We start from the raw sequence: 144179 nt of genomic DNA on the forward strand, positions 1-144179 counted from the left end.
AGATACAATCTTGAAATACAGCAATAATATTCTGGGTTTAAATAAAACACGCATTTTGGGCAAAGTACTTAATATTGCAGCCTTTGCTGCATCTGTGATTGTGAGATACACGAGTTAAATACTGCTGTTCTATTCTGGTATTAAAAAAACACCCATTTTGGGCAAAAAACTAAATTTGCAGCCTTTGCTGCATCTGTCAGTGTAAGATACACCCGTTAGATACTGCTGTTCTAATCTGTTATTAATAAAACACCCATTTTGGGCCAAATACAAAATTTGCGGCCTTGGCTGCATCTGTCAGTGTGAGATACAAGCTTGAAAAACAGCAATAATATTCTGGGTTTAAAATAAACATTTATTTTGGGCAAAATACTGAATATTGCAGCCTTTGCTGAATCTGTCATTGTGAGATACACGTGTTAGATACTGGTGTTCTATTCTGTTATTAAAAAAACATCCATTTTGTGCAAAAAACTAAATTTGCAGCCTTTGCTGCATCTGTCAGGGTGAGATACATACGTTTGATACTGCTGTTCTATTCTGTTATTAAAAAAACACCTATACTGGGCAAAAAACGTAATTTTGCAGCCTTTGCTGCATCTGTCAGTGTGAGACACACGCGTTAGATACTGCTGTTTTATTTTGTTATAAAAAAACACCAATTTTGGGCAAAAAACTAAATTTGCAGCCTTTGCTGCATCTATCAGTGTGAGATGCATGCGTTATATATTCCAAATCTAGTATAATGGGTGTTTTTTTTATAACAAAATAGAACAGCAGTATCTAACACATGTATTCCACACTGACAGATGCAGCCAAGGCCACAAACTTAGTATTTGGCCCAAAATGGGTATTTTTTTTAATAACAGAATAGAACAGCAGTATCTAACGCGTGTATCTCACAATGACAGATGCAGCAAAGGCTGCAATATTAAGTACTTTTTTTAAACCTAGAATATTTTTGCTATATTTCAAGCTTTTTTTCTGACACTGACAGATGCAGCCAAGGCCACAAATTTAGTATTTGGCCCAAAATGGGTGTTTTTTTTAATAACAGAATAGAACAGCAGTATCTAACATGTGCATCTCACACTGACAGATGCAGCCAAGGCCGCAAATTTAGTATTTGGCCCAAAATGGGTGTTTTTTTTTTATAGAATAGAACACCAGTATCTAACACATGTATGTCACAATGACAGATGCAGCAAAGGCTGCAATATTAAGTACTTTGCCCAAAATGGGTGTTTTTTTAAACCTAGAATATTTTTGCTATATTTCAAGCTTTTTTTCTGACACTGACAGATGCAGCCAAGGCCACAAATTTAGTATTTGGCCCAAAATGGGTGTTTTTTTTAATAACAGAATAGAACAGCAGTATCTAACATGTGCATCTCACACTGACAGATGCAGCCAAGGCCGCAAATTTAGTATTTGGCCCAAAATGGGTGTTTTTTTAATAACAGAATAGAACACCAGTATCTAACGCGTGTATCTCACAATGACAGATGCAGCAAAGGCTGCAAAATTTCGTATTTTTCCCAAAAAGGGTGTTTTTTTAATAACAGAATATGACAGCAGTATCTAACCCTTGCATTTCACGCTGACAGATGCAACAAGGGCTGTAAAATTTAGTATTTTGCCCAAAAAGGGTGTTTTTTAAATAACAGAATATGACAGCATTCATAAGGCTTGCATTTCACACTGACAGATGCAGTAAGGGCTGTAATATTTTGTATTTTGCCCAAAAAGGTATTTTTTAAAACCCAGAAATGTATTGCTGTATTTCAAGCTTAAATTGCACATTGACTAACTCGGCATAGGCCCCAGATGGAGGGTATTGCCAAAAGTTGGTGTTTTTTAAAACCAGAAAATTATTGCTGTATTTCAAGCTTGTATTTAACAATGACAGATGCAGCAAATGCAGCAACATTAGGATTTTGCCCTAAATGGGTGTTTTTTAAATAACAGAATATGACAGCAGTATATAACGCTTGAATTTGACACTGACAGATGCAGCAAGGGCTGTAAAATTTTGTATTTTGCCCAAAAAGGGTGTTTTTTTAAACCCAGAAAATTATTGCTGTATTTCAAGCTTAAATTGCACACTGACTAATGCGGCATAGGCCCCAGATGGAGGGCATTGCCAAAAATGGGTGTATTTTAAAACCCAGAAAATTATTGCAGTATTTCAAGCTTAAATTGCACACAGACAAATGCTGCAAAGGCCACATATGTGGGGTTTTGCCAAAAATAGGTGATTTTTCTAAACCCAGAATATATTTGCAGTATTTCAAGCTTCTATTTGATTGTCACAAATGTACATATGCTGTGCTGGTGCACAGAACTTGCATAAAATGGCCGCCGCCGCCCACCTAACTAACAGATAGATAAAAGTTATTTTTCTGGGTCACTGGGCTCAGGGCAGGGTAAAAAGATTGTGCACTGCACCCACAAAACAAAATCTAGGTAGATTGCTGAGTTAACAAGCACTTCAGAATGAAGATTCGTTTTAGTTTAGGCATGGCTGTGATGGCTTCTAAGGGCATACGACTTAAACGCTTGTTGATTGGTACGAACCCGAACTTTATAGGGTTCGCTCAACCCTAACAGAGATGACACGTGTTGGAAATATTTGCATGTGTTTTGGACCCACTCCTGCTATTGGCTTCCAAATCATTACCAAATCCCAATGCCAAATACTGACAGAGGTCTTATAGATGGTCCAAAGACAGGATCTGTTTTGTGTTTTTAATTTCTTCTGATGGATCTGGAGAGTGAATAAATAAATTGTGATGTCAAGAAGGGCACACAGAGACACTAGTATCCCCAGAACAGACTGGCGAGGGTGGCACCAGCACGAGGAGTCAACACAGTGGCCCAGTCACAAAGTGGTGAGGGTGGCAACAGCATGAGGAGTCAACATAGTGGCCCAGTCACAAAGTGGGGAGTTGGGGAACAACAGCAGTGGCAGTAACAGCACAATATGGTGGTAGTAGGAGTAGATGGCAGCAGAGGCAGCAGTTGTGTGGCATCAGGCAGGTGGCAGCATCAGAATCGTGGCTAAAGCACATGGCCAGAAGTAATGGGCCATTTTTCATAATGTTCTGGTGTGGCATACGGCAGTCCCCCGCCACACTAAACACCTGCACTGATGCCACACTACTGGCCAGGCAGGAAAGCTTTTCCAGGGCAAACTCGGCCAGTTGCGGCCATAATTCAAGTTTGGCTGCCCAGTAGTCTAGGGGATCTTGGGTGACAGGGTGCAGTCCAAGTATGCCACCACCTGCTGGTTCAGGTTCTGCTCCATGTCCTGCTGCTGCTGGCTGGTTTCTTCAGTAGGCGGGTGAAGAAACATGCTAATCAGAGACTGGAGACTCAAGTTACTACCGACGGGCCTGCTGCTGCTCCTGCCGTCCCTCCAGCACTCATTACAGTGGAGTGTGAGCACAGAGGGTCCCCTGGGTCAGACCTTCATGAGGATGTGCACACATAGGCAGTGAACAACTGACTACATAGGATATCCTTACAGTAGTTTCGTTTATCATCCCTCTCAGCAGGTGTTGAAAAGGCTCCCATTTTTGCCTGGTAGTAAGGGTCTAACATAGTGGAGAGCCAGTAGTCATACCTCTGCCAAATGCTGATAATGTGGATGTCACTACGCAAGCAACTCAGCATACATCTGGCCATTTGTGCAAGGGACTAATAGGGACTCCCTGCCTCCATTTCCACTGCATATTGTCAGTGTCACAGTCTGTCAGGGTCATATGCCTGGTCTTCCTCATCTCCCTCCATTTCTATATACATTTTCACTGCCAGTTTAGCCCCCACAGGACTCCGGTGGCCATGAGATGTAGACGCCATGTCTTCTGTCCCCTGGCCAGCCAGTCACATAGTGGGGAGGTTGGCAACAGCATGAGGAGTCAACACAGTAGCCCAGTCACAAAGTGGTGAGGGTGACAACAGCATAAGGAGCCAACACAGTGGCCCAATCACAGAGTGGTGAGGGTGGCATCAGCATGAGGAGTCAACATAGTGGCCTAGTCGCAGAGTGGGGAGATGGGGGGCAACCGCAATGGCAGTAACAGCACAAGATGGTGGCAGTAGAAGAAGATGGCAGCAGAGGCAGCAGTTGTGTGGCATCAGGCGGATTTATCAGCATTTGCTACAGGATGTGAAGGAGTGGAATTATATAATTCATTACATAGTCCTGGAGACTGACAAAAAAAGTGGCCTCCTCAAATGGCCTGAGCAAAAGGCATGTGTCACGCATGAGCTGCCACTGGCTAATGTTGAAGTTACACGGGGGAGTACCCCTGTCCGCCTGCATCATCAAAAACTTGTTCAACGCCTTCCTCTGCTCATATAGTTGGTCCAACATGTGGAGGGTGAAGTTTCAACGTGTGGAAATGTTGCATATAAGGTGATGTTGGGGAACACTATTCTGACGTTACAGCTCAAGAAAGGCTTGTTTTGCATGATAAGAGTAGCTCAAGTGTATACACAGTTTCCAGGCCATTTTCAAGATGTCTTGCAGTTGGGTGGAAGACATCAGGAACTGGGTTAAAACCAGATTAAAGACGTGCGCCATGCAGGGCACATGAGTCAGCCCTCTTTGACGCAGCACCGATAGAATGTTCTTCCCATTATCGGTGGCCATGGTTTCGATCTTCAGTTGGCGATGAAACAGCCAGGATTCGATTTCTTGATGAAGAATGCAAAGCAGTTCCTCCCTGGTGTGATTCCATTCACCCAGGCTGGCCAGGTGCGTAAAACCTGGTGCCTGGGCAGGAACCACATTTACCCAGTCGGCCGTAAAGGTCATATATTGTCCTTAGCCATAGTTACAGCAACACATGTCGGCGCTGCCATGAACTGTACCAGACACTGACAGATTCAAGTAGAAAGGAAAACATTTTGCAGCTCTCACCTCTAATCACCTTAGTGAAGCACGGAAAGAAAGTGGCTTGAACCCAGCCACACTTGACATGTCCAAAAACAAAGGGGTCGATTCCAGCTTCTGACGTATAAAATAATATGTTCTTTATTCGGCTTTAAATGATGTCCCTCATTTCATGTCTCGAAATGTTTCAGCGGCAACAATTCATTTTGCCACTGTTCACAAGGGTGATATTTCTGCGTTTTCTGTGCAGGGTGTGGAGGTTGTTTCTGCACCTATTAGAGGAGGTGATCGCAAACAAAAGCTTTTGAGTAGAGAAACATATTGGATGTTTATTCTGGAAACCTGTATACCAAAGGGTCTAAACAGAAAATATCATCTAACTTTGCAGTATATGTAGTTCATCAGTATGTGACCCTGAATGTATAACATTGAATTGTTGCTTCCCCGCCCATGTGTTTCTGGTTGGATCTCCTAATCCTGGAACACCTGGGCCTGGGATGCAAACTCTATCCAATTAGAGAAAGAGGAGGAACCCATTTGTGTTGTATATAAGTACCTGTTTTTAGCACACAACGTATTGTCTTTATGAAGGGCTCAATACTATAGCCCGAAACGCGTCACAATTACTTTGTGTCTCTCCATGTGATATATGTTGGATCTTAAACTTTGAAAGCCGAATAAAGAACATATTATTTTATACGTCAGAAGCTGGAATCGACCCCTTTGTTTTTGGACTGACAGATTCAAGCATTGGTCCACCTTCTGCTGTATCTATATATACAGGGCTGGTACAGCTTTTTTAGAGAAGTAGTGATGGCTTGAGACTCTCCACCTTGGCTTGGCACAAGCCATCAGTTCTCTGAAATGTGCACAGTCAACCACATAGAAAGGGAGGGACTGTAGTACCATAAATTTGGCCAGGAGAACATTCAGCTTCTGCGCTGTTGGATGAGTGCATGCATAATGTGGTCTTTTTACAATCGCATCGGTGATCGATTGCTGGCAAAACGCATGACAAGGAGTAAGAAGTTGGGGGGCCCTGACTGCTGGAGAAGGGTGCGGGCCGCTAGGAGATGCATCAGGCTATACCACTACATTAGCGTCACAGTTTTCCCAGGCCACTCTATGGTGATGCTGCATGTGTTGACACAGGGCCCTGGCGCTAACATTGGCACCCTGGCCACGCTTCACCTTTTGCCCACAGATCCTTCATATGGCCACGCTGACGTCCTCCAATGACGTGATAAAAAATTCACACACTGGTGAGTATGACATTTTATTCACATAACTCACTGCTGACTGCCTGCCGCTGCCTCTATGAAGCCATGTACCCCTAGTTGTTTCCAGACAGGTAGGCTACTGAGTAGCAGAGGCACTTTTGGCTCCAGATCTCACAGTGCTGCCACCCTACTGACTCAAGGCCATGCTTGCACCCTGCTGGTTCAGCCGCATGCTGCCACCCTGCTGCTTTCTCACGGAAAAGCAGCCACCATCACCCCCTGATGATGATAAAGGTCCCTCTTTACCTGGCTACCACATGCGATTGGTTACATCATCATCCACTACTGTCTGCTCCTCACTTATGTCACCCTCACCAGTCTCATGGCCATGTCCCTAATCACTTGAAAAACCTGCTCCAATGAGACTGTCATTGTCGCTAATTGCACGCCTACTAGAGGAAGCAGCGGATGTCCCCTCAAAATCTGGACTGAGCAGTAGCTGCTGACTGTCCTTAATAAGCTCATCCTTGCTGAAAAGCAGAGCAGAGCCGGCAGCATACAATACTTCCCGAGCAAAAAATGAAAGAGGAAAGTTCATGACAGGTGGGGCCACTGACTCCTGACTGTGGGTGTCTGATGTCAGTTGAAATGATGTTGAAGACCAAGTCAACCATTAAAGGACAGCTAGATTGCAGCTCAAAACCCAACCACTGGATGACAGTGGCAGCTCTGGCCTGTTGCTATGGCTGCTGCTACCACCACCCCCTTCTGCTGCTACTTCTACCTGCTCCAGCAACATTTTTGCCACTGTCCGTTCAGTCAGAGGGCCCTGGCACCTGGCTGTTGGACATATTGTACAGTAACAGTATATGTAAAATATGTTATTCAATGTCATTGTGGACACTCCAATAACAGTAGTATTACACAGCTTATTTACCCCAATTTGAGAATCAAGGCCTAGTGGAATTGGCTTATCTAAGACACCAGGTGGGCACCCCAATAACAGTAGTATTACACAGCTTATTGACCCCAATTTGAGAATCAAGGCCTAATGTAATTACTTATCTATAAAACAGGGTGGACACTTCAATAACAGTAAAAATAGCTTATTCACCCCAATTTCAGAATCAAGGCCTGATGGAATTGTTTATCTAAGAAACAAGGTGGGCACCCCAATAACAGTTAAATTACACAGCTTATTTCCCCAAATTTGAGAATCGAGGCGTAATAGATCTGCTTATCTATTTAACAAAAGGGACACCAAATAACAGTATTAGACAGCTTATTCACCCCAATTTGAGAAACAAGGTGTAATAGATCTGCGTATCTATTAAACAAGGTGGGCACCCCAATGACAGTTAAATTACACTACTTATTCACTCCAATTGGAGAATCAAGGCGTAATAAAATTGCTTCTCTATTTTAAAAGGGGGACACTACTTGCAACACCTGCTCCCTCGCAACTATCATCTTTGCTACTTGCATGCCTACAAGAGGAAGCAGTGGACCTCATCTCCAAATCTGGACTGGGCAGTAGCTGCTGACTGTCCTCAATAAGCTCATCTTCGCTGAAAAGCGGAGTACAGCCGGCAGCATACAATACTTCCCGAGCAGAAACAGAAAGAGGAAGGTTCAGGATAGGTGGGGGCACAGAACTTGTTCCTGGGCCATGCCAACTAATTGTTGTGTCAGAGGAACCCTCCGAATTCTGGCTGTGGGTGTCTGATGTCAGTTGAGATGATATTGAAGACCAAGTCAACCATTAAAGAACAGCTAGATTGCTGGTCAAAACCCAATCACTGGGTGACAGCGGCAGCTCTGCCCTGCTGCTGCTACACCCCCCCCCCCCTTTTCTGCTGCTAATTATGCTGGCCCCAGCAACATTTTTACCACTGTCCGCTCCCTCAGAAGGCTGTGGAACCTTGCTGTTGGACATACTATACAGTAACTGTATATGTAAAATAAGTCATTCAATGTCAATGTGGACACCCCAATAACAGTAGTTAATAGACATCTTATTCACCCCAATTTGAGAATCAAGGCATAATGAGATTGATCATCTATGAAACAAGGTGGGCATCCCAATAACAGTAAAAATAACTTATTCACCCCTATTTGAGAATCAAGGCCTAATGGAATTGCTTATCTATTAAACAAGGAGGGCACCCCAATAAAAGGTAAATTACACAACTTATTCACCCTAATTTGAGAATCAAGGTGTAATAGATCTGTTTATCTATTTAACAAGGTGCGTGCCCCAATAACAGTAAAATAGCTTACTCACCCCAATTTGAGAATCAAGGCCTAATGGAATTGCTTATCTATTGAACAAGGTGGACACCCCAAAAACAGTAGTATTAGACAGCTTATTAACCCCGATTTGAGAATCAAGGGGTAATAGATCTGCGTATCTATTAAACAAGGTGGGCACCCCAATAACAGTTAAATTACACTACTTATTCACCCCAAGTTGAGAATCAAAGTGTAAAAGAATTGTTGCTCTATTAACAAGGGGGGCATCCCAATAACTTTTAAATTACACAGCGTATTCTCCCCAATTTGAGAAGCAAGGAGTAATGGAATTGCTTATCTATTAACCAAGTTGGACACTGTTCAATTAGATAGCTCTGTGGGCTGTCTCCTATGGATCCCTTCATCTTCAGATTACAAAGCCTGCACTGTCCCCGCACTGTCCTTATGCTCTCCCTACAGTGTGTAAAAACTTTCCCAATTATTTCCCTCCACTGTCCCTGCAACAGACTTGTTGTGAATCAAATTTTTCTTAAACTTTGGATGGAATTCCACTTTAGACGCTTCGTAAATGCTCAACACTACCAACTGGGCAAGGTGGTCAGTAGCACTTGCAGACACATTGTAGTTGTGCTGCATTGGGGGGGAAATAACACATGGCTCAAATGATCAACTTAATAGTGCAAAACTAAAGTACACTGGATTGCAGAAGGTGCTGGCAATGTCCAGAAGACTGTCCTCACAATTCAGCCATTCTTACATGGCAAGGCACACACTCCTGGATTTGCAGGAACAGAATAGTCTGCTGTGTCAGTAGGGACAACTGAGGCATAAACTATCTCATCCATTTGATATTTATCTTAGAGTAGATGGTCACTCTGATGCAACAAAGGACAGTGAATGAAGGACAGCTTATGCATTTTGCTGGCGGCTCTGTAGCTGTTGGGGACCCACATGGATAAAGTCCCATGGAGGTGGAGGATGAGGAGCAGGTGGTGGAGGAGCAATAGGTTGATTATGATGATGACAACGATACCGAACCACAATGAGCAATCATCTCAGTGGGAGGCGGAGCAGGAAAGAACTGGGTCTTTCGGCATCCTGGCCAGAATGGCAAGCTGTGCTTACATGATAAAAGACGTATAATTTACATGAAGCAGTTTGATGATTACTAGATAGCCATGCTTTTAGACCCTAGCTATTAAAGCAAAATGGGGGAATGTTTTCCTGTTGCTGAAAGGGAGGTCAAATTAAATTTTTAATAGGAAAACTGTATGTAGCTTACCACAGCTTTCGCCAAGCAGGCACCATTTGGCAAGTGGCCCCTCTCCACCTCATGCAGAGTCAACCCCCTCCAAGTCTCTGCTACCACAAGCAACAAAAGCCAGTTCATTATCATCAACATGATGGAACAATTATTTCATGTGCAACAAAAAGCTGACGCAAATCAGCAAACTGAGGTGTACAGCCTCAACACCCGTTTGGTCCTACCTGGACACTGGCCTTTTTCCGGCGCATACAATGTTCCCAGGCCCCATGAACTTGCGACAGGCAGACTGGACAAGTGGCCCGGGAGCGTTGCGACACCCAAACAGAAGTTCTTCAGTGTACAAAACATCACGTTTTTCAAAATAAATGAGGCAAGGATTTTCACGCTCCTCTGGCAGAGGCCAATGAATACATCTGCCCTTACTAACAGTATCCCAACATGCCACTACCGCTGTCCGCCTGCCTACCATCATATTCCACATTGTATGGCTGCTGCTGCTGCCACCACCACTACAGATGCTACTCCCTGCTGCTAATCCCCTACTACCACTAACATTACAACTATACAGTCGCCACTACTACTAGTACTACTGCTAAACACATACATAGTAGTGCTGCATGCACTCATGTATAGCGTGCAGACACGTAGCATGCGGCACTGGGACGGCAGTAGTGCGGCCGTCCGGTGCTGCTACTAAAGAAGAAAAAGCCTGGCATGATGAAATAATATAAATGCCAGGACAGCCCAATAGAGATACAGGGTTATAGAATGTCACATAGAAATACAACATAAAGTCACAAGCCGTGACAATATGGGCAGGAATCGCATCATACGTTTTTAACTATTTTTATAACCAAAGGGGTTGCGCAAAGGTTATCCACCTGTAGCACTAGCACAAAGAATACCTTTGTTTGAACAACTGGTTGAACTTGGGGAGTACAGATTGGTGTCCAGAGTAAGTGTTAAGTGCTTAGAAACTCAAGCTATCACTGAACGTGTCGAGAGTGGGAACGGTATACCACAAAACAATATACATTGAGGAAAGAGTTGAACTTTGTTTAATTGAGACTAGTCAATAGTGTGGCAGAAGATGGTAAACAGGATATTGCTCCATTAACTCCTTATGTCCTATGAAGGATGTCTAAAACTGTTTTCTTGCTATTTAGTTGTCATTCAGCTCCAGAAGATGCTTATATTTTTGTCTATGTATATTGCTTGAATAGTAAGGGATCGGGCATTCTGTAGAAGCTGTTTTAGGAGTCAATGAACTCTATCATTTTATCAGATCATGAGTGAATTTACTATATAGCCCCATTGGTGTCCCTGAGTAATATGAAGAAGAAAGCAGAAATACCTAAAAGGGGTTATCAAACCCCTATAATGGCCCCTCTAATGTCCAGGCACCTCATATAGGTTATACTTACCCCACTCCCCAGCACTCATGTCGCTCCGCGATGCTAGGGAGGCTCATACCAGTTGTGGCCGGAGATGCAGTGGTGGAAGTAAGGGGATCAGGAGCGACATGGGTGCCCGGGAGCGGGGTAAGTATTACCTATATGAGGTGCCCGGGCACCAGGGGGGATCATTATAGGGGTTGGATAACCATTTAATTGTAAAAATAGTATAATTAATCAATTATACTTCAACCACATATAAATATATGCAAAAAGCCAAATAATGCAAAAATATGTTGTTTCTGAAAACTGTATTTTTAATATAACAGCTCCTATAAAAAAGAATTTAAGTTAGAAAATGTTTTTTTTATATATATATATATATTTTTTAAATACTTTAAAAGTGCTTTGGGTTCATTGCACTAACATTCAAAAACACTGTTCACAGCTAAAGGAATGTTTGTGGTCGTCCTGACTCATTATACGGAAGTCACTCTCATGACAACCTCGCCTGATGTACTGTCCTCTATGGACTCTTCAGGTGGAGTTCTCATTCTGTTGAACAAATGTAGTAATACATATCCACATTGCAGCCTGGGAGAGCTTAAACGTGTTGGATGAACCAAGGTCCTGGGTCGGAAAGCAGTTAATGGTAGCCACAATGTCCTACTGTTTGAAGGCACTGCACGGCTGCTTTCCTCTATGTCTGTTGCTTTGTCATAATTTAACACATCCCAGTGCAAGTTCACTGCTCTCCATCTCCTGAAGACCTTATAAACAGCTGCTCCTTCATGGATAATTAAACCTGGAATCACACACATTTACATATTAATAACTTCTGAGAGACATTTAAATAACCAGTGAATAAACAATTACAATGATTGAGCTGCTGTAGGTCAAATAAACAGTAACGATTACAAAAAAATCATAAAATGCAGCTTGACACAATTAACGATGCACAAATCACTGCATAAGACATAAAGGACTGTTTTCACACATGCAAAACTAATGTTGTGGTAAACATTATTATCACTGATAAGTATCTGAGTGGAGGTGGGGGCACTGCTGGGATTCCCAGCAATCAAGAAAATGGGGTCCTAGAGTCCCATATCGGCTGTCTGAAAGAGAATGCATGGAACAGCAGTATGGATATGCAACTGCTGCTCTATTTACTTCAGTAGTGGTTGGATGCCCACCACTGAGACCCCTTATTATCTATCCTGTGGATAGAGTTCTTATGGTGGGACATGATTACAGGGGGGGTGCCTTCATTCAGGACCCTTATTTATCAGTCACAGCATCTGCAAAGAGTGCCTTTCACTTTGATGAGAACCTAGTATGTCCATTCCTTACTTATGGCTCTTTTGTTCCCTAACACTGTGCAGTGATTTATATTTTAACCACTGTACGTGGAGGAGACTGTAACTCCACAAAAAATTTGTTTATAGTACCAGTAAAACGTAACATTTAATTGTACTATTTGAAAACAAAAGCAAAGTCATCAGTATTTGATTGTGGGGTTCTGACACCTGCAGAGCTGTTCAGCTAGTTATCATTGTTACTCAGGGAGTTGTTACTACTGTTAGTTAGACATGTAGTCCTATGTTAGGCAGCCATTTTACCATGTGCTTTTAGTGTTAATGCAAATGTTACAGTACAAGCTATTCTTTACTTTATACTTATACATGTTATTTGTATTCTTGTAGTTTTACCAAATGATCCTGTTTTGCCAAAACAAACCTGCTGACCAATAAACAAGTTAGACTACAAAGAACAGTCCTCTCATTTGGAAGACATAAATTGTTTATGCTGAATGTCAGACTTTACACTGTGTGAACGTGTATGAAGACAGAACACAGGAAGTGCAGCAGGGACCATTTTAGGAAGATGCTAAAATAGAGGCAAAGAAAAATATGGTTGCTAAGGGCTGAATACAGACATCAGAAAGGAAAATTAACTGAAAAATAAAGCTTCATGATTACCTTCCCTTCAGCATCACATATGTTAGGAATTTCATATTTGGTAGTGAAATGGCAGTTACATTTTAAGTAAATATAGTTAGGGCACAACTAAGGGCACACAAGTGCATTTTTAATCCCTTTTTGATATAAGTAATTTCAACCTTAAAGTGTAACTGTTATGACTGTCATGTTTGTTTGCTAAAGTGTAAGCACAGTGAAAGGAAACATTTTTTTAATATATCTTAGTTAGAGAACTTGGACATTTATGGTAGAAAACGTGCCCAGAAATGTCCCTTAGCAGCGCTCTCTAACCATGCAATGCTAAAGCATATCTATCTTACTAGCACAGTACAGTACAGTACTGACTGGGAAGACGGGCTGGGCTGGGCTGGGCTGGGGGCTGTTGGGCTGCTGACCTCACTTAGTGTACAGTATATTAATACATACATACCCTAAATATATGTTCACATGCTTGCTATTTCTCACTGATCAGCATGCCTATCGCTCATAGTGAGTGATTATGTTGTATCTCCCGTGTGCTGAGTAACTAACCAGCCGCCGGGAGATACATAACAGCGAGCAGTAATTGACTACTAATGTGAATGCAGGGAGGCAGAGAGAAGCTATTCTTCAGTATATAGGGACAGTTATATACTATAATTGTAGGTTCGGTGTGAAGGAACTTGACTGGCCTTTGCTGAGCCCTGGCTTTAACCCCATCTAACATCTTTAGGATGAACTAGAACAGAGACTCCGAACCATGCCTTCTAGTCCAACATCAGTGCCTGACCTCACAAATGCTTGTGTACTTATATATATATACAGCATATATACACATGGACAAAATTGTTAGTATCCTTCCATTAAAGATAGAAAAACACACAATGGTCACTGTAATAGCTTAAAACTGACAAAAGTAATACATATTTACTGAAAATCAACTAATGAAAATCAGACATTGCATTTGAATTGCGGTTCAACAGAATAATTTATAAAACAAACTAATGAAACTTGGACAAAAATGAAACAAACTAATGAAACCTTGGACAAAAATGATAAGAAAAGATTGAAAATAATTTGACCATAGGGAAATATTAAACTAAGGTGTGTCCTGTACTGAACATTACAGGTGTCTTCAAACTTGTAATCTGTCAATCTGCCTACTTAAAGGGTAAAAAGTGGTCAGTGTGCTGCTCATGGTGGGTACCACACTCAAAATAGACAAAGGAAAGCTAAGGAAAGTAAGAAAATAATAGACAAAAATGTTAAAAGTAAAGGCTATAGCAGGCGTACTCAACTGTCCGAATCCAGCCCGCAGTTGCCAGCTGTCCGGACCCATGCAATGGCGTACTAAGTGGGGGGGGGGGGGGGGCGGTGCGCCCCGGGTGCCACTCTCAGGGAGGTGCCAGAGTCCAGAAGCAATGAGCTCTTTCATCAATACAGCTGGAAGAACTAATTGCTGGAGTGCTGGGAGCTGCGGTTCTGTCACTCACCGCTCAGCTCTCCGCACTCCTCCCCTCCTTCAGGCCGACTGCGCTCTAAATGGTGAAGCAGGAAGATTTCTCCCTGCTTCACCATTCAGCCTGCAGGCACAGATCGTGCTGCCGGCCTGTGTGGGCGGAGCCTGCAGCCCAGAAATCTGCATAAGCCCCACACACTGTGCTGCAGAGCGATCTGTGTCTGCAGCAGGGGAGAGAGGACTGTGAACTTCAGGAACGGGACAAGGTGAGTAGTTACTGTGTTTTTTGTTTTTGTTTAACACGATGGGGCACAATAAGCATTTCTACTCTGGAGGGGGCACAATGAAAATGTATACTCTGGAGGGGGCACAATGAAAATGTATACTCTGGAGGGGGCACAATGGTTATTGCTAATGTGAAGGGGGCACTATGGAGGGGGCACAATGGGAATTTTTACTATGGATGAGGCACAGAGGGCATTATTACTGTGGAGGGAGCACAATGGGCATTACTACTATTAAGGGGGCACAATGGGCATTATTACTTTGAATAGGGTACAATGGGCATTACTACTATTAAGGGGCATTATTACTGTGAAGGAGGCACAATGGGGAATCTTACTATAAAGGGGGCACAATGGGGAATTTTACTATGAAGGGGGCACAATGGGGATTATTACTATGAAGGAGGCACAATGGGGATTATTACTATGAAGGGGGCACAAAGAGGTCATTTGAACTGTGAAAAGGGCACAGAGAGGGCAATACTACTGTGAGGGGGCAATTAGGGTATTCATACTCTGGAGGCATCTCAATGTGTCAGGGGCTCTAAAGAACATCATAATGTGTGGGGGCACCAAGGGATAACCCTGCTGTGAGGGTACACTCAGGGGTATCATACTCTGTGGAGCAATAATGGGATATCATACTGTCTGAGGGGCATTAAAGGGGCATAATTATTGTTAGGGGGCACTGAAAGGACATTCTCAATGTTCGGTCGGCAGAAAGGAGATTAGGTGGGCTTTGAGGTGTGGATTATTGTAAAAAAAATAATAATGCAGCGCTACACGCCAATGGTGTTGCCCTTCCTTATATATTTTTTTGTTTTGCAGCTTGGACCTTCATACTACAGCAGACTCAGGTATGTGGACCTTTACAAAAAGTACTTGAGTACCCCTGGCCTATAGGATCATCCGCAAACAGCATGATGTTCCCATTTCTACAGTTGAACATATTCAGAAGGTCTACGTGACTGTAGAAAGTCTCAGTCCTGAAAGAACACTAATTAATAACGAAATAATAAATCTTTTATTGAATATAAACGGTTTAAAAATAAGGGGGACAATAAACCCTCTTCAGTTTTAAACAGGCCATACAGGGTACCTAGCAGGTTGAGAGGGACTCAGATATACACCATCAACCTGTGTGGTAGCCTAATAAAACCTGCAGTGACTATATATCAAAACACACAGTGAGTATTGGTCACACACAGGTATGAAAAAGACAGCCCACAAAAAAGGCCCAGGCAGGTCTAGTTGGTGTTACCAGCCTCCCGAATTTGTTTCATACACCCCAGTCTCCTAGTAAGGAAAAGGACCTCAGTTAGGAAGGAAGACTAATGAATCTTTTGATGCATGTGTCTTTACAGAGGAAGAGGTTCTAAGTCAGCTGTCTAAAATTAATACAAATAGGTCACAGGGGCCTGATGGGATACACCCAAAGCTATTAAAAAACTTTTTTTTTTCCTTACAAAGTCTCATATTCCACTAACTTGTGACAAAAAATAAAAACTTCCATGAACTTACTATGCCCATCACGAAATACCTTGGGGTGTCTTCTTTCCAAAATGGGGTCACTTGTGGGGTATTTATACTGCCCTGGCAATTTAGGGGCCCTAATGTGTGGGAAGTAGTTTGAAATCAAAATGTGTAAAAAATGCCCTGTGAAATCCTAAAGCTGCACTTTGGAATGTGGGCCCCTTTGCCCACCTAGGATGCAAAAAAGTGTCACACATCTGGTATCGCCATACTCAGGAGAACTTAGGCAATGTGTTTTGGGGTGTCATTTTACATATACCCATGCTGGGTGAGATAAATATCTCGGTCAAATGCCAACTTTGTATAAAAAATGGGAAAAGTTGTCTTTTGCCCCTGTCATTGATCACCCCCCTGTAAGGCCGTGGATACGTAAAAAACATATGGACGTCCGAATAGAGCCTTACAGGGGGGTGATCAATGACAGGGGGGTGATCAGGGAGTCTATATGGGGTGATCACCCCCCTGTCATTGATCACCCCCCTGTAAGGCTCCATTCAGACGTCCGTATGTGTTTTGCGGATCCGATCCATGTATCCGTGGATACGTAAAAAACATATGGCCGTCTGAATAGAGCCTTACAGGGGGGTGATAAATGACAGGGGGTGATCAGGGAGTCTTTATGGGGTGATCACCCCCCCTGTCATTGATCACCCCCCTGTAAGGCTCCATTCAGACGTCCGTATGTGTTTTGCGGATCCGATCCATGGATCCACAAAACACATATGGACCTCTGAATGGAGCCAGCCTTACAAGGGGGTGATCAATGACAGGGGGGTGATCAGGGAGTCTATATGGGGTGATCACCCCTCTGTAAGGCTCCATTCAGACGTCCGTATGTGTTTTGCAGATCCAATCCATGTATCTGTGGATACGTAAAAAACATATGGCCGTCTGAATGGAGCCTTACAGGGGGGTGATCAATGACAGGGGGGTGATCAATGACAGGGGGTGATCAGGGAGTGTATATGGGGTGATCACCCCCCCTGTCATTGATCACCCCCTGTAAGGCTCCATTCAGACGTCCGTATGTGTTTTGCGGATCCAATCCATGTATCCGTAAAAAACATATGGCCGTCTGAATGGAGCCTTACAGGGGGGTGATCAATGACAGGGGTGATCAGGGAGTCTATATGGGGTGATCAGGGGTTAATAAGGGGTTAATAAGTGACGGGGGGGGGGGGTGTTGTGTAGTGGTGTTTGGTGCTACTTATTACTGAGCTACCTGTGTCCTCTGGTGGTCGATCCAAGCAAAAGGGACCACCAGAGGACCAGGTAGCAGGTATATTAGACGCTGTTATCAAAACAGCGTCTAATATACCTGTAAGGGGTTAAAAAAAAAATCGCATCTACAGCCTGCCAGCGAACGATCGCCGCTGGCAGGCTGCAGATCCACTCGCTTACCTTCCGATCCTGTGAACGCGCGCGCCTGTGTGCGCATGTTCACAGGAAATCTCGGCTAACGCGAGATGACGCCTATTGGCAGTTAGTGTGACCTGGCAGCGCCGCAGCAATGACGCCTTTCGGCGTTAGCGAGGCGTCAGGAGGTTAAAAGAAGAAAAACTGCTACAAGAGGACATAGTTTTAAATTAGAGGGGCAAAGGTTTAAAACTAATATCAGGAAGTATTACTTTACTGAGAGAGTAGTGGATGCATGGAATAGCCTTCCTGCAGAAGTGGTAGCTGCAAATACAGTGAAGGAGTTTAAGCATGCATGGGATAGGCATAAGGCCATCCTTCATATAAGATAGGGCCAAGGGCTGATCATAGTATTCAGTATATTGGGCAGACTAGATGGGCCAAATGGTTCTTATCTGCCGACACATTCTATGTTTCTATGTTTCTATGTTTCTCTTATTGCTACTTGTCCCAACTTTTTTGGGATTTGTTGACACCGTGAAAATTTGAATCAACGTATTTTTCCTTTAAAATGATACATTTAGGCTACTTTCACACTAGCGTTCGTCGGCAGTATTCTGCAGATCTGAGAGAGACAGCAATGTCATTGCTGTGCTCTGTGCTTCACTGTTTAATTACATTAGATAGTTAGTTAGCATATATATATATATATATATATATTGTTAGGCGGTGACAGGAGTCATCTATGAGGGGAGATATGTGTCACCCAGAATGTTGCAGGAAGCATTCTAAAGCGGCTTGCTTACCAGGAATGTGCCACCAAGGTGCCCGGCCTTGGTGGAGTAAAAGCCCTAGTCTAGGTGTCCACTAAGTTAGCTGGTGAACTCAGAAAATAGATAGTGTAGCTGGTTCAGCTAGTTTAGGGCGGGCTTTTACTGGAAACAGGAAATGTGTTGGGTGGGTGCCTGTTCCCCAGGTTCCAGTGCGGGACTTGAGGCATGCTCATGTCCAGGGATCTTATTTTATCCTACTGCTGAATCTAAGGTGTGTCTCAGTCTGGAGGAAAGGTAGACAGTGTGAAGTAACACTGTCAGAGCGTGCTACAACTGTTTGACCCGGCTGTGATCTGGATGTACTGGCTGTACTTTTGATGAAAAAGCCTAAATAAAGAGGACTTTTGTTGAACGTTTTGGTGTCCCTGCCTCTGTACACTGGTCAAGTGAGTACGGTTCCCCACAAGTGGTGGAGGATGCGTGCAAGTGACCATGAGGCAAACACTATTGTGCATGTCCTTCATAAAGCCAGCTAAGTTTTGCCATAAGACAGCGGATCAAATGGAGGCAATACTACAGCAGCTGCTCCCGGCTAATGCCCAACAAGCCGAGTGCAATGCACAACAGCAAGCACCGAACGCCCAGCAACAACAGACAAACAGCCTGTTGACTCAACAGATGGCGGCCATGCAAGAGACCCTACGAGCATCCCAGCAAGGAACCCCACCTGCAGTGACCCCGTTTCCGTGTGCAGCCAGAGATAAAGTCTGGTCAGCGCTGGGGAAAATGAGTCCTGAGGACGAAGGGGAGGCATTCCTTGCGGTATTTGAATGGACAGCGGAGTGGGAAAACCTGCCGTCTGAACAGTGGGCTGAGGTGGTGGCACCATTCCTGGTAGGAGACACCCAGAAAGCCTATTTTGACCTCAGTCGTGAGGACGCCCAGGACTATGAGAAACTTAAAGGTGAGGTCTTGGTTCAGATGGGGGTTAACACGTATGTGCGCGCACAAAGGGTGTACCAGTGGGCTTTTTCAGAGACCCGGCCAGCCAGGTCTCAGGCATATGACTTGCTGCACCTGGTGAAGAAGTAGCTCCAGCCGGAGACCTTGAGTCCCTCACAAATGATTGAGCTCATGGTAGTGGACCGTTTTGTGCGCACGCTGCTGAGGGCCATACATCGCTGGGTGGGCCAAGGAGACCCAGGCAAACTTGATCAGTTGGTTAACCTGGTCGAGTGGTATATGGCGACCCAGGACTTGATGCAGGACTCTGCTCAGTTGAGAGAGACATGCCAGCCCACCTCCCAGCCTAGGGAGTCTGGAGCAAGGGTCCAGCCTTCTATGGGGGGGAACGCTACCAAAACTCCTGTGAGGCGAGTCCCGGGGACCTGCAAGGCCACTGTGATTCGTTGCTGGCTCTGCCAAGGCCCGGGACATGTTGCGGCTAACTGCCCTATGACTTCTGAACCCATGGACTGCGGGTTCGCTCGCCGGTCCTCGTTCTATGCACGGCCTGTGTGTATTGCTGACCCCCTGCTTGCCGCTGATACGCCTCGCTTGTGCCAGGTCTTTGTTAATGGGTACCTGGTCAAGGTGCTGCTGGATTCTGGGAGCCTGGTAACCTTGTGCATAAGTCACTGATTTCAGAAGAAATACCAGGAAATCAGAAAATGGCCATAGTCTGTATCCATGGAGACCTCCGGGAGTATCCCACAACGAGGGTTACCCTGTCCACATCAGGCAGGGAAGTACAACATGGTGTCAGAGTGGGGCGACATCTCCCTTATGATGCCATTTTGGGAAGAGACTTACCCATGTTCTGGACACTGTGGAAGAACGGTAGGCATTCTCTTAGGGGGGAAGACTGTCCGGGCCCTGAACCCGTCGACACTGGGGTACCAGCCATAGCGGTCACCACCACAATAGGTTTCCCCTAGAGGTGTTGGCCAGTGAGACGGTAGAGACCCCATCCATCCCAGACCTGGAGGTGTCCCGAGAAACGTTTGGGACAGCCCAGCTCCAGGATCCTACATTGATGCAGGCGAGAGAAGGGGTAACCATAATCAATGGCATAGCTCAGCACCCAGGAGCAGAATCTGTGTTTCCCCACCTGGCTATTAACCAAGACCTATTGTACAGGGTGGACAAGGTGCAACAAGAGGTACTTGTCACGGAATGTGTACAGGTAACAAGGCAAAACAACATGCATAAATGACTCGCTGGATCCAACAGCTAAGGAACAAAAGGGAGACCCCTGTAGAAGACCTGGCACTTTCCCTGGCTGCTTAGCCTATGCATAGATCCGAATGGTGGAGGTATGCATATCCACGTACCTTGACTATATAACCCCTGAGCACCCTACAATAATGAGGGGACACGACCACCGGCTCCCTACACCAGACACGGAGGGAGTCAGGGTCACCTGGGATCCAGCAAACAGAAAATAACAGATAACAGTTCAACACTTAACTTTGTAGAGGAGAGGAGAACCAGATGGGCATGCACACATACTCCAGGAAGAAATATAAGCCGCCCAGAAAAGCCTTCTGGGGAAGAATTTAAAGGGAAGCAATTAGTCCAACACATGACAGCTGAGAGAGGCTAAGGAGAGGAGGAGCTGAATACCACAACACAGAAACTCAAAGAGGAGGTTCTGAAAGGCCTCTGTCAGAGCTTCTCAGCTGTCTGGTTGTGACAGTACCCCTCCCTCTACGAGTGGACTCCGGACACTCAGAACCCACCTTCTCAGGATGGGACCTATGGAAAGCCCTGATGAGACGAGAGGCTTTAATGTCCGTCACTGGGACCCACATCCTCTCCTCAGGACCATACCCCTCCCAGTGAACAAGGTACTGAAGAGAACCGCGGACAAGACGAGAATCCACAATCCCAGAGACCTGAAATTCAAGATTCCCATCAACCATAATCGGAGGAGGAGGCAAAGGCGAGGGTACAATGGGTTGAACATAAGGTTTCAATAAGGACTTATGAAAAACATTATGGATCTTCCAAGTCTGAGGAAGATCAAGACGGTATGCAACAGGATTGATGACAGACAGGATTTTGTAAGGCCCAATAAACCTAGGACCCAACTTCCAGGAGGGAACCTTCAATTTGATATTCTTGGTAGACAACCACACCAGATCACCAACATTCAGGTCCGGACCAAGCACACGTCTCTTATCAGCCACACGCTTATATCTCTCACTCATGCTCTTTAGATTATCTTGAATCTTTTGCCAAATAGATGACAAAGACGAGGAGAATCTGTCCTCATCAGGTAAACCAGAAGACCCCTCTCCCGAGAAAGTCCCAAACTGTGGATGAAACCCATATGCACCAAAAAATGGTGACTTATCAGAGGACTCCTGACGACGGTTATTTAAAGCAAACTCAGCAAGGGACAAAAAAGAACACCAATCCTCTTGATTCTCCGCCACAAAACAACGCAGATATGTCTCCAGATTCTGATTGACGCGCTCTGTCTGACCATTCGACTGCGGGTGGAAAGCAGAAGAGAATGACAACCGAACCCCCAAGCGAGAACAGAAAGCCTTCCAGAATCTGGAAACAAACTGCGTGCCCCTATCAGAGACTATGTCTGAAGGAATACCGTGCAATTTGACAATGTGATCAACAAATGCCTGCGCCAGCGTCTTAGCATTGGGCAAACCAGGAAAAGGGATGAAATGCACCATTTTGCTAAAACGGTCCACCACCACCAGAATCACAGTCTTCCCCGAGGAACGAGGCAGGTCCGTTATGAAGTCCATGGACAGATGTGTCCAAGGACGGGAAGGAATGGGTAAGGGAAGGAGAGGACCTGATGGCCGTGAATGAGGGACTTTGGCACGAGCGCAAGTCTCGCAGGCTGCCACAAAACCCTCAACCGACTTACGAAGCGCAGGCCACCAGAATCTCCGAGCGATGAGATCCAGTGTGGCTCTTACCCCCGGGTGCCCAGCAAGGACCGTATCGTGGTGTTCTTTAAAAATCTTGTGTCTTAAAGCGAGAGGCACAAATAACCTCCCAGGAGGACAAAGATCAGGAGCCTCTGACTGGGCTGCCTGCACCTCTGCCTCCAATTCAGGAAAAAGAGCAGAGACCACCACACCTTCAGCCAAAATGGGACCCGGGTCTTCAAAATTCCCGCCTCCCGGAAAACAACGTGACAGGGCATCTGCCTTCACATTCTTAACTCCAGGGCGGAACGTGACCACAAAATTAAACCTAGAAAAGAACAACGACCATCTGGCCTGTCTCGGGTTCAGACGCTTGGCTGACTCCAAGTAGGCCAGATTTTTATGGTCAGTAAATACGGTAATAGGGTGTCTGGCTCCCTCTAGCCAATGGCGCCATTCCTCAAAAGCCAACTTGATGGCCAACAATTCCCTATCTCCCACATCGTAATTTCTCTCTGCGGAGGAGAGTTTTCTTGAGAAAAAGGCACACGGTCGCCAATTGGCAGGAGAGGAACCCTGAGACAAGACCGCCCCCACACCCACCTCAGAAGCATCAACCTCAACTATGAAGGGTAACGAAACATCAGGTTGCACCAAGATGGGAGCGGAAGCAAAACTCTCCTTGATATCAGAAAAAGCCTTACGCGCCTCTACTGACCAAGAAGAAAAATCTACCCCCTTTCTGGTCATATCAGTGAGTGGTTTAACAATAGAAGAATAATTCAAAATGAACTTCCTGTAATAATTGGCAAAGCCCAAAAAACGCATCAGCGCCTTTTGATTCTCAGGAAGCTCCCACTCAAGCACAGCGCGGACCTTCTCGGGGTCCATGCGAAAACCAGAAGCGGAGAGAAGAAACCCCAGAAATTGAATTTCTGGAACCGCAAACACACATTTTTCCAGTTTCGCATATAATTTATTCTCCCGCAGAATGAGCAAGACCTGACGTAAATGTTCCTTATGAGTTTTGAAATCGGGAGAAAAAATCAAAATGTCATCCAAATACACCAATACAAATTTTCCCATCAAATGATAAAAAATGCTGTTCACGAAATGCTGAAAAACGGCTGGGGCATTCATCAAACCTAAAGGCATAACCAAGTTTTCAAAATGGCCCTCAGGGGTATTGAAGGCCGTCTTCCATTCGTCCCCTTCTCTGACCCTGACCAGGTTGTATGCCCCTCTTAAATCTAATTTGGAAAAGACTTTAGCCCCAACAACCTGGTTAAATAGGTCCGGGATCAGAGGAAGCGGATAAGGGTCACGAATTGTGATATTGTTCAGCTCCCTGAAATCCAGACAAGGTCTTAAAGAACCATCTTTTTTCTTAACAAAGAAAAAACCAGCGGCAACAGGTGACTTCGAGGGTCGTATGTGTCCTTTTCTCAGACTCTCAGAGATATAAGCACGCATAGCGATCCTCTCAGGTTGGGAAAGATTGTATAAATGAGATTTAGGCAGCTTGGCATCTGGGATGAGATTAATAGGGCAATCGTACTCCCTGTGCAGGGGCAAATCCTGAACTCCACTCTCAGAGAAGACATCCGAAAATTCAGAGAGAAAAGATGGTATAGTCTTAGTAGCAACCTCAGAAACAGATGTCATGAGGCAATTCTCTCTGCAAAAGTCACTCCAACCATTTATTTGCTTCGCTTGCCAATCAATGGTGGGGTTATGCTTAGTGAGCCAGGGCAGCCCCAACACCAGAGGGGTGGGCAAACCGCTAAGGACGAAACATGACACATCCTCAACATGAGCATCACTCACAATCAAACGGATATTGTGAACTATGCCCTTTAATGATTTCTGAGAAAGTGGAGCGGAATCGATAGCAAAAACAGGGATATCCTTTCTCAAAGCGCACACCTGGAAACCATGAGTTATCGCAAATTGATTATCAATGAGATTGACCGCTGCTCCACTATCCACAAAAATCTCACAAAAAATGTTCTTGCTCTCTAGCGCCACCCTAGCCGGCAGGACAAAACAGGAACTACAAGCAAACGGAAAACCTTCAATTTCCGCCTCAACCCTGCCAATAGTAACAGACGGAACATTTTTCAAAGATTTTTTCCTCTTTGTTTCTTTATTATACCCAGAGAGCTGCCTGAATCTCCTAGAGGGACAAATATTTGCCAAATGATTAATACCTCCACAACAAAAACAAACCGTCCCATGCGGGCTGAATCTTCTATTGTCAGAAGCAATCAACCCCAGCTGCATGGGCTCCTGCTCAGAAGGGGCTGACAGCGACTGAGACCCCTGCGCACAGAATGGGACCGCTGCACAGTCCTGGGACCGAGTATGACATGAAGGAGAGATCTCTCCTCTCTCTCTAAGACGCCTGTCAATACGAACGGCCTGAGACATAGCAGCGTCCAAAGAAATAGGCCTTTCATGAAAGGCAAATGCATCTTTCAATCCCTCTGAAAGACCATGGCAAAATTGACTTCGGAGTGCAGCATCATTCCAACCAGTATCAGCTGCCCATCTCCGAAATTCTGAGCAGTATATTTCTGCGGATTGTTTACCCTGGCATAAGAGACGTAGTCTAGACTCCGCCAGAGCAATACGATCCGGATCATCATATATCTGACCCAGGGCTAAAAAGAATTCATCCACTGAACGGAGAGGCCGTGCCCCCTCCGGCAGCGAAAAGGCCCAGGACTGAGCGTTACCTCTGAGCAGCGATATAATGATCCCCACCCTCCGTTCCTCATCTCCAGAGGAAAGGGGAAGAAGGCGAAAATGGAGTTTGCAAGCCTCTCTAAAACGCACAAAATTCTCACTACCCCCGGAGAACGTATCCGGGAGCGAGATCTTAGGCTCAGAACAAACTCCATGAACGCAAGCTGAACCGGTCACTTGAAGCTGAGAAAAAGTCTTACGGAGGTCAGCTACCTCCAATGAAAGACCCTGGAAGCGTTTAGCCAAAAGTGAAACCGGATCCATGCTTAAGACGGTTTTGGAGGCCACAACCAAAACCAAAAAACTGACTATAAAAGAGTCCGTGCGCGGCTATGTTAAGATAGACAGACTCCCCACCAGAAAGGAATATACTTAGCTGGTCCACTGGAAGGGTATCCAAGTCAGCGGTTCTATGTGAACATCTTGAAAGGGCCTCCAGGGAGCTACAACATATCTTGCCCCCTGGAGGCCCTTTCAAGATGTTCGAATAGAACCGCTGACTTGGATACCCTTCCAGTGGACCAGCTAAGTATATTCCTTTCTGGTGGGGAGTCTGTCTATCTTAACATAGCCGCGCACGGACTCTTTTATAGTCAGTTTTTTGGTTTTGGTTGTGGCCTCCAGACTTATGATCCATCTGCATGGATATCTGTGAACAGTTTATATGTTTGACTGACATTGTTTTTGTCCCCTGATGAACCCCTTCAATGAGAGGAAGGGGGGAAACGCGTCGGGACACGTGATTGTACAACCGATATCTTTTTTTTATACTATTACCCAGATATCCATATGGGATAGTATATAAAGGGCATCATAAGGATAGACAGCATAGGTACGTGGACGGAGTGTGCCTACCATTAAGACACATCTCCGGGCTGAGGAGTCATAAAGGGATATCGTAGGGACAGATGCGTTCCTCCCCTGATGCGTTCCTCCCCTTTCTTTCTTTCTCTCTCATATTGATCCGCTTGTCTGATCCTGCTCGTCCGTGTGTTAATTGTACTGTATTTGTGTTGTGTTTTGTTGCACTAGTTGTTCCTCTTTCAGGGAATTTTAACTGACCAAAATAAAGGTTAAATTTTAGGTAGTCGTACCTCAGTGATATTGATTGAATAACTCTACGACCACCCTCTTTATTTAAAATTAGAGCTTTATTACATTGGATGTAATAGGGATGTATTCTCTGAACTTCCTGGACACACCTCCATAGTCCGACATGACATTGTCACCGAGCCCCAGGTCAAAGTTCGCTTAAAGCCATATCGGGTGCCTGAGGCTCGGCGACAATTCTGTAACAACTTCCGGAAGCTCAATGAAGTATCAAAGTTTGACGCCTACCCCATGCCTTGGGTCGATGAATTGATAGAACGGTTAGGGCAAGCACGATACTTTTCGGTCTTGGACCTCACAAAAGGGAACTGGCAGGTGCCCTTAAAGGAGGCTGCAAAGGAGAAAACTGCCTTTGTCACCCTCGAAGGGCTGTTTCAGTATAAGATGTTGCCCTTTGGCTTACATGGCGCTCCGGCCACCTTCCAACAGTTAATGGATATCATCCTCCAGCCCCATTGTCAGTATGCTTCGGCCTATCTCGATGATATTGTAGTGTTTAGCACAGACTGGGAGAGTCACTTACCCAAGGTGCAGGAGGTGGTAGACTCTCTCCGGAAAGCGGGGTTGACCGCTAACCTGAAGAAATGTACAATAGGGTTAGAAGAATCTCGGTACCTGGGGTATATAACTGGACGGGGAGTCATTAAACCTCAGGTAAATAAAATAGAAGCCATACAGAACTGGCCCAGACCCCTTACGACGAGGCAGGTAAAAGCTTTTTTAGGGTTAGTGGGATATTACCGGAGGTTTATTCCCAATTTGCCACGTTGTCTTCTCCATTAACGGACCTCCTGAAAGGACGGAAGTCTGTGATGGTCCGCTGGAGTGTTCAGGCAGAGGAGGCCTTCAGGTCACTGAAGTCGGTGTTGTGTGGGACCTCGGTCCTAGTTACATCCAACTTCAATAAAGAGTTTATTGTACAGACAGACGCCTCTGAAGTAGGTCTAGGGAGGTTAACGGGGAGGAGCATCCCATTAGTTTCCTGAACCGCAAACTAACGCCAGCCGAATCCAGGTATAGTGTAGTCGAGAGGGAGTGTCTCGACATCAAATGGGCACTTGAATCGCTACACTATTATCTTCTAGGGAGGACGTTTCGCCTGGTGACTGATCACTCACCTCTCACGTGGATGAGTCAGGCGAAGGAGAGGAATGCTCGGGTCACCAGATGGTTCTTTAAGTTTATAGTGGAACACAGGTCGGGGACGCTGCAGGGGAATGAGGACGCCCTGTCCAGAGTCCACTGTATGGCATGTGTTCACCCCCACAGGTTTGAACAAAGGGGGGGTATGTGAGATGGTGACAGGAGTCATCTATGAGGGGAGATATGTGTCACCCAGAATGTTGCAGGAAGCATTCTAAAGTAGCTTGCTAACCAGGAATGTGCCACCAAGGTGCCCGGCCTTGGTGGAGTAAAAGCCCTAGTCTAGGTGTCCACTAAGTTAGCTGGTGGACACAGAAAATAGATAGTGTAGCTGGTTGAGCTAGTTCAGGACGGGCTTTTACTGGGAACAGGCAATGTGTTGGGTGTGTGCCTGTTCACCAGGTTCTAGTCCGAGACTTGAGGCATGCTCATGTCCAGGGATCTTATTTAATCCTGCTGCTGGATCTTAGGTGTGTCTCAGTCTGGAGGAAAGGCAAACAGTGTGAAGTAACACTGTCAGAGCATGCTACAACTGTTTGACCCGGCTGTGATCTGGATGTACTGGCTGCACTTTTGATGTCCCTGCATCTGTACACTGGTGAAGTGAGTATGGTTCCCCACAATATATATATATATATATATATATATATATATTACAGATAGTTAGTGGGAGATAGTCAGTGTAGGTTAGATCGGAATATAGTTTAGCTGATAGGTTCCAGTGCAGGGTGTTAGGTAGTGTGACAATACTTGGTGCACCAATCAGTAATATGTAGTCAGACCTGCTAAAATGTGAAGTTGCACGTTTTGCGCAAAAATATGCGCATCATTAATTGCCGATTTGCGCAATTGCGAATATATTGGAGCACTCTATCTGCATATAAAGCTATTGTAATGTTCTGCCATTCTAACCATTGTCTCCAGTCTCAGGAAACTTCTAGCAGCTTGAAAAATTTAGCAACAGTGACCACGCCTGTATTGCGCCCGCAATACGCGCATATTACATTGCCGATTTTCGCAATCAAGAAAATAATCGCAAATTCTCGAATTTATGACAAATATTTGCCCAAATATTCGCGAAATATCGCAAATTCAAATATTGTTCCTGCCGCTCATCACTGTTCTGAAGTTGCCTTCTATGATCCATAATCTAAATCCTGTTGAACATCTATAGAAGGAGCCGAAACATGCAGTCTGAAGAAGGCACCCTGCAAACCTGAGACACCTGCAGCAGTTTGTTTACAAGGAGTAGGCCCAAATCCCTTTGGACAGGTGCAGAAGTCTCATTGAGAGTTACAGAAATTGCTTGATTGTAATGATTGTCCGGGCCAGATCAGTTTTATCCTAATGCATTCTGAATGGAGAGAAATCCGTTCAGGATGCATCAGGATGTCTTCAGTTCCAGACCGGAAAGTTTTTGGGCCGGAGAAAATAACGCAGCATGCTGCGCTTTTTGCTCCGGCCAAAAATCCTGAACACTTGCCGCAAGACCGGATCCGGAATTAATGCCCATTGAAAGGCATTGATCCGGATCCGGCCTTAAGCTAAACGTCGTTTCGGCACATTGCCGGATCCGACGTTTAGCTTTTTCTGCATGGTTACCATGGCTGCCGGGACGCTAAAGTCCTGGCAGCCATGGTAAAGTGTAGTGGGGAGCGGGGGAGCAGTATACTTACCGTCCGTGCAGCTCCCGGGCACTCCAGAGTGACGTCAGGACGCCCCACGCGCATGGATGACGTGATCGCATGGCACGTCATCCATGCGCATGGGGCGCTCTGACGTCATTCTGGAGCGCCCCAGGAGCCGCACGGACTGTAAGTATACCTCTCCCCACTACTACTATGGCAACCAGGACTTTAATAGCGTCCTGGGTGCCATAGTAACACTGAACGCATTTTGAAGACGGATCCGTCTTCAAATGCTTTCAGTTCACTTGCGTTTTTCCGGATCCGGCGTTTAATTCCGGCAAGTGGAGTACACGCCGGATCCGGACAACGCAAGTGTGAAAGAGGCCTTATTCTGTTGAACCACAATTCAAGAGCAATGTCTAATTTTCATTAGTTGATAATTTCTTTAAATTTTTATTTACTGTATGTTTTTTTTTTCTTTAATGGAAGGGTACTAACAATTGTGTCCACATGTGTATATATATTAGTATATATATTGTGGGGTTTCGCTCTGGTAGACAGGATTAGCGGACGCAGTATTGAGGCAACAACAAGTTCTTTGGATCAAACAGTTCAGTGTTTTTCACTTTAGGCAAGTAACAAAACAAGCAGTCATATTCAAACAAAAAGTCACCTTGCGGTGTTGGTGTTAATTCACGCCATGCGGCAATTCTGTCTCAAACAGTCCTTGCTGATAGCAGCACCAACCTGTTTTCACGCCAAACAAGTACCAAGCCTTCATCCAGACACAAGGCTCCCAGATTCCAACACAGGAACCTCGCTTCTGAGCCCAGCTGCCTATTTAAGGACAGCCAGGTGCTGCCAAAACCCAGACCAACACTTAAAATACCGGTCCGGTATTTGACCTCACCTGGCCGTAAATCAGCCCAGCAGCACATGCTGGGAGGAAAATACCTGTTTTCGCAGACAAAACCTCTCACTGTGTTTCCCCAAAAATAAGCCCTACCCCGATAATAACCCCTAGCGCTATTTTGCAGAGTTTTTGGAGTAGGCTTAAAATATAAGCCCTACTCCAAAAATAAGCCCTAGATAAAGCCGCATTTTACTTTATGAGGGAAATGTGCAGGCTGCAGCAGCTCGGGAGCACTCACTAATGGCTCTCGAGCTGCCATGGAACTGTGGGTGGGCGGGCAGCGCAGGCTTCAGGCTTCAGTGAATTATCCTTCAGTGAAGCTTCACTAAATGCTAAATGATGCCAGCAGCCTGCGCTTCCCTTCACTTTCACGTTCGGCAGGCTGGCGGCTTCTCTGCATGCCCTGTACTGCCGCCAGCCCGCACGTTCCTATTTACATGAAGGAGGTAGCAGGAGGATCTCCTTCTCCTCTCTGCTGCCTTGAGGAGCTCCCTACATCTCTCCCGTGCCATATCTGCTCTCCCTGGTACTGTAGATTGCTGCCTAGGTCCCTTGGCTAAGGACAGCTCAGGGGTACCAAAATGAAAAATGTGTGGCAAATATGACTATGACCCCCTCATCCATAGGAATGCACCCATGTACTGCAGTATATAGGTGCATTCCTATGAATGAGGGGGGGTTATAATCATATTTAATATAAACACTGTCCAGGGACTGTTCTATAATTGGCATATGTCTATATAAAATATGTTCATGGAGCCAAAATAAGCCCTACCCCAATAATAAGCCCTAACCCTTTTTTCGGAGAAAAGAACAAAATAAGACCCTGTCTTATTGTCGGGTCGGAGAAACACGATATATATATATCTATATACATATATATATATATATTTATATATATATGTATATATATATATATATATATATATATATATACACAGAGAATATTTCAGCATTTCCTCATTTTTCCCTTGATCCATGGTTATTTATTGACTTGCTGTACTAAATGTGAAGCATTACTTGAATGCCCTGCAGTGATCCATGCCCTTCTCATAATGCTTTTTGGTTAGCCTGCCTTGTAATTACTAACAATAATAATTTAATGATGTATTCACTGCCTGGAAATGTCAATAAATGTCAAGCATTGTCTTCCTAGTCTTTGTTCTAATTAATTGTATGCATCTACTGAAGTGAATGGCACTGCATAGCTCTCAGCTCATTTATATTAGCATTTCTAAATATTATGCACAAATAAGCCATGAAAAGGTTAAATAAGCCGTTCCTTCATACAGGGAGTGCAGAATTATTAGGCAAATGAGTATTTTGACCACATCATCCTCTTTATGCATGTTGTCTTACGCCAAGCTGTATAGGCTCGAAAGCCTACTACCAATTAAGCATATTAGGTGATGTGCATCTCTGTAATGAGAAGGGGTGTGGTCTAATGACATCAACACCCTATATCAGGTGTGCATAATTATTAGGCAACTTCCTTTCCTTTGGCAAAATGGGTCAAAAGAAGGACTTGATAGGCTCAGAAAAGTCAAAAATAGTGAGATATCTTGCAGAGGGATGCAGCACTCCTAAAATTGCAAAGCTTCTGAAGCGTGATCATCGAACAATCAAGCGTTTCATTCAAAATAGTCAACAGGGTCGCAAGAAGCGTGTGGAAAAACCAAGGCGCAAAATAACTGCCCATGAACTGAGAAAAGTCAAGCGTGCAGCTGCCAAGATGCCACTTGCCACCAGTTTGGCCATATTTCAGAGCTGCAACATCACTGGAGTGCCCAAAAGCACAAGGTGTGCAATACTCAGAGACATGGCCAAGGTAAGAAAGGCTGAAAGACGACCACCACTGAACAAGACACACAAGCTGAAACGTCAAGACTGGGCCAAGAAATATCTCAAGACTGATTTTTCTAAGGTTTTATGGACTGATGAAATGAGAGTGAGTCTTGATGGGCCAGATAGATGGGCCCGTGGCTGGATTGGTAAAGGGCAGAGAGCTCCAGTCTGACTCAAACGCCAGCAAGGTGGAGGTGGAGTACTGGTTTGGGCTGGTATCATCAAAGATAAGCTTGTGGGGCCTTTTCGGGTTGAGGATGGAGTCAAGCGCAACTCCCAGTCCTACTGCCAGTTTCTGGAAGACACCTTCTTCAAGCAGTGGTACAGGAAGAAGTCTGCATCCTTCAAGAAAAACATGATTTTCATGCAGGACAATGCTCCATCACACGCGTCCAAGTACTCCACAGCGTGGCTGGCAAGAAAGGGTATAAAAGAAGAAAATCTAATGACATGGCCTCCTTGTTCACCTGATCTGAACCCCATTGAGAACCTGTGGTCCATCATCAAATGTGAGATTTACAAGGAGGGAAAACAGTACACCTCTCTGAACAGTGTTTGGGAGGCTGTGGTTGCTGCTGCACGCAATGTTGATGGCGAACAGATCAAAACACTGACAGAATCCATGGATGGCAGGCTTTTGAGTGTCCTTGCAAAGAAAGGTGGCTATATTGGTCACTGATTTGTTTTTGTTTTGTTTTTGAATGTCAGAAATGTATATTTGTGAATGTTGAGATGTTATATTGGTTTCACTGGTAAAAATAAATAATTGAAATGGGTATATATTTGTTTTTTGTTAAGTTGCCTAATAATTATGCACAGTAATAGTCACCTGCACACACAGATATCCCCCTAAAATAGCTAAAACAAACTAAAAACTACTTCCAAAAATATTCAGCTTTGATATTAATGAGTTTTTTGGGTTAATTGAGAACATGGTTGTTGTTCAATAATAAAATGAATCCGTCAAAAATACAACTTGCCTAATAATTCTGCACTCCCTGTATTTTTTTTTTTAAATCAAATAATGAACACAAAGAAGCTTAAGAATGTGCTTACTGTCATAATCTAATATTACCAATTGCAGGTGTTATATTCATACTCAGCAGCTGAAGCAATGAAGCTGTCACATGTATACACACCAATATATTCTAAAATAAAAAATGGAGTCTACAGCTGAAATACAGACCTATGTGTTTCCAGACTAGAAATAAAGCTTGTGCGGTCTATTCTTATCTTCCACAGGTTAGAAAGAAGTAGGGGACAGATGGACAATATGACTGCAGGAACAGACAGGGTATCTTTGTAGTGTGTCACCATGGAAACACATAGAGCTACATAAGAGCTGCAGACACAAAATGATTTTGAGATCTTAAAACTAAGACTACTATAGTTGTTTTAAATGCATTTGAGTAATAAAAATGGTTGCAAACCGGGACAAACCAACATAGGAGGCTTAGCCTTGTACCTTCTAAATCAATATTAAACTAAAATGGGTAAAATAAATCTCAGTGGGAAGATAAATAAAGGACTTTAGAAACTTACCTATACATACTAGGTCCATAAAACCGTACATGCCATAGCATATTTGGAAAAGGATGTCTCTTCTTTGCCACACTGCAAAAGGGCTAAAGGCTGACCACAGAAGCCATGTCACACTTGATACTAGGAATAAGGATCCCAGAATGACTGCGATCATTTGAACTTTTTCCACCAGTGTCACAGTAATGCGCTGCCACTGAAATACAAATAATAATGACCACTTATATAGTACTGATTCTACAAATTTTAAAATATAATTTTTTTATTAAGCTTATAAGGTGTTCTGCACAACGCCAGCCAATGAGAAACAGGCTTACCGATTCAGGGATAGGGTAATATGGACCCGACTACACTTTAGACATTTTATGCGTAACTTAAAGGGGTTGTCTGGGTTCAGGGCTGAATCCGGATATCACTCTTCTGTATATCCTTACTATGCATGAGAGGAGCACTGGAGAATTTCCTTGCTCTGATGATCCCTTTTGCCTCACTGCGTCGCGCACAGCCACTGTTTGTTGTGCCGGGCTTTACAACACTATGCTCGGTGATGACTTCCGACTAGCAGTGACACCAGTGACGTCACTGGTACAAATGGGTTTTGCTGATAGAAGTAGTGCTATGTCTTTTGCACCGACTACCTCCACTCAAGGGCTCATGAATTGTTCTATGTAAACTGAGTGTGCCTTTACCAAAAGACAAAATGTAACTTTTATTTAGATACGTTTAAAAATCATTTAGGAAAGGTAATGACAAAAAAAAAGGACGCAAGATAGGGTTGAATAGCCAGGTCTACCTTTTTGTGTATCAGGCGGAGGTCAATATAACTGGCAGTACTCATAAATTACTCCAGTCCAGAACTACTTTCCCTGTCAGTCCCTGATCTCAGGTTAGGAAAACATAGTATGGCTGTATGTCAGAGCACTCACCCTGAAAAGAGCGACCCCCAGCCTCAGGATACCTCGGGCCTGGTCTAGAACTTAAACCTCACTTTCTCTTGCTCAAATATTTCTTGCTGGATTGTTTCTGCTAGATTGCTTCTACGCGTTTCATCTTACAAATAGGGCTCCTCAGGAAGCAATGAATCTAGTCGCAGCATAAGAATAAGGCAGTGGCAACATGATCGGTACATTACCTTTCTTTCAAAAGGCATAAGTCCTCCCCTTTCTCTGTACGTCAAACATGACTGGGCGGGCAGGGGCGGATCCGTGAGTGCCGTTCTCATTGAGATCTCGCTCCCTGCTCCTGCCTCTAGGCAGATGAGATGCATAGGGAAGGCGGGTCTGTTGTCATGGGGACCTTTCGACACGTCCCCGACAGGCGCTTCCGCTGTCAGATTCCACTCTGACCCGATCATCAGAGCGATGGGTATATGGGCAGCACAGGAGCATTCACTATTAAAGGATAACTGTCATATATTATTATTTTTTAAGTGTAGGGCAAGTGATAGGTAACAATTTTGCAATAGACTTTATTTAGCCAAAACGTTTATTTTTGGTAGAAAACTGGGGCTGAAGTGGCCCTTAGCAGCACTCTTCAAAAAAAAAAAAAGGGCCATCCGTCTCCTATTAGAAAAGGGGAGACGGGCTGTGCAGACGCTCTGCTTCTGCCTTTCATGCTCCCCCGGGAGACAGAAGGCTGGGCACAGGAGTCTTAGGAGTTAAAATTACATTTATATCCCCCCTTTCTATGCAATCTAATGCTCCGTTACATTCACTGACCTGCAATCCCTGTGATAATTCATGAAGCAGCAGCCGGCTCACTGCGCACAGTGCTTCTACTTCCGGTGGCTTCTTCATGAATTATTATCACAGGGATTGCAGGTCAGTAAATGTAACGGAGCATTAGATTGCATAGAAAGAGGAAATATAAATTTAATTTTAACTCCTAAGACTCCTGTGCCCAGCCTTCTGTCTCCCAGGGAAGCACGGGAGGCAGAAGCAGAGCGTCTGGCTGCACAGCCCGTCTTTTCAAATGGACGGATGGCCCTTAGCAACGCTCTTTTGAAGAGTGCTGCTAAGGGCCATTTCAGCCCCAGTTTTCTACCAAAAATAAACGTTTTGGCTAAATAAAGTCTATTGCAAAATTGTTACCTATCACTTGCCCTACACTTTAGCAAAAAATATGACAGTTATCCTTTAACCATTCCCGCACAGGATCACTCATACTGGATGTCAATGTACTATCACATCATGATCTGTATAGGATGTTCTAGCAGCCAAAATGGCTATTGCAGTGCAGTCCATATTGAATGTTCAGGCAGCCCACCTGGCCGACTCATCATTAATTTCTTTAGGACATTAATGATATTCTGTCAGCATTTGGGGGTCTGTATTCACATATTCATCATCCCACATGTGGTTAAACCACATATGTGGGAGGATGGATCTTACCAAAAGGACACATCAGTATTCATGCATACAAACTTCTATAGATCACTGGTAGAGATATCAATAGTACAGCTGTTGTGCACTGGGACTTCCTAGGCCTTGGGAGTGGTGTGTAGCCAAGTAAAGGCAACAGAGGAGTTCACATCTTGACTCACAAGTCCAGCGATGCACATGTAAGCCCTTACCTGTGCCTGTGCGAGAGCCGGTCTGAAATCAAATGCAGTCACCGGGAGCAGGCAGTTCCGAGAACAGCCCGATGAAGGTCCCCGGCGACTGTTCTCGGAACTGCCTGCTCCCGGTGACCGCATTTGATTTCAGAGCGGCTCGCGCACAGTTAAGGGCTTACCTGTACATCGCCAGACTTGTGAATCAAGATGGCAGTCCACATGCTTCTGGGCTCCTGTTAACAAGGCAGACATAGCAGAGCTGGAGAGGGTTAAGAGGAGGTCCAAATTTCTGTATGTGGGTAAGTAACTGGCTCAGTAATCGAAAAACAGAGGGTGGTTATTAATGGTACACACTTAGATTGGGTCACTGTCACTAGTTGGGTACCTCAGGGGTCAGTATTGAGCCATATTCTCTTCAATATATTTATTAATGATCTTGTAGAAGACTTGCACAGTAAAATAAAAAAATTTGCAGATGACACTAAACTGTGTAAAGTAAATAACAGGGAAGAGGACAGTATACTGGTACAGAGGGATCTGGATACATTGGAGGCTTGGGCAGAGAAGTGGCAGATGAGGTTTAACACTGACAAATGTAAGGCTATGCACATGGGAAGGAATAATGCAAGTCACCCGTACAAACTAAATGGTAAAACACTGGGTAACACTGACATGGAAAAGGACTTAGGATTTTAGTGAACAACAAACTAAGCTGTAGAAACCAGTGTCAGGCAGCTGCTGCCAAGGCCAATAAGATAATGGGTGGCATCAAAAGGGGCATAGATGTCCGTGATGAGAACATAGTCCTGCCACTTAACAAATCACTAGTCAGACCGACCACACATGGAGTACTGTGTACACTTCTGGGCTCCTGTTAACAAGGCAGACATAGCAGAGCTGGAGAGGGTTAAGAGGAGGGCATCTAAAGTAATAACTGGCATGGGGAGACTACAATACACAGAAATCAATTATCAATTAAGGTTATTCACTTTAGAAAATAGAAGATGACTGAGGGGAGATCTAATAACTGTGTATAAATGTATCAGGGGTCAGTACGGAGAGTGGCGTTGCAAGGGGGGTGCGGCCCGCACCGGGTGACACCAGTGATGAGGTAACACCAGTCTGATGGCGGCGGCAGGGCACAGGGAGATGAGCGCTTCCATTGCGCTCTTATTCATAGTCATCTGTATCGCCGTCCTCAGGACAGTGATACAGATGGATGCTGCGGCTGGGCAGGGGAGGGAGGGGTGTCCCTTCCCTGTTCCTCTGATAGGCTGCCGGCCTAGTGCTGGAAGCCTATCAGAGGAACAGCCTATCAGAGGCTGGTGCAGGTGGCACGATGATGTGGAGGAGAGTGCTCTTGTTACTGGCACATGATAGGGGGCTCTTGTTACTGGCAAATGATGTGGGGCTCTTGTTACTGGCACATGATGGGCGGCTCTTGTTACTGGCACATGATGGGGGGGTCTTGTTACTGGCACATGATGGGGGGCTCTTGTTACTGGCACATGATGGGGGGGCTCTTGTTACTGGCACATGATTGGGGGCATCTATGGGGGCACATTTTACTAGCACATTATTGGGTGGGCACTTATTACTGGCACATTATTGGTGGGCACTATAGGGGCATCTACTGAGGCCACAAAGAAGGGGTGGGCTCTGTACAGTAGAATTTTATACTGGGACACATTATGGTCGAGTTCTATGGGGAAGGGGGAGAGGAACTCTATGGGTTCATCTATGGGGGGCACTAAGAAAGGGTATTTTATACTTGCAAATTATGGGGGCACTATGGGGACATTAGCTCATTTGGGGGCATTACAAGGGGGTATTTTTTGCACTGTCACATTATAAGGAGAATTATTTCTACTTGGGGGGGGGGGGGGGGGGCATTAGGGTGGGCTTTATTACTTTCCCATGGTATGAGCTAGGGTTGGGCGATATACCGGTTTTTCGATATACCGCGGTATTAAAAAAACAGCGATATGGCGATATCGCCGTTTCCTAATACCGCGGTATATTTCGTTACGTCACAGCTTTAAAAACAGAGTCCGCGGCACCGCTGCGCTGCCCCCACCCATCATTAGCTATATCTCCTCCTGCTTGTTCTGAATGCGCTGTCTCCGACTCCACCCACCGACCGACGTCTACTCTAACGTCGGAATCAGCACGCCCCCAGGCCGAGACTAGCAGAGCTGAGCGCAGTACACTTACAGACTACAGCAGCAGCGAGTGGCGGGAAAGTTAGTCAGACTCAGAGAAGAACCTGCTACGCTCCGTCCGACTCCCGTCCCACCCACCCCCTGCGGAGAGAAGAGATTAGAGTGACTGTCGACGGGCAGCTATTAAAAGGTGTAAAATGTCACTCCACAGTTCTAACTTCTGCCTATTACCCCAGTTATATGACTTGGCCCAGGCCCAGTGCCCACTCAGTCGGTCCTTCATGCCTGGCTGCGCCGCCTACCAGTGCCACTAGCTGCATGCTCCTGAGCCATCATGAGTCCCTGCACTCCTGTCTCCCTCCAGTACCTCCCGGCTCCCCCATGACTGTTTGACATGATGAGCATGACGGTTGACCAACAAGAAGGAATTATGGTGGGCACCCGGCACACTGGCCAGACAGGTCACCGGTGACAACTTATGTCACAGTCACACAGGTAGCCATAAGACATGGAGGGGGCAGCTGCTGCCCCCCTGCCCCATATACTCTAAGTAATGTTTCCTTTTGTGACTGCTGCACCCCATTATAACTGTATGTAATGGCTCCTTGCGGCTGCGCTCCTTGTGACCCCCCATACAGTATAACGTCTCCTGCTGGCCCCCCATACAGTATAACGTCTCCTGCTGGCCCCCCATACAGTATAACGTCTCCTGCTGGCCCCCCATACAGTATAACGTCTCCTGCTGGCCCCCCATACAGTATAACGTCTCCTGCTGGCCCCCCATACAGTATAACGTCTCCTGCTGGCCCCCCATACAGTGTAACGTCTCCTGCTGGCCCCCCATACAGTGTAACGTCTCCTGCTGGCTGGCCCCCCATACAGTGTAACGTCTCCTGCTGGCTGGCCCCCCATACAGTGTAAGGTCTCCTTGTGGCTGCCCCCATACAGTGTAAGGTCTCCTTGTGGCTGCCCCCATACAGTGTAAGGTCTCCTTGTGGCCTGCCCCCATACAGTGTAAGGTCTCCTTGTGGCTGCCCCCATACAGTGTAAGGTCTCCTTGTGGCCGCCCCCATACAGTATAACGTCTCCTTGTGGCCGCCCCCATACAGTATAACGTCTCCTTGTGGCCGCCCCCATACAGTATAACCTCTCCTTGTGGCCGGCCCCATACAGTATAACCTCTCCTTGTGGCCGGCCCCCATACAGTATAACGTCTCCTTGTGGCTGCCCCCATACAGTATAACGTCTCCTTGTGGCTGCCCCCATACAGTGTAACGTCTCCTTGTGGCCGCCCCCATACAGTATAACCTCTCCTTGTGGCCGCCCCCATACAGTATAACCTCTCCTTGTGGCCTGGCCCCATACAGTATAACGTCTCCTTGTGGCTGCCCCCATACAGTATAACGTCTCCTTGTGGCTGCCCCCATACAGTGTAACGTCTCCTTGTGGCTGCCCCCATACAGTGTAACGTCTCCTTGTGGCTGCCCCCATACAGTGTAACGTCTCCTTGTGGCTGCCCCCATACAGTGTAACGTCTCCTTGTGGCTGCCCCCATACAGTGTAACGCCTCCTTGTGGCTGCCCCCATACAGTATAACGCCTCATTGTGGCTGCCCGGCTGCCCCCATACAGTATAACGTCTCCTTGTGGCTGCCCCCATACAGTATAACGTCTCCTTGTGGCCCCAAGTGTTTTTTTCTTCTAAATGGGCATTTATCGCGATATATATCGTTATCGCGATAAATTTCTTAATATCGTTATCGTGGGAATATTTTTGATATCGTCCAACCCTAGTATGAGCTCCCTAGTAGCAGCACCAGCCTCTCCCTGCTCTGCCACCCGACTGCCTCTTCTCCAAATCCTTATTATGAAATCTTTCTCATTAGGATAAAACACATCAGCTCCACTGAGCCCACAGCCAAAGTGTTGAAGTAGTGTCCGAGATCCCCAAGGGCCAAGCCAAGTAATTGTAAGTTTTCATGTGAAATATGTTTATGTTATACACATATAGCCTACACTGTGCCCCAAAATATACAGCATACCTCTACACTGTATACGGTAGTCTGTTCTATAAGCACTATTGTTTTGTGGCAGCAGACAGAAAATAATCTGGAAGTGCCCCTCCGGAGACCAGGCTCTGGATCCGCCACTGCCCGGTAAGCGATCTGACTGCTAGCACTGACCCCCCCCCCCCACCATCGGCGATCTGTCTGCTAGCACCCCCACCCCCGTCGGCGATCTGTCTGTTTAGCACCCCCCCACGTCAGCGGTCTGTTTACTATCCAACCCCCCCCCGTTACCGCTTGGGTCAGTTGGCAGGCTGAGTGAGGGACGTAAGCGGCGCCACGACAGCAGGGCAGAGTTTGATGAACGTCCCCTACGTGACTCGTCCGCACAGGTCAGATCACGATGACCAAACGAAAAAGCGGTCACCAGAAAAAAATGAACAGCATTTCAGCATTTGGTGTCTTGGTCTGTCAGTGAGCGAAAGTGGGGTGCACCTGACCTAGGAAGGGGGGGGGGGGGGGAAGGGGGTGCTTGGGCTCTAAGCTTTGGGGGGGATCTGCTGAGCTAACGGATGCCCCCCTGCAGCAGTAGCACCCCCATAGCCCCCATATATGGCTAAAAAATGATTGCTTCGGGCGGGGGGCTTGGGGGGGTGACACCATTTTCTACCGCACTGGGTGACATTAGCCCTAGCAACACCACTGAGTACGGATATCTCTCCCATCATCTGTTTATCCCCAGGACTGTGACTGTGACGAGGGGACATCCTCTGCATCTGGAGGAAAGAAGGTTTGTACACAAACATAGAAGAGGATTCTTTACGGTAAGAGCAGTGAGACTATGGAACTCTCTGCCTGAGGAGGTGGTGATGGCGAGTTCACTAAAAGAGTTCAAGAGGGGCCTGGACGTATTTCTGGAGTGTAATAATATTACAGGCTATAGCTACTAGAGAGGAGATCGTTGATCCAGGGAGTTATTCTGATTGCCTGATTGGAGTCGGAAAGGAATTTTTTCACCTAAAATGAGGAAAATTAGCTTCTACCTCACATGATTTTTTTCCCCCTCTTCCTCTGGATGAACTTGCAGGATAACAGGCTGAACTGGATGGACAGATGTCTTTTTTTAAAGTTACAAACTATGTTACTATATTACTTAACTCCTTAATGACCAGGCAGACCAGGTTTGTCAATTAAAGGGGTTCTCCTGGTATTATTGAATATGCCTGCAAGCAACCCATCCTAGAATCTGACTAGAACTGATTCTGTACAGTGTGGTGGGTTAACTCTACCCATGTGCCTGTCGCCTACTACACACTGCCTTTACATTCCTGAGCATTCCAGGATGGCATCATACTATCTATTGTAGGGAAGGAATTCTGCTGTACAATAGTATACATAACATTTTTCTTGGAAAATTTCAGGCTGCTCAGCCATGAATTGCATATCGCACACTGGACGTCTTCATTACTATCTATTGTAGTGCAGAATTCCTGATCTACTATAGATAGTAATCATGCGATCCGGGAAAGTTTTGTAATGAAAGTTCTGTAATGTCTCAAGGATAACACCTGTATGGCTTGTTTTTTCAGGATGAGTTGTAGTTAATTTTTTTCAGGGTATTGCTTTTTATTTTATTTTTTATTTATTTTTTACAAAATGTGCAGTTCGGTATAAATAATACATTATCTTTAATCTACAAGTCACTACAATCGCGCCAGTATCAAATATGTATATTTCTTATAGTTAAACTGGCAGTGATATATTTACAGGCAACTTATGAGACCATGCCAGAAGGAGATAGCCTTGGTAGGCTTTAAGCCTTTGTAAGGCCCCTGGCTGTCACAGTAATGCATCAATACCCTGTGACTGTGGGCCTCTGTCAAACACTTTAGATGCCGAAGTTGCTATTGACCTCGGTATCTAAGGATTGCCATGATCCTACCTCTGATTCTAGCAGTTGAGGCAGAGGCCTGGCTGGCTAATACAGCAGAGCTCCTGCAGCGACCTCATGGGGACATTGAGCAGTGCTCATAAGATCATTATGACTGGTACAGCCATCTCAGGTGTGTAATCTAGCACCTGCTCATGACTGATATATCCATCTTGGGTTATTAAAGGGGTTGTCCAGGTTCAGAGCTGAACCTGGACATCCCTCCATTTTCACCCCGGCAGCCCCCCTGACATGAGCATCGGAGCAGTTCATGCTCCGATGCTCTCCTTTGCCCTGCGCTAAATCGCGCAGGGCAAAGGCATTTTTCTGAGTTCCGGTGACATACCGGGCTCTCTATGGGGCTGACAGGCAGCCCGGTGACGTCACCGGCACTGATGGGCGGGATTTGGCTCTGCCCTAGCCAGTAAAACGGCTAGGGCAGAGCTAAAGCCCGCCCCTCAGAGCCGGTGACGTCACCGAACACACTGCTGGGCGGAAGTTACCGCCCGGCAGTGTGTTATTGAAAACACAAGAGCCGGTGCCCGGCGCGATCTAGCGCAGGGCACGGGAGCGCATCGGAGCATGAGATGCTCCGATGCCAGGCTCAGGAGGGCTGCAGGGGTGAAAATAAGGGTATGTCCGGGTTCAGCTCTGAACCCAGACAACCCCTTTAAGAAGACTACAAAACTGTTTTCAACTAAAAAACAAAATACACATATAATACTGCTACACTTAAAAATCCACTTAGGCCAGTGGTTCTCAATCTACGGTCCTTGTACCCCAAGGGGTATGTGTCACAAGATGACTTACGCATGATTGCCCTAGCAGCCAGCAATATTTCATTGATGGTTGCGCTAGGGCCTCTCGGAATTCAACTGTATTGCCATCCTCTGGACAGCGATACAGCTAAATGCTATGGCGGGGCATAGGAGCTGATGTCCTCCTGCACCATTGTTCAGTCTCATAGGCAACAGGCACTAAGCCTGAAGCCTATCAAAGACTGGTGCAGGTGAAGTGATGACGTCATTATCATTATCCCGCTTCAGCTGGGCTGCAAGAAGCTTAGGACGCAGGATAGAAGAGGCCTGTATCCTGCTCTGCATTGCTGACAGTGTCATGGAGGTGAGTATTTCTGTTTGTTATTTTTATTTGCCACCTTGGGGCAGTACTATTGGGCCTCTATAGGAGGGGTCATTATTATAACTGGGGCAGCACTATTAGGGCACTGTAGGAGTGTGGGGGCGTCACTATTATAACTGAGGCAGCAGTATTGTGATACTATGGGGGGGTCATTATTATAATTTGGGCAGCACTGTTGGGGGGGTCATTATTTTTACTGGAGGAGCAATATGGGAACATTAGTAATACAGGCAGAACTATAAAGGGGCATTTTTTATCATATTAAATGGTTTTTATTACTACTAGGGGCACTGTAGGGGGCATTAATACTATAGGAGCACTATACTGTAACTGGAATTTTCTCTTACTGGGACACATTTTGGGGGCTTTTATTAAATCTTAGGGAGGATTAATACTATTGGTGGCACTATCGGCTGTCATTATTCTGAGGCATACTATGGGGTCTTTATTACTACTCTAGAGCACTATGGTGGGCGTCATTACTACTTGGGGCACTTTGAGGGGCATTAGTACTACCGGAGGCAGTATAAGGGGGAACATTTACTACTGGAGCACACTGTGGTGGCTTTAACACTACTGGGGGCACTATGGTGGGCTTTAGTACTACCAGGGTACTATATAGGTGATATTTACTAGTTGGGCACACTGTGAGCGCTTTAATATTACTGGGGGCACTGTGGTGGTCTTTTATTACTACTAGAGCACTATATGGGGCATTAGTAATACTGGAAGCACTACAGGCAGGAATTATTACTTATGGGGGCATTATGGTGGGCTGTATTACTACTGGGGGACTATGGAGAACATTATTACTAGTAATGGTGCTTTATTACTTCTGGGGCACAATGGGACACATTATTACTATTGGGGGCACTATGACTACTAAGGGTACTCTGGGAGAGAATTATTACAATTAGTGGGACTTTTGGAAGCACTATTGGTGTGGGGCACTCTGGTACAGTATCAGCTTAGTACAGTTATTTTTGGGTCATACTATATTTACAGCACTTTTACTGTGTGGCAATAATTATTGAAGGGGCACTGTCTTTGTGCTACTAGTAGTCTCCCTGAAAATATCTGTTTCTGCAGTACAGTATTGGAGAGCACAATGGGAACAGTATTAAGGCTGACAGTATGGGGTGTTCAGAAGGTGGGTAGGATGATGGATACTAAGATGTCTGTGTGACAAACTCTGCAGAGAAGAGATACAGTATGCCTGAAAGAAGCCATTATGGTGGTGTGGTCCGTATGGAGAAGATGAGAAAAGAGAACATGTATATCACAGGAGACGTCACTGGAGGTGATAGGTATGTGGTGCTGCATTATCCTGTATGTTTGGTAGGTCTGAATGTAATTAAAAAAAATATAGTCATCCATTATGGGTTCTAATGGGTGACTGTCATTTTGATAGAAAGATTAGCGCTGCATGCTATGCTATTCTTCCTGTTGAATATGAAGGAGCTGCCGCCAGATACTTAGAACAGAGCCTAGGACAGCGGTGTTAGAAAACCCTTACCTGGTTAACATTTATCACCGTTGCTTTGGGTGTACTTGGTTCAAACTTTTTATCACTTGGCGTGAAAAAGTTGAGAACTGCTGACTTAAAGTGTAACTGCCATTTCATTTTTTTTCCTAATGTGTAGGGACAGTGACAGGGAAAATTTTTGTAATATACGTTATTTAGGGAAAACTTTAATTTGTGGTAGAAAACTGGGACCGAAATGTCCCTTAGCAGCGCTCTCTCAAATGGGCCAACCGTCCTCTATTAGCATAGGAGCTCTGCCTGCCCTGCTTCCTCACAGCCTGGTGGGCACAGAAGCCTGATTTGTTACATATACATAGGGTTATATATACATTTCCCCTTGTATTAAATATAATCTTCTACAGTATGTTTATACTCGCTGACCAGCACTGTTGGTGAGCCTTCCCCCTGCACACCAGGCATGCTGACTAATGAACCAGCCGCTGGGAGCAATGCCTGACTGAGCGGTAAGTGCTCACTACAGGCAGTGCAGGGAGGCAGGGGGAAGCTGCTATACAGTATATAGGCACATACATGTATACTAAAACAGTATACCTACACTGTAAAACAGCTTTCACTCTTCTGGGAAGGCTTTCTGCAAGAATTTAAGAGCGTGTCTGTGGGAATTTTTGATCATTCATCCAAAAGAGCATTTCTGAGGTCAAACACTGATGTTGGACAAGAGGGCCTGACTAGCAATCTCTGTTCTATTTCATACCAAAGGTGTGGAGTTCAGGGCTCTGTGCAGACCCGTCAAGTTCTTCCACACCAAGCTCCTCCAATTATGTTGTTATGGACCTTGCTGTGTGCACAGGGGCACAGTCATATTAGAACAAAATAAGGCATCCCCCAAACTGTTCCCGCAAAGCTGGAAGCATACAATTGCCCAAAATGTCTTTGCAATTTTATACACTACGCGCCTCAGCACTCGGTGACCCTCCTCTGTAATATTACGTGGTCGTTATTCCTAAATGCTTCCACTTTGCAATAACGCCACCCACAATTGGTTGCGGACCTTGTAGGAGGGAATAAATTTCCCGAACTGACGAAGTTGCAGCGACATCTTATTACAGAACCACACTGGAACTCAGTGATGCCATGACAGATAAAAAAAAATACATATCGACACTTTGTTGTCAGGCAATATGAGGGTAATGTGTATTTTTTGTGGGGGGTTTTGTGTGCAAAGTATGTATTGCGCACTATGTGAGGAGGCACTTGATGGGGTCACTAATGTCAGGACATGGAAGACTAAATTGATAAAACCATACACCTCATGTTAACAGTAACTCCATCAACTGCCTCCTCACATAGTGGACAACATGGAGTTATTGCATGTTGGGGTTACTTACTGTTAATGTGATGCACGTGATGTTATTACTTTAGTACCTCCACATGCCTCACATTAATAGTAAGTAACCCCATGATGTACCTCACATTAAACTCGTGTTGCACATTATATGAGGAGGTACATGATGCGGTTACTTACTATTAATGTGAGGCATGTGGAGGCACTAAAGTAATAACATCACTGGCCTCACATTAATACAAAGTAACCTCATCATGTACTTCACATTAACCCCATATTGTCCATTATGAGGAGGTACTTGATAGAGTCGCTGAAGTAATAACAACATGTACCTCACATTAATAAGTGACACCAAGTACCTCACAGTGATACCATCATTTATCTTACCTAACGGCAATACAGGGGTTAATGAGTCACATAAACCCCAATGTTCCTCTATGCTGCTGCAGATCATTGGAGAGAGGCACTTGCATACTGTGGCATGCAAAGTATATAATATGGAAAGCACACAGAGGATATAGGACATGGGGCACAGATCACTACAGGGATCTGGAGGACACCTTGTCAGAGTCCAGGTCTGGCTCTTCCTGGCACAGTGGTACAGGAAGAAATTAGGCTCCTGGCACAGTGTCTGCTTTGTGCATTAGAAATACCTGCCACCTATGTTAAGCTGGACTTTCCTCATGTACTACCAGCGTTCTCCTGCCGACTAGGGTTGCATAGGGCACAGCAGGAGAGGCTGGGGCTCGGGGGTCCGTTGCGGTGACTGGGGATGGTCAGGCTGTGCACAGTCATCAGGACTCCCAAAGGCTTTGCTGGCTCCCTCTGTAGTTCAGACCTACACTCAACTTTTTTATTGGTGGTAGTGGCCAGCTGCGTCACAGTGGGAAAGGAGGGATGCTGATGAGAACAATGTGTGCCCCCTGCTGTGCGCGCACCATGTTCTCTGATAGGAACGGATGCTACAATAGCTGAGTTTAGTATCGAACTAAAAAGTGATGAGCCGTCGATACCTGGTGCAACCAGTGGGTTTTGCGCATTATGAAACTTCTTGGGCTTGTCCTACCTCTGCTCGTCATAATAACATCAGTGGATAGTTCCTGCTCCTTGAAACCATCTAGTATCTGCTACATAGTACTATATATGACAGGTTATATTATACATAGTGGCAGGATATGCTATCACCCCTTCAACTGTGGTTTAAAGTGCAACTCCTATTAATAAATATTCTATATAATCTTTATATATGAAAAATGTGCCACCTCTTGCAAGAGTCCCCTTTCTCCTGGAGCCTACCAGATGTTCTAGGAGAGTTGGCACGAATGCAGCACTATCATATAATGTGGCCAGGACTCCCAGAGAAAGCCTAAGAGTCAGGCTTCACCACCACACACAGTGATTGACACTCGTTCAATAAAAGCTCTCAATCACAGTGAGTGGGGGTGGCAGAAGTCAGGCCTAGTACAAGAATAAAACTATAATCATCAGGTAGTTGTATTTAGTGTTGGGAATAAAAGAACAGAACAGTCCCAAATAATTACAAGAGGTCAGTAAAGCTAGTTATACATATGACAAAGACAGTGGTCAAACCAATGTTCAGCTGACAGCTATCACCCTTGACTCCCTATAAACTATGTTAAATGTGTAACTGGGAAAGCTGCCAACGTACACCCTAAACCAGTCCACAGGGCTCCATTAGTCAGAAAGAAGGCAAAAGAGTGTTAAACGTATGCATAGGCTATGGGAGATGGACACCACTGTATGGCATCTATCATACATTAAAAGAATACATTATGAGCTTTTCAATACGGTGTTTATGACGTATCGGTTAAACAGATGCCATTATAACCTATGGGTGATGAATGAGTTAAACACATGCCTAACAGTGGCATCTGTCACCCATAGGCTATAATGGCATTGTTACACAGATGCATCATAAAAGGCTATTGAAAAGCTCATGACACATATGTTACACTGATGCCATAATAGTCTAAGCGTGATGCCTAGGTGTAGTACTTATCACTCGTGGGCTACAATGGCATCCATTTAAGGGATATGTTGTGAAAAGCTATAGAAAAGCTCATGATGTATTTGCCAAACAGGTGCCATTATAGGCTATAGGTATCTGTCACAGCCTCTATTTAATTTATACATAGGGAGCTTTTCTTGTCATACACATTAAACCCAGGCCAAAAACACAATGTGAACGCAGCCTTACATGTAAAAAAAGAGTCAAGCAGGAGTGTTTGTTTCATCCTTGGAGGCAGCTTATCTCCTAGAGAAGAAATGATGGGGTGTGGTGATGTTCTAGGTGGTATGGACGTAGCACCACACCGTCCATATACTCTGTAAAGATTCCCTACCTGACACGGTTTCTTCATTTTGATCGCTATGACGTGATATCTATAGCAGCATAGTTCACAGGTCCACGATCCCCTTTCACTGATCCATTTTAATAAGCAGAGTTGATGTGTATATCTCACAGATCCATCACAGCGACAAGGATTGAGTAACTCACCCTGGAAGGAGAATCAGCAAGAAATCAATATGTCTGTTGGTTCAATACACGAGCATATATATGAAAGAAGTAACAATGTCTCACAAAGCCAAAGAAAGCAAATGATGTGTACCAAGTACGGGTGGTTGCTGACTGTAGAAACCTCTGAGATTCTGAGATTTCCATAACTGCTGTTCCTTTCAATAGCAATATACTGTACTGCATAAGAGCAACCACCTCTCCACCAAGAATGGTGAGGGACTGGTTCTGTGCCCAATGACTAGAATTAACTGATTACACTTTATAATACCTGATCGCCATGTCATAATACTGTAGTTAATAGCAGGACAACATCTCACACATCTTTCCTATTTTCTATAGTTTGTGATAAAATCAGCAAGGAAGCTGACTTACTTATAGAGCTCTGTATCAATAAGAACACAAATTTGAATCTAGGATTAAGTCTATTCAAAGTAACATTGGGGGAGAAGTGCCAAGTGCCAAGTCTCCACAGCCTAAAAATCGCCCCAGATTTATTACGGTATCTAATGCTGGCTGATAAACCGAGTGCATCTTTAGACTGCCTAATCTCAGTTTTTACCACCTATTAGGTGGGCTACCATGCACCAGAATATTGAGCTAATCCACACCCCTTTACTTCCCGCTGTAGGTCAAGGCAAAAAAATGGTCCTCAACACTCCATAAATGAGGCGCACAGCCTCTGTGCCGAATTCTGTTGCATTTGCAATAGTAAATCTGCCCCAATATTTTTGTTTTCAAAGGTTAATCTAAATTCAAATCTAAAAAGAAAAATAATAATATATAGAATTTCTTGTAAACCAGCTTCCATAACAACTGCCATGCCTGAGATAATCACATGGAAATCTAGAAAATTCAACAGATGCCGTATTATGCTGATCTCCTGTAGAATCTCCTGCTTCAGGACATAACATTGTGCCTTGTGGAGGCACCAAACAATGGCATATGTAATGCCGATGGGTCTGTAGTATGGCCTGAAGATAGTGCAGCCATTCTGTTTACAGGTCCTGAAAGGTTTTCCGGAACCCATCAACCCACCTTTATTAATCCTCACTTGCTTGCAGAAGAAAGTTTCCAATATACTTACCATCTTGAAATTGCGTAAATGTTGGAGTTGGAACCTGGTCAGGTGATGCGTCTCTGTTTAGAAATCCAATATCCTGGAATACCAGGCTTCCAGTCTGGTCTACAGACGGACATGTCACTTCCAGAGACCAGGACAGGGGAAGTACTGTGAACAAGGCCAGAACTATTTATCTCTGAGACACATGCACAGATGAGATGGATTCAGGAAATTGCACATGTACCAGAGAGATAAATAGTTCTGGCCTTGTTCATAGCACATCCTACATCCTGGGCTGTGGAAGTGACATACCCATCCATAGACCGGTCTGGAAACCTAGTATTCTGACTAATGGATGTGAAAATGGCATAGGTAGGATCTCTGAAGAGAGGGGCATCACATGCCCAGGCTCCAGGGTTGCCAACTTTGAGATGGTAAGTATATTGGAAACTTTCTTCTTAAGACAAGTTAGGATTAAATAAAGCAGGTTGATGGGTCCTGCTAGGTCCTGGAAAACCCCTTTTAGGCTACTTTCAAACTAGTGTTTTTACTGGATCTGGCAGGGTTCAGCACAAACGCTTCCATTACTGATAATACAACCGTCTGCATCCGTTATGAACGGATCCGGTTGTATTATCTTTAACATACCCAAGACGGATCCGTCATTAACTCCATTGAAGGTCAATGGGGGATGGATCAATTTTCTATTGCGTCAGATTGTTTCAGAGAAAACGGATCCGTCCCCAGTGACTTGCATTGTGGGTCATGACAGATCCGTCTTGCTCCGCATTCCAGGATGGAAAGCAAACCGCAGCATGCTGCAGTTTGCTCTCCGGTATGAGAACGGAATGGAATGCATTTTGGAGAATTCCGTTCTGTTCAGTTACATTTTGTCCTCATTGACAATGAATAGGGACAAAACGGAAGCGTTTTTTCTGGTATTGTGACCCTATGATGGATCTCAATAGCGGAAAAAATTAACACTAGTGTGAAAGTAGCCTAAAATGATTAGTAGAGTTCTAGAAAACATCTTGGCTTCTATAAACAAGTATATACCGTACATATCCAAAATTTCCTGTCGATTTGTGAGGCAATCTGGATTTGAAAAATCTATTTTATGTCTATGTTCTCACAGTTGAATGCACTGTTCAGGGTACAGCATTTCTAAAAAGGATTTGGAACCAGTAAATTTAACAGCCGAAATATTTGACCAGTAATGATGCATAAAGTATCAAACCATTCAAAATATAGAACCTTTTGAGACAAATATGCTGAAAATAAAATTTGCATTTATACAAATACATGCTTTAAAAGCAGATAAAGTGGAAAAAATGCTTTAAGTGGAAATTCTTTAAAGGCTATGTACACCTTTTTAATGATTGCATTAAACTCATTTTGGGTTAAAAATATTATTTTCAATTGGTCTTTATTAAAAATAATGAGTCGTTCTGTCAAAAAGGGTTAACTGTTCTAGATGTGTTAATCCCACTTTCACTTTCTGCTGGTCAACTAATAAACCTTATCTCTAATGGTGGGTTCACATCACGTTTTATGCCTCAGTTTGGCGTATACGTTAGAAAGAAAAAGATACAAAAATGCAGCACACCACGTTCTTGTATCCTGCAGAGTCTGGTAAAAAGGTATCCTTTTTTTTACAATGGTAAATGGTAATGTTTTTTTTTATGATGGAACTGTATGGCATCAGTCTGCGGCATCCGTTTAAAGGGGTTGTCCTGGTTCAGAGCTGAACCTGGACATACCCTTATTTTCACCCAGGCAGCCCTCCTGAGGCTAGCATCGGAGCATCTCATCTAAATCGCGCAGGGCATGGGCTCTTTTGTTTATCATAACACACTGCCGGGTGGAAACTTCCGCTCGGCAGTGTGTTCGGTGACGTCACCGGCTCTGATGGGCAGGCTTTTTTGCTGGTGACATCACCGGGCTTCCTGGCAACCCCATGGAGATCCCCGGTACGTCACTGGATCTCCAAAAAATGCCTTTGCCCTGCACGATTTAGCGCAGGGCAAAGGAGCGCATCGGAGCATGAACTGCTCCGATGCTCAAGTCAGGGGGGCTGCCAGGATGAAAATGGAGGTATGTCCGGGTTCAGCTCTGAACCCTGGACAACCCTTTTAATGTATACTTTTTTGTGTATGTAAACCGGATGGGAAAAATGCGATGTGAACCCAGCCTTAATTACTAAAAGGTCATAAACACTTATTTAAGCCACATTCTTATGATTAAGCTAAGAACTGAGCTATAATGAGTGTTTATAAGATATATTTACTGTGCAGTATACAATTCTTTACAGATGCCTATATAGTGAAAATTGTAGTCAACTATCCTTTTCAAAATAGCTGAAAAAAGGTATGCTGCCACATATTATCAGAACCAAAACACTATTATTATTTCTGTGCTTCTGGCACAAATGAAAAATGTTACAGTATGTGTTTTTCATAATGTTATTCCCCAAACCTGCTGTTAGCTACAGTAAGATACATGCCAACATTCATTCAGCCCCAGTGATCTGTACTGTGGAGACACCATTATAAAACCACTGCTCCAAGACAAAAAGCATCAGGCAGAGGAACACAAAAACGGCAAAGCCATAGCAACTATGAATGATGTGTAAGAACGTTTCCTATATCACCTTATTATACAAATAGACTCATATTTGCAGATTCTAACACATAGGAAGCAGCTATTTAAAAGACATCAATTCAGCGCTTACAATTCCAAGATTAATCTATACCTATTCTCATGTTATAAAGAAATAATAGGGGAGATTTACTAAGATGACGCGGTCAATAGCGCCCACTGCATTTAAAGTGTAATTGTCATGTTTTCATTAAAAAATTCTATTCAATTTTAGCAGCATTATACACAAAGCAATCTTTAGTTCCTCCGCATACGACTGTTTTCCTTGAGCTTTTCCCTTAGTTACCGCAGTTTTGAACCCTACAATATGAGGATCTTCTGAAGATGGCTCCTCTGCCAGTTCTCTGAGGCCAAAACTGCTTTCCCTCTCTTCACATACATACTTGCTGTAGCCAGCAGCTTCCTGCCAGCCAATCAGATTGGATTACTGAGAGACACGTCTCCTCACTCTGAAGCCTAATGCAGGCATGCAGTGTGGAGGACCGTCCCTCTGTCTTCTGTTTATACTAAAGGGAAGACAGACAAGCCATAGCAACAGTCTTTTAAGAGACCAACAAAGAGACAGGGGACATTAATGAAAGCTGTTATTATAAGGTAATACAGATCTCAATCTCAATCATTGACAAACTAACTCAGGTATACACGCCTAGCTTTGATAAACTAGCAAAAATATGACAGTTACACTTAAAGTGGTTTAGAGACAGGGAGCTCCCTCTGTCTCCCATTGGCACCCCACAAATGAGATCTGTTATAATCTGCTGGTGTCTGTTTGTATATCATTAACAGTATAATACAGTGTATTATAGAAGCGATCAAAAGAGTGTCTGTTAAAGTCCCCTTTTGGGACTAGTAAATAGTAAAAAAAAAGTTTTACAAGTTTTTTTTAAAACATTTCCAAGTTAACCTCCCATGCTGTACATGTACGGCGCTGGTGGATGTGACTTAAGGACCAGCGTCGTACATGTACGGCGAGCTGATCGAGCGGGTGCAGCAGCAGGGGTCCAGCAGTTACTGATAGCTGGACCCCTGCTGTATGCGCCAGCTAACACCAATGCCGGATCATTAACCCTCATACTGCTGCGGTTAGCGCTGACCGCAGCACGTGCGGGATCCTGCCGGGTGAGAGGTGGCCATCGGGTCCCTGCGCTTCTGTGATGGCATCATTAGGCATCATGGCTGCCTTCCGTGACAGCCTGTGAACTCACAGACAAGCAGGCTGAAGTGTATTACAGTGTGTAATACACTTACAGCCAATGTATTACAATACAGAAGTATTGTGATGCACTGTAAAGGGGATCAGACCCCCAAAAGTTGAAGTCCCAGAGTGGGACAAAAAGTAAAGTGAAAAAAGAAGTTAAAAAAAATCAGTTTTACAAAATTAAGTTAAAAAAAAGTTGCAAAAAATAGGGGGAAAAAAATGTTAACATTTTAGGTTTTACCATGTCCGTATCGACCGGCTCTATAAAAATATCACATTACCTAACCCCTCAGATGAAAATCAAATAAAAACTGTGCTAAAAAAAATCATTTTTTGTCACCTTACATCACTAAAAGTGCAACACCAAGCGATCAAAAAGGCATACGCCCCCCAAAATAGTACGAATCTAACCATCACCTCATCCCGCAAAAAACGAGCCCCTACCTAAGAAAATCGCCCCAAAAAAAAAACTATGGCTCTCAGACCATGGAGACAATAAAACATATTTAGTTTTGTTTCAAAAATGCTGTTATGTAACAACTTGCTCTATAAAAGTACCACATGACCTAACCTCTCAGGTGAACACCGTAAAAAAACATTTTACATCACAAAAAGTGTAATAACAAGCGATCAAAAAGTCATATGCACCACAAAATAGTGACAATCAAACCGTCATCTCATCCCACAAAAATGATACCCTACCTAAGACAATCACCCAAAAAATAAAAAAAACTATGGCTCTCCGACTATGGAGACACTAAAACATGATTTGTTTTGTTTCAAATTTTTTATTATTGTGTAAAACTTAAATAAATAAAAAAAAGCATACATATTAGATATTGCCATGTCCGTAATGACCTGCTCTATAAAAATATTACATGACCTAACCCCTCAGGTGAACACCGTAAAAAATTTTTACATTTAAACGGTGTCAAAAAAGCCATTTTTTGGCACCTTACATCACAAAAAGTGGAATAGCAAGCAATCAAAAAGTCACATGCATCCCAAAATAGTGCCAATCAACCCATCATCTCATCCTGCAAAAATTATACTCTACCTAAGACAATTGCCCAAAAATAAAAATAACTATGAAGACACTAAATCATGATTTTTTTTCATTTTTTTTTAAATGCTGTTATTGTGTAAAACTTAGGCCTCTTTCACACTTGCGTTGTCCGGATCTGGCGTGTACTACACTTGCCGGAATTACACACCGGATCCGGAAAAACGCAAGTGTACTGAAAGCATTTGAAGACGGATCCGTCTTCAAAATGCTTTCAGTGTTACTATGGCACCCAGGACGCTATTAAAGTCCTGGTTGCCATAGTAGGAGCGGGGAGCGGGGGATCGGTATACTTACCATCCGTGCGGCTCCCAGGGGCGCTCCAGAATGACGTCAGAGCGCCCCATGCGCATGGATGACGTGCCATGCGATCACGTCATCCATGCGCCTGGGGCGCCCTGACGTCACTCTGGAGCGCCCCGGGAGCCGCACGGATGGTAAGTATGCTGCTCCCCCGCTCCCCGCTACACTTTACCATGGCTGCCAGGACTTTAGCGTCCCGGCAGCCATGGTAACCACTCTAAAAAAGCTAAACGTCGTATCCGGCAATGCGCCGAAACGACGTTTAGCTTAAGGCCGGATCCGGATCAATGCCTTTCAATGGGCATTCATTCCGGATCCGGCCTTGCGGCAAGTCTTCAGTTTTTTTGGCCGGAGCAAAAAGCGCAGTATGCTGCGGTATTTTCTCCGGCCAAAAAACGTTCCGTTCCGGAACTGAAGACATCCTGATGCATCCTGAACGGATTTCACTCCATCCAGAATGCATTAGGATAATCCTGATCAGGATTCTTCCGGCATAGAGCCCCGACGACGGAACTCTATGCCGGAAGACAATAACGCAGGTGTGAAAGAGCCCTAAAATAAATAAAAAAAAGTATACATATTAGGTAACGCAACGTCCGTAGGAACCTGCTGTAAAAATATCACATGAACATTATAATCCCTCAGGTTTTTGTCACCTTACATCACAAAAAGTTTAATACCAAGTGATTAAAAAGCCATACGCACCCCAAAATCAAACCGTCATCTCGTACCGAAAAAAAATGAGCCCCTACATAGGACAGTTGCCCAAAAATTTAAAAAATTATGGCTTTCACATATATGGAAACACAAAATTTTTGGTATTGTCCCATACGTAACAACCTGCTCTATAAAAATACCGCATGATCTAACCTGTCAGATGAACATTGTAAATAACAAAAAAAGTGCCAAAACAGCTATTTTTGGTTACCTTGCCTCACAAAAAGTGTAATATAGAGTAACCAAAAATCATATGCACCTTAAAATAGTACTAACAAAACTGCCACCTTATCCCGTAGTTTCCAAAATTGGGTCACTTTTTTGGAGTTTCTACTCTAGGGGTGCAGCAGGGGGTCTTCAAATGTGACATGGCAACTTAAAATTATCCCAGTGAACTCTGCCTTCCAAAAACCATATGGCATTCCTTTCCTTCTGCGCCCTGCCGTGTGCCCATACAACAGTTTACAAGCACATATGGGGTGTTTTTGTAAACTACAGAATCAGAAAAAAATATGTGGTTTTTTTTGGCTGTTAAGCCTTGCTTTGTTACTGGACAAAAAATGGAAAAAAACCGAAAATCTGCCAAAAAAGTGAAATTCTGAAATTTCATCTACATTTTCCTTTAAGATTTGCTTCTAAACTTCTAAGCCTTCTAACGTCCCAATAAAAGAAAATGTAATTTACAAAATGATCCAAACATGAAGTAGACATATGGGAAATGTAAAGTAATAACTATTTTAGGAGGTATCACTCACTATCTGTTTTAAAAGCAGAGGAATGTTTTAAAATTTTGGGTACATTTTGTATTTTTTATGAATAAAAATTAAATATTTGGATATTTACCACTGTCATGAAGTACAATATGTGATGAGAAAACAGTCTCAGAATGGCTTGGATAAGAAAAAGTGTTTTCAAGTGATCACCACATAAAGTGACATGTCTGATTTGCAAAAAATGGCCTGGTCCTTAAGGTAAAAAATGGCAGGGTCCTGAAGGGGTTAAAAAATTCATCTTTTCCATTGAAAAGAAAACTTTTAATATAAAAAAAATTGCAAACAAAAAAAATACCCTCCACATATTTTTATCGCCATACAAACATTACACAATTATCATGTAATTTATCCCAAAAGGTTTATAGATCTGCAGATGATGCGGTAAACATGTGTATGCATTATGTACTAGAACATCTAGACTCCCCGGGAACATATGCCTAGAATTTTATTTGTGGATTTTAGCTCTGCATTTAATACCATAATACCATCGCTGCTACACAGCTCTCCCACCTACGCATACCTGAATCCATCTGCCAATGGATAACCAATTTCTTAACTAACGGTAGACAGCAGACAGCAGGTTAGACTTGGGAAAACACATCTCAAGCTCTTTGACAGTCAGTACTGGAGCTCCCTAGGGCTATGTGCTTTCCCCACTGCTCTACTCACTGTACACCAATGACTGCATCTCCACAGACCCATCTGTTAAGGTCCTGAAGTTTGCAGATGACACAACCGTAGTTGGTCTCATATAAAATGGGGATGAGTCTGCATATAGGCATGAAGTGGGACAGCTTTCCTCCTGGTGCAGCAACAACAACTTGGAACTTAATGCTCTTAAGACCATGGAGATGATAATAGACTTTAGGATATCCCCCCCCCCCCCCCTTAATCATAAATGGTAACCCGAGTAGAGTCATTCAAGTTTCTTGGGACCACAATTTCCAACAACCTAAAATGGAACAACAATACTGTCACTATCATCAAGAAAGCGCAACAGAGGCTGTACCACCTACGGCAGCTGAAAAAGTTTGGCCTACCACAAAAATTTATGGTGCAGTTCTACACCGTGATAATAGAATCCATCATGACACCATCTATGACTGTATGGTTTAGTTCCTGCTCAGTATTAGAAAAGGTGAGACTGCAGCACATTATCCGAACAGCGGAAAGAATAATTGGCTGTAGCTTACCTACCCTGCAGGATCTTCACGCTAGCAGGTGTAGAAAGAGAGCGGCGAAGATTGCCTCAGACCCCTCTCACCCTGCTCACACCATCTTCCAGCCTATGCCTTCAGGAGTGAGATACCGTTCAGTGGCTACTAAAACTTCCAGGCACAGGAACAGTTTTTCCCCTCAGGCAGTTGCCTTGCTTAATGCAGAACCACGCTAAGGCTACATGCACATGGCAGTGTTTTTTTGCGGCCTCCGTTCCGTTTTTTTTTTTGCGGATCAGATGGTTTCCCATTCATTTCTATGGATCCGTTAAAAATGCGGTGGACTCATCCATTTCTTGTCCGCGTCCGTGTTTAGCGTCCGCAAAAAAAGTATTGCATGTCCTATTCTTGTCCGCAATTAACGTTTTGCGGATCCATTGAAGTCAATGGGTGCGCAAAAAAAAATGCAGATGACCAACGAAAGCCATCCGTATGTCATCTGCATCCGTAAACCTGTATTTATTAAATTTCAAGAATTACAGACACAAAAACTGAAGACACACAGAAACACAACCTTCAAAATTTCCGGACAAATGGAACGGATGTGGATGTAAAAAAAAAAAGGAACACGGATCTGCTATTTGTGGACCGCAAAAAACAACTGTCGTGTGCATGTAGCCTAAAGCTGCTATGACTTGAAAGCATTATAGCATAGAACTGAAAACAAACACTTCTCCCTGTTTATTGTCACTAAAACTTACATACTGTACTGTACTGTTTTGTTTGTGTCTGTCAAGCAACTGCCAAGTTAAATTCCTTGTAAGTGCAAACTTATTTGTCCAAAATAAAATTGATTCTGGAAAAAATTAATTGCTGTCTTTTGCATACACAACACCAAAAAATAAAAAGCAATCAAAAAGTGTTATGTACCCCAAAATGATACTAATGAAAACTACAAACTCACGGTCAGTATTGCTGTTCTTTTACCATCCCCCAAAAGAGTTAATCAAAATCAATCTGTATGTACATCAAAATGGTGCCATTAAAAATTGCAACTTGTCCCGCAAAAATCAAGCCCTCCTGTAAAAAAAAACAAGTGAGGTGCAAAAAGTGTCTAAAACACATAATAAATATGGTACAAAGCAATAAAGCCAGAATTCTGGCACATTTAGCTTAGTAAATCTCTGCTATATATTTAACATTTGTGGTCCTGGCTACGGCGCGAAGCCTGGCATGCGAGTCTGAACCTAATCTAACTAGGTAGGCTAGTGGTGTGCCCTTAGCCACGTAACGAGGGTAGGCTAATAAATGGGCCAAAAAATGCGAGAAGGAATGGTTTATTGATACAACCCTTTTTTATTGTTGTTGGTAGCATTACAGTACCAAGTCGGAGAAAGCTCTGGCGATCTCGGCTTTCGGATGCGGGATGTACCGCGAGAAACATGATGATTTCCATCGACTCATTTTGCATATGATGTGAGCCGGGACCCCGTGTTTGGATGCAGGTGGAGACGGCTCCTGATCCGGAACAAATGGCCCGGGGGTTAAACCCTAAACCTGTTGCGAGGCTGCGCATGTGTTTGGTGAACTTGCGAGGACGAGAGTGGGTTGGTAAATATTCGATGCATACAGGGGGCCCTATTTGCGAGATTTTGGAAATGGGTAAGGTGAAGATGAAATGCTCGTGTCTGTGGGTGAGTTGGCTTAGCATGGGACCTGAATTATGAGGAGAGGTGCTGGTGAATTCCCCGAGGCGGAGAAAGCCGTAGAAACTTAAATAGAGGGTAGCTTTGAGAATGCTGCTTCTGAATGGGCCAATAGGACTGCCGTCTAGGGAGGTTGAGATCTTCCTGAACAAGTCCCCTAAGACGGGTTGCCTGGTGGGTTAGGACCTGTTGGAGCTCTTCTGAATGCCCCGCAATGTGGTTTTGATGGCATGGGAGGAAAATATGGAGTTGCTGTCAGGGTGACGGATCATGAGGTGATGCTGGACCCCCGACAAATACAACCTGATGGTACTGTATTAAAGGCGAAGGTCTTTGTGGCAGTATGCCAGGAAAGCCATGATTAATGTGACTTTGTGTTGCCTCTAGGATGAAGGTGAGAAAAAACCTTAAATGCCTTCCAACCTGATTGGTAGTTTCTGGTGGAGTTCTCAGACAGGGACTTGCAGATGAGAGACTGTGCCACTGATATGTGCCTATCTAGTCCAAGATCAAGGATTCGAAATCTTGGGGGGTTATCCCAACTCTTTCGGCTTGTGGCATGACCTGGAAGAAAAGGTTAAGATTTAGGAGGGACAAGGCGCCTGCTGCAAAGTTCTTGATGCCCTGTATGTGGGCACAAGAGATGTGGAAATGATGTTTTAGAGCTAGCTAAGTGAGTTTGCGCAGGAAGCGCATGACCTTGGGCGAGCTGCACCTGCCTTTGGCGAGGATGTCAACTACCGTGAGGTTGTCAGTGATGAAGGATACCAGTATGTTGTTACATTCTTTGCTCACGACTTGCGGGGCCGCCACGATGGGATATAATTCTAGGAGGGGGGAAGACTGAATGGCCAGGAGTCCGTGAACCATTGGTGACCGAATAAGGCACCAAACCCAACGGATGCGGCCGCATCGGAATACACGGTCGGGCAGGTGTCACTCCAGTGCGAGACGAACAGGGAGATGCCATTCCACTTTGACAGGAAGACCCTCCACATAGCTAGGTCGGCCTGGGCTTCCCGGTCCTGCTGAATAAGCGAGTCTTGCATCGTGGCCGTAGGCAACTATTGGAGGAGTCTTGATGTGAAGAAGCAACCCTGCGGCATGATACGGGTGGCGAAATTGAGAGAGCCCAACAACGACTGTAAGTCGCCCTTCGACATGGTCCTGGATCCCATATGAGTGGAAATGGACGTTTGGAGCCTGACAAATTTGTCCTCTGGGAGTCTGGCATCCATTCTCAGGGTGTCTAAGGAGATGCCTAAGAAAGTGATGACTGTGGAAGGGCCATCGACTTTTGACGGGGCCACTGGGACCCGTAATGCGGTGAAAATGCTGAGACTTTCCAACCTGTCGGGCACATGGTTGGGGTTTTCGATCAGTAAGAAGTCATCCAGGTAATGGATTACTCTGGGACAATTGCCTTGGTTTACCAGAATCCAATGGAGGGCCTGAACTGATCAAAGAGCCAGGGGCTGCTCTTTGACCCGGACGTGAGGCCAGTGGCGGAAAAGTACTGGTGCCTCCATTTGATTCCGTGGAACCTCCAAAGGTGAGATTGGACTGGCAATAGCTTGAAAGCATCTGAAATGTCCGCCTTCGATAGCCATGCGCCCGCCCCCACTTGTAATATCAGTTTTATCGCTTCATCCAGGGAAGAATATTGCATCGAATACTCTTTGGACAGGATGAATGAGTTGAGACTTGGAATGCTGGAGGCATGAGGCGCTGACAAATCGTAGATTAAACGCTTTTTATTGGTATTTTTCTTGATGACTAGACCGATGGGGCTTACTCTAGACAGGGAAAGGAGGTTGGGAAAAGGGGCCTATGATGAATCCCTTCTGCAGTTCGGCCTGCAGGAGAGAATCCACGGAGGCCGGGTCCTCCGCGGCTGACACCAAGTTTGGTGTTTCCCATGAACCTTGGGGCAAGGTGACAAGACCGGTATGGAAGCCTACGGAAAACCCGGACTGCAGGAAATGTACGAAACCTGGGTTGTTGTGAGTTTTCAAGAGGGAGACCAAAAGGGGAACATTGGTATCGGCTAGTCAGCTTTTTTTGGAGCGGCTTACACTTATTGTAATTGCAGAAAGTGGAATTATAATTATTGCACAACTGATTTTTCCCCAGGAATACTATGGGCCGACCTAATTTGTCCAGGAGCGGACCTGGCTTTTGGGAAGCTGAAGTGCTGGGCTGCTGTTTGTCCTGGGAAGTGACGTGTGAGTTGGGGCACCAGTCGGAAGCGTGCAGCACTGACTGGCAGTTAGAGCAATACGGGGATCTAAGTCCGGCAAAATGTCTACAGAAAAGCTCCATATCTAAGGATGCTCAGTTGGTGACATGCTGAAACTGGGCGAAGGCTGCCTTTGCTGAGAATGACCTATGGTAGTCGTGGTAGGCGAATCCTCCATATTTATACCCGAGCTCCGTGACCCTGTACAGGTATGTGTCGAGCTCCTCCCTTTTGACTGGTTGCGCCGAACAGATGATGTCCCGATACAGGCTAAACGCAAGCACGAACTCTGGGATAGAGAGTTTTTGTTAAGGCGAGTGTCTTTGGACATCATTACCACAGACACATCGCCGCATACGATGGTCCTGTTTTCCACGGTGTCATGGGTAGAAATGAGGACCGCCGCTAAGTTGACACCCTTGCCTGCCATTATATCTTTGCGCAAGTTCTCTGGAACAAAAAAGGAGGAAGCGATCTCGGGGACCCCGGAAACCCTACCAGGGGAAGAAGGCCGGGAAATGGAAGGACCTGGAGTGGGATTGATGGGAGCGGGAGGTGACGCGTCCCTGCCATCGACTGCCTGGAGTCTGGTGTTGAAGTCGCAGATGGAACTGGACAGGTTGTTAATGGTGGTGTGTAGTTGCGTAAGGGACAAGTGGATGGTAGACATAGAGACTTGCTCCGTGGACGCCATGGATGGCTCCGGAAACAACAGGCGATACAGTTCGGCCTTACGGGCTGTGGCCGAATGGCGTATCCCTTGCTTGTTTAGCTCGGCAATCATCTTAGGGATTGTCCAAGTCCGGTAGGATGAGAGGCCTGCTCGCTCCGAAACCGCAGACTCTACAGTTGACAGAGCATCCTTGAGGTCGGAAACATAAGACATGGTGAGCTGAAAAATGAAGGGGACATAATGGAAGCTGGTGGGGGATAATCGTAGGATGGGCGTGGGCGGTGCTGCCGGAGAAAATGTAATACTCACCCTCCCGGTCTTCATTCCTGGGGCTGGCGCTGCTCAGTTACATTGAAGACATCATCAGGTTAAGATGGCTTTAGCGTTGTTACCCGGCCGGTATCTCGCCGGCAAGGCTGGTATTTTGGTGGCCCTGCCGGTATTTTTTTTCTACCGGCAATGTTAATTGCCAATTATAAGGCCTGTTACTAATGTTACTACTGTGGAGCGCTCATTAGTGCAACCTTATTCTTCCTAATGGAGGCATTATTAATTTTGGGCGGCACTAATGGGGGTATTAAGTATTCAGTATAATAGCGACTTAACACCCCGAGTTAAGAAACGCCCCCACAACCATACCCCTTTTGGGGTGTGGCTTAACTTGGCCAGTATATTTTGTTAGGAAAGGTGGCATCCCTAGATTTCTTGCTACCATCACTTCTCTTTGTGTCATATGGGCGTCTGCCGAGTGTCATCTTGGGCATTGGTCGATAGGAGCTGACTCATTTGTATTCACAGCTTTGGTGACTGTTACTTACTTTATTCTGTTACTTTACTCTGTATGTTATCTTTGTATATATATATATATATATATATATATATATTTATATGTACACACCGTATTTTTCGCTTTATAAGATGCACCTGGTGATAAGACACAAGCCAGGTTTAAGAGGAGGAAAATAAGAAAATAATATTTTTCATCAGACCTCAGATCAGATCCTCAGATCAGGCCCCCATAAATATCAAGACATCAGATCAGGCCCCCATAAATATCTGGACATCAGATCATGCCCCCATATCAGGACATCACATCTGACTCCCTTATCAGGACATCACATCAGCCCTTCATGACAGAACCCCATCAGACCTTATATCAGCCCATAGTGAAACCCCATCAGACCTCAGATCAGCCCAGATAGTGAGACCCCCATCAGACCTTATATCAGCCCATAATGAGACCCCCATCAGATCTCAGATCAGCCCACATAGTGAGACCATCAGACCTTATATCAGCCCATAGTAAGACCCCATCAGACCTCAGATCAGACCACATAGTGAGACCCCCATCAGACCTTATATCAGCCCATAGTGAGACCCCCATCAGACCTCAGATCAGCTCACATAGTGAGACCCCACCAGACCTTATATCAGCCCATAGTGCAGCGGTAACATGCCGATACAAATTGCAGTGACTGCTGCAGCCAAACACTGTCTGCTGCAGTGGTCATGTGCCATACACCTGCATCTCTCTATGCATGTCAGGTGTATGGCTACTGCAGACAGGTAGAACAGTACACCAACATGTCTCTATTCACGCCAGACCAGTAGACCTCTGAGGACAGTGTCTTGTGCCGTATACCATCACATCACTGCTGCCGTTTGTAAACAAGGAGCAGCAAGAGGACTAGACTGACAACACAGACAAGGTAAGTATACCATAATTTATTTTTATTTTGGACCACTCGGGATTGATTGTCCAAGATTTTTAATTAACTTGGACAACACCTTTAATATGAACCTGAAGGACTGGGAAATATTAGAAATCAGACTGTATTCTGTCTATAGAATGTATTTGAAACCAATATAGCTGGATAGTAGCCACGGGATAAGATCTGTTTCCTTTCTTTTATGAAATAAAGAGATTTTAAGCACTAAAATTCTTACCTTTAACAACTCAACACTTAGGGAGACTGTTTATAACCACTAATTAAAACAAATAGCACAAACAGTGGATACGTTCTATACATAAGTGTGTTTTCTCGATCATTACGGCCCCTGGGAAATTAGAAACACATCCAAAGTACTCTAAAAGCCATTAACTGGTTGGTAAGGTGCATGGTCTGGCCATCTGCTCTTTAACATGAATAGGAAATGCTGTGATAGATACAAGAAGCAGGCATGTAAACAATAGTACATATATAAAAGATAACACTAAATCATCATTAAACAGATGTACAAACTGAATGCGCGAATCATTCAGTGAAATAGTTGTTTAGCGGTAGGTCTGTTGCAGGAAGCCTGTAGGACATTATACTAAATGACCCAATTCACCCAATCTCCTGACTACAAATTGTCATAGAAAAGTGTTTAAACATCTCTAGAAAGGGCAGGGAACTTTCAAGAACAAAAAAAAATACACTATAAGGCCTCATGCACACGACCGTTGTGTGCATCCGTGGCCGTTGTGCCGTTTTCCGTTTTTTTTCGCGGACCCATTGGCTTTCAATGGGTCTGTGGAAAAATCGGGAAATGCACCGTTTTGCAGCCAAGCGATCCGTGTATCCTGTCCGTCCAAAAAATATGACCTGTCCTATTTTTTGGACGGACAACGGTTCACGGACCCATTCAAGTCAACGGGTCCGTGAAAGAACACGGATGCACGCAAGATTGGCATCCGTGTCTGTGATCCGTGGCCGTAGGTTACTTTCATACAGACGGATCCGAAGATCCGTCTGCATAAAAGCTTTTTCAGAGCTGAGTTTTCCGACAGTATATTCTAACACAGAGGCGTTCCCATGGTGATGGGGATGCTTCTAGTTAGAATATACAACGAACTGTGTACATGACTGCCCCCTGCTGCCTGGCAGCACCCGATCTCTTACAGGGGGCCGTGATCCGTACAATTAACCCCTCAGGTGCTGCACCTGAAGGGGTTAATTGTGTGTATCATAGCCCCCTGTAAGAGATCTGGGGATGCCAGGCAGCAGGGGGCAGACCCCCCTCCCTCCCCAGTTTAAATTTAATTGGTGGCCCAGTGCGGCCCCCCTCCCTCCCTCTATTGCATTAACATTGCTGGCAGTGTGCGCCCCCCCCCCCTTCCTCCCTCTATTCTTTTAATACATTGGTGGCAGTGTGCGGCCTCCCCTCTCCCCCCCCACCCCGATCATTGGTGGCAGCGGAGCTTCCGATCGGAGTCCCAGTTTAATCGCTGGGGCTCCGATCGGTAACCATGGCAACGAGGATGCTACTGCAGTCCTGGTTGCCATGGTTACTTAGCCTTAGCAATAGTAGAAGCATCATACTTACCTGCTGGCTGTTGCGATGTCTGTGTCCGGCCGACAGCTCCTCCTACTGGTAAGTGACAGCAATGCGCCGCACAGACCTGTCACTTACCAGTAGGAGGAGCTCCCGGCCAGACACAGACATCGCAGCAGCCAGCAGCCAGGTAAGTATGATGCTTCTACTCCGCTGCCACCAATGATCGGGGGGGGGGGGGGGGAGAGGGGAGGCCGCACACTGCCACCAATGTATTAAAACAATAGAGGGAGGAAGGGGGGGGGGCGGGGGGGCGCACACTGCCACCAATGTATTAAAACAATAGAGGGAAGGGGGGGCACACACTGTGTTACCAATGTTAATGCAATAGAGGGAGGGGGGGGGGCGCACACTGTGCCACCAATGCTATTATTACGATGGAGGGGGGGCGGGGGCGCACACTGGCCACCAATGCTATTATTACAATAGAGGGAGGGAGGGGGGGCGGGGGGGCCGCACTGGCCACCAATGATATTGAAACTGGGGAGGGGGGGGTCTGCCCCCTGCTGCCTTGCAGCCCCTGATCTCTTACAGGGGGCTATGATACGCACAATTAACCCCTTCAGGAGCGGCACCTGAGGGGTTAATTGTGCTGATCACAGCCCCCTGTAAGAGATCAGGTGCTGCCAGGCAGCAGGGGGCAGTCATGTACACAGTTTGTAGTATATTCTAACTAGAAGCGTCCCCATCACCATGGGAACGCCTCTGTGTTAGAATATACTGTCGGATATGAGTTTTCACGATGTAACTCATATCCGACAGTATATTCTAACATAGAGGCGTTCCCATGGTGATGGGGACACTTCAAGTTAAAATATACCATCGGATTGGAGAAAACTCCGATCAGATGGTATAAAGGGACTCCAGACTTTACATTGAAAGTCAATGGGGACGGATCCGTTTGCAATTGCACCATATTGTGTCAACGTCAAACGGATCCGTCCCCATTGACTTGCATTGTAATTCAGGACGGATCAGTTTGGCTCCGCATGGCCAGGCGGACACGAAAACGACTTTTTTTTCATGTCCGTGGATCCTCCAAAAATCAAGGAAGACCCACGGACGAAAAAACGGTCACGGATCACGGACCAACGGAACCCCGTTTTGCGGACAGTGAAAAAATACTGTCGTGTGCATGAGGCCTAAAATGCAAGAAAACTAGTTTCCTAAGGCCAAATTTCGTGTGGATTTATGTGCGTTTTTTCAGCATATCCATAGTAAAATCTGCAATTTCTAATGAAGATCTTACCCTTCGTTGGAAAAGGGTGAAATCTGCACTTGAAAATCCACACGGCAGCTTAAAGGGGTTCTGCAGTTTGTTTCAACTGATGATCTATCCTCTAGATAGATCCGCAGCTTCTGATTGGCGGGGGTCCGACACCCGGGACCCCCGCCGATCAGCTGTTTGAGAAGGCAGCGGCGCTCCAGAGATTTGTGTAAACGTATACACTTTGCTGGTACTGTACAATGCTGCGTTTTTTCCGCACAGAAATCCGCTCTAAAAAATTGCGCCTATTCTGAAACATGTGCAGGTTCCAAACAGGGTGGTAAAAGAACATTGCTGCTTTTGTGGCACTGTTGTCCTTGGGCTGTATATGGCGCTGCATTTTATCCCATTCACTATAAAACATAGGGAAAATTACATCAGGTGCACAAAAACACAGATTGAAAAATCCAATATGTTGCTTTATACGATTATGCAATTTATGTGACTGAATTATAATTTTAACTACAATGGCACATCTGGCTGCTTTGATAGATAAACACAGTGGTAAAACCAGGGATGGACGTGAAAAAAAATAACTAAAAGAGGCCCCATGCTGTAGGCCGGTCCAAATTGACAGAAGGCAGGGCAGCACAAGCAGGCGAGGACAACACAAGTAGATGGAGCCAGCAATACATTAATGCAGCAAAAAATACTGCCCCAACAGAGCCGAATACCACAGTGCAGAACAAAATACTGCCGCCCCCGCTGCAATAGTCAACTGTATCACAGTCCTGAGGAGAGCAATACAGTTGACTTCAAAAGTGCATAAGTACCTGATGCTCCTAGCATTAAAGGGAACCTTTCACCCCCCAAAACCATCCCAAGCCGCCAGCAGTACCTGCGTGTAGCCAGCAGCGTGTTTCTGATGATGCCTTTATTCCTGAAGGCAGATGCAGCAAAAGTACTGAAAACGTTGTTTTATCCAGTGCCTGGCGCACTTCTCCACACATGCAGCGGCTTCCTTGCTTCAAGTCACGGTAACCGCGCCCGCTTCCCTGCCCCTTCGCTGTGACTGACAGCCGACTGTTCGGCAAAGGCAGCCGAACCCTCTGCATAAGCGCTGTCAGTCACAGCAAAGGGACAGGGAGGGGGGCGCGGTTACCGTGACTTGAAATAAGGAGGCCGCCGCCTGTGTGGAGAAGCGCGCCGTCACTGGATAAAACAAAGTTTTCAGTACTTTTGCTGCATCTGCCTTCAGGAAGAAAGGCATCATCAGAAACACGCTGCTGGCTACACGCAGGTACTGCTGGCGGCTTGGGATGGTTTTGGGAGGTGACAGCTTCCCTTTAATTACTACTGAGAACATAAGATCATTACATATCCAGCTGGTGGCCATGAGGAGGCCTCGTGGCCCTTTGGGCATTGACCCACTGAGAAATTACTCTGTAGAGTCTATGGCCAGTCCGCCTCTGGGTAAAACTATTAGGGTATGGCCACAAGCTCAGGTTTCTTAATGCAGTTTTGGAAGCCAAAACGAGGAGTGATTTCAAAAAAGAGGAGAAATTGTATCTGTCATTTATACTTGTTCTCCCTTTATGATCTGCTCCTGCTTATGATCAGGAAACCTAAACATATGGTCGTGGCCTAAAAAAAACATTGTTACTGGCAGATTTATAAGGATGTGAAGTTGAATTGAAGCCCTAAACCCTAAGGGGACATTGCATGCTCTGCCACATAATGGAATACTATAATTTATTCTGTATACTGTTATTCCTGTACTGTCACATGACTGTGTGCATTATCTTTTTAGCTTTAGCACCATGTGTATCACTGGTTGTGGCATCAGTATGTGCATTATTCTTGTATTATGGTATTGTGTTTAAGAGCCCATGACATCTGTGGTCCTTAGACATTAGCTGTGACATCCCCATGTTCATTATCCCAGTTCTGTAACTTTATTAAACTGTATTGAACTGATTGTACCTTAGATTGAAAAGAAAACGGAACTAGGGTAAGCAGACTATAAGCATAGAAAATCCTGGATGGTCGCCCCCCCCCCCCCCCCCCCCCCCCACAATTAAATGAGAAGGACACTGGGGCCAACTGTAATTATAAAATCCTCTCTCCTTCTCACAAAGGAAGTGTCTAAATAACCTTTTAGAGAATTTTTGTCTCATTTATTATAAAAGGAAAAATAAAAGTTACATTTTATTTTCAAAACTAAGGCACACTCAGTTTAAGGCCTCTTTCACACTACAGTATGTTGAATTCAGTGTTTTGCGTTCCGTTTTTCACGGATCCGTTGTTCCGTTTTTTGCTTCCGTTGTGGTTCCGTTTCCGTTCCGTTGTTCCGTTCCGTTTTTCCGTATGGCAAATACAGTATACAGTAATTTCATATTAAAAATTGGGCTGGGCATAACATTTTCAATAGATGGTTCCGCAAAAAACGGAACGGATACGGAAGACATACGGATGCATTTCCGTATGTGTTCCGTTTTTTTTGCGGACCCATTGACTTGAATGGAGGCACGGACTGTGATTTGCGGCCAAATATAGGACATGTTCTATCTTTTCAACGGAACGGAAAAACGGAAATACGGAAACGGAATGCATACGGAACACATTCCGTTTTTTTGCGGAACCATTGAAATGAATGGTTCCGTATACGGACCGTATACGGAACGCAAAAAACGGACCGTATACGGAACGCAAAAAACTGTAGTGTGAAAGAGGCCTAATATTGAGACCACTGAGGATAGAAAAGTGAGGTTGCACCAAATTTACCACCTCACACTGTGCTTTATTTGATTTTCTGTAACTTTATATCTCTCCTTTTCTGCCTGTATTATTTCTATACTATGAGCATTAAGGCTTTCCTATGACTTCACTATGTACTGTGACATCACTCCATGGGAAATGAAGTATTAGGGCTTGTTTAGACGACCGTATGTGTTTTGCGGTCCGTTTTTCACGGATCCGTTCTTCCGTTTTTTGTATCCGTAGTGTTTCTGTTTCCGTTCTTCCGCAAAAATTCTCCGTATGGTTTCCGTATGCGGATCGCAAACGGAAACAGAAATTTTTTAACCCCTTAGTGACCACCCATACGTGTTTTTACGGCGGTCACTAAGGGGCCTTAGGCTGGGCCATTTTTTTTACGGCGGCCCGATCTAAGCGCTGCACGGCTCCCCCGTGCAGCGGGGAGCGCGGACCCGGCTCTCACATGAGAGCTGGGGCCCTGCTCTAACAGCTCTGATCAGCAGAAGTGCTGATCCGGGCTGTTTAACCCTTTACATGCCGGGAGCAATGGTGCCCACTGCATGTAAAGAGGTAACAGAGGGAGGTGACTCCCTCTGTCTCCCATCAGCACCCCGAAAATGCGATCGCGGGGTGCTGATGTGTTCGGAAGCTTACCTCGCTTCCGATCAGGGCCCCGAGCCTGTCTTCAGTTCTCTCCAGCAGGCTGTGCCTCTCTGGCGCAGCCTGCTGGCCAATCTTTGAATAGAATTGCTATTGAAATGTAATGCCTTATAGAGATAAGGCATTACATTTTAAAAGCAATCCAAATACTGTATATTATAGTCCCCTTGTGGGACTTTTAAGTAGTAAAAAAAATAGAAAAAAAATACACATTTATTAAATAAAAAAAATTCCATAAAATAATAACCGTAATAACAAGCGATCAAAAAGCGCCATTTACTCCAAAATGATACCAATGAAAAATACAAGTTGGCCCTCAAAAATCAAGCCCTCACACAACTCCATAGAAAAATTCCATAAAATAAAAAACGTAATAACAAGCGATCAAAAAGCGCCATTTACTCCAAAATGATACCAATGAAAAATACAAGTTGTCCCTCAAAAATCAAGCCCTCACACAACTCCATAGAAAAAGAAAAAAAAAGTTATGGGTCTTGTGAAGTGGCAATGCAAAATCATTTTTTGGGTTAATAAAAGGGGTTTTATTGGAAAAAAATGTAGTAAAACGTAAAAAAAATTATAAGTATTTAGTATCACTGTAATCGTACTGACCCAGATAATAAAGATATGTTATTTGTACCGAAAAATGAACGCCATAAAATTTATACGCAGTGGCAGTATTGCTATTTTTCCCCATCTCCCTCCCAGAAAGAGTTAATAAAAGTTAATCAGAAAGTTATGTTTACCCCAAAATGGTGCCATTAAAAACTACAACTTGTCCCGTAAAAAAACAAGCCCTCATAAAGCTATATAGACGAAAAAATAAAAAAGTTATAGCTCTTGGAACGAGACCATGAAAAAAGGAAGAAAAACACTTGGTCATAAAGGCCCAAACAGGCTTGGTCACTAAGGGGTTAATCATTACTGTAATGTAATGTAATGTTTGTAAACAGTAAACACATGGGCAGTAGGAATGGATCCGCAAAATGTGTTCCGTATGCATTCCGTATATTTTGCAGACCCATTGACTTGAAGGGAGCCACGGAACGTGATTTGCGGACAATAATAGAGGGGTCAAGAGGGCTGTAGAGGGAGGAGCTGTATGGAGAGCAGAGGGGTCAAGAAGGCTGTAGAGGGAGGAGCTGGGTGGAGAGTGCAGGGGTCAAGAAGGCTGTAGAGGGAGGAGCTGGGTGGAAAGCAGAGGAGTCAAGAAGGCTGTAGAGGGAGGAGCTGGGTGGAAAGCAGAGGAGTCAAGAAGGTTGTAGAGGGAGGAGCTGGGAGGAGAGCAGAGGGGTCAAGAAGGCTGTAGAGGGAGGAGCTGGGTGGAGAGCAGAGGGGTCAAGGAGACTACAGGGGCGAGAGCTGGGGGAGAGTGCAGGAATCGCTGTGGGCAGGCTGTGGGGGTGAGACAGACTTTATATTTTTTGGGGGGGTTTTGCGCTGTATCAATTTGGTATTGAGTATCTAGATACTTTACTTGGTATCAAAATCAAAATGCTGGTACTGTGACATCCCTAATTACATGGTGGACATTCAGAGTAATCCAGAACGATAGAGGCCTTTTGTTCTGGCTCCTAATGGTGTGTGTATGTATGGTCACAAGCAAGGGAGTCGCCTCTTTGATGTCCATAAAAAGAGGTTATATGGACAGAGGTTGACTTCACCAGACCATCCCTTCAATCTTAAATCTTAAGTTCAGAGCTGTAATGGGCAGAACTGAATGAAGGGCTGAGAAAGAACAGGAAGATTTGGCCAGACATACATCTCATATTTTTGCACAATAAAGACAGTAAACCCAGCAATCACAATCCTAGAATGGCTTGCACACTGCACTTGTGCACTGTATTTGCAGTAAATGACTTGTGCATCTTGCATAGAAAAGCTGATATTCTTATTTCCTCCATTACCTTTCTAAAGTGGCATGCATCAGAAATGCCCAGTCACTCTGCCTTCACCGAAGACATTGGGAATCACTCCAGAGTACAAATCTAATTTCCAAAGAATACATCTTAGCAGACTACAAAATGCATTAGGCTAATGCCCAGTCATTACCTGTGTTTGAGTCTTTGACTTTATTTTACTTTATTAGAGAGCCAAGAATCTATTTGCCCTGTCCTTTTTACCCGTAAGGATCCCAGTGATGTACCAGCCAGAGGTGATAAACCAGAAAACTCACAGTTTATACGTACTAGACAGATTCCATCTGATTACATTGTAATTGTGTGGTACTAAGCCTAAAAATGCGGGATTGCTCTTGGAAGTTATAGAGGTAAAAAGTAAAAAAACAAGCAGAAAATTTTAGTCGGTTGAAGGACAACAAAACAGAAGCATGGACGGCTTTCACAACGGTCTCAACTACATTATTAGGAAATGTCATAGTCGAAAAATGATGTAGATGAACTTCTAACGGCAAGAAAATGGCTGCAGAATGACCCAGAAGTCACATATCCTCTATTCCCATTCAGATGTCTTCCCCATTAACCATTTCCTGACTGCCCATAGACTATAAACATGTGGGCAGTCAGAATATACTGTACCTCGCAGGTGCGCACTAATTGTAAAGCTTCTGGAGCGGGGCGGCTGCTGTAGCAGGGATCCCTATAGAGTAGTGACAGCAGGGATCCCTATAGAGAAGTGACAGCAGGGATCCCTATAGAGAAGTGACAGCAGGGTTCCCTATAGAGTAGTGACAGCAGGGATCCCTATAGAGAAGTGACAGCAGGGATCCCTATAGAGAAGTGACAGCAGGGATCCCTATAGAGAAGTGACAGCAGTGATCCCTATAGAGAAGTGACAGCAGTGATCCCTATAGAGAAGTGACAGCAGGGATCCCTATAGAGTAGTGACAGCAGGGATCCCTATAGAGAAGTGACAGCAGGGATCCCTATAGAGAAGTGACAGCAGGGATCCCTATAGAGTAGTGACAGCAGGGATCCCTATAGAGAAGTGACAGCAGGGATCCCTATAGAGTAGTGACAGCAGGGATCCCTATAGAGAAGTGACAGCAGGGATCACCATAGAGAAGTGACAGCAGCGATCCCTATAGAGAAGTGACAGCAGGGATCCATATAGAGAAGTGACAGCAGGGATCCTACAGAGAAGTGACAGCAGGGCTCCTATAGAGAAGTGACAGCAGGGCTCCCTACAGAGAAGTGACAGCAGGGATCCCTATAGAGAAGTGACAGCAGGGCTCCTATAGAGAAGTGACAGCAGGGGTCCTATAGAGAAGTGACAGCAGGGCTCCTATAGAGAAGTGACAGCAGGCTCCCTACAGAGAAGTGACAGCAGGGCTCCTATAGAGAAGTGACAGCAGGGCTCCTATAGAGAAGTGACAGCAGGGGTCCTATAGAGAAGTGACAGCAGGGCTCCTAAAGAGATGTGACAGCAGGGTTCCCTATAGAGAAGTGACAGCAGGGATCCCTATAGAGAAGTGACAGCAGGGATCCTTATAGAGAAGTGACAGCAGGGATCCCTATAGAGAAGTGACAGCAGGGATCCCTATAGAGAAGTGACAGCAGGGTTCCCTATAGAGTAGTGACAGCAGGGATCCCTATAGAGAAGTGACAGCAGGGATCCCTATAGAGTAGTGACAGCAGGGATCCCTATAGAGAAGTGACAGCAGGGATCCCTATAGAGTAGTGACAGCAGGGATCCCTATAGAGTAGTGACAGCAGGGATCCCTATAGAGAAGTGACAGCAGGGATCACCATAGAGAAGTGACAGCAGCGATCCCTATAGAGAAGTGACAGCAGGGATCCCTATAGAGAAGTGACAGCAGGGATCCTACAGAGAAGTGACAGCAGGGCTCCTATAGAGAAGTGACAGCAGGGCTCCTATAGAGAAGTGACAGCAGGGATCCCTATAGAGAAGTGACAGCAGGGCTCCTATAGAGAAGTGACAGCAGGGGTCCTATAGAGAAGTGACAGCAGGGCTCCTATAGAGAAGTGACAGCAGGCTCCCTACAGAGAAGTGACAGCAGGGCTCCTATAGAGAAGTGACAGCAGGGCTCCTATAGAGAAGTGACAGCAGGGGTCCTATAGAGAAGTGACAGCAGGGCTCCTATAGAGAAGTGACAGCAGGGGTCCTAAAGAGATGTGACAGCAGGGATCCCTATAGAGAAGTGACAGCAGGGATCCTATAGAGAAGTGACAGCAGGGCTCCTAAAGAGATGTGACAGCAGGGATCCCTATAGAGAAATGACAGCAGGGATCCTATAGAGAAGTGACAGTAGGGCTTCTATAGAGAAGTGACAGCAGGGATCCCTATAGAGAAGTGACAGCAGGGATCCCTATAGAGTAGTGACAGCAGGGATCCCTATAGAGAAGTGACAGCAGGGCTCCTATAGAGAAGTGACAGCAGGGGTCCTATAGAGAAGTGACAGCAGGGCTCCTATAGAGAAGTGACAGCAGGGGTCCTAAAGAGATGTGACAGCAGGGATCCCTATAGAGAAGTGACAGCAGGGATCCTATAGAGAAGTGACAGCAGGGCTCCTAAAGAGATGTGACAGCAGGGATCCCTATAGAGAAATGACAGCAGGGATCCTATAGAGAAGTGACAGTAGGGCTCCTATAGAGAAGTTGACAGCAGGGATCCCTATAGAGAAGTGACAGCAGGGATCCTATAGAGAGTGACAGCAGGGATCCCTATAGAGAAGTGACAGCAGGGCTCCTATAGAGAAGTGACAGCAGGCTCCTATAGAGAAGTGACAGCAGGCTCCTATAGAGAAGTGACAGCAGGGATCCTACATAGAAGTGACAGCAGGGCTCCTATAGAGAAGTGACAGCAGGGCTCCTATAGAGAAGTGACAGCAGGGCTCCTATAGAGAAGTGACAGCAGGCTCCCTACAGAGAAGGACAGCAGGGCTCCTATAGAGAAGTGACCAGCAGGGCTCCTATAGAGAAGTTGACAGCAGGGGCCTATATAGAGCAGCGGCTCCTATAGAGAGTGACAGCAGGGGTCCTATAGAGAAGTGACAGCAGGGCTCCTAACAGAGAAGTGACAGCATGGGTTCCCTATAGAGAAGTGACAGCAGGGTTCCCTATAGAGAAGTGACAGCAGGGATCCTATAGAGAAGTGACAGCAGGGATCCTATAGAGAAGTGACAGCAGGGCTCCCTATAGAGAAGTGACAGCAGGGTTCCCTATAGAGAATGACAGCAGGGATCCCTTACAGAGAAGTGACAGCAGGGATCCCTATAGAGAAGTGACAGCAGGGATCCCTATAGAGAAGTGACAGCAGGGATCCCTATAGAGAAGTGACAGCAGGCTCCCTACAGAGAAGTGACAGCAGGGATCCTATAGAGAAGTGACAGCAGGGCTCCCTATAGAGAAGTGACAGCAGGGCTCCCTATAGAGAAGTGACAGCAGGGATCCCTATAGAGAAGTGACAGCAGGGATCCCTATAGAGAAGTGACAGCAGGGATCCCTATAGAGAAGTGACAGCAGGGCTCCTATAGAGAAGTGACAGCAGGGATCCCTATAGAGAAGTGACAGCAGGGATCCCTATAGAGAAGTGACAGCAGGGCTCCTATAGAGAAGTGACAGCAGGGATCCTATAGAGAAGTGACAGCAGGGCTCCTATAGAGAAGTGACAGCAGGGCTCCTATAGAGAAGTGACAGCAGGCTCCCTACAGAGAAGTGACAGCAGGGCTCCCTATAGAGAAGTGACAGCAGGGCTCCCTATAGAGAAGTGACAGCAGGGCTCCTATAGAGAAGTGACAGCAGGGCTCCCTATAGAGAAGTGACAGCAGGGATCCTACAGAGAAGTGACAGCAGGGCTCCTATAGAGAAGTGACAGCAGGGATCCCTGCAGAGAAGTGACAGCAGGGCTCCTATAGAGAAGTGACAGAAGGGCTCCTATAGAGAAGTGACAGCAGGGCTCCTATAGAGAAGTGACAGAAGGGCTCCTATAGAGAAGTGACAGCAGGGCTCCTATAGAGAAGTGACAGCAGGGTTCCTACAGAGAAGTGACAGCAGGGATCCCTACAGAGAAGTGACAGCAGGGATCCCTATAGAGAAGTGACAGCAGGGATCCTACAGAGAACTGACAGCAGGGCTCCTATAGAGAAGTGACAGCAGGGATCCTTATAGAGAAGTGACAGCAGGGATCCTACAGAGAACTGACAGCAGGGCTCCGTATAGAGAAGTGACAGCAGGGATCCTTATAGAGAAGTGACAGCAGGGATCCTACAGAGAACTGACAGCAGGGCTCCCTATAGAGAAGTGACAGCAGGGATCCCTATAGAGAAGTGACAGCAGGGATCCTACAGAGAAGTGACAGCAGGGCTCCTATAGAGAAGTGACAGAAGGGCTCCTATAGAGAAGTGACAGCAGGGATCCTACAGAGAACTGACAGCAGGGCTCCCTATAGAGAAGTGACAGCAGGGATCCCTATAGAGAAGTGACAGCAGGGATCCTACAGAGAAGTGACAGCAGGGCTCCTATAGAGAAGTGACAGAAGGGCTCCTATAGAGAAGTGACAGCAGGGATCCTACAGAGAACTGACAGAAGGGCTCCCTATAGAGAAGTGACAGCAGGGCTCCCTATAGAGAAGTGAAGTTTTTCACTAATATGTCAGTCACAGTTAATAAAGAATGTAAAGGTAAATGCTCCCCCTCCCCCCAAAAAAATAAAATAAAAGGAATTGTGGGATCTTATTGGGGGCGCAAAGTGTAAAATAAATAAAAATAAAGGCAAAATAAATAAATAATTTTAAAAACCGCCACCACACTCCACAATGCAGGTTAACCCATACCTCCCATATACAGTGGAGGAAATAATTATTTGACCCCTCACTGATTTTGTAAGTTTGTCCAATGACAAAGAAATGAAAAGTCTCAGAACAGTATCATTTCAATGGTAGGTTTATTGTAACAGTGGCAGATAGCACATCAAAAGGAAAATCGAAAAAATAACTTTAAATAAAAGATAGCAACTGATTTGCATTTCATTGAGTGAAATAAGTATTTGAACCCTCTAACAAAAAAAGACTTAATACTTGGTGGAAAAACCCTTGTTTGCAAGCACAGAGGTCAAACGTTTCTTGTAATTGATGACCAAGTTTGCGCACATTTTAGGAGGAATGTTGGTCCACTCCTCTTTGCAGATCATCTCTAAATCCCTAAGGTTTCGAGGCTGTCTCTGTGCAACTCTGAGCTTGAGCTCCCTCCATAGGTTTTCGATTGGATTAAGGTCCGGAGACTGACTAGGCCACTCCATGACCTTAATGTGCTTCTTCTTGAGCCACTCCTTTGTTGCCTTTGCTGTATGTTTTGGGTCATTGTCGTGCTGGAACACCCATCCACGACCCATTTTCAGTTTCCTGGCAGAGGGAAGGAGGTTGTCGCTCAGGATTTCACGATACATGGCTCCGTCCATTTTCCCGTTTATGCGAATAAGTTGTCCTGTGCCCTTAGCAGAAAAACACCCCCAAAGCAAAATGTTTCCACCCCCATGCTTGACGGTGGGGACGGTGTTTTGGGGGTCATAGGCAGCATTTTTCTTCCTCCAAACACAGCGAGTTGAGTTAATGCCAAAGAGCTCTATTTTGGTCTCATCAGACCACAGCACCTTCTCCCAGTCACTCTCTGAATCATTCAGGTGTTCATTGGCAAACTTCAGACGGGCCTGCACATGTGCCTTCCTGAGCAGGGGGACCTTGCGAGCCCTGCAGGATTTTAATCCATTGCGGTGTAATGTGTTTCCAATGGTTTTCTTGGTGACTGTGGTCCCTGCTAATTTGAGGTCATTAACTAACTCCTCCCGTGTAGTTCTAGGATGCTTTTTCACCTTTCTCAGAACCATTGACACCCCACGAGGTGAGATCTTGCGTGGAGCCCCAGAGCGAGGTCGATTGATGGTCATTTTGTGCTCCTTCCATTTTCGAACAATCGCACCAACAGTTGTCACCTTCTCTCCCAGCTTCTTGCTAATGGTTTTGTAGCCCATTCCAGCCTTGTGCAGGTCTACAATTTTGTCTCTGACATCCTTGGACAGCTCTTTGGTCTTTCCCATGTTGGAGAGTTTGGAGTCTGCTTGATTGATTGATTCTGTGGACAGGTGTCTTTTATACAGGTGACTAGTTAAGACAGGTGTCCTTAATGAGGGTGACTAATTGAGTAGAAGTGTCTAACCACTCTGTGGGAGCCAGAACTCTTAATGGTTGGTAGGGGTTCAAATACTTATTTCACTCAATGAAATGCAAATCAGTTGCTATCTTTTATTTAAAGTTATTTTTTCGATTTTCCTTTTGATGTGCTATCTGCCACTGTTACAATAAACCTACCATTGAAATGATACTGTTCTGAGACTTTTCATTTCTTTGTCATTGGACAAACTTACAAAATCAGTGAGGGGTCAAATAATTATTTCCGCCACTGTATCAAAACAACCATAGCTGCCTTTTTTTAACTCCCACAGTAACCAATCACAGCACAGCTTTCGTTTTACCAGAGCAAATTAAGAAATTAAAGATGTGCTGTGATTGGTTGCTAAGGGCAACACAGACCATTTTCTTCTACACAGTTTTGATAAATGAGGCCCATTGGGTAAAATAAACAGTTAAAAGAAGTGTCTTTTATTAAACATGGTGTACATATAATCAGCTATCAGCTTATCTCCGTTTATAAGATTCATACTTACCAGTTCCCTGCTGCTCCGATTCTGAGCTGCCTCCACTGTGTCTATGTTCTGGTTCCGCAGTGCTGACATCCGGCACTGCATAGGCATGGTCACATGCTCCGCTACAGCCAAGGACTGGCTTCAAAGGTGACATGCTGTTTCTGGCCACATTACCACTGAAGCCAGTCATTGGCTGCAGCAGAGCATGTGAACATGCCCATGCAGCGCTGGATCTCAACACTGCGGGACCAGAACATGGACACAGCTGAGGCAGCTCGGAGAATGGCTGGCAGACTTCTGTTTAGAGAGCCAGGCTGCGGACAACTAAAACTCTGTATTCCTGGAGAACCCCTTTAGGGTATGTTCACCCATGGTGGCGGACACACTGCAGATCTGCCACAGCAGAGTTGAAGGCTGAAAATCTGCAGCGCCGAACAGCATTGGCAGAGTGGATGAGATTTCAGTAGTGAAAACATCTGCCGTTGAAATGGATCCCAAGTACGGATTTTAAAAACTGCTGCGTGTCAATTGATGCTGCTGATTTCCCCTGTGGATGTTACTGCTTGCAATGCATGGGGTGAGATCTGCAGTGAATCCACATGTAATTCCACTGCACAAAGTCTGCTCCATGTGGCTATTTCTGCAGGGTGGAACTGGTGGTGGAGAAATCCACAGATTTAGCGTGGGCTATGCTGCAAATTTGACCCTGTGAACTCAGCAGCATAAATGGGTATTGGCAGCCAGCGGCAATAAGAGCTGATCACCAGGCACTGGAGCTGTGACAAGTGAGCCTTATCAAACTGGTGTAAAGTAGAACTGGCTTAGTTGCCCATAGCAACCAATCAGATTTTACCTTTCATTTTCCAATGGAGCTGTGAAAAATGAAAGGTAGAATCTGATTGGTTGCTATGGGCAACTAAGCCAGTTCTACTTTACACCAGTTTGATAAATCTCCCCCATTGTCCTGGGTCATCACACGGCTTATAGAAGAATGTATGCCGGTGCAAACTGAAAATCCAGCTCTGATCAGAATATATCCATATCCTGAATAACGGACAGAGTATACACTCACCTAAAGAATTATTAGGAACACCATACTAATACGGTGTTGGACCCCCTTTTGCCTTCAGAACTGCCTTAATTCTACGTGGCATTGATTCAACAAGGTGCTGATAGCATTCTTTAGAAATGTTGGCCCATAGTGATAGGATAGCATCTTGCAGTTGATGGAGATTTGAGGGATGCACATCCAGGGCACGAAGCTCCCGTTCCACCACATCCCAAAGATGCTCTATTGGGTTGAGATCTGGTGACTGTGGGGGCCATTTTAGTACAGTGAACTCATTGTCATGTTCAAGAAACCAATTTGAAATTATTCGAGCTTTGTGACATGGTGCATTATCCTGCTGGAAGTAGCCATCAGAGGATGGGTACATGGTGGTCATGAAGGAATGGACATGGTTAGAAACAATGGCCAATTGGCACTAAGGTGTCTAAAGTGTGCCTAGAAAACATCCCCCACACCATTACACCACCACCAGCCTGCACAGTGGTAACAAGGCATGATGGATACATGTTCTCATTCTGTTTACGCCAAATTCGGACTCTACCATTTGAATGTCTCAACAGAAATCGAGACTCATCAGACCAGGCAACATTTTTCCAGTCTTCAACAGTCCAATTTTGGTGAGCTTGTGCAAATTGTAGCCTCTTTTTCCTATTTGTAGTGGAGATGAGTTGTACCCGGTGGGGTCTTCTGCTGTTGTAGCCCACCTTTCTTTCCCATTCTGACATTCAGTTTGGAGTTCAGGAGATTGTCTTGACCAGGACCACAACCCTACATGCATTGAAGCAACTGCCATGTGATTGGTTGACTAGATAATCGCATTAATGAGAAATAGAACAGGTGTTCCTAATAATTCTTTAGGTGAGTGTAGTGAGGAGTTAATTCAACCTCAGGTCCAATATGGCTGGATGTGACTGGCTGCCATAACAATGTCTATGCCCACAATCTGCCACAGTCCAGAGCCCTGCTGCCAGCCTAATGAGAAGGGAGAAGGATTTCCTAACTTACAGCGTGCTGTAAATTCTGTTTAGAGGGATGACATACCTGCAGCTACACGGGCACAGGCTCTGCAGCTCAGATATCTACTGGAAATGATAAGTCAAGTAATAACACATTACATTTACCCAGAATCAGATAAATATTCATAGCGGTTTCATTTCCTGTAGAGCTGAGAATTCATCAAAACGCAATGCATTACTGCACGAATATTCCATGTCTATTATCTATCTATCTTTCTTTCTGTCTATCTATCTAATATCTAATCTACTGTATCTATTTACCTGCTATATATTGGCTATGTATCTATCTATTATCTATCTCTATCATCTCATATAATAATAATACTCTTTATATAGCGCCAACATATTCTACAGCGCTTTACAATATCTATATCTATCTATCTAATATCTAATCTAGAAGAAATTCCAGGGCACTTCCAGGGCGTAAAATAGTAGAAAAACTCCGCTTGGACTTGCTATACAGCTGTGCTGCCCAACCTTCCTCTTTTGTCTAATATCTAATCTATCTCTCTACCTGCTATATATTTGCTATGTATCTATCGATCTATCTATCTATCTATCTATCTACCTACCTCATATCTATCTCATATCTACCTATATATCTACTATCTATCTATCTCATATCTATCTGCTATCTATCTATCTAATATCTAATCTATCTATCTACATGCTATATATTGGCTATGTATCGATCTATCTATTCATCTATCTATCTACTATCTATCTATTATCTATCTACTATCTATCTATCTATCTACTATCTATCTATTATCTATCTACTATCTATCTATTATCTATCTATCTAGCTATCTACTATCTATCTCATATCTATCTGCTATCTATCTATCTACTATCTATCTATCAAATATCTATCTTGCTATTTATTTATCTATCTATCTATCTATCTATCTAACTATCTATCTTCTGTCTATGTAGAAGAAAAGTACTGAAAATAAATTACTGACACTATGTCTATATGCACACAACCATATCTATTATGGGCTCCATGAAGGGCGGATCCACAAAATACGGATACATGCCCTGTGCATGCTGCACTTTTCACGGGCCCACTAATAGAAATGCCTATTATTGTTAGGAAAAACGGACAAGCATAGAACAGCGTACAGATGACATCTGTGTGGCGTCTGCAATTTTGGAGGCCTCACAGAAATGAATGGGTTCGTGTGCGATTTGCCAAAAATGTGGATCAGATGTGGAAGAAAAATACAATCATGTGAATGAGGCCTAAAACTGCATGACCCAGTCAGCCCAGACAATAAGATGTGACACAAACATTAAGTGTCCTAGAAATCTAATAAAAACTCAGGAAAGGGTCACAGCAGGACAAAGTAAAAGCATTAAAACAGTATAAACTTACTTCAACATAAGGCTTATTCGTACTATGAAGGAATCAAATGTGGTTGTAGACAGGTTCTTATACATCACTGTAGTAATAAATGCCAAATGAAACTGTCAAAGAACTTCCCTTTTCCATCTAACATCTAAGATCTGAGAAGTCAGGTGGTTGGCCAAGACCTGAGGAGCTACAGAGTCTCTTGTTGGCTTAGTGAGCTGTCTATGGTGCTGAACCTTCTCCACAGTCCCTGAGACTGATTCTTCACATAACCACACTTCACTACTGAGGCTCTGGATCTATAAACCAGCAGATGGATGGTTCATATTCAGAAGATCATCATACTGCGTCATGGCCTAAACAACAGTGGAGCTTCACTGCAGACCCCTCATAAATTTCTATATTTCTTTGATTTAAAACTACATCCGATTTTGACACAAGTACTAAAAGTAGTTGAAAGTAACCAAATCAAACAGATGTATAAAAAAATATTGGACCTGGTCCTTTATCTATTGAGTAAAATGATCCAGTACCACGTCTGTGAGAGACAAAAGTATGTGAACCTTTAGGATTAGCAGATAATTTGAAGGTGAAATTAGAGGCAGGTTTTTTCGATTAATAGGATGACAATCGGGTGTGAGTGGGAGACCTGTTTTATTTAAAGAACAGAGGGGGGCATTTATGAATAGATATACGCCAAAATTTGCGGCCAAATCTGCGACTTCTTCCCCATCCACGGCAAGTACGGCAGTTCTAAAAAAAGGGACGTGGTGTGGGCGGGCCAGCAGGCCCATCTCATTTATAATTTTCAACGCCTATTTAAGGCGTAAATTATCTAAATCTACACTAGCAAGAGAGCTGGCGTATATTTAGGCTGGCGGTGCATGCGCCTAAGTTATGTAAAGGCTGGTCTAAAACGTTGATCTTAATAAATGACCCCAAGAATCTTTAAAGTCTGATCTTCACAGCATGTGTTTGTAGAAGTGTATAATGGTATCATGGCTCGAACTAATGAGATTTCTAAAGGACCTCAGAAGAAGAGTTGTTGATGCTCAAAGTCTACAAAACTATCCCTAAAGTTTGGACTCCACTAATCCACGGTCACACAGATTGTGTTCAAATGGAGGAAATTCAATACAAGGACACACAGGAACCCTAGGTAACATCTAAGCAACTATGAATCCAACAATGGTGTACATGACATTACTACCCATTTGCAGTTTGCTAGAGATCACCAGGAAAAGCCAAGAGGATATTGGAACAATGTTTTGTGGATAGATTTTACCAAAATAGAAAAAATAGAGCTTTTTGGATTGAATGAGCAGTGTTATGTTTGGAGAAAGGAAAACACTACATTCCAGTGTAAACCTTATCTGATCTGTGGTGGTATCATTATGGTTTGGGCCTGTTTTGCTGTATCTGAGCCAGAATAGCGTGCCATCACTGATGGAACAATAAATTGTGAATTATACCAGCAAATTCCAAAATCAAATGTCAGGAGATCTGTCTGTGAGCTGAATCTCAAGACAACGATAAGCATACAAGTCATTCTACCAAAGAATGGTAGGAGAAAGGATAATAAAGTGCAAGGTATAGAATTATCAAAACTGGTGCAAAGAGAAACTGGCTTAGTTGCCCCTAGCAACCAGGTTCCACCTTTCATTTTTCAGCGCACCTTTGGAAAATGAAAGGATCAATCTGATTGGTGGCTAGTTCTCAATAAATAAAGGACCACGTCTAATATGTTACACTCATTTGTTTGATTTGGTTACCTTTAGGGCTTGTATGAAAATCTGAAATAGTCTTAGGTCACATTTATGCAGAAATATAGAACATTCTGATGGGTTCACAAACTTTTAAGCACCACTGTAGGTCAGTGTTGTAGATAGATTAGATAGACATGAAATAGATATGAGACAGACAGACAGACAAGTAGACACATGTTAAATGTGTGGATAATATACAGGACACGTGGGATCTGTAAATACAGTGCTTTCACAAAGTCTTCAGATTCTTTCACTTTTTTCATTTTGTTATGTTGCAGCCTTGTGCTAAAATAAAAAAATAAAAATTCCCCCATCATTCTGCACTGGATACCCCATATTGAGAGCAGTCAGACATCACTAACCTGACCAATCACGGTAGGAATTATATTTCTACATGGCAAATAATTTACTAGCAGGTGTAGTAGAGTAATAGACACCCAACAGACCCAACAGTCATGACATGCATGTTGCTGATTCTCTGTAATTCAATCACTTATTGAAAGGGGCATGTTCAAAATAATAGCAGTGTGGAGTTCAATGAGTGAGGTCATTCATTCTTTAAAAAACAGGTGGCAATTATTGCCCTTATTTAAGAAAGGAAGGCAGCAAATGTTGTACATGCTGGTTACCGTGGATTTCTCTCTGAAACTGGGTCGTTCCAGACATTGTTCAGAAGAACAGCGTACCTTGATTAAAAAGTTGATTGGAGAGGGGAAAACATATAAAGAAGTGCAGAAAATAAATAATAGGCTGTTCAGCTAATGCTTTAAAAAGGCAGCCAAAACCTGAAAGATGTGGAAGAAAGCGAAAAACTACCATTCGAAGGGATAGAATAATAGCCAAAATGGCAGGGACTCAGCCAACAATCAGCTCCAGGAAGATCAAAGAAGGTCTAAAGTTTCCTGTGAGAACTGTTACAATTAGAAGACGCCTATGTGAAGCCAAGCTATCTGCAAGAAGCCCCCGCAAAGTCCCACCGTTGAAAAAAAGACATGTGCTGAAGAGGTTACAATTTGCCACAGAGCACAGTGACTGGCCTAAAGAGAAATGGCGCAACATTTTGTGGACTGATGAAAGTAAGATTGTTCTTTTTGGGTCTAGTGGCCAGAGACAGTTTGTCAGACGACCCCCAAACACTGAATTAAAGCCACAGTACACTGTGAAGACACTGAAGCATGGTGGCGTAAGCATCATGATATGGGGATGTTTCTCATACTACAGTGTTGGGCCTATTTACCGCATACCAGGGATCATGGATCAGTTTGAATACATCATAATACTTGAAGAGGTCATGCTGCCTTATGCTGAAGAGGAAATGCCCTTGAAATGGGTGTTCCAACAAGACAAAGACCCCAAACACACCAGTTAACGTGCAACATCTTGGTTCCAGACCAACAAGATTGACGTTATGGAGTGTCCAGCCCAATCCCTGGATCTTAATCCAATAGAAAACTTGTGGGGTGACATAAAAAATGCAGTTTCTGAGGCAAAACTAAGAAATAGAGAAGAACTGTGAAATGTAGTCCAATAATCCTGAGCTGGAATACCTGTTCACAGGGGCCAGAAGTTGGTTGAGTCCTTGCAACACAGATGTACAGCAGTTCTCAGAAACAGCGGTGATACAACTAAATATTAGTTAAGTGATTCAAAGGAAAGCAAAATCTTCAAACAGTTCAGTTTATATGGTGAATGTTTGAGTTTGTAAAGAAGAATACAAACCCTGCTTTTATTTTGAACAGTCTATATTCACTTTAACCTGCCCTGACCTGCACAAATTTGTTTTGATTTGGAATAGAATGTGTAGTGTTCCCAATTCATTTGTGTGCATGGAAATAAAAGGATTTTGAGCTTTATTCACTTTTTTAAACACACTGTTATTATTTTGAACACAACTGTACAATAAGTTTACATTCCAAGGTACACATCACTATATTACCGCCTCTGTAGAGTGTCGGCTCTGTATGTGTATTTGTGGTATGTTACCGCCTCTCTACAGAGTCAGCACTGGATGTGTATTTGTGGTATATTACTGCCTCTGTACAGTGTTAGCTCTGGATGTGTAATTGTGGCATATTACTGTCTCTGTAGAGTGTAAGCTCTGGATGTGCATGTGTGGTATACTACCCCCTCTGTACAGTGTCAGCTCTGGATCTGTATTTGTGGTATATTACCCCCTCTGTACAGTGTCAGCTCCGGATCTGTATTTGTGGTATAATACTCCCTCTGTACAGTGTTAGCTCTGGATGTGTATTTGTGGTATGTTACCGCCTCTGTACAGAGTCAGCTCTGGATGTGTATTTGTGGTATATTACTCCCTCTGTACAGTGTTAGCTCTGGATCTGTAATTGTGGTATATTACTGTCTCTGTAGAGTGTCAGCTCTGGATGTGTATTTGTGGTATACTACTCCCTCTGTACAGTGTTAGCTCTGGATGTGTATTTTTCGTATACTACTCCCTCTGTACAGTGTTAGCTCTGGATCTGTATTTGTGGTATATTACCCCTCTGTACAGTGTCAGCTCCGGATCTGCATTTGTGGTATACTACTCCCTCTGTACAGTGTTAGCTCTGGATGTGTATTTCTAGTATATTACTGCCTTTGTACAGTGTCAGCTCTGGATGTGTATTTTTGGTATATTACTGCCTCTGTACAGTGTCAGCTCTGGATGTATGTTTGCAGTATATTACAGGCTCTGTGGAGTGTCTGCTTTGGATGTGTATTTGTGGTATATTAGCGCTTCTGTAGAGTATCAGCTCTGGATGTGTTTTTGTGGTATATTACCCCCTCTGTACAGTGTCAGCCCTGGGTGTGTATTTGTGGTATATTACCCCCTCTGTACAGTGTCAGCCCTGGATGTGTATTTGTGGTATATTACAGCTCTGGATGTGTATCTGTAGAGTGTCAGCCCTGGATGTGTATTTGTGGTATATTACTGCCTCTGTACAGTGTAGGCTCTGGATGTGTATTTGCGGTATATAATCACCTCTGTGGAGTGTCTGCTCTGGATGTGTATTTGTGGTATATTACCCCCTCTGTACAGTGTCAGCCCTGGAAGTGTATTTGTGGTATTACCGCTCTGGATGTCTATTTGTGGTATATTACCGCTCTGGATGTCTATTTGTGGTATACTACCCCCTCTGTACAGTGTCAGCTCTGGATGTGTATTTGTGGTATATTACTGCTCTGGATGTCTAATTGTGGTATATTACAGCTCTGGATGTGTATTGGTGGTATACTACCTACCCCCTCTGTACAGTGTCAGCTCTGGATGTGTATTTGTGGTATACTACCACCTGTGTACAGTGTCAGCGCTGGATGTGTATTTGTGGTATACCACTACCTCTGTACAGTCTCAGCTCTGGATGTGTATTTGTAGTACATATGATGGATCACTGGTCTTTTCTGCAGCATGTGTGTATAGTTATGCCATACATGTCAGGCATGTAGTTGTCACTATAAAAGCGCGCGTCAGGCATGTAGCTGGCTCTATAATAGGGCAGTAGGGCATGTAGCTGGCACTAGTATAGGGGAGTCGGGCATGTGGCTGGCAAGATTATAGGGCATGTAGCTGGCAGTATAATAGGGCAGTAGGGCATGTAGCTGGAACTATTATAGGGCAGTAGGGCATGTGGCTGGCACTATAATAGGGCAGTAGGACAGGTAGCTGGCACTATAATATGGCAGGTCAGGCATGTAGCTGACACTATAATAGGGCAGGTCAGGCATGTTGCTGGCACTATAATAGGGTAGTGGGGCATATAGATGGGACTAGTATAGGACGTGTAGCTTGCACTATAACAGGGCAGGTCAGGCATGTAGCTGGCACTGTTGTAGGGCATGTAGCTGGCACTATAATAGGGCAGTCAGGCAAATAGCTGGAACTAGTATAGGGCACGTAGCTGGCACTATAATAGGGCAGGTCAGGCATCTAGCTGGGACTATTATATGGCATGTAGCTGGCACTATTATAGTGCATGTATATTTGGCACTATTATAGGGCATGTAGCTGGCACTATTATAGGGCAGATCAGGTATTTAGCTGGCACTATTATAGGGCATGCAGCTGGCACTATAATAGGGCAGTAGGGCATGTAGCTGGCACTATTATAGGGCATGAAGCTGGCACTATAATAGGGCAGTAGGGCATGTAGCTGGCACTATTATAAGGCATGTAGCTGGCACTATAATAGAGAAGTAGGACATGTGGCTGGCACTATAATAGGGCACTCGGGCATGTAGATGGCACTATAATCAGACAGTAGGGTATGTAGCTGGCACTATTATAGGGAAGTAGAACATGTGGCTGCCACTATAATAGGCCAGTCAGGCATGTAGCTGGCACTATTATAGGGCATGTAGCTGGAACTATGATAGGGCAGTAGGGCATGAAGCTGGCATTATAATAGGGAAGTAGGACATGTGGCTGGCACTATAATAGGGCAGTAGGGCATGTAGCTGGCACTATTATAGGGCATGAAGCTGGAACTATAATAAGGTAGTAGGGCATGTAGCTGGCACTATTATAAAGTATGTAGCTGGCACTATAATAGGGCAGGTCAGGCATGTAGCTGGCACTATAATAGGGAAGTAGGACATGTGGCTGGCACTATAATAGGGCAGTCGGGCATGTAGCTGGCACTATTACAGGGCATGTAGCTGGCACTATAATAGGGCAGTATGGCATGTAGCTGGCACTGTTATAGGGAATGAAGCTGGCACTATAATAGGGAAGTAGGAAATGTGGCACTATAATAGGGCAGTCGGGCAAGTAGCTGGCACTATTACACGGCATGAAGCTGGAACTATAATAAGGTAGTAGGGCATGTAGCTGCACTATTATAAAGTATGTAGCTGGCACTATAATAGGGCAGGTCAGGCATGTAGCTGGCACTATAATAGGGAAGTAGGACATGTGGCTGGCACTATAATAGGGCAGTCGGGCATGTAGCTGGCACTATTACAGGGCATGTAGCTGGCACTATAATAGGGCAGTATGGCATGTAGCTGGCACTGTTATAGGGAATGAAGCTGGCACTATAATAGGGAAGTAGGACATGTGGCACTATAATAGGGCAGTCGGGCAAGTAGCTGGCACTATTACACGGCATGTAGCTGTCACTATTATAGGGCATGTAGCTGGCACTATTACAGGGCATGTAGCTGGCACTATAATAGGGCAGTATGGCATGTAGCTTGCACTGTTATAGGGAATGAAGCTGGCACTATAATAGGGAAGTAGGACATGTGGCACTATAATAGGGCAGTCGGGCAAGTAGCTGGCACTATTACACGGCATGTAGCTGGCACTATTATAGGGCATGTAGATGGCACTATAATAGGGCAGTAGGGCATGTTGCTGGCACTATTATAGGGCATGTAGCTGGCACTATAATAGGGCAATAGGGCAGGGCAGTAGGGCATGTAGCTGGCGCTACGGGAATGCCCGGTCCCGTCCGCTATCACGGGCAGATGAGATGAGCATGATGTGGCAGCTCTGCCAGTCACAGTCGTCATGTCGCCAGGCTCCATTACCTGCTCAGGCCCCTGGAAGCAGATCTTGCAGGTCGGCGGGCTCGGGGTGTCACTGCTCTCCACACTGTCCGAGTCGGTCCTGGTGTCCGGGTGGGCGTCCTCCTCCGCCGGCTCCTGTTTCCCATCCGCCGGCTCGTCCTCAGGCTTGTCAGCCCCCCGCTCCTCCTGCATCCCGGCGGCAGAGGGCTGGTGCCCGGGGAGGATGTGTGCGGCAGCTGTGTGCGGGCACCGGGGTCACTGTGTGTCCGGCTCCATCACTGGAAGAGGCTGCGGCTCATCTGCTGGAGACATGAGGAGGAGGAGACTCCAGTAAGAAGCACTCACTGCGCTGCGGCTCTGCGCCACATGTGTACACGGACAGACATACCCCCGGTGGGTGCCAACCTGCCCCTGAGAGGAGCCCTGCCTGCCGTCCCGTACATAACAACTACCCGCCCCCATGCCAGCCATATTCTGTATAGCAGTACGACCCCCCACATCTATGGGCTACATATACCAGCTGGAGCAGTAACAGCCATGTACCTGGCAGGCACCGGTGACTACCGCGGGGGCGTGTCTCACTAACTGTCACTTACACAGACGTCATCAACTGTTTACCTGAGGGGCCATCAGCAAGAATGCATGGATGGATAGTTAGATAGGTAGATACTAGATGACTAGATACTGGATAGATAAATAATAGATAGATAGATAGATAGATACTGGATAGATAGATAAATAATAGATGATAGATAGATACTAGATGAATAGATACCGGATAGATAGATGCTAGATAGATAGATACTGGATAGATAAATAATAGATAGATACTAGATAGTTGCTAGATAGATACTAGATGAATAGATACCGGATAGATAGACAATAGATAGATAGATACTAGATGAATAAATACTAGATAGATAGATAAATACTAGATAGATACTAAATGGATAGATACATAGATAGATAGATAGATAGATAGATAGATAGATAGATAAATAATAGATATACACTAGATAGATAAATAATAGATATACACTAGATAGATAAATAATAGATATACACTAGATAGATAAATAATAGATAGGTACTAGATGAATAGATACTAGATAGATAGATAGATAAATAATAGATACTAGATTAATAGATACTAGATAGATAGATAAATAATAGAGATATACTAGATAGATAAATAATAGATACTAGATGAATAGATACTAGATAGCTAGATAAATACTAGATATATAGATAGGTACTGGATAGATAGATAGATAGATACATAAATAATAGATAGATACATAATAGATAGATAGATAGATAGATAGATAGATATTAGATACTGGATAGATAAATACTGGATAGATAGATATTAGGTATATACTGGATAGATAGATAGATAAATAATAGATAGATAGATAGATATTAGATAGATACTGGATAGATAAATACTGGATAGATAGATATTAGATATATACTGGATAGATAGATAAATAATAGATAGATAAATAATAGATAGATAGATATTAGATAGATACTGGATAGATAAATACTGGATAGATAGATATTAGATATATACTGGATAGATAGATAAATAATAGATAGATAAATAATAGATAGATAGATAGATATTAGATAGATACTGGATAGATAAATACTGGATAGATAGATATTAGATATATACTGGATAGATAGATAAATAATAGATAGATAAATAATAGATAGATAGATAGATAGATATTAGATAGATACTGGATAGATAAATACTAGATAGATAGATATTAGATAGATACTGGATAGAGTCACATGGTAGATGAGGACGTTAGTACAGACAGCAGTGGGGGTCAGGCCTTCCTCTCTGGATAGCTAGATACTTCTGGATTGTTTTCTGTACTTTCTACCATTAAAGTGTTCTAATAATAATTTCTACAGGCCTCTCATCCAGTTGAAGCCGATGTTCACCTTTAAGGAATGTTTTAGCATTTACAGAGTGGTTATAGAGACCGCAGGTGACCCGGTAGTGGTGTGACCGCCCGGTGCAGTGCTCAGCTGTCAGTGACCTATCAGCCTCTTTTTATTTATGGCTCTCGATGTTTGAGAGCTACAGTAATAATATATGTCAGGAAGCAATAACTGCTTCCTGCCTCTTGTAATTATCTCTGGAGTCCTGGTTCTTTCCGAGCCATTGCTGAAAGTGGCTGACTGGTCCTTTATACCTTCATTGTGGTGGAGAGCATAGAACATCAATGGTCCCACCCACGGACGCTGCATAGAAAGCCTAATGTTTGTGAATGTATATAGAGAGAGAGAGAGAGAGAGAACAGCATAGACTGCATAGACAGCAGCTAGACAGCCTGGGAGTGACTCAATAATGTCCTAGTTGGTTGTCACAGGCATCTGGAGCCATGCTGACTGCAGTGCATCCCCATGGGAAGGATCCATAGAGTGAACATGATGATCAAAGTGGTCCCAAAAATGCTCAATTGGGTTCAAGTCTGGGGAATTAGGGGGCCAGAGTAGTCATGGCCATGCTCTTCCAACCAATGTTAGACATTTCTAGCCGTGTGACATGTCACATTGTCTTGCTGGAAGATTCCAACCGCCCCAAGGAAGGCAGTCAGCATGTAGGGTTGAACGTGATCTGCAAGGATGGGTTCATCCCCAAATTAGTCGAGAGTGCCTTCCACATGGATGAGTGGCCCAAAGAATGTTACAAAAACATCCCCCAGACCATAACACTGCCACCACCAGCTTCTGTTCTTCTAGCAATGGTTGCAGGGTGTTTGTTCTCTGATATTTCTCACCTGACATGCCAACGCCTATACGTTCAATGAAGCAGAAATGTGACTTATCGGAGAAGGCAACACTTTGACAATCAGCGCAGGTTCAATTCCGATACTGCTGATAAGTGAAGCCTTTTCTGCCAATGCAACTTCATTAGCAGAGGTGACCCTGGTGCATGTCATCAACCCTCACTCACCTTCATAGCCGACATTCACCTCTCACGTCAATGGCACGTTGTTCTCCACAGTTTTCACATCACTTATTCACAATGGTGCAATTTGTCCACTCATGATTACTACTTCAATTAAAAATGTAGGCCTCTCCATGTAATATAATTCCTGTTCAGTGTATTGATCTTCCTTTCCTTGTGTTCACTGATAACAAGTTAGAGAGGATCAATTAACACTCTCTGCCAGACCATTAGTCAGACCAGGATGGAGTTAGATGGTGACTCACACCCTCAACAGTCTGACTGCTGGAAAACTTCTGCCCAGAATTCTTTGATGTATCGTACTACACCTCTGAGAACTCTCATTTACCTGAGCAATATGTGATGTAAAGAAAAGTCACGCAAGCGCCAGAGACAGTGGGTTACAACAATTCCAAACTTTAATTGTCAAGAAACCGGTGGTGGCAGCAACCAATACTCAGCAGAGAGGCACAGTCATCAACAGTTTACAGCAGAGATGCTGGATGGTGGTGGTCTTCAATCTCAAGTACTCAAAGCTTGAATACTAGTGGAGAACCTCTGTACCCCTCATGATAGATTGCCTCCTCAGAATTCTACAATGGACTCCCTCACTTCACAGGGCATACCAGGCTCACACTGGGCACCATAGACTCGCAGGACTTGAACTGCAACTTTATCCACAACCCTACTCTAATTTGGTAGGAACAGGGTGACCTACAGTACTTTTCCTAATGTCCACCCAGTTGGTACATGCAGATACTTCTCATGCCGACAAGCTTGGTTGGTACCTGTCCCAACATGGTGACTATCGGCATCCTACTCCAAGTGCCGCTGTACCGCACCACCCCTGTGAACACCACCACAGCCATTACGCTAACAGTAATGCTACAGGGTGACTTTTAAGGCGACTTTGCTTTGTTAATTTCGGTGTTGAGATTCGGCAGAGGATCTCAATACCGGAATTAAACGGATCCGTTTTGATTTTGCACATCAGGATGCATCCGTACCATTATGATGTGATTGTGTGAAATCAAAACGGAATAAAACGGATCCGTCACTAAATACATTGAAAGTCAATGGGTGACGGATCCGTTTTTTAGGCTCCTAAAAAAAAAAAACTGCTCCATCACCATTAAGGGCTCTTTCACACCTGCGTTATTGTCTTCCGGCATAGAGTTCCGTCGTCGGGGCTCTATGCCGGAAGAATCCTGATCAGGATTATCCTAATGCATTCTGAATGGAGAGAAATCCGTTCAGGATGCATCAGGAGGTCTTCAGTTCCGGAATGGAACGTTTTTTGGCCGGAGAAAATACCGCAGCATGCTGCGCTTTTTGCTCTGGCCAAAAAAACTGAAGACTTGCCGCAAGGCCGGATCCGGAATGAATGCCCATTGAAAGGCATTGATCCGGATCCGGCCTTAAGCTAAACGTCGTTTCGGCGCATTGCCGGATACGACGTTTAGCTTTTTCTGCATGGTTACCATGGCTGCCGGGATGCTAAAGTCCTGGCAGCCATGGTAAAGTGGAGCGGGGGAGCAGCATACTTACCATCCGTGCGGCTCCCGGGGTGCTCCAGAGTGACGTCAGGGCGCCCCAGGCGCATGGATGACGTGATCGCATGGCACGTCATCCATGCGCATGGGGCGCTCTGACGTCATTCTGGAGCGCCCCGAGAGCCGCGCGGATGGTAAGTATACCGCTCCCCCGCTCCTACTATGGCAACCAGGACTTTAATAGCGTCCTGGGTGCCATAGTAACACTGAAAGCATTTTGACGACGGATCCGTCTTCAAATGCTTTCAGTACACTTGCGTTTTTCCGGATCCGGCGTGTAATTCCGGCAAGTGGAGTACACGCCGGATCCGGACAACGCAAGTGTGAAAGAGGCCTTACTTACATTGTTTTCAGTGATAATTCCGTTTTTTATGTTTTTATGACTGGACACAAAACTGCAGCTTTGTAGCGGTTTTGTGTCCTGTCACAATACGGAATGCTGCCGGAACGGAAGACATCCTAAATGGATCTCTTTCCATTCAGAATGCATGGGGACTAAACGGAAACGTTTTTTCCAGAACTGAGATCCTCTGCCAGATCTCAGTACCGGAAAACACCAACGCAAGTGTGAAAGTAGCCTTAGCCTATTATGGCTGAGATCCGCATATCCATCCAGCATTACAGCCAGTTCGGATGATTCCGTTGCCTGGGCCATAGGATAGGTTTTACGATCTTAGCCATGATGGGTAGAAATGTCAACAAACTTTTAATAGCAATCATTTTTTTCAGCAGAGAAAATAGGATTTACACAATATTGGACATTTTTTGATTTACTGTACATAACAAATGCCAAAAATGTCTTGTTTCTTTAAAGGATTTTCAGGGGACAGTGAAAGCTGTTGAATATTCCCTATAAAGAGGTCCACAATCTGTCATTTTGGTAGTGACGGGTATACATGGCTATTTGTCATTGGGAGATTAAACAGGATTAAGTCCACTAATCCTTTGGAGTACACGGAGTGCGGTTACAGATCATTGATTGTATAGCTGAACTAACACAGCTTCCATACCTGGGTGAAGAGAGCGGGCAATTACACCGCCGACGACGGTATAGACTGTTTATGTAAGCTCTCTGGCTGCAAATGGATAAGGCGCTAAGATGTTCTGACTGGTAATTCACTTTTTCTGACAATATTGTGAAAATAATATGTTGTAAATGTCAAATCTGGTGGATTGGAGATAGTTATGAAAATGGTTCAATGTTCTGCCCTATTATTCTGAATTTCAGTTCCAATTTAACAAATGGAGTAGAAATGCAGAAGGAATTCTCCCTTCACTGAACTCTCTGTATGCAGCACTAGGACAATGTAAACCCACATTTGTGTGAAATCAATAGATTGCAGCCTACAGATCAATGCTTTATTAAGTCCATAACTTACAATATGGGCAGCTGACACTAAAATGTCAGGTCGCATTGAGCAGTTTGCAGATAATTTGTACTGAGCAGCCAGATTTCCGTCATTCAGGACCTGCTTTTAGTTATGTTTAAAGGAGAACTCTGTCTGATGGAGGGGTTTATATATGGTTCTGTATAAATAACAGTTCCTCTTGTGCTTTAAGGTATTTCTCCGTGATTCTGTGCAATTACAGTAAGTCCATCTGTCTTCCAAACTGGTTCAGCTTTCTCATATGCCATGTGCCCCTCACACTGAATATACTTACCTGTCTCCCCGCTCCCTGCGCCGCTCTTGGTCCCCACACCGCAGCATCTGGTGTCGGAGGGAGCACCCAATGGCAGGAGGTGACAGAGACGAGCCTCCTTAGTGTCACCCTTGATGTTATGGAGGCTTGTCCCCGTCACCGCTTGCCATTGGCTGCTCCCTCCCAACACTGGATGTTTTCATCTGCACACGGGGAGAAGCAGCTGCGGCGGTGCAGGGACCAGGAGCGGCGCGGGGGGCCAGGTAAGTATATTCAGTGTGAGAGGCCGGGCATATGGGGGGCATTTTAAAGTTTTAGATAACCCTTTTAGCAATCCGTTGAATTGCCAGGGTACCACAAGCGAATCATGTAGATGGACTGTAATTTGTATGGTATTGGTTATTATTAGTTAACGGTTGTTAAAAGAAACACATTTCCTACCAGCACCTGGACCTGAATACTTCTGTAACCTCATATTACCAAATATATCTGAATAGCACCATCTGCTGCTTTTTTTTACTTTCTCCATCCACCTCAGTAGCATCATTGAGGTGGTCCCTCATGTTTAGTTTCCTCCTTCATCTGCCCCCAGCCATACCTACGGTTGACAGTTACAGCTAGAGAGCAGCAGCAGAAAGGACATGCCTCCCGAGAAAGGACACGTCCCTTGAGCTGCCAGCTTAAAATAAATGTACTAGAGGAATTGGATCAATGAATGAGAAAGTCTCTGGATCCCTGTGAGGGCTGGTTCTTTCTTTGTTAGAAATAGGTTGAACAGACTGTATCATGTACAGGAGTGAAAGGCTCATGGGCCCTGGTGTAAGAGTTCAGCTTGGGCCCCTGTTCCCTTAGTGATTTGTGGCAGGGGTGCACCTAACCTTTCTGCTGCCTGAAGAAAAAATTGAAACGGTCTCCAACCTAACCCCTGCTCTCCAGCCCTACTGTTAATAACATACTTGGAAAACATTACATACAGCGCTATAAAACACACAGGGTAATACAGCGCCACATACCTCTTATATCCAGTGATGTCTCCTCTTTCCTTATCTTCTCTATTCACACCAGACCGCCATGATGACTTCTTTACGCCATCTCTTGTCTCTGCGGAGTTTGACAAACAGACATCTTAGTTTCCTACTTATCCATCATCTTCCCACCTTCTAAACACCCCATCCTGCCACCCCCAATATTGTGCCCACTGTGTTCCCTAATACTGTAGAAACAGTCCCCCTGAAAATACTAGTACCATGCAGATAGTGCCCCTACAATAATTGTTGACACACAGTGCCCTAAAAAAAAGAACAGCGCCCAACAAATAGTGTCCCTGACACTGATAGTGTAAACATAATGTCCCCCCAAAATTATTTTGCTAAGCTGATACTTTGCCAGGGTAAATCCCCAGAGTAATAGTGCTCCCAAAACTCACACAAGTAGTAACAATTATCTGCCAGAGTGCACTTAATGTTAACAGTGCCCCCAATAGTAATAATGTCCCCAATTTAACCCTTGAAGTAAGGCTGCTTTCACACTAGCGTTCGGGTTTCCGTTCGTGAGCTCCGTTTGAAGGAGCTCACGAGCGGACCCGAACGCAGCCGTCCAGCCCTGATGCAGTCTGAATGGAGGCGGATCCGCTCAGACTGCATCAGTCTGGCGGCGTTCAGCCTCCGCTCCGCTCGCCTCCGCACGGACAGGCGGACAGCTGAACGCTGCTTGCAGCGTTCGGGTGTCCGCCTGGCCGTGCGGAGGCGTGCGGATCCGTCCAGACTTACAATGTAAGTCAATGGGGACGGATCCGTTTGAAGATGCCACAATGTGGCTCAATCTTCAAGCGGATCCGTCCCCCATTGACTTTACATTGAAAGTCTGGACGGATCCGTCCCAGGCTATTTTCACACTTAGCTTTTTTTAGCTAATATAATGCAGACGGATCCGTTCTGAACGGAGCCTCCGTCTGCATTATTATGGGCGGATCCGTTCAGAACGGATCCGCCCGAACGCTAGTGTGAAAGTAGCCTAATAATGCCCCCATAGTGCCCATACTAGTAATCATGTTCACCATAGTCCCCCAGTAGTAATAATTCTCCTTATAATGTATGCCAGTAGAAAAATACACCCTTATAATGTATGTCAATACAGAAAATACCCCCTTATAATGTGTGCCACTGCAAAAATGCCCTCCCCTTATAATGTGTACCAGTACAAAAAATGCCCCTTTCTGTATACCATTACAAAATATGCTTCCTCCTAGGGCCCCCAGTAGAGCCAATGTTCCCATAGGGCCCTCAGTAGATGCCCCCATAGTGCTCCCTTCAGCCCACAATGGTGGCCCAACAGCATGGTGCTAAATAAAAAGCAATAAACTCAAATACTTACAGTACCTCCATGCGGCTATCATGCTCTTCCGCCCTGTTTCGTGATCTGTACACTGCTCAGACGGTGCCATGATGATTACGTCATGGCACCTCCTGTGCCGGCTCTGACAGGCCTATCAGACGGAATAGGTGGGGAAGGGAGACAATGCTCCTTTGCCCCACCCCAGCACCTAACTGTATCGCCACCCTGAGGTGGTGCACTACTGGCAAGGGGGGCCCAGTGGGCCCCCATGGCTCAGGAGCCTGGTCTCAAGTGAGACTGCTGAGACCCCCTATAGCTACGCCCCTGGTCATGTACTATATGATGTCTGATTTTTATTTTTGACATTGCTCAAGGGATAACCCCTTTAATACTGCCTTATTCCGAGCTACATATACTGGCCCGGGCAGGTCTCTTGTAAAGGGGTTGATAGTAACAGGACTTTATCAGCATAAGCACTTTCCTAGGGGGCATTGCTAGCTCAAGCATGTATGGCACATTCTATTAGGGGAAGAAAGGTGGGGTGGGGGTCTCCATACCTCAGTCTACTTATGAAAGGATGCCATCTACAGCCATTTGTGGGAATGGCTTTAATGTAGAGGCGACGGCTGGACAGAGAGGGGGATTTTACAGCTCCTTCTCTCCCTCGTCCTGCTTTAGCGGCATCATTAATAAGCTCTTTGTAAAATATAAGTATTAGAATATTATAGTCCCTTTAAGTCCATAATAGAAATTTTCCTTTTATCATCCTTTGAAAATGTGTTGTAGCTGTGACCTGCCGTCTCTATAAGCTAATGTCATTACATTTCGGATGCTTTCTGTAAAGTGTCTCTGACTAATATATTTAATGGCCAGTCTGTCCCTGTTCCCTGTTGTGCACAGAAAGCCGGTGACATCAGTACAGGGCACGTGGTCTTATAAGATCAGTCACAGAGGTAACATTACAATAATGATTAGAATATATTACTGTTTGCTATTCAATATCAATCATGACTATAATCAGTTATGAAGAATGTCTAGATATGAACAGAAGCATTGACTGAGCACAACAGTCAGTTCTTTCATTATTAATGTTAGATATTCGTATAATCTTGTGGAAATTACACATATTTTAAATAAAGGCATCAAACTATGGCTTTTAGGTGCTATAAGCCTTTACTTAAAGGGGTTGGCCCACCTTACACATTCGTGGCATATCGGTATGCCACCAGTGTCAGGTAGAACTCTAGAAAGGGGCCCCCAATGAAGGCGCACCGTGCAAGCGCAGCCACCCTCCACTCACTTCTATGAAAGTACCGAAAATAGCCAAGCGCCAGCCCAGCTATCCCCAGAACTCCCATTGAGGTGAATGGATAGGTAGCCGCGCTTGCGCGGTGTGACCTTTCTAGAGATAGGTGCAAGTCCCATCTCTGACATTTTTGGCATCTCCGAACGATATGAGATGGGTCAACCACTTTAATAAAGCTTAAAGGGAGGTCCATCTCAGTCATCTAGGGCTTAGATTGGAGTACCCAGCTTATGTGGTGGTCAGAGGTGGCTGGGATTTCTTAAACAGTTGGGCGGCTGTGCTACACTGTTTCCTTATCTCCCATAGAGGTGAATGCGAGCTATAGAAATGGTGTGCTATGCTGTTTCCGTAACTCAGGACCTAAGATAAGAGAGGAGCTAGCTATGCTATGCTGTTTCTGTAACGCCCATTTACTTCCATCATACAGCACGCTCAACTGTTTTTTAACACCCGCCACTTGCCGTCTCAATCTCAGCCATAAATATCCTTCTAAACGCTGTATAATGAACAGCTTTTTTTTAATACTTTGGAGGACATTTACAAAGCGCCTTACATCACTATTGTGGTATACATAGTCGCACAATATTGCACATGTCATATATTTACCATAATTTGCGATTTTTTTAATGCTTCTCAGAAGGGATGCCGGATTTACTATAACTTATGTCAGAAACTGGTCTAAGGTATAGCTGAAGTCTGTGCCAGCCCCTGGGGGGTGTAGACTTCAGTTTCTGGCTCACAGCAGGGCAGTGATGTGCCTACATTTTTAATAAGCACGCCAGCGAAGGGAGACTGGAGCAGGGAAAGCGGCTGCTTTGGGGCCCAAACTCAGAAGGGGACCAACCAGGAGGAGGACTATATTTTATAGTCAGGGCCCCCTCAACAGTATTATACAATGCATTATATACAGTTACACTGTAGTAATCGGACTGAGCGAATGCCGGGCCTCGCCTGAGAGAGCGATTTTGACTAGCCACAGGAGTGGGGGTTGAGAAGAAGTTGCTTGGGGGGAGCATTCAAAAATGTGTATTCTATCAAAATCCTTGTATTCTATCCTTCATTCTAAAGATACAGTATATACAGGTAAAGTTCTTCTCTCAAGTTATTACCAATATATGAACTTTTTTAGTTATGTTCTACGTCGGCAGTCAGCAACCTTCGGCACTCCAGATGTGTTGAAACTACGACTCCCAGCATGCTCCATTCACTTTTATGGGGGTCCTGAAAATAGCCATGGGGCTGAGCTATAATACCACACACCATCAAACACACAGTATGTCTCCTAAACTAAGGCCGTGAGCAAGGTCTTGTGATAAGACTGAAACGTTGGCCAGTTTTGATAATTAAATTCTGGACGGATAAAAAATAAAAAAGCATAATTGATTCAACTTTAAATAACGAGTGCCGTGGTTGATTCTCACTATATTTGTCACAATTTCCATTGAGCACAGTACTGAAGAACCAAGGAGTGCCGTCCAATTAACTCTAATGCTATAATACCACACACAACCTCTGGTTGGTTGTTGGGCTGATTCTGCCATCTTTTACTAGACACGGACAACCCCTTTGTTATCTATGAGCCTGAGGTTTGTTGGAAATATAACAGGTGTCTAAAGGTACCTTTACACAAGTAGATGATTGGTACGATTTAGCGACAAACGAGTTTTTTCTTGGTTTGGTGACCGTTTAAACAATGGCCCTACAGACTGGCCAGTTATGGTTTAAAAAATGTAAATTACTAAACAATAATTTGAGTAGCATGCTTAAACACACCCACGGTGTAATTTAATCGTCTGTAATCGGGAACAATTCCTGTTTACACGTATGAAATAGTTAACTTCCAATGATAATTTTTGTGCCCACACAAATAATAGAACCAACGTGAAATCTACCGATTGTCGGTTGTTGCGCTATCGCTCATTGCTGTTACACTGCTCGATAATCATGCAGTTTTGCTCGATTTAACAATAATTTACAGGATAATTGCCTTGTGTAAAGGTACCTTTACTTACTGCCAGATCAAAGATATCACTAAGATAAGCCATCCACATCCTATCGGTGGGTGTCCCAATATATTGGCAGTAGAAAGTGGCAGCAGTGCTGAGAAAGAGCTGTGCTGCTGTGACTCCTGTTTGTCCAATTGTAGTCATTCTAGAAAAAAGCTCCCGTCAGATCGAGCACTGATGGCATAATGTAGTGATGTCCTGTCAGAGCGTGCACTGTTATAACCGCTATGCCTGCTCGTATTTCCTATATTGCAATTTTGGAGGCAAAGGAAGAGGGAGTCAACATTATACAGTATATCAGTGTGTCGCTCTGGAATTGGGAACTTATACTATTAAACACAATTCTGATTAATATTAATGATACCAGACACATGCAATTTCATTCTGCTTTTATTTATGTGGAAAAATTAGACTTCATTAGAACACTGGCCAATAACTGTCAATTATCAAGCAAGAAACATCTTCTCTTCTGTGGTCTCCAGCAATTAATGTAAATGTTAAAGTGAAGCTGATTATTGTCATAGCCTTTAGATGTCACATTGTCCTAACTTCACAGCAGAACCTGCAAAACAATGCGAATGTTAACAATTCCCCTGAACCATTTACAGATTTGTGATAAAAATGTATGATGGGGCAGTTTTCCTACAGCATTAAATGGGATGATTTCACCCCATTATGTTTAAAGGGCCTTTACACAGACCAATGCAATATGTATGGGGGATGAACGATGACTTTGCATATTGTTAATAGTTTATCTCTCCACGGGAAGATATGCTGCTGACAGTGATTTTCATGTTAAAATAAAAGATATTAGCCGATAATTGATCAATGGGGTATTTTGATGGGCTGATGATCGGCCAATTGAACAATCCTATAAATGCTCAGCTCATTCCTGATCATTGGTCTACGTAAAAGGTCCTTAATGGGTTTGCGCCAAGATGTGAACATAAGGATCATATTGGTGCGGTTCCAACCACTGGGTCCTCCACTGATCAAGATAATAGGGGTCCTGGGTCCCCTGAATGAACAGAGCCACAGTCAAGCATGCATGCTGCTGCTTCATGTATTTTTTATAAGATTGGCAGTGCTAGCCGCATACAGCACCACATAGAATCACAGGAGCAGCAGTATGCATGTTCAGCAATTGCTCCATTCATTTGGGGGACTTGGAACCCCTGTTTTTGTGATTGGTGGGAGTCCCAACAGTCAGGCAACACCCCACTCTAATCAGATGCCTATCTCTTATAGTATTCATAATTAATATGCTAAATCCCTTTGGAAAAGGTGAAATACCGCTGATCCAGAATCTTTTTTGCTGGGATAGTGAAGGGGTTTTATTTCGAGGAGAGAAAGAGATATTGGCATCATGGTTATTAAAGTTACCTGTTCAGCTACTTTCACACTGGCGTTTTGGTTTCTGTTTGTGAGATCCGTTCAGGGATCCCACAAGTGGTCCAAAACTGATCAGTTTTGCCCTTAATGCATTCTAAATAGATAAGGATCTGCAAAGAATGCATCAGTTGGCTTCATTCCGCCTCCATTCCGATTTGGAAGCGGACACCAAAACACTGCTTGCAGCATTTTGATGTCCGTCTGACGAAACTGAGCCAAACGGATTCGTCATTGACTTACATTGGTGTTTTCAATATGGCACAATAGAAAACGGATCCGTCCCCCATTGACTTCTATTGTGCCAGATTGTGTCAGAGAAAACAGATCCGTCCCCATTGACTTACATTGTGTGCCAGGATGGATCAGTTTGGCTCCGCTTCGTCAGGCGGACAGAAAAACGCTGCAGGCAATGTTTTGGTGTCCACCTTGTGGGGTTTCGCCCTGGTTGACAGGATTAGCGGATGCAGTATAGAGGCAACAACAAGTTGTTTGTATCAAACAGTTCAGTGTTTTATTCACACTTTAGGCAACTGACAAAACAAGCAGTCATAATCAAACAAAAAGTCCTCTTGTGGTGTTGGTGGCAATGCACACCATGCAGCAATTCTGCCTCAAAGAGTCCTTGACCATAGCAGCACCAACCTGTTTTCACGCCAAACAGGTAGAAAGCTTTCATCCAGACACAAGGCTCCCAGATCCCAAAACAGAGACACAGCTTCTGAGCCCAGCTGCCTATTTAAGGAGAGCCAGATGCTGCCAAAACCCAGACCGTCACTTAAAATCCGATCCGGTATTTGACCTCACCTGGCTGTAAATCAGTCCAGCAGCACATGCTGGAAGGAAAATACATGTTTTCCCAGACAAAATCTCTCACTGTGTTACATACCCTCCCCCTTTGTTCAACCCTGAGGGGTTGAACACACGCCAGACAGTGTACCTGGGACAGGGCATCCACGTTTCTTTGTAACTGGCCTGCCCTGTGTTCCACCGAAAACATAAAGTTTTGTAGAGAGCGAAACCATCGGGTGACCCGGGCATTCCTGTCTTTGGCCTGGCTCATCCACTTTAGAGGGGAGTGGTCACCAGACAGAATTTTCTCCCCAATAAATAATAGCAGAGAGACTCGAGTGCCCACTTGATAGCCAGGCACTCTCTCTCCACTATACTATACCGGGTCTCGGCTGGGGTGAGCTTATGGCTGAGGAAGACAACGGGATGTCTAGTGGTGACAGGTCGGGGCCAATTCTGTATTGCCTCTATTTTGTTTACTTGGGGTTTGATGACTCCGTGCCCAATGACATACCCCAGGTACTTAGTTTCTTCTAAACCTGTCGCACTTTTTTGGGGTTAGCGGTTAGGCCAGCTTTATGTAGGGAGGCCACTACAGCCTGCACATTGGGTAGATGACTTTCCCATTCAGTACTGTGGATGACAATATCGTACAGGTAAGCTGAAGCGTACCGACGATGTGGGTGAAGCACGATGTCCATTAGTCCCTGAAAAGTGGTGGGGGCGCCATGCAGACGAAAGGGTAACAGCCTATATTGATACAGCCCCTCAGGCATGATGAAAGCAGTTTTCTCTTTGGCAGCCTCCGTTAAGGGCACCTGCCAGTACCCTTTTGTGAGGTCCAAAACATAAAAATACCGGGATTGTCCTAACCTCTCGCTGAGCTCATTCACCCGGGGCATGGGATAAGCATTGAATTTGGAAACCTCATTAAGTTTTCGAAAGTCGTTACAAAAACGCAAAATCCCGTCCGGCTTGGGTATCAATACTATAGGACTGGCCCACTCATTTTTTGACTCCTCAATGATGTCTAGCTGCAACATTAGCTGCACCTCCTCCGATATAGCCTGTCGCCGAGCCTCGGGTACCTGGTATGGTTTTAATCATATTTTTGCCTGAGGCTCAGTGACAATGTTATGCTGGATTATGGAAGTGCATTCAGGGAGGTCCGAGAACACATCCATGTTCCGACTAACAAACTCCCTGGCCTCCTGAGTCTGTTTAGAGGAGAGGCTGTCAGCAGACTGAGGGGCTGGTACCTCTTACTCTAGAAAACCCAGCTGCCATACATTTAGCAAGTTTATTGTTAATTTATGCATAACTTTCATACATTAATATGTTTTCTGTATAATTCTCTGTATATTGTGTAACAGCTCCATCTAGTGGCAGTTTTAAATACAATTGCAGCTATTCACACTACAAGTTTGGTCTACTTCAGCTTCCTTATCTTAGTGACATCATCATCCCTGCACATAGCAGCCATTTTCTTCATTCACAGTCATCACTGCCTGAGGATAGCACATGGCTTGGAAGCCTCTTCAGACATCTTCCACATCTAAGCTCACAGTAGCATCGCTGGTATGTCACATAGCCACATTACAGTCTGTTTGCATCTGTTTGTATAAGTATTTTGCATATCTCCTTCCCTTAATATAAGCTTATAGTTAGCAGCTAGGGTCCATGCTTGTTATGCAGATAGGAAACATGCTCTGGTTAGATATGCATTTGTGTTTGTATATGCATTACTATATGTCAGACCCCATTAGTAAGCACATAGTTTTTTCTGTTCCCCAGTTTTACTACATACTGATTTACATCCTTGCAATAAAGATAAAGTTGGACATTACTCCATTGTCAATTCATTGCCGGGATAAGGTTTAGCTGTCTGTCAAGCTATGTACCTTCACACATAAGGAGGACAGAACACCAACCGTGGGCTTTCTTCTGTACAGGTTTCCCTATCTTTTCATGGTTTGAGTAAATTCACATGGCAGACCTGCTCTGGCTTTCGCCTCCCTGGCTGGTGTACCCTGTAGGTTACATCTCCAATTTTCTCGAGTTCCTTGTAGGACCCCTGCCATCTAGCCAGGAACTTACTGTCCACGGTCAGCACCAGAACCAAAACCCGATCACCCAGGTTAAAGATCCGGATCCCAGCCTGCCGATTATATACCCGACTCTGGGCTCGCTGAACTGCCTCCATATGCTCCCTAACAAGAGGCAACACTGTCTCTATCCGATCTCAATGACACTTTTATGTGGAGTGGGTTGTTGTTCCCACGCCTCTTTGGCCACGTCCAAGAGACTGCGAGGATGTCTGCCATATAGCCCTTCGAAGGGCGAGAACCCAGTAGAGGCCTGGAGTACCTCTCGCACTGCGAACATGAGATAGGGCAGAAGGAGGTGCCAGTCATTCCCATCTTTAGCCACCACCCTTTTCAACATATTTTTTAATGTTTGGTTAAACCTTTCTACTTGGGTTGAGCGAACTCGAACTGTAAAGTTCGGGTTCGTACCGAACTTTAGGATTTTTTGACCCCGGACCCGAACATTTCAGTAAAAGTTCAGGTTCGAGTTCGGTGTTCGGCAATTAATTGGCGCTTTTTGAAAGGCTGCAGGGCAGCCAATCAACAAGCGTTTAACTCGTGCCCTTAGAAGCCATCACAGCCATGCCTACTAATGGCATGGTTGTGATTGGCTAGTGCAGCATGTGACTCAGCTTCTATATAAGCTGGAGTGACATAGCGCCGCACGTCACTCTGCTCTTACTAGTGTAGGGATAGGATGCTACTGCTGTGAGGGAGAAAAAAGGAAAGAATATATCTGATTTCACAACTTGTTAACTCTGCGATCTACAGCGATTTTGCTTTGTGGGTGCAGTGCAACCTTTTTGTACCCTGCCCTGAGCCCAGTGACACAGAAAAATAAGTTTTATCCGTCTGTTAGTTAGGTGGGCGTTGGCAGCCATTTTGTGCAAGTTCAGTGCACGAGCACTGCATATGTGCCAGGGACAATAATTTAATACTGTTCTTTTAGTTCAGTGGGCAAGATATACCCATTTTTTAAGTGCATCTGCACTGCATATGTGCAAGGGGAAGGGAAAATAATATAGGTAATCCGTCTGTGAGTTCAGGGACCCAGGGGGCGACATATTCACTTTTTTTTCAGTAAAGTACAATCTAAGTAGATTCTGTGGGGACAAATTATTATTATTTTTTGCTAAAAAGTACATTTGCGGCCTGCACTGCATTTGTGATAGTGAAAGAAAATGAGTTAAATGCATCTGTTTGATTGTGGGTGAAAAAAATCATATTTTTTTCCCATAAAGTACCTTTGCGGCCTGCACTGCAAATCTGATAGTGAAATAAAATCAGTAAATCCATCTGTTTAACTGTGGGTGAAAAAATCATATATTTTTTTCCATAAAGTACCTTTTCGGCCTTTGCTGCAATTCTGAAAGTCCAATACAAGCGTTAAATACTGCAGTTATATTCTGGTTTAAAAAAAAAACACCCATTTTGTGCAAGATACTACCTTTGCGGCCTTTGCTGCATTTCTGAGAGTTCAATACAACCAATCAATGCTGCTGTTACATTGTTGGTTGACAAATTCAAATTTTTTGTGACCGTGAAGTAATTGTTTAAAAATTCGCCTGTCACACTGTGTGGCCGCAATACATTTTTCCTCTTTATGACACCGGCACTGCCTAACTCTCAGTGAACTTAATTGTTGACTATTGGCGGTTACATTGTCGCCTGACATAAACCATCTATTAGTTTGGTGGGTGTACGCAAAAAATGAGGAGAACGTCAAATAAGGGACGTGGCCACGGTCATGGTGCAGCTGGTGGAGCTCCTGTCGCAAGGAGAGGACGTGGTCGATCTGTGCCAGCTACACGCACAAGTGAAACACCTTCCTCAGGTGCAAGTAGGCGACAGAACCTTCAGCGTTATTTGGTAGGGCCGAATGCAGCTATACGAATGGTAAGGCCAGAACAAGTACAGGTGATAGTAGATTGGGTGGCTGACAGTGCCTCCAGTTCCTTTACATTGTCTCCCATCCAGTCCGTTGCTGAAATATCAGAGTTGGCACCTGCAGCCTATGGCCATCAGTCTTTCACCTCACCCCCTTGTAAATCAGCCAAGCAGTCTGAGCGCCAAGTCATGCAGCAGTCTCTTCTGCTTTTTGATGACTCTGCTAACAGGGTTTCCCAGCGCCTTCCACATAGCCCTGCCCCAGAAGTAGAAGAGATTGAGTGTACCGATGCCCAACCACTTGTTACAGGATGAGTACATGGGAGGACCACCGCAGCATGTCTCGGATGATGATGAAACACGGGTGCCAACTTCTGTGGCTTTCTGCAGTGTGCAGACCGACAAGGAGGGCAGGGGTGAAGACTGGGTGGAAGATGGTGTGAAGGACGATGAGGTCCTCAACCCCACATGGAATCAAGGTCATGCGAGTGACCTGTCTAGTTCAGAGGAAGGCGGTGGTTGCACAGAGCCACCAGCACGGCAAAAGAGGAAGCAGGGTGCAAAAGCGGAGTGGCCACCTCCTAGACAGTACGACTGCTACTGCCCACTGCACCAAGGGACCGCCGAGAACACCAAAGCCAGCTTCAAGGAGTTTCCTGGCGTGGCAGTTCTTCAGACAATGTGCTGACGACAAGACACGAATGTTTTGCACGCTGTGCAATCAGAGCCTGGAGCAAGCCATAAACGTTCTAAACCTGAACACAACCTGCATGTCCAGGCATCTAAATGCAAAGCACGAGCTGCAGTGGAGTAGACAACTCAAAAACAAAGAAAGGTCTCTGGCTCCTCCTGCTTCCTCTTATGCTGCAATCTCTGCCTCTTCATCCCCCTCTGGAGTAGGGTTGGACGATATCAAAAATATTCCCACGATAATGATATTAAGAAATGTATTGCGATAACGATATATATATATCGCGATAAATGCCCATTTAGAAATAAAAAACAATTGGGGCCACAAGGAGACATTATACTGTATGGGGGCAGCCACAAGGAGACGTTACACTGTATGGGGGCAGCCACAAGGAGACGTTACACTGTATGGGGGCAGCCGCAAGGAGAAGTTACACTGTATGGGGCAGCCAAAAAGAGACGTTACACTGTATGGGGGAAGCCACAAGGAGACGTTATACTGTATGGGGCAGCCACAAGGAGACGTTATACTGTATGGGGGCAGCCACAAGGAGACGTTACACTCCATGGGGAAGCCACAAGGGGACGTTACACTGTATGGGGACAGCCACAAGGAGACATTATACTGTATGGGGGCAGCCACAAGGAGACGTTATACTGTATGGGGCAGCCACAAGGAGACGTTACACTGTATGGAGGCAGCCACAAGGAGACGTTATACTGTATGGGGGCAGCCACAAGGAGACGTTATACTGTATGGGGCAGCCACAAGGAGACGTTATGCTGTATGGGGGCATCCACAAGGAGACATTATACTGTATGGGGGCAGCCACAAGGAGACGTTATACTGTATGGGGCAGCCACAAGGAGACGTTACACTGTTTGGGGCAGCCACAAGGAAATGTTATACTGTATGGGGGCAGCCACAAGGAGACGTTATACTGTATGGGGCAGCCACAAGGAGACGTTATACTGTATGGGGGCAGCCACAAGGAGACGTTATACTGTATGGGGGCAGCCACAAGGAGACGTTACACTGTATGGTGCAGCCACAAGGAGACGTTACACTGTATGGGGGCAGCCACAAGGAGACATTACACTGTATGGGGGCAGCCAAAAGGAGACGTTATACTGTATGGGGCAGCCACAAGGAGACGTTATACTGTATGGGGGCAGCCACAAGGAGACGTTATACTGTATGGGGGCAGCCACAAGGAGACGTTATACTGTATGGGCAGCCACAAGTCAGCAATTAAGTTCACTGAGAGTTAGGCAGTGCCGGTGTCATAAAGAGGAAAAATGTATTGAGGTCACACAGTGTGACAGGCGAATTTTTAAACAATTACTTCACGGTCACAACATTTTTTAATTTGTCAACCAACAATGTAACAGCAGCATTGATTGGTTGTATTGGACTCTCAGAAATGCAGCAAAGGCCGCAAAGGTAGTATCTTGCACAAAATGGGTGTTTTTTTTTTTAAACCAGAATATAACTGCAGTATTTAACGCTTGTATTGGACTCTCAGAATTGCAGCAAAGGCCGAAAAGGTACTTTATGGAAAAAAATATATGATTTTTTCACCCACAGTTAAACAGATGGATTTACTGATTTTATTTCACTATCAGATTTGCAGTAAAGGCCGCAAAGGTAGTTTATGGGAAAAAAATATTATTTTTTTCACCCACAATCAAACTCATTTTCTTTCACTATCACAAATGCAGTGCAGGCCGCAAATGTACTTTTTAGCAAAAAATAATAATTTGTCCCCACGGAATCTACTTGGATTGTACTTTACTGAAAAAAATGTGAATATGTCGCCCCCTGGGTCCCTGAACTCACAGACGGATTACCTATATTATTTTCCCTTCCCCTTGCACATATGCAGTGCAGATGCACTTAAAAAATGGGTATATGTTGCCCACTGAACTAAAAGAACAGTATTAAATTATTGTCCCTGGCACATATGCAGTGCTGATGCACTGAACTTGCACAAAATGGCTGCCAACGCCCACCTAACTAACAGACGGATAAAACTTATTTTTCTGTGTCACTGGGCTCAGGGCAGGGTACAAAAAGGTTGCACTAGAGTTAACAAGTTGTGAAATCAGATATATTCTTTCCTATTTTCTCCCTCACAGCAGTAGCATCCTATCCCTACACTAGTAAGAGCAGAGTGACGTGCGGTGCTACGTGACTCCAGCTTATATAGAAGCTGGGTCACATGCTGCACTAGCCAATCACAACCATGCCATTAGTAGGCATGGCTGTGATGGCTTCTAAGGGCACGAGTTAAACGCTTGTTGATTGGCTGCCCTGCAGCCTTTCAAAAAGCGCCAATTAATTGCCGAACACCGAACTCGAACCTGAACTTTTACTGAAATGTTCGGGTCCGGGGTCAAAAAATCCTAAAGTTCGGTACGAACCCGAACTTTACAGTTCGAGTTCGCTCAACCCAAGTAGAAAGGTTTAACCAAACATTAAAAAATATGTTGAAAAGGGTGGTGGCTAAAGATGGGACTGACTGGCACCTCCTTCTGCCCTATCTCATGTTCGCAGTGCGAGAGGTACTCCAGGCCTCTACTGGGTTCTCGCCCTTCAAAGGGCTATATGGCAGACACCCTCGCAGTCTCTTGGACGTGGCCAAAGAGGCGTGGGAACAACAACCCACTCCACATAAAAATGTCATTGAGATCAGATAGAGACAGTGTTGCCTCTTGTTAGGGAGCATATGGAGGCAGCTCAGCGAGCCCAGAGTCGGGTATATAATCAGCAGGCTGGGATCCGGATCTTTAACCTGGGTGATCGGGTTTTGGTTCTGGTGCTGGACCCATCTGCACCATCAGAGTTAGGGGTGCTGCCCCCCTGTGGTTGGGGAGAGAGACCAATTGTCTCCTCTCCCTTCAAGGTACACTGCCGCTGGGGAATGGAGACGATGCTCTCCTCTCCCTGCAAAACATACTGCCGCTGGGGTGCAGGACCGACTGTCCCTACTCCCTGAAACTCCGGCTGCCTTTGGGGATCTGGGCCGACTGCCCACATCCCTGTAGGGCTGGTGGAGAGATCTCGGTCCCATCTCCACCTGCCATATGGGGTTCCCCCCAGGACCAGTCTATGAGGTCCCCTACCTCTGTAGCTGGTACTGAAGCAGGGGATACTTCAGTCGGTCTTCCCAGTAAACCTCCACAATATCCTCCCAGCTGAAGAGCTCTGGACCTGGGTCTGACACTCTGCTCTCTCGCTGAGCCCTCTCACTGGAGTGGAACAGCTGCTGGTAGTCCTGTTCCAGCTTTATCTCCCGGGTCACCAGGTGGACAAGGTCTTGCTCAATTTTGTGAGTGTCGTCCCAGTCATACCTGCTCTCCCGCCACTCAAAGAGGTCCCTGAATCGGGCTTGTGTAGGGCTCCCAAACTCCAGCTCTGAAAAAGTCTCCCATAACAAGCCAGGACAGGAGGTCAGGTACCTGGTTAGTCTACTGTTGGAAGGAGAGAAATGTGACGGACTGAACCGTCACTGGGGCTGCTGGAGAAGCCTGAGGGCCAGCCTCCTTCCTACAGACTATGGACCGAGAACTATGAAGACTCCCTCAGACCTTTTGGGGTTACAAGGAACTATGAACCCTGATTTATGTGTGTAATTTATATGCCACATATTTCCTATTGCCCATTAAAAAGCATGGTGTGGATTCTAAACAGTCACGAAGGGGCACACTCAAAAGGGACACACCTGAGTTCAATAGTACACAATTTAATAGTACACAATTGAATACACTAAAAACATAATCCCTAAAATTATTACAATATACCTAATAGGCTCAAATGCATAGATAACCTCTATAATAAAGGAATAGAGTCTGTCCCAAGGTAATCAGCAGGCTGCTGTATAAGAAAAGACACCTATAGCAAGGTGATAACTACACCATATATGCCAGCAAGCTGCCACGTTGATCAGCAAATCGATGGTCCATATATAACAATGGTGTTGGAAATGTGGCACAGGTGTCAGTGTGCCACCGCCGGATTCATGCAGGAATATATCGGCAAAGCAATTAATCAATAGACAGCAATGGTGTAATTCAAGGGATACGGCCCTATTATTAATGTGCCGTAGCCCGATTTCTGTAAATTCACTAAATGAAGCTGTCAAAGACAATGTCACTGACTTGGTAATTATCCTTAGTAAAGATTCAACTAAGACATGCAGCACTGTTCCGCAATCAGTAACGCCCCAAAAAGTCTCCTAGAGGGTCTGTATATGCTCTCCAAGAGCTGGGTCTTACCCCTCTTCACTGCCTTGGTGCAGCATTGATCCCAGGCGGCCGCACACCAGCGGCGTCCCACGTGGTGTGCTCGACCTCGGCGTGGTGTCCCACGTGACCTGGTTGCTTAGGGGACCGGATGGAAGCTGTGATGACGTCACTCGTAGGCGACTGCTCCTTCAAACTCCGGATCAGAGTGGTTCCCTTTACTTTTCCTTGTTTGCAAGTAACATAGCGGATTTTTCTTCCTTTTTTCTTGCTACAGATTTAACGCTCACTCTGTACGCCTCAGTGACATTGTCTTTGACAGCTTCATTTAGTGAATTTACAGAAATCGGGCTATGGCACATTGATAATAGGGCTGTATCCCTTGAATTACACCATTGCTGTCTATTGATTAATTGCTTTGCCGATATATTCCTGCATGAATCTGGCGGCGGCACACTGACAATGTGCCACATTTCCAACATCATTGTTATATATAGACCATCGATTTGCTGATCAACGCGGCAGCTTGCTGGCACATATGGTGTAGGTGTCTTTTCTTATACAGCAGCCTGCTGATTACCTTGGGACAGACTCTATTCCTTTATTATAGAGGTTATCTATGCATTTGAGCCTATTAGGTATATTGTAATAATTTTAGGAGTTATGTTTTTAGTGTATTAAATTGTGTACTATTAAATTGTGTACTATTGAACTCAGGTGTGTCCCTTTTGAGTGTGCCCCTTCGTGACTGTTTAGTATCCATTTGTTTATTGTGGTCCTGAGGGTGGGACCTGAAGGTGAGCACCTTATCCATACGATGAGAGGGTGAGCCGCTGAGCTTCCTAGTTCTATGGTGTGGATTCAGCAACACAAAAAGGGTTAACTCTGCACTGAGACTCCCACTGATTGTGTTAGTGATAGGATTAAGATAGTTGATTATAATAGCAGCTGAATCCTATGATACACTCAGGAGATAATCCCATCACATGTGTCTCCTCTTCCCATTCATTCATTATAGAGGGGGTGAAGATATCTGTTTGCATGTTCATTGTTGATTGCGTCAAAGACAATGCCAGTGTGTTTGTTAATTGCATCACAGACAATGCCATTGTGTTTTTTGAATAGGGTTAGTTTTGTGTTTAGGCTACTTTCACACTTGCGTTCGGTGCTGATCCGTCTGGTATCTGAACAGACGGATCCGCACCTATAATGCAAACGCATGCATCCATTCAGAACGGATCCGTCTGCATAATATCTTTTTCAGATCTGAATTTTCACATCGTGAAAACTCAGATCCGACAGTATATTCTAACACAGAGGCGTTCCCATAGTGATGGGGATGCTTCAAGTTAGAATATACAAAGAACTGTGTACATAACTGCCCCCTGCTGCCTGGCAGCATTCGATCTCTTACAGGGGGCTGTGATCTGCACAATTAACCCCTCAGGTGCCGCACCTGAGGGGTTAATTGTGCGTATCATAGCCCCCTGTAAGAGATCAGGTGCTGCCAGGCAGCAGGGGGCCAGACCCCCCTCTCTCCCCAGTTTTGGTACCCAGTCGGGGTGCTAGGAGATCCGTTACACGCGGGAAATAGAAAAAAACAGCGATATCGCCATATCGCTGTTTTTTTAATACCGCTGTATATCGTGAACACCGGTATATCACCCAACCCTACTCTGGAGTTACAGTGGCACCTGCCACCCTGCAAACAGAGGATATTCCAGCAACGCCACCACCTGGGTCACCAAGCACCTCCACAATGTCCCATGCAAGCGTTCAGCTGTCTATCTCCCAAACACTGGAGCGAAAGAGAAAATGCAATGAGCAGGACCGTGGTACGGTTAGGCAGACGCCAAATTATGCAGTGGGTCCGGATATTGGTATAGAAGTCTATGTCTTTTGTTTGTGATGCCAATTGCAGCGTTCGCAGCGTACAGTCTCAGGGCCCTTTAAGGTGTTGCAACTCACCTACTAGGTGAGGAATGCCAGAGTGGTATAATGTCTCTGTGTAGTAGTAGGTATAGTGTCAATGGTGTCTCCTACCTTAGTACGGCTGAACTCCTGGCTCACTTGCAATAAATGAGTGTGTTGCTAGTAGGAATAATTGAGGGATTTGGTAGCAGTAAATCAGATCCAGACTTGGGATATAATTCAACTTGTCTTTCCTGGAGGCAGCATTAATCCATATGAGTTACAGCAATAGTCTTGGATCCCAGCAGGTATTGGCAATGTATGGCAGGGATCAATATCTCTTCTGCTTCTATCATGTGCTTGGAGAATATGGCAGGAATCTGTCTTCTGCTCTATCTTCTGCTGTGTATTGGACTGACTAGCTGAGGAGGAATTTGGCTTCTCCTGGTCTCTGGATAGTTACTCACAGTTATTCTCACAGGCTTTGGTTCATCCTGGAGTTCTGGAGGTGGCTGCTTGCTTGTCACCAGCCGAGGCTGAAGGGCTCAGACTGGGAATGGGTTGGGATCCCTAGAACTGGGAGCTCCTACCAGCACAGCCTTCCCCTAGCCGGGGTGGCTGGCACATACTAACTATAACTTCCTTCTCCTCCCCATGAGGCAGGATGTGGGAACATTCCACACCTCCTCAAAGAGGGGGGAGTAAACTGGAATGTACTATTCCAGTCTAGAAATGCTAAACTGTCTGTTCCTGGTAACACATTGCTGCCACCTGCTGGTGTACATGGAAATTACAGCAAATACATGTAACAGGCTTAGAAAATGCACATTATTGAGGATGTGATGTTAGATTATACAAGATGACAAGATAAATGCACTTAACAGGTTGAAGCGGGGTAAAAGTGTTTTGTAACATAACTCTGGGATGTTACAGAAGTACCCCCCTCTCCACCCGCGATGCCTGGCCATGAATGCCAGCATTTAAAAATTCCTGGCCTTTGAAATGCTGTTATTCTGTCTGGTTGAGATAGAGTGTTTTAAAAGCCTTATGGCGGTGGCTGTCCCACAGTACGTCGTGCCCAGCCGCCACTACTTTTCCAGGCGAGCCATCCCTTCCCTGCACAACCAAGTGGGGGACAAAATCAGGTGTGCACTGCGCAACGCCATCTGTGGCAAGGTGCACCTCACTACGGATACGTGGACCAGTAAGCAAGGTCAGGGTCGTTATATCTCCATAACATCACACTGGGTAAAAGCAGTGGCGGCTGAGCCTGAGGAGGATAGCAGTGAGGCACATGTTCTTCCACCACCGAGGATTGCAGGGCGCATCAGTTTGCCTCCTGTTGTGTCCTCCTTCTACTCCGCTTCCTCATCCTCTACCGCCTCCTCATCCGGTCAGCGTAACACCTTCACCACCAACTTCAGCACAGCTAGGGGTAAACGACAGCAGGCAGTTTAAAAACATATCTGTTTGGGGGACAAACACCACACTGAGCAGAAGCTGTGGACGGGCATTGAACAACAGACCGATGAGTGGTTGGTGCCAGTGAGCCTCAAGTCCGGCCTGGCGGTGTGCGATAATGGGTGAAATCTCGTAGCAGCTCTGGGCCTAGCTGGTTTGACGCACATCTCTTGGCTGGCGCATGTGCTGAATTTGGTGGTGCAGAGGTTCCTGAAAAATGAACCCAATATGTCAGAGCTGCATCAGAAAGTGCAGGCCGTCTGTGAGCGCTTTTGGCATTCTCACCCTGCTGCTGCTCATCTGTCAGGGCTGCAGCGTAACTTCGGCCTTCCCGCTCACCTGCCTTATATTCGACATGCCCACAAGGTGGAACTCCACCTTGCACTTTCTGGCGATAGCCAGAATTGGCTTCTAAGCACAGCTGCCTTTTTAAGGACAGTCAAGGTGCTGCCAAAACCCTGACCAGCACTTAAAATCCGGTCCGGTATTTGACCTCATCTGGCTGTAAATCAGTCCAGCAGCACATGCTGGGAGGAAAATACTGTTTTCTCAGACAACAAAAAAAACGGATCCATTTTGAACTGCTTGTGAGTGCTCTAAACGGATCTCACAAACGGAAAGCCAAAACGCTAGTGTGAAAGTAGCCTAAGCATTTAGTAGCCTGGAAAGCATGTTGGATAGCTCCCAAAGTGCTGAACTTTCCTTGGCCAGGAAGAGGATGTAGAAACACATGATTATAATGATGCTTTGAAACATCGGAAGGTGGATAGAATTTTCTTCTGCTAAGGGGATCATTTAATAAAACCGGCATTTGAGATGTCGGTCTTAAAAGGGGTTGTGTCATCTCAGACAATGGGGGCATATTGCTAGGATATGCCCACGTTGCCTGATAGTCCCTCTGGGACTTTCAAAGCGCTGTTTACTAGATAGGTGCAGGTGCCAAAGGTGGCACCTACACCTATCAGACAATGGGGCATATCCTATGCCACCATTGTCTGAGATGACACAACCCCTTCAATACACATTTAGCTGGCATTGGATGCACCAAATTTATGTAGAGGCGCTGGCGTCTACATAACTTTGGTGTATCTACCGTTTGTCTAAATCTACACCAGCTCCCTTGCTGGCTTAGATTTGTACCATTTTCTACATCTAAAACAGGCGTAGAAAATGATAAAGGAGATGGACCTGCCAGCCTGTCCTCTTCCTCCCCTCAGGCGAGAGTGGGGAAAATTCACTTATTGCGGGGCAGATAACCTAACAACCTGCATCAGATATACACCACTTTTTGGCCTATATCTGTAAATGACCCCTTAAGTATTTCAGTTTGGATGAAGACTGGTGGTGAGTGACTTTTATTGATTGAAGATCAGTAATGCCATTACCTCAGGATTTTTGACAGCTGCCAGAGTCCTGAATGAGGAACTGAGGAAAATAAGTGGCAGTGGCTTAATAATGATGACCTATCTTCAGGATTGGCCATCAACATCAGGATGGTAGATCCGACTTCTGGCACGCTGCTGATCGGCTGTTGGGGGGTTGCGGCGCTTGTGCGAGCACTGAACCCTCTTTAAAATGACCTGTCCGCGGTCTCTTTTGCAGTGACAATGCAGGGTAACTACAATTGCTTGTTGATACACATTGATGACTTATTGTAAGTATATTCACAGAAAACTAATATTTATTCATGTGTAACAAACCAACTCCACAGCTTTAATAAGTTTCACACAGTTTTATTTCTGACAAATTAACTAGAGAATATGAAGACATTATATAGTAAAATTGTATGACTATTCTTTAAACAATTTGTAATTTCCACTGAAAACAGCAATAGAGTCTCACCCTATATTTTCCCAAATGCTTTCTGAATATACATTCTGCATATTTGCATCCAAATCATCTCTGCAGGTTTACCTTCCACATTGCTCTGTTACTGAAGGACAAACACTGCCTGCAGAGTAAATTTTACAATAAATGCTCCATTCTTATATTGTAATAGTTTTTCTATAAATGCAACATCCGACATCTATTTGGTTTGGAATTCACAGAGGCAATTACACGGGACAAAAATAAGCACCTTCCACAAAGATTAGAGCGGAGATTCAGAATAAATCTTCCAGTATCTTTCCAGTGCAGGACAAGTTAACAGAAAACTATTAAAGTAATCCCTAAGGACATAAACAGCTATTGTCCAAACTGACATTAGGAGAGGAATCTGTATGCAAGAGAAAATACTAATGAGGCTTGCCGAGACTATAATGTAACAGAATGAAAAACAGGAAAGTTTAAACATCCCCCACATGCTGTAAGAATACTCTGCAAATTACCAACAATTTGATAAGTTGCTTCCTCTGGGGTCTTTCCTAGTGAACTCATTTATTTCTTAAGGCTGTATTACATACAGCAGGCAATCGTCAGGAGGGAAGCATTCCTTCCCGACAATCGCCAGCTCGTTAGCGGAGACATGCAGCAATCCTCTTCACAGTATGGGGAGCAGCGACCTTTAATGCCATCGCTTATCCCCATACTGACTAGTTGTTTGCCAGCAACGGATCTTGGTAAGACAGCACGATCTGCCGCCTGCAAACGATAATTTTCGTCAAAAGATTTGGATTGTTTATCAGGTTATCGGCGGCAGTAGTACACTGCCAGATCATCGCTAACAAGCATTTCTACGAACATTCGTTAGCGACAATCTGACAGGCTATCTGCCAGTGTAATTACAGGCTTTATTCACCTTAATTAGTGTCAATGTCACATGAACATTTTTATACCTCCTTAAAGAGGACCTTTCACTTGTATAAACTATGTGAACTGAGTATGCTGCCATATAGAGCGGCACTCGGGGATCTCACTGCACTTACTATTATCCCTGGGCGCTGCTCCGTTCTCCCGTTATAGGCTCCGGTACCTTTGCTCCTTAAGTTATAGTAGGCGGGTCTTCCCTTGTCCTGTGGGCGTCTCCTTCTCCTAGGCTGCAGCGCTGGCCAATCGCAGCGCACAGCTCACAGCCTGGGAGGTTTTTTTCTCCCAGGCTGTGAGCTGTGCGCTGCGATTAGCCAGCGCTGCAGCCTAGGAGAAGGAGACGCCCACAGGACAAAGGAAGACCCGCCTACTATAACTCTTTAACACGAGGACAATTTGATCTACAGGAAACTAGAAAAGGACAGTTTGGTTCCTAAAAAGACAGTATATTAGCTCAACAAGTTTCTACAATGGGGGAACCCCTGTCCCATAGAGCTCCCAACCACACATACCTGGAAAAGTGGAGTTTAATGGATGTAGTGTAGTGTTTTCATAATTTCCTTAGAGTAAGTAGATCTCCCATTCACTGAATGGCATTGAGCGTGCCGTACATTTCCAGGCAGTACACAGTGTACAGATCTGTGCTAATTCCAGTACTACTTCGAACATCCAACAGATTGGTGTACCAGATGACCTATGCTAAAGAATAGGTCACCAATATTAAAGTCCTGGAAAACCTTTTAAAGTCAAATATAACTAAATATATCCTCAGAATAGCTCATCAATATCATATCGGCGGGGAGGCAACTCCTGCCACTCATGCAGATCAGCTGTTTGAAGAGAACGCAGCACTTGTGTGAGCAGTGTATTCTCTTCACTGTTTCACTGCTAAGAGTCGACATTGCAGTGGCAAGCAGGTGTAATTACGACTCCTCTGTCCCATTCAGGTGAATGGGATGGAGTGTAACTACACCTGCTCCTTGCCATTAGATCAAGACAGAGGTGCTGTAATTACACCTGCTCACTGCTGCAGTGTCAATTAGGAGCAGGTAAACAGTGAAGAGAATGCAGCTCTCTCAGGAGCACAGCATTCTCTTCAAACAGCTGATCGGCAGGGGTGTTAGGAGTTGGACCCCCACTGATCTGATATTGATTACCTATCCTGAGGATAGTCAATACAAAAGAAAAAATAGGCACAACCTCATAAATAACTAAACAGGGCGCTACACAACCATACTGAACAAACACAAATAATAAAAGTAAAGATGTGAGGCTACAGAAAGTGAGCACATCTAAGAATGCACAAATACTAACCTTTATTATATATAAGTCCTGAACAAAAAAATCCCATAAAATTACTTAAAAACACAGAAATAATGTAGAACACACTAGGAGAGTACACTGATACATTAAGTGCTCCCCATACCTAAACCCCATAGCAATGAAATAAATAAGCAACGGGATCAACAAAAGGCCAATAATATAGTAACCAAAACAAATGGTGCGCAGAAGAGGATATGCAAATAAATAACATGCAAAATGAAAGATATACAAAACTGTGCATCAGTATGAAAGGCAGGTGACAGGCGTCACTATTAGGCTCAGTTATGGGTCAAAAACACAGAACAGGTGCAGATGTCAGTGCTTGGGTCAGGAAGTTTTGCCCAAGGCCATTAAAGTAGTGGCAGCTAGACAACTATATCGTCATCCTCAGAATGGTGTTATAGTTGAATAGTGCGATGGGCCCGCTGTTCACTCTCATAGTCCAGAACGACCTGGAGCCTATGAGGCAGTCATGAATGGCACCAGGCTGCATGGGGCGCCATGACTTCATAGCGACCGCCTAAGCTGAAATGCGGAAACTGAGGCTTGTGGCCTGCTTCACAGACTGAGGCATAGAGCAGCACTCAGGTATTTTTTTGTTGTTGTTACTTTTGGTGCACAAACATATTTGACATTCACCACACAGTAAGTACGCCTGTCTGCTTTAAAATGCCATGGCTAAATTCCAGTCCCTGTCGAGTAGATATGTGACAAAAACCTATTTAAACTATTAAATGGTAGAAAATTAATGCTGATAGAAAAAGATTTGCAAAAAGTAAGACAAAAAAGTGGAAATAAAAATGTAAACAAATAAAGTGTGTGTAAAGATTTATAAATGTGCGTAAAATGTATGTTTGTGTTTACTATTGCATATAATATAGTGGAAGGCTGGAAAACAAAATTTCGAATGGGGTGGAAATGGAAATAAAACCCAATTCCTTCACAGTTATGGGTTTTGTTTTCAGGGCATTCCCTATGCGGTAAAACTGACTTGTTACCTTCATTCTCCACGTCATTATGATTATGACAATATCACAGTTATATAGTTTTAATACTGGGGAAAAAAACTACCGGAAAAGTAAAATTTTCAAAAATAATTTTTTTTCATTTCATTGCTATATTCTGATTCCCAAAACTGTTTACAGTTATGTTTATGGACTTGTGTGAAGGCTAATTTTATGTGGAACGGTCTGTAGTTTTTATTGGAGTGTGCATGACTTTTTGATCACTTTTTATTCAATTTAATGGGGAGGTGAGGTGATAAAAATGGGAAATCAGCCATTTTGACTTTTTTTTTCCTGTTACATCATTCGCTATATAGGATAAATATTTGTATATATAGTATGGACGTTTTCAAACACAGCGATGTCCATGATGCTTAGTTCTTTTTTATTGTTTATGTATTTATTTATTTTATTCTAGAGAAAGAGAGGTGATTTGAATTTGCATATTTTATTTTATTTTTTACTTTTTTGTATTTTATATTGGATTTCTATGCAATACAGAAAACTAATTTCAGTATATTGCTATGGAGTGCTGCCACCTACAGGACAGTATTAGAATATACTAGTAATGGGCCCATTAGCCTTGTACAGGTTTAGGCCTATTACTTGTACAGGTCACCTTCCTGGCTTGGAAGCAAGTGACTCCTGGTTTTAGCACTCCTAGATGCATTGGTCAGATTTGACCATCGCATCTGAGCGGATTAAATGTCCATGATCAGCATTACCAACAATCGCAAAACAGCAGGAACCTGTAGGGTATGGCTCCAGCAGCGCTCGCAAGCTGGCGCCATCTTTAAAGATGGAAATTACTGACCAAATAACTGAAGTTTGAACTTGGCCTTAGAAGTTTCTTGAGGCAATACGCTGGCAGCTCACAAAGCCAACCCAAACTCTACTCTATTCTGAGAGCAATCAAGAATCAATACCTGAAAAAGATCTATAGCAATTGAACAGATCATCACTAACCAGCGTTACACATACTTTGGAGGAGCTTTAGGATATCGGTGCATGTAAATGCACTGGTCTCCTCCACTAGCAATCAGGAGATTGTCGGGAAGGAACGCTTCCTTTCTGACAATCTGCTAGATCATCATCCAGTGTAAAGGGACCATTAGGTGTAAGTCCTGGAGCAATATAATTGTTGTATTGTGACTCATTTACCATATTTTTCGCCCCCTATAAGACACACCAGCCCATAAGACACACTTAGGTTTTATAGGAGGACCAGCAATCAGACCCCCAATGTTATTCAGACCTCAGCTTACAGACCCCAATCAGACCACAATGTTAATAAGACCCCAATACAACCTCAGACCAGACCCCCAATGTTAATAAGACCCCAATACAACCTCAGACCAGACCTAAAATCAGACCTCAGACCCCAATGTGAATGACCCCCAATCAGACCTCAGCTAATAGCCCCAATATAAATAAGACCCCCATGCCTCAGATCAGTCCCCAGCCATCAGCCATATATCAGCCCTCAACCTCCAGTCATATATCAGCCCCCAGCCATCTATCAGCCCCCCAACCTTCAGCCATAGATCAGCTATCAGTCAGCCCCCAGCCATCAGCCTCATGTCAGCCCCCAGCCTCAGAGCAAATAAAATTAAAAAAAATAAACTTACCTCTCCTGCTCTGGACACTACCCCTCCTCACCTTCGCCTCCCTCCTCTGTCTTCTTCCTCCTGCGGCTGTGCTGTGACCCGACGCGCACAGCGTGAGGTCACAGAGGGCCCTCACGCTGTGCAAAGCCACATCACACCCGACAGCCGAGGACCAGAAAGCGGTGAGTACAGAGCCTTTACCGCTTCCAGATCCTCTGGTACTAATGAGCTTTTCCATAATAGAAGCGCTCATTGGTATTTGCCACTTTGGGTGAAAAAAAAGCATCTTATGGGGCCAAAATTATGGTACATCCTATATAGGTATAAGCAGATAAGTCATTATACTTTTGTGAAATTCTCAGCCAAGCATGTACTGTATGTTTTCAATGGGGAGATAGGAGAAAGCCGCTGTCAGACACCTTTGGTGCCAACTTATCTCCTGGGAGGACAAAATAATTTGGGTATTAAAACTAGGGATGTGAAAATCGACTTCTGATGAAACATCCAAAGTCGATTCACATAAAACTTTGCTTGAATACTGTACGGAGCGAGTGCTTTGTACAGTTTAAGAATGTATTGGCTCTGATGAAGTTATTACTTCGCAGAGTCTTGCGAGACTTCGGGTAATAACTTAAAAAATGTATTTCTACTGTTAAAAACCTTTTCCCGAACTCGGGTTCGTATCCAAGGTACCACAAGGTAGACTTATCCAAGTGATGCTAATATTAGATTTTCTTCTCTATCCCCCTCTAGAAGAGGATTTATGCTCCCTCCAGACTGGCATATTCAAATTTGTTAGGAATGGTCAGTCTACATTTGATAACTATATAGCCAATTTATAGTGTCCATGTACTAATGGCATACTTAAAGGGGTTGGCCACTTTCTGGATAATTTTGGCCAATGTGTATGTAAGTTGACTATATGATGATTACATATATATCCTTTGTTGATTTTCTGTACTGTTTGCTTTATGTCCCTTTGTTGGGAAAATCTTCTGTGCTGTCCACACAAGAGACCTGTCCATAAGATGGCTGCTGATGGAGGGTCATGTGACCAGGTAAAAATAATTCCAGACACATAACACATGCAGGTTTATTGTATTATAACAAAGGAGACTGAGTGATTTGTCTGGTCACATGACCCTCCATCAGCAGCCATTTTATGGACAGGATCTCCATGTGGACAGCACAAAATACTTTCTAAAATATAGGAATTGGTGCAAAATATCAACAAAGACTATATTAGTAAGTGCCATAAAATCATCTTACAAACGCACTGGTCAATTGTAGCCAGAAAGTGGACAACCCCTTTAAGGTTTCGGTGATCGGTGGGGGTTCAAGTGCTGAGACCCCCACAGATTGCTAGAATGAGGCGAGAGAAGAATACTCACTTCCCTTGCTGCAGGAGACAGAAGCGTGACACGCTAATAGACTTCAACCTAGCCCATCTCCTGTAGTGAGGAGAGAGAGCGCTCTACAGTATGTGAGCAATTCCCTCTCCTCGTTCTATCAATCTGTGGGGGTCTCAGCATTCAGACTTCCAAAACTTTTGATATGTCACTATGACAGGGAAACTTTAAATCAGTCTAGTCTAGACTAGAACAGGAACAAAAACAACTATAGACATCCACTAGGAATTTCCTAGTTGCTATAAGACTGCCGTCTTAAACCATGCAGGTGTTATCCCTGGGGCTGCAGGCCCTTTTTGTTAGTAAAGATTTTATAGAAAATAGCTTATAACAATGACATTGAAAAAAGGTTTTGTTTGTTTCCTATGAATGAATATAGTAACTCTTCAATTTTATGTTTAATGGTGTTTGCATTGGAAATTCAGCATATTTTATATGCATCTCAGCTTTTTCAATAACACATAAATATCTCTTATTTATATAGGTGCATCTGAATAAATTAGAATATTATCAAAAAGTTATTTCAGTAATTAAATTCAAAAAGTGAAAATGATATATAGATTCATTACACAGATTAGATGAATAGGGAAAGGGATATAAATACAGTGTATTTGGAAAGTCTGCAGACCCTTTCTTTTTTTACATTTTGTTATGTTGCGTCCATGTGCTAAAATTTAAAAATATTAAATTTTTTCCCCGTCATTCTGCACTTAATACTCTATAATGAGAAAGTGAACACAGCATGTTCAAAATCTTTGCTAATTCATTGCTAAAATATTACATTGACATAAGTATTCAGACCCTTTACTAGGGACTTAGCTGAGCACCTTTGGCAGCGATTACAGCCTCCTGTCTTCTTGGGTATGATGCCATAATGTGTGCACAGCCGGATTTGGCTATTTTCTATCATTCTTCTCTTTAGATCCTCTCAAGCTTTGTCAGGTTGAATGGGGACCATCGGTGGACAGCTATTTTTAGGTCTGTCCAGAAATGTTCGATTGGGTTTAAGTAAAGGCTCTGGCTGGGCCACTCAAGGACATTCACAGAATTGTTCCTAAGCCACTCAGTGTTGTCTTGGCTGTATGCTTAGGGTCATTAACTTGTTGGAAGGTATATCTTCGCCCAGTCTGAGGTTTCTGTACTTTGTTTCATTCAGCTTTCCCTCAACTCTGACCAGTCTCCCATTGCCTTCCGCTGAATTCACACCCACAGAATGATCAAGCCACCACCACGTTTCACTGTAGGGAGTGAATACTTATGTCCAGACAAACTTTTAGTTTTCCTCTTTAACCACTTTAAGTCCGCCCATAGGATATAAACGTCCTATGGGTGGACCTCTATTTCTGAAAGCACGTTTTAAAACGTCCTTTCAGAAACAGCAGCTGCACGCTAATCGTGCAGCTGCTGATCGGGTTGCCCGCTGTCAGTGACAGCAGGGCAACCCTAAGAGAAGGCAGGGACAGTGCCCAGGTGTCCCTGCCTTCTGGATCGCTGCATACACAGCGCTATGCGCTTCCTGTTCCGGCCCGGCGGTCATGTGACCGCCGGGACCGGAGAGTGCAGGAGCTGTGAGGTCTCTCAGAGACCTCGATCAGCCCTGCTCTGAGGCTGTACAGCGCAGAATCATGCTGTACAGCCTCTCTGGGGGGGTGCATTTCTTCTGTAACTGGGGCTACTATGTCAGCCCCAGTTACAGGAGAAATCAAGTGAAAAAAAATGGGGGACGAGTTGAAATGGGGGACGAAAAGTGTAAAAAAAATAAAAAAAAATAAAAAAAAATAAAGGGTTGAAAAAAAAAAGGTGCAACACCAAGTGATCAAAAATGCGTATGTCCCACAAAATGGTACCAATAAAACAGTCACCTCATCCCGAAAAAAATGAGCCCCTACATAAGAAAATCTCTCAAAAAATAAAAAAAACTATAGCTCTTAGAACATGGAGACACTAAAACATAATTTTTGGGTTTCAAAAATGCTATTATTGTGTTAAAGTGAAACAAATAAAAAAAAGTATACATATTAGGTATTGCCGCGTCCGTAAAAACCAGCTCTATAAAAATATCACATGAGCTAACCCCTCAGATGAACACCGTAAAAAAAAAACGGTGTCAAAACAAGCAATTTTTGTCACCTTGCATCACAAAAGGTGCAACACCAAGTGATCAAAAACGCGTATGTCCCACAAAATGGTACCAATAAAACCATCACCTCATCCCGCAAAAAATGAGCCCCTAGATAAGAAAATCTATCAAAAAATAAAAAAACTATAGCTATCAGAACATGGACACATTAAAACATAATTTTTTTGTTTCAAAAATGCTATTATTGTGTAAAACTTTAATAAATGAGAAAAAGTATACATATTAGGTATCGCCACGTCCGTAACAATCTGCTCTATAAAAATGTCACTTGACTGAACCCCTCAGGTTAACGCTGTAAAAATAAATAAATAGAAACTGTGCTAAAACATCTAATTTTTTGGTCACCTTGCCCCATAAAGTGTTATAATGAATGATCAAAAAATAATATGTACCCCAAAATAGTACTAATAAAACTGGCACCTTATCCCCTAATTTCCAAAATGGGGTCACTTCTTGGGAGTTTCTACTATAAGGGTGCATCAGGGGGCTTCAAATGGGACATGGCATCTAAAAACCATGTGGAGTTCCTTTTCTTCTGCGCCCTGCCGTGTGCCCATACAGCAGTTTATGACCACATGTGGGGTGTTTCTGTAAACCGCAGAATCTGGGTAATAAATATTGAGTTTTGTTTGGCTGTTAACCATCGATGTGTTAAAGAAAAAAATGGATTAAAATGGAAAATCTGCCAAAAAAGTGAAATTAAAAAATTTGATCTCCATTTTCCTTTAATTCTTGTGGAACGCATAAAGGGTTAACAAAGTTTGTAAAATCGGTTTTGAATACCTTGAGGGGTGTAGTTTCTACAATGGGGTCATTTATGGGGGTATCCACTATGTAGGCCCCACAAAGTGACTTCAGACCTGAACTGGTCCTTATAAAGTGGGTTTTGGCAATTTTCTTAAAAATTTGAAGAATTTCTTCTAAACTTCTAAGCCTTCTAACGTCCTAAAAAAATAAAATGACATTTCCAAAATGATGCCAACATAAATTAGACATATGGGGAATGTTAAATAATAAATATTTTATGAGGTATCACTTTCTGTTTTAAAAGCAGAGAAATAGAAATTTAGAAAATTGCAAATTTTTCAAATTTTTGGGTAAATTTGGGATGTTTTCATAAATAAAGGTGAAATATTTTGACTCAAATTTATGACTATCATGAAGTACAATGTGTCACGAGAAATCAATCTCTGAATGACTTGGATAAATAAAGGCGTTCTAAAGTTATTACCACATAAAGTGAGATATGTCAGTTTTGCAAAATTAGGCCTGGTCAGGAAGGGGGCAAATGGCCCAGATGGGAAGTGGTTAATAAATCTGGATAATCACGTTCATGGAAACGCTATTTTAGGTTCAGTGCTTGTGAGATAAACTCGCAATTTTGCCTAAATCTCAAATATAGACCATGTGGAATCCCTCTCCTCAGGGACAGTGGATTATTGCTCTCCCACCTCAGGAGGGAATTTGTAGAGGTGCATTAATAAAAATAATAAACTGTCAACAGGTGTTTTACTAATATGCACATCAGGAGCGGATTGGGAACTGCAAGTGGCCCTGGAATAAAATGTATAAATAGCCCCATGTTGAAGGGGGAGCCCAACTGGCAGAAGGTGTGGCCAAACCAAGAAGGTGTTTTTTTTTTCCCCTGGAGTTCCCTGTAGGGAATAAATACATTTATATTTTAATAGTATGGGCATTTTGTGGGCTACAATGACATTGATCTTTATGTTATATTTTGTTTATTTGTGTTATTATAATGAGGAAAGGGGCCAATTAGAATTTTTGTAAAATTTTTTTTTATATAGTTTTAAAAACCTCTTTTCATTCCTTATCACTTATATAAAATCACCCTAGGGGACTTTAACATGAGATTGCTTGATCACTGCTCCCATAGACATTTATAGCAGAGGTCGGGACGGGGTTAAAATAAAAGTCATTCCTCCATAAAACTAGGACCTTGAATATTATAATAATGATTGAGAACACCCTGTGTATTAAAAAAAATATGTTAATGCCCTTTTATCCAATTTATCACTGGAGGGTCTCGAACCAGGGACCTTCTGTATCAGAGGCAAAAGCCTTGTACTAAACTCCTTTACTAGTATTCCTATACAATGCACTGGTGTCTACAGATACATCTCTGTATACTGGGACGTTGGAATAACAGCAAACCTGTCATTTATTTAATAATCACAAAAATGTAATGGAGCAAAATAATTAACAATAAACATATTTAAGCTCTCTGCATATATAATACAATTAATATGTATTTGCAATTTAAATTGCTCCAGAGAATTAATGTGATTATTAAATAAACCAGTCTTTTGCTGTTACCCCAGGACTTGAACTCCTGAGTTTTGTGTAGAAGACCGTTGCCTTACCAGGCAGAGTACACTGACTGCTTTGCATTTTTTCTAACAAAAATGTATTTGTATATAGAGCATGGTACAGGAATACTAATGAAGATTTTAGTTAGAGATATTCTTGTCTGCAACAGCAGTGCACCCTGTAATACACTGGTAAGGTGCAAGTATTTGTGGGTTTAATTCCTGGAATAAACACAAAAGTCTATTTTATTTAGTAATGACCAAAATATAATGGAGCAAAATAAATTACAATATACATAATTATACCATATATTTATTTAAATATATTATATCATTTTTTTTACTTTAAAGAGAGATAACTAAAATGTGTTTATTGTAATTTAGGGTACATTTAGTTAGAGAAATTCTTCTCATAAACAGTGTGCTTTGTAGCAAAACTGGCAAGGCTTCTGCCTTTCAGGCAGGAGGTTGTGGTTTTGAACTCCTCTGGAAACAGTATACAGCAACAGTAGAGACAGCTAACATTTTAAATATAGAGGGGTGTCCTCATACACTGTCAGAATGGTAACAGTGTTTGGGGAAACACTATATATGGAAATAGCCATATATGAGTTATGCAGGGGCATAAAACATTGGTCCACTGCATGTGAAAGGCAGTTGGCCCACCAGGAAAATTCCTGGTAAGGTACATTGGCAATCCGCCCCTGCCACACATCCACAAATGGAAGAGTGTCCAAATCCATCCCATATGTAAAACTGGGACCAATGGCATTTTGATTAAGGTAGTCAACCAAGTGAACAAACTCGGTACAGCTGTCATTTCAAATAATGAAAATGTCAATATATGTAAATTTAACATGTCCATACAATAGCACAGCATATTGTATATTCTCAAAACTCTCATCACAAAAATCAATGTTAGCTTCCCACCAGCCCAGGAGCAAGTTAATGTGGGTGGGTGCACAAGGGCTACCCATCCCTGTGCCCCTGAGCTGGTGGTAAAATCAGCCATTAAAAAGAATTTTTTTTGAGTGAGGATAAATTTGACAAACTGAAGGACAAAACCATTATGGGCATTGTACTGACAGCGCCTGGTATTCAAATAGACGATATGGACTCTTCCATTTGTGGATGTGCGGATTACTAAAACGCCTGATGGCAGTTTGAACATTACTGTTTTTCTTAAATCCACCTAAAAAAATTCCCTCCTCAGGTGGGAGAGAGATCATCTACTGCCCCTGAAGAGAGGGATTCTGCTAGGTCAATATTTGAGACTTAGGAGTAATTGTTCTAAAAAGGCTGAGTTTATCTCACGAGCACAGGAAATAACATAGCATTTACTCTTTAATAAATCTGCAAACATTTCTGAATTCTGCTTTCATTTTTTTATAGTGCCATTAGAAAGTTACATTTATCCTACAAAAAAGGCCCTCATATAGCTATGGGACCAGATAAGTCAAAAAGTTATGGCTCTTTGAAGGTAGAGTATAAAACCCAAAAATGAAATCGCTGCTGCAGGAAAGGGTTATGGATCATCCTGTATAGGATGGTAATTGCTTGGTTATACTGCCAAAATTTGGCTCTCCTGTGTTTATTGTTATTTTCTTGTTTTCTGCTTTTTCCAGCCGTTTTCTTCCTGATTGGTTATGATCATGTTATTGATCTGCGGGTACAGTTGCTGGATTATAAGTTTAGTTGCTGATCTGGTACCATTGATTGTTCACACATTACTGAATCGGTTTGCCTAGCCAATGTCAGATATATTGAACCGAAAAGGGATCAATATTGTAAAGGCCTCTACAGATCACATTACAGATTTGTATAGGAACATGATGGTAGCCATATTGTCTGAATGCTTTTGAGTTCAAAGTGAGTTTATTTTCCCAGACAGATAAGTGCAAAGAAACTCAAGAATCTTTGCATAAACATTTCCAGGTCATAAATGGAGGGGGGAGGAAGAGACATACCATAAAACTGCAAGCCCTTGAAAACAATGGACTGAATGTGCTAATGTTTTTTTTTCCTTCCCAATAATTAGAAGGGGATAATTTTACTATTCATTGTATAATTATAGTGACCATAATGTGAGTGGTATTATATGATTTACCCTATATGTGTATGTTTTTAGAAACTGAAGTCAAGTATAATCCTGTATTCCAAAATTATATTCATGATATATAGAATTAAATGAGGGTTCCCATGTAATCTTCTTAAGTGTGAAAGAAAGACATTTGGAGTTAATTACTACATGTCTAGAGAATGTATAGATAAGGATATTAAGTATTTAGGGAGAGTTTGTTTAAAACTCGTATATTTTTTAAGTAGACTGAATATCTGACAGTTGCCTTAATGTCGTCCTTATCTATATTGATAACTTGGTCATAGATTTAGGTCAGAGGTTATACTTTCCAAAAATTAAAAGAAAAAACAAACCGGATTCCAAAAAAGTTGGGACACTATACAAATCGTGAATAAAAACTGAATGCAATGATGTGGAGGTGCCAACTTCTAATATTTTATTCAGAATAGAACATAAATCACAGAACAAAAGTTTAAACTGAGAAAATGTACCATTTTAACCACCTCAGGACCGCCGTACGCAGGATTGCGTCCTGCCGGAGGTCCTGCTCTTCTGGGTGGACGCATATACGCGTCCTCCCGCGAGAGCCGAGATTTCCTGTGAACGCGCGCGCACAGGCGCGCGCGCTCACAGGAACGGAAGGTAAGCGAGTGGATCTCCAGCCTGCCAGCGGCGATCGCTCGCTGGCAGGCTGGAGATCCGAATTTTTTAACCCCTAACAGGTATATTAGACGCTGTTTTCATAACAGCGTCTAATATACCTCCTACCTGGTCCTCTGGTGGTCCCTTTTGTCAGGATCGACCACCAGAGGACTCAGGTAGGTCAGTACAGTAGCACCAAACACCACACTAAACTACACCCCCCCCCGTCACTTATTAACCCCTTATAAACCCCTGATCACCCATGATCACCCCATATAAACTCCCTGATCACCCCCCTGTCATTGATCACCGCCCTGTAATTGATCACCCCCCTGTCAGGCTCCGTTCAGACGTCCGTATGATTTTTACGGATCCATGGATACATGGATCGGATCCGCAAAAAGCATACGGACGTCTGAATGGAGCCTTACAGGGGGGTGATCAATGACAGGCGGGTGATCACCCTTATACACTCCCTGTTCACCCCCTGTCATTGATCACCCCCCTGTCATTGATCACCCCCCTGTAAGGCTCCATTCAGACGTCCGCATGATTTTTACGGATCCATGGATACATGGATCGGATCCGCAAAACACATGCGGACGTCTGAATGGAGCCTTACAGGGGGTGATCAATGACAGGCGGGTGATCACCCATATACACTCCCTGATCACCCCCCTGTCATTGATAACCCCCCTGTAAGGCTCCATTCAGACGTCCGCATGTGTTTTGTAGATCCGATCCATGTATCCATGGATCCGTAAAAATCATGCGGACGTCTGAATGGAGCCTTACAGGGGGGTGATCAATGACAGGCGGGTGATCACCCATATACACTCCCTGATCACCCCCTGTCATTGATCACCCCCCTGTCATTGATCACCCCCCTGTAAGGCTCCATTCAGACGTCCGCATGATTTTTACGGATCCATGGATACATGGATCGGATCCACAAAACACATGCGGACGTCTGAATGGAGCCTTACAGGGGGGGTGATCAGTGACAGGGGGGTGATCACCCTGATCACCCCCTGTCATTGATAACCCCCCTGTAAGGCTCCATTCAGACGTCCGCATGCGTTTTGTGGATCCGATCCATGTATCCATGGATCCGTAAAAAATCATGCGGATGTCTGAATGGAGCCTTACAGGAGGGGTGATCATTGACAGGGGGGTGATCACCCTGATCACCCCCTGTCATTGATAACCCCCCTGTAAGGCTCCATTCAGACGTCCGCATGCGTTTTGTGGATCCGATCCATGTATCCATGGATCCGTAAAAAATCATGCGGATGTCTGAATGGAGCCTTACAGGAGGGGTGATCATTGACAGGGGGGTGATCACCCTGATCACCCTGATCACCCCCTGTCATTGATAACCCCCCTGTAAGGCTCCATTCAGACGTCCGCATGCGTTTTGTGGATCCGATCCATGTATCCATGGATCCGTAAAAAATCATGCGGATGTCTGAATGGAGCCTTACAGGGGGGGTGATCAGTGACAGGGGCGTGATCACCCTGATCACCCCCTGTCATTGATAACCCCCCTGTAAGGCTCCATTCAGACGTCCGCATGCGTTTTGTGGATCCGATCCATGTATCCATGGATCCGTAAAAAATCATGCGGATGTCTGAATGGAGCCTTACAGGAGGGGTGATCATTGACAGGGGGGTGATCACCCTGATCACCCCCTGTCATTGATAACCCCCCTGTAAGGCTCCATTCAGACGTCCGCATGCGTTTTGTGGATCCGATCCATGTATCCATGGATCCGTAAAAAATCATGCGGATGTCTGAATGGAGCCTTACAGGAGGGGTGATCATTGACAGGGGGGTGATCACCCTGATCACCCCCTGTCATTGATAACCCCCCTGTAAGGCTCCATTCAGACGTCCGCATGCGTTTTGTGGATCCGATCCATGTATCCATGGATCCATAAAAAATCATGCGGATGTCTGAATGGAGCCTTACAGGGGGGGTGATCAGTGACAGGGGGGTGATCACCCTGATCACCCCCTGTCATTGATAACCCCCCTGTAAGGCTCCATTCAGACGTCCGCATGCGTTTTGTGGATCCGATCCATGGATCCGTAAAAAATCATGCGGATGTCTGAATGGAGCCTTACAGGAGGGGTGATCATTGACAGGGGGGTGATCACCCTGATCACCCCCTGTCATTGATAACCCCCCTGTAAGGCTCCATTCAGACGTCCGCATGCGTTTTGTGGATCCGATCCATGTATCCATGGATCTGTAAAAAATCATGCGGATGTCTGAATGGAGCCTTACAGGAGGGGTGATCATTGACAGGGGGGTGATCACCCTGATCACCCCCTGTCATTGATAACCCCCCTGTAAGGCTCCATTCAGACGTCCGCATGCGTTTTGTGGATCCGATCCATGTATCCATGGATCCGTAAAAATCATGCGGATGTCTGAATGGAGCCTTACAGAGGGGGTGATCAGTGACAGGGGGGTGATCAGGGAGTCTATATGGGTGATCACCCCCCTGTCATTGATCACCCCCCTGTCATTGATCACCCCCCCCTGGTAAGGCTCCATTCAGACATTTTTTTTGGCACAAGTTAGCGGAAATTTTTTGTTTGTTTTTGTTTTTGTTTTTTCTTACAAAGTCTCATATTCTACTAACTTGTGTCAAAAAATAAAATCTCACATGGACGCACCATACCCCTCACGGAATCCAAATGCGTAAACATTTTTAGACATTTATATTCCAGACTTCTTCTCACGCTTTAGGGCCCCTAAAAAGCCAGGGCAGTATAAATACCCCACATGTAACCCCATTTCGGAAAGAAGACACCCCAAGGTATTCCGTGAGGGGCATATTGAGTCCATGAAAGATTGAAATTTTTGTCCTAAGTTAGCGGAAAGTGAGACTTTGTGAGAAAAAATCAAAAAAAAAATCAATATCCGCTAACTTATGCAAAAAAAAAAAAATTCTAGGAACTCGCCATGCCCCTCATTGAATACCTTGGGGTGTCTTCTTTCCAAAGTGGGGTCACATGTGGGGTATTTATACTGCCCTGGCTTTTTAGGGGCCCGAAAGTGTGAGAAGAAGTCTGGGATCCAAATGTCTAAAAATGCCCTCCTAAAAGGAATTTGGGCCCCTTTGCGCATCTAGGCTGCAAAAAAGTGTCACACATCTGGTATCGCCGTACTCAGGAGAAGTTGGGGAATGTGTTTTGGGGTGTCATTTTACATATACCCATGCTGGGTGAGAAAAATATCTTGGTCAAATGCCAACTTTGTATAAAAAAATTGGAAAAGTTGTCTTTTGCCAAGATATTTCTCTCACCCAGCATGGGTATATGTAATATGACCCCCCAAAACACATTGCCCAACTTCTCCTGAGTACGGCGATACCACATGTGTGACACTTTTTTGCAGCCAAGGTGGGCAAAGGGGCACCTTTCGGATTTCGCAGGCCATTTTTTACACATTTTGATTGCAAGGTACTTCTTACACATTTGGGCCCCTAAATTGCCAGGGCAGTATAACTACGCCACAAGTGACCCCATTTTGGAAAGAAGACACCCCAAGGTATTCCGTGAGGGGCACGGCGAGTTCCTAGAATTTTTTATTTTTTGTCACAAGTTAGCGGAAAATGATGATTTTTTTTTTTTCTCTTTTTTCCTTACAAAGTCTCATATTCCACTAACTTGCGACAAAAAATAAAAAATTCTAGGAACTCGCCATGCCCCTCACGGAATACCTTGGGGTGTCTTCTTTCCAAAATGGGGTCACTTGTGGGGTAGTTATACTGCCCTGGCAATTTAGGGGCCCAAATGTGTGAGAAGAACTTTGCAATCAAAATGTGTAAAAAATGCCCTGCAAAATCCGAAAGGTGCACTTTGGAATATGTGCCCCTTTGCCCACCTTGGCAGCAAAAAAGTGTGACACATCTGGTATCGCCGTACTCAGGAGAAGTTGGGCAATGTGTTTTGGGGTGTCATTTTACATATACCCATGCTGGGTGAGAAAAATATCTTGGTCAAATGCCAACTTTGTATAAAAAAATGGGAAAAGTTGTCTTTTGCCAAGATATTTCTCTCACCCAGCATGGGTATATGTAAAATGACACCCCAAAACACATTCCCCAACTTCTCCTGAGTACGGCGATACCAGATGTGTGACACATTTTTGATGCCAAGGTGGGCAAAGGGGCACATATTCCAAAGTGCACCTTTCGGATTTCACCGGTCATTTTTTACAGATTTTGATTGCAAAGTACTTCTCACACATTTGGGCCCCTAAATTGCCAGGGCAGTATAACTACGCCACAAGTGACCCCATTTTGGAAAGAAGACACCCCAAGGTATTCCGTGAGGGGCATGGCGAGTTCCTAGAATTTTTTATTTTTTGTCGCAAGTTAGTGGAATATGAGACTTTGTAAGGAAAAAAGAGAAAAAAAAAAATCATCATTTTCCGCTAACTTGTGACAAAAAATAAAAAATTCTAGGAACTCGCCATGCCCCTCACGGAATACCTTGGGGTGTCTTCTTTCCAAAATAGGGTCACTTGTGGGGTAGTTATACTGCCCTGGCAATTTAGGGGCCCAAATGTGTGAGAAGTACCTTGCAATCAAAATGTGTAAAAAATGGCCTGCAAAATCTGAAAGGTGCACTTTGGAATATGTGCCCCTTTGCCCACCTTGGCAGCAAAAACGTGTGACACATCTGGTATCGCCGTACTCAGGAGAAGTTGGGGAATGTGTTTTGGGGTGTCATTTTACATATATCCATGCTGGATGAGAGAAATATCTTGGCAAAAGATAACTTTTCCCATTTTTTTTTACAAAGTTGGCATTTGACCAAGATATTTTTCTCACCCAGCATGGGTATATGTAAAATGACACCCCAAAACACATTCCCCAACTTCTCCTGAGTACGGCGATACCAGATGTGTCACACTTTTTTGCTGCCAAGGTGGGCAAAGGGGCACATATTCCAAAGTGCACCTTTTGGATTTCACCGGTCATTTTTTACACATTTTGATTGCAAAGTTCTTCTCACACATTTGGGCCCCTAAATTGCCAGGGCAGTATAACTACCCCACAAGTGACCCCATTTTGGAAAGAAGACACCCCAAGGTATTCTGTGAGGGGCATGGTGAGTTCCTAGAATTTTTTATTTTTTGTCGCAAGTTAGTGGAATATGAGACTTTGTAAGAAAAAATAAAAAAAATAAAATCATCATCATTTTCCGCTAACTTGTGACAAAAAATAAAAAGTTCTATGAACTCACTATGCCCATCAGCGAATACCTTAGGGTGTCTACTTTCCGAAATGGGGTCATTTGTGGGGGTTTTCTACTGTTTGGGCATTGTAGAACCTCAGGAATCATGACAGGTGCTCAGAAAGTCAGAGCTGTTTCAAAAAGCGGAAATTCACATTTTTGTACCATTTTGTACAATGCTATAACTTTTACCCAAACCTTTTTTTTTTTTGCCCAAACATTTTTTTTTTATCAAAGACATGTAGAACAATAAATTTGGCGAAAAATTTATATATGGATGTCGTTTTTTTTTGCAAAATTTTACAGCTGAAAGTGAAAAATGTCATTTTTTTGCAAAAAATTTGTTACATTTTGATTAATAACAAAAAAAGTAAAAATGTCAGCAGCAATAAAATACCACCAAATGAAAGCTCCATTAGTGAGAAGAAAAGGAGGTAAAATTCATTTGGGTGGTAAGTTGCATGACCGAGCGATAAACGGTGAAAGGAGTGTAGTGCCGAAGTGTAAAAAGTGCTCTGGTCATGAAGGGGGTTTCACCTAGCGGGGCTGAAGTGGTTAAAGGGAACCTGTCACCTGGATTTTGTGTATAGAGCTGAGGACATGGGTTGCTAGACGGCCGCTAGCACATCCGCAGTATCCAGTCCCCATATCTCTGTGTGCTTTTATTGTGTAAAAAAAAAACGATTTGATACATATGCAAATTAACCGGAGAGGAGTCCTGTCCCTGACTTCTCTCACATACAGGACTCTCAGGTTCATTTGCATATGTATCAAATCGTTTTATTTTACACAATAAAAGCACACAGAGCTATGGGGACTGGTTATTGCGGATGGGCCAGCGGCCGTCTAGCAACCCATGTCCTCAGCTCTATACCCAAAATCCCGGTGACAGGTTCCCTTTAAGGGAAAAATATGTTGAATCAGAATTTCATGGTGTCAACAAATCCCCAAAAAGTTGGGACAAGGCCATTTTCACCACTGTGTGGCATCTCCCCTTCTTCTTACAACACTCAACAGACGTCTGGGGACCGAGGAGACCAGTTTCTCAAGTTTAGAAATAGGAATGCTCTCCCATTCTTGTCTAATACAGGACTCTAACTGTTCAATCGTCTTGGGCCTTCTTTGTTGCACCTTCCTCTTTATGATGCGCCAAATGTTCTCTATAGGTGAAAGATCTGGACTGCAGACTGGCCATTTCAGTGTCCGGATCCTTCTCCTACGCAGCCATGATGTTGTGTTTGATGCACAATGTGGTCTGGCATTATCTTGTTGAAAAATGCAGGGTCTTCCCTGAAAGAGATGACGTCTGGATGGGAGCATATGTTGTTCTAGAACCTGAATATATTTTTCTGCATTGATGGTGCCTTTCCAGACATGCAAGCTGCCCATGCCACACGCACTCATGCAACCCCATACCATCAGAGATGCAGGCTTTTGAACTGAGCGTTGATAACAACTTGGGTTGTCCTTGTCCTCTTTTGTCCGGATGACATGGCGTCCCAGATTTCCAAAAAGAACTTCGAATCGTGACTCATTTTGCCACACTCCATTTTAAATGATCCCTGGCTTCTTCGTGATGGCAGATATGATGCAGGTGAGCCCTGCGGGGAGATCCGGTTTACTTAGAGTCCGTGCGCATTCTTTCGCTGCGCAGCGCACGCGCATTGAGCCGCGTCAATGAAGATCTCATGTCGGAGTTCCGGCGCATGCCCTCTGTGGCATTGTGACGCCGTGATGCCGTTAATGGAGAGGCCTGGCACAGGGAGATGATGTCAGCCTGCTCCGCTCACAGCGATTGGTTACTGGAATGTGTTGCCTCCATCACTGATTGGCCAGTCGTCTCTGTCAATCACGGGGACACTATTTAGTCTTCCGGTGCAGAGTTTCATTCATTGCTGCCCGTTACCCCTGAGGAAGCCAGCGAGACTGGCGAAACATGTTGGGGGGCAGTCTTAGGTTTTAATCAGCAGACATGTGGCCCCTATCTGATAATCATTATCAGTGACCCGTCCCTTGTCTATGACTGGTCATACTTACAGGAGGACAGCAGTCCTGCCAGCCCTGTGCATACCATCTGATCTGTCTAACAGCACTAACAGGCGGTGTTTCTAGTTAGACACAGAATACATCAGTTTGACTGCACTGACATTAACTGGCTGGTTTCATCAGCAACCTGCACCTTTAGGTTATAACAGCACAGCGATCGCCTCTGTTTAGGGATAAACTGCACCATGATCACGTCCTGGCTGTATTGAGGGTGGATGCCATAAATCCTCCTTAACAAAGGGCAGCATTTTGCTCCACTTGCTGCCTCATGTGCTGTTAACCAGATTTGCTGGTAACAGTATCCTGAGACGTGGGAACGCACCTAGCCAGCAACAAGCAGTGGCTGGGCTCGTTCAGTGGCACCTTATTGGCACTAGCAGTGAGTTTTGATTGTGCTGGGTTGAACAGTTTGGTACTCACCAGCAGTTTGTACATCCCACTCACTAACAGTACAGCCATTGCCATCATTCAAGTGTTAGTTACCCCAGAGTATGCCTAGTTGTATAGAGGGTGGATGCCACAAATCCCCCCATACATCTAAGGCGCAACAACTTGTGCGATCTGTCGCTTATTGTTGCTAAACAATTGGTGTTGTTAATAGCACACCGACACGTGGTCATGCACTCTGCTAACAAATAATAGTGGTTGTGTTTGGTTCACAGGAATTTCCTTGGCACTAGCAGGACCATATACCTTTTCAGTCCAGGGCATATATGATAAGAGCCCTGTATGCTGGCAAACAGTAGATTGGCAAATAGTCCATCAGTACATAAGTGGTATGATGACATCAGTCTCCCACTATTGACATTTGCCAATATCAATTAAGTCTTGCCGGCAAAAACTAACATCACCTTTTGTGGGTATATGGAATTGATTCTGCTGTTCTCCCTATCTTTGGAGTGAGCGATCCAGCATATCGCCTCCAATTGATGACATATAGTATCTCTTGTGGTGGGCCACAACTGTGTTTTTAACACCTTAGCAGTTATTTTTGTGTTTTGTCTGTGTCTTTTCAAATGTGACTCACAATGAACAGTGACACTTTTTAACAATGTGTTTAATAAAAGTGAAGTATTAAATTAACCCGGGCCAAGATAGGTTTCTATTGCCTGCATAGGCATTTGTAAATACATAATAGTATTAGTGTCACTTTAGTTCGCCCTCCACCCAAAACGCAGTGTTTGCCCGATCAGGCCTGATCGGTCGCCCACACGTGCGTTCACCCACGCCCGCCCCACCGCAGTGACCCAAAAAATTTTTTTTTGGATCACTGCACATTCACTTTACACGCGCTGCGGCGATAAAAAAATCAGTTTTGATATTTTTTATCAACCGCAGCGGCCTCCGGTACTTCGCTAGCCTCCCCTTTGTAAGACAGGCTTGCTTTTTTTCTTGGGTAGTCTCAGGAAAATACCCCTAAATTTAGTTGCCCAAATGTCAAACAGGGGGTATTCTTCTGAAGAGGCCTACAGGTTTCTGACCCAGTCGGATGAGGAATGGGAACCCTCATCTGATGAATCTAGCGGGTCAGAATACGAACCTGTAGAAAGCAGTGGCTCTCTGACCCAAAGTTCGGACGAGGAGGCTGAGGTCCCTGATAGCACCAGGCGTACCCGGCCCCGTGTCGCTAGACCACAGGTTGCGCAGGATCCGCTTCAAGAGCAGCAGAGTGGGGCTGGTGCTGTCGGATTACGTGGTGAGGCATACACCAGCAGCGCAGCCCTTCCTGGACCTATTACCAGCACTGCCGTACAACCTGGTGAAGTGGCGAGCACCAGAAGGGCAGTTGAAGCTGGTACGGTGGCACGAGCAGTAGTGACCCCGTCGCAGCTACCGCAAAGACGTGCCCGTAGAGCCCCTAGAATCCCTGAGGTGCTGGCAAACCCTGATTGGCAGTCCCCAACTTCAGCCGCACCTGTAGCTCCCCTTTCACCGCCCAGTCTGGAGTTCGGGTTGAGACAGCTCAGATCGGTTCGGCCCTGGGATTTTTTGAGCTGTTCTTGACTGCGGAGCTCTTGGACTTAGTTGTGGCCGAAACAAATCGGTATGCCACACAATTTATATCCGCCAACCCGGGAAGCTCTTATGCCGAAATTAAAACTTTTCTGGGCCTTCTCCTCAACATGGGTCTAACTAAAAAGCATGAATTGTGGTCATATTGGTCCACGAACTCAATTCATCACATGCCCATGTTCTCTGCTGCTATGTCCAGGACACGATTTGAGACCATCCTGCGTTTCCTGCACTTTAGCGACAACACCACCTCCCGTCCCAGAGGCCACCCAGCTTTTGACCGGCTCCACAAAATTCGGCCCCTCTTCGACCATTTCAACCTGAAATTTGCAGATTTGTATACCCCTGAGCAAAACATCTGCGTAGACGAGTCCCTTATACATTTTACCGGGCGCCTTGGCTTCAAACAATACATCCCAAGCAAGCGCGCCCGGTATGGGGTCAAATTGTATAAGCTCTGTGAAAGGGCCACAGGCTATACCCACAAATTTCGGATCTATTAGGGAAAAGATCAGACCCTGGAGCCGGTCGGTTGCCCTGACTACCTGGGGAGCAGTGGGAAGACAGTCTGGGACTTGGTGTCACCCTTATTCGGCAAGGGGTACCATCTTTATGTGGACAATTTTTACACAAGTGTGGCCCTCTTTAGGCATTTGTTTCTAGAATGGATTGGCGCCTGTGGCACCGCGCGAACTAGTCACGCGGGCTTCCCCCAACGGCTCGTTACCACCCGTCTTGCAAGGGGGCAGAGGGCTGCATTGTGTAACGAAGAACTGCTCGCGGTGAAATGGAGAGACAAGCGTGACGTTTACATGCTCTCCTCCATTCACGCAGACACGACAATCCAAATTGAGCAAGCAACCCGTGTCATTGAAAAGCCCCTCTCAGTCCACGACTATAACCTTCACATGGGAGGGGTGGACTTCAATGACCAGATGTTGGCTCTGTATTTAGTGTCCCGCAGAACCAGACGCTGGTATAGGAAGGTGTCTGTATATTTAATTCAATTGGCTCTGTATAATAGTTTTGTTCTCTACAGTAAGGCTGGGAGAACTGGATCCTTCCTCAAATTTCAGGAAGAGATCATCGCGAACCTCCTGTACCCAGGAGGTTCCGTGGCCCCATCCACCAGTGTAGTTAGCCGTCTACACGAGCGACATTTCCCCAGTGTCGTTCCTGGTACCTCAAACCGACCGCCACCCCGAAAAAAATGTCGTGTCTGTAGCAGGAGTGGAATAAGGCGTGACACCCGCTATTTCTGTCCTGACTGTCCTGACCACCCTGCCCTATGCTTTGGAGAGTGTTTCCGGAAGTACCACACACAGTTACACTTAGCATAGGGATCACATCTCACCAGGACAGGCACACAGTGCTATTAGGGCCCATTCACTCACAGCTGCTGCAAACCTATCCTTTCACCTGGGACAAAGTGATAAATATCTTGGTCAAATGCCAACTTTGTATTAAAAAATGGGAAAAGTTGTCTTTTGCCAAGATATTTCTCTCACCCAGCATGGGTATATGTAAAATGACACCCCAAAACACATTCCCCAACTTCTCCTGAGTACGGCGATACCAGATGTGTGACACTTTTTTGCAGCCTAGGTGGGCAAAGGGACCCACATTCCAAAGTGCACCTTTCGGATTTCACCGGTCATTTTTTACAGATTTTGATTGCAAACTACTTCTCACACATTTGGGCCCCTAAATTGCCAGGGCAGTATAACTACGGCACAAGTGACCCCATTTTGGAAAGAAGACACCCCAAGGTATTCCGTGAGGGGCATGGCGAGTTCCTAGAATTTTTTATTTTTTGTCGCAAGTTAGTGGAATATGAGACTTTGTAAGAAAAAAAAAAAAATCATCATTTTCCGCTAACTTGTGACAAAAAAGAAAAAGTTCTATGAACTCACTATGCCCATCAGCGAATACCTTAGGGTGTCTACTTTCCGAAATGGGGTCATTTGTGGGGTTTTTTCTACTGTTTGGGCATTGTAGAACCTCAGGAAACATGACAGGTGCTCAGAAAGTCAGAGGTGCTTCAAAAAGCGGAAATTCACATTTTTGTACCATAGTGTGTAAACGCTATAACTTTTACCCAAACCATTTTTTTTTTGCCCAAACATATTTTTTTATCAAAGACATGTAGAACAATAAATTTAGTGAAAAATTTATATATGGATGTCGTTTTTTTTGCAAAATTTTACAGCTGAAAGTGAAAAATGTCATTTTTTTGCAAAAAATCGATACATTTTGATTAATAACAAAAAAAGTAAAAATGTCAGCAGCAATGAAATACCACCAAATGAAAGCTCTATTAGTGAGAAGAAAAGGAGGTAAAATTCATTTGGGTGGTAAGTTGCATGACCGAGCGATAAACGGTGAAAGTAGTGTAGTGCAGAAGTGTAAAAAGTGGCCTGGTCATTAAGGGGGTTTTAGCTAGCGGGGTTGAAGTGGTTTAAATGATACATTTACTCGGATTAAACGTTTGATCTGTCATCTATGTTCTATTACAAATAAAATATTGACATTTGCCATCTCCACATCATTGCATTCAGTTTTTATTCACAATTTGTTTAGTGTCCCAACTTTTTGGGAATCCGGTTTGTAGAAGAATTAAGTGTAATTGCACAAACTGTTGCATAGATCACTAGTGTCCCCTTGTGGTGGTGGTGAGTAAGAGAGAAGTGGCCAAGTGATGCACTGTGATATCATTAGTCACGTGGAAGACCAAACCAAGCCCACCAAAAGTTAGCTGCAGCCAGCAAGGGGGATCCATCAGATCAATCCAGGAAAGCCACAACAAGACGACAAAGACATACAAGATAGAGGAGAGATCAGAAGTAAAATATTATGTAATTTTACTTCACATTTGAACCTTGACGCTGATTTCTTCCAGACAGATTCTCTGGTATAGTATACATTTTGTCTGTATATTAGGCAACTGATTAGCCATATATAAATTTTATATATATATATATATATATATATATATATTTATTTATTTTTCAAATAGACCATATTGTGCTTTCTAGGATCTAGATTGATTTGAGATAATTGTACCTGCAGTATCAATTATGCCATTTCAATCTAGGGAATTTAAATCTATGCAATTGATATATCTACAGTTGTGTGATCTAGGAAGAACTGATTGTAGATCTAGTCAGATGGTCTAATTGAATTGATATATATTACATAACATGGTGGAAGCTTCATTTTAATCTAGAGTTATAACAGTCATTATGCACCAATAATTTTAATTAGGAAAATCTGTTCGCTGGGAGAAATCAAGTGTCAATTTAGTTTTCTGTTATTATTAAGATACCAATTTAATTATTGATTATATCGATATCCTATAGGTTATTTTGTGTTCTTGATTGCATATAATTGATTATTCTTCAATTGTCACCAATTTTATATCGTCTTATATTTTATTTTTGCACTGAAATATTATTAATAAATATATATATTTTGTATACAACTGTCTTCCTTTTGTCTTATCGCAGATAATGAGCTCTCGTTAGCTCTTGTTTTCTTTTGTGGAAATAAATCGAAATCTCCTCTATTATAGATTCTAGCTTGTTTTTCCATAAATAAATTAAACTGTTTTTCAGAGCAGTATAAACATTCTGACACCATGTTATTTTCAGCTACTGCATTACACATACTAACTTGGGGGAGGTAATCTTGAAGTTCCCTTGCATGATAGTATAATCAATTTATTATCATAGACCCTCTTGGAAATAGCCTGTTAAATTCTTCAGTCATCATCCCTTTGGCTTTGTCACGGTGGGGAGTGGGGGAAACCGTATAGTGGGAGCTGTTACTATGTAGGCCAGACAACAATGAAGGGAGCAGGCCACAACCTACAGCTCCCCTAATCCTGACCCTGATCTCCTGACCACATGAGCAAACCCTGAAGGTGGGAGGGCTCATGCATTGGAACCTGGATTCTGCTGACCCTGGCGGTCCCTGGCATAGGGGTCAGGAATAGAGACAACTAGTTCCTCAGGGACTCAGACGAACTGGAGTCTCCAGCTACCTAGTAACAGGTGGAAGGGAAATGACCATATGCAGCATCTAGATCGGCAGGTAAGAACA

General features: G+C 44.3%; 1 protein-coding gene across 1 annotated transcript; it reads right to left on the reverse strand.

Moving 5' to 3' along the window:
- Window positions 1-11511: 11511 nt before the first annotated feature.
- On the reverse strand, window positions 11512-89460 carry MARCHF11 (membrane associated ring-CH-type finger 11). The gene is made up of 4 exons (XM_044295278.1): window positions 89234-89460; window positions 48214-48369; window positions 33232-33424; window positions 11512-11839 (listed from the first exon to the last, which is right to left on the reverse strand). The coding sequence occupies exons 1-4, from the start codon at window positions 89402-89404 to the stop codon at window positions 11514-11516; spliced, it is 846 nt and encodes a 281-aa protein (XP_044151213.1). The 5' UTR covers window positions 89405-89460; the 3' UTR covers window positions 11512-11513.
- Between the last annotated feature and the right edge of the window lie 54719 nt (window positions 89461-144179).

The sequence above is a fragment of the Bufo gargarizans genome, chromosome 5, assembly GCF_014858855.1.
Source record: "Bufo gargarizans isolate SCDJY-AF-19 chromosome 5, ASM1485885v1, whole genome shotgun sequence".
Classification (NCBI taxonomy): Eukaryota; Metazoa; Chordata; class Amphibia; order Anura; family Bufonidae; genus Bufo; species Bufo gargarizans.

Coding starts and splice junctions, on each gene's coding strand:
- MARCHF11 (XM_044295278.1), bottom strand. CDS start 89,404: ATGCAGGAGGAGCGGGGGGCTGACAAGCCTGAGGACGAGCCGGCGGAT. Junction 33,425..48,213: donor AAATGAAGAAACCGTGTCAG/GTAGGGAATCTT, acceptor TTTGTATTTCAG/TGGCAGCGCATTACTGTGAC. Junction 11,840..33,231: donor TATGGACCTAGTATGTATAG/GTAAGTTTCTAA, acceptor GTGTGATTCCAG/GTTTAATTATCCATGAAGGA.